Source organism: Micropterus salmoides, unplaced genomic scaffold (assembly GCF_014851395.1).
Source record: "Micropterus salmoides isolate LMB-PRFRI ecotype aquatic unplaced genomic scaffold, ASM1485139v1 Ms_hic_scaffold_18, whole genome shotgun sequence".
Lineage (NCBI taxonomy): Eukaryota > Metazoa > Chordata > Actinopteri > Centrarchiformes > Centrarchidae > Micropterus > Micropterus salmoides.
The window spans coordinates 29644621-29776285 of record NW_024040928.1 but is presented as its reverse complement, the minus strand read 5'-3'; the positions used below and the strand labels follow the sequence as shown (position 1 = coordinate 29776285).

Below are 131665 nucleotides of genomic sequence, written 5' to 3'. Positions count from 1 at the left end.
AATAAACTATTGCTCTGTAGAAAGTCACACAGCTGTTTAGCAACTGCTTTCTCCAGAACCTTAGAGAGAAATGGAAGGTTAGATATAGGTCTATAGTTGGCTAAAACATCCGGATCAAGTTTGGGCTTTTTCAGAAGAGGTTTAATTACAGCTACTTTAAAGTACTGTGGTACATAGCCTGTTGATAAAGATAGATTGATCATATCTAGTATAGAGGTGCTGACTAAGGGTAAAACATCTTTAAGCAGCCTAGTCGGGATGGAGTCTAAGAGGCAGGTTGATGGTTTAGATGAAGAAATTATTGAAGTTAGTTGGTAAAGATTGAGGGAAGCAAAACAGTCTAAACATGTATCTGGTTCTACAGCTGTTTCTAAGGTTCCTGAGTTAAGAGATAAGTCGGTGCCAATTGAGGGCAGGTCTTGGTGAATTTTGTCTCTAATAGCTAGAATTTTATCATTAAAGAAGCTCATGAAGTCGTAACTACTGAGAGCTATGGGAATACTTGGCTCAATAGAGCTGTGACTCTCTGTCAGCCTGGCTACAGTGCTGAAAAGAAACCTGGGGTTGTTCCTATTTTCCTCTATTAATGACGAGTAGTACGCTGCTCTGGCATTACGGAGGGCCTTCCTATAAGTTTTAAGACTATCTTGCCAAATTAAACGAGAATTTTCCACTTTGGTGGAACGCCAATTCCTCTCAAGTTTCCGTGATATTTGCTTTAATTTGCGAGTTTCAGTATTATACCATGGAGCTAACCGTCTTTGTTTTAGTATTTTCTTTTTTAGAGGGGCTACAGAGTCGAGTGTCATTCTCAGCGAGCCTGCAGCAGTATCAACAAGATGATCGATTTGGGAGGGACTGAAATTAGCATAGGAGTCCTCCGTTACTTTGTGACTAGATAATGTATTTAGAGCTGATGGAATCGCATCCTTAAATTCAGACAGACATCTTGTATAGAAATTTTTGCCCAATGGCGAGTAGTTCAGCAATACAAACTCAAAAGTTATCAAACAGTGGTCGGATAAAGAGGGATTCTGTGGGAACACCACTAAATGTTCAATTTCAATACCGTACACCAAAACAAGGTCGAGGGTGTGGTTAAAACAGTGAGTCGGTTCATGAACACTCTGAGAGAAGCCGATGGAATCTAACAAAGAGATAAACGCAGTACTGAAGCTGTCATTCTCAACGTCCACATGAATATTAAAATCCCCTACAATAACAACTTTGTCCGTTTTAAGGACTAAAGTTGACAAAAACTCTGCAAATTCAGATAAGAATTCAGAGTACGGGCCAGGTGCTCGGTACACTATAACAAAAAGAATTGGTTGCAGTGATTTCCAACTTGGGTGCGAAAGACTAAGAACAAGACTTTCAAATGAGTTATAGTTTAGTTTAGGTTTAGAGCTGATTAGTAGGCTAGAGTCGAAGATAGCTGCAACTCCACCTCCTCGGCCTGTGCCTCGAGGAATGTGAGTATTAATATGACTGGGATGGAAAGGTTCTATTCACTTGGGGCACTTTACGTGAAGCACACTGGCCCCTGGTATTACAGTTACATAGTTATCATGAGTATGGACCACTGTTATCTGAGAACATTGAGGAGCATACCCGTACATCTCTGTCTCAACATTCAGACTGACTCAATTTTAAGTTGACGCCGTCTTCTCCAAAGTTGATGATGTGTTTCAGTGCGCTCAGGAGAAGCGAGTCAACCTCACTGTCGGGGTCGATCTCTTCATGGTAGTTCTTCACAGGGAAGATGCAGTTCATGGGAATACCCACTTCTGCACTGAATTGCTCCATCTAGGTGGAAAAAAATCACAGCATCTCAGTTCACAGATTACTTTGTGCTCACTGCACCAATCCGATCGTTTGGAATACTACATCATCCTTAAAGTACATGATGCACTGGCCAAACATGATCAATCTGAAGGCAGTGGCGGGCCTGTACTGTACAGCCGCCTCTGCAGCTTCTCTCCCAGCACTGTTTTTCTTGGCTCGTGTGGAGGTGAGTGGCGATGAACAAAGACTAAACTACAGTGCACTACATAAATAATTATGAGTGCCGTTTTTTTCACTTGAGCCCCTGCCCAACAAAATGTTTGTGCACATCCCTGGTACCCCGAGGTTGGGTTATAAAGTCAGTATAGGGAGAAAAAAAGTCAGACAGTGCTCAAATATTGAAACCAAATTCATAATATTACCTATTCAACATACCTTTTTCTTCAGGGACTTGCTCTTGTAGACGTTCTTTAAATCTTGTTTGATTTCACGACAGGCCTCATCAATTTTGGTGAGGATGGCCACTTGAGGAATTCCTGCCAGGAGAACACAAAACTACTGAATCATGTAACTGACCACAGCTGCTGTTCTCTGTGATGATGGAAACTACAAACAGCTGCAAGAGGAGAGTGTTTGAGAGTCAGAACATTTGGAGCAGAGTACCAATCAGTGTGATCTATTAAAACCCAATAAAGAGAAGAATAATCAGAGATTTGTGCGCTCACCCAGGTTGGTGGCTTCCATCCTGATGTTCTGAATCTTCTGCACAGTTAAATCTGCATCTCCACTTGTCATCAGAGACACTGACTTGGCATCAAAGACACAAACCAGAATGTGCACTTTGTCGTTGACAGTTGGAGTTGTGTTGTAGAACTGATCACCCTCTGCCAACGGTGATTTAGGTTTGAACTGGAAAACAAATTGAAACCCAGTTAATTGTTGTAATACAGTACAGTTACAGTTGTAATATATAAAAATAATTCAAAATAATCATATGAGCTATTTTGTGGGAAAAGTCTGCAAAGATTGTAGCATCTGTACCCTGTAACCGTCCTTCACATGTCCCTTCAAAGCCAGTTTGATGTCGTCCACTTGGACACCATTGGTTGGTTCCAGACCCATGATGTCACTGAAGACAAAAGGGTAAAAGGACTGTGGACTTTCTTTTTGGATCTTGTAGGTTGCGTACTGTAAAGCACATATGGAGAAAAGGGCAGTTAATATATTATTACCACTATAGAGCAAACATAGACACATCAATACCCAACAGTTCTCTGTACTGTCTGTAGTTGGCGCTCATCCCGCTGGTGGTCGTAGACAAAGCTCTTAAGTGCTGCGATGCTGTGCAGTGAGTAAACCTCACTGTCCGACACCTTAAGAGACGCACTGGCGACCGATATTAGTGCCAATGGGTTTTACTCTCCTCGTCAGCGTGTCCGCCTCCCGTACCCGAGGTCGCCGGTTCCAGTGTGGACTCTGCAGTACGTTCTCGGGAGCAGTCAGTTACACGTGTGCGCATGAGGGATAAACCCACTAGTGATTCAGAAAGCATCGGTAGTTGATGCAAAAATTTGCTAGTGAATAATAGGTGGGTTATACAGTCACTGACTTTACTTCACTGGTTTAGGCAACAGTAGGATGGTTAGGGTAAGGTTAAGGAGCTTCAGGGGCATTGAGCGAACTAGATGAGAACAGGCTGTCATTTCAGTTTCAAAGAAATATGTACATTAAAACCTTCATTGGATAACTATGACCTGGATGACTGAGAATCTTCATAGACATCTTACATTAAAACCCCAAGAACGAATTTTAAACTAAGCTACAAGAAATATAGCATGATGCTACCTGCCACAATGATGATGCTTAAAAAAATTATCTGCCATGACAGCAAACGGTGTATAAAAGGCTCTGACATTTCTGGGTGCCTCCCGCTTTAAGACTCTTCTTCTGTGGTTACGGTAGGGGAGGTGGGTAGCTAGTGTGTTGGCTATAGTGGGAACGGAAACTTTTTCAAGTTCAACGAGCATAGTTTAGCCCACGTACCTGTGACGATTAGCATGTTTATTTCTTCCTGAATGATCCAGCTTCCAATATTCCGTGTGTTGAGTTAATGACGAAAAGTAAGTGACTGTAACTTTGTTGTGTTTGTTTCTGTATTGTAGAGTTAACATGCATTCACATGTGGCCAGCGTGATGAGTGAGATTTCTAATGTTAGCACAATGTTCATGCTGTAAAACAATGCAGGAAAAAATAAGTTAACTGGTGTGAGCCTTCTGATGTCTAAGTTACGCAGTGACACCTATAACATTGAATTAAGGAGTGTTCGTATCGTGTTCATTAGACCATGTGCAGATGCTATTGTGTAGTAGCCTCGGCTAGCCAGAGGGTGTCGCCATTGCTCCTTATGTGAACCCCCTTGCAATGCAATCTATGATGTAAACTGGTCAGTGAGATACGTGAAGCTCCTTATGTCTTTCCAAGGAGTAATATCCACATTTATGTAATTGTAAACTTATGTTTAAAGGGGAATTGCAATTTTTTGATATGTTAATGTTGGATGATTTAATTACATTATGTATGTGGATTTATTATTCACGTTGCATGGTAATTTAAGTACCTAATGGTGATTTATTTGGTTTCATACAGACTATAATGACAAAGATGGATATTGGAATGTTCTGATGAGTACTGCTGGAGCTCAATACAGTTAAAGGAAGAAATTACATCTCCTCGTCTTCATTCCTGTGTCCTGACCGATACACCATCCTGTTCACTAGCTTAAAACCTTGATGAACTAGCCCTACCTAGTTGCCTCAGTAATAAACGGCATGAAAGTAGTCTTATTTACAAGTGACGTCCACCCCAGTAACTCAGGATGGGGAAGTTAGAATCAATGTTTTCCCCACACACTCTTTCCCCTTTGTCTTTATAGGTAATGGGATAGTGCCACAACTTCAAATCGGTCAAAAACTTTTTGGTGTTTCGGTTACACATGAAGCTTAAGGCGTCCTCAATCTGGTGATATTCTTCATTTGACACCAGCGCTGTGTATTGAAACAGTGTGCTTCAGACGAGTGAAAGAAGCTTTGGAGCTTAGGTCTCATTGGCCCATCTCTATCGCATATTCAGACGGCTTTCCTGACCGTTCACCATCAGCAGATGGATTTTATGACTGATGTTTTTTATGTATTCTAAAATCAAATATCTACTCTCACAAAGTCCTGTAATTGCTTTGCCACAGCGTTTTTTCTGACGACAGAAAAAAGAAGGCGCTTTGTATTCTTTGGTTGAAAATATATAATGATTAAAGTAATAATAACAAAAATACAACCTATTATTGTAAAGTTTTTATTAGGGAATACTGAATTTGTGATCATTTCTTTATAAACACAATGAAAAGTTCTTCATACCTTTTTGGTGAAACTGTCGTGAGAGATGCTGTCTGCCAAAGCCAGTGTGCAGGATCTGCCATGCATCGTAGTTTGAACAGAGTTGATGAAACTGGACTTTCCAGCTCCAGCCGGCCCATGAACAAGAATCCTGAGCTCCAGGCCTTTAATCTGGGGTCTGTAGTCCTTCACATACTGCAGAACACTCTGTTTGTCTCTGCGCAGGCAATCAGAATCCGGTTTATTGCCAAGCACATTTTCACATGCAAGAAATTTGCTTTGATATACTGGTGCATAACAATTAACATTGAGGAAATAAGAAACAGGTTGAAACGAGTTGTGCAAAAATCAAGAAACATAAATATAAGAGGAGGAGGAAGATTTACATCACTATTTGGACCAAAACTAAAATAACATGCATAAACAGGTTAGTTAATTAAAATAATAATTAAGGTTGCAAGCAGCATTGGACAGGCCCTCGCACCGTGACGCGTTGCCGGAGATCATCGACGCAGCTGTGAATTATCATGCACTTTGGTAAGTTGGTAAGTAAATTACTCAAGTAACAGCTAACTTCTACTTATTAGCTCAGTTAGCTGTCATATTTACTTCATAAGGTACTGGAACTGGGAGCTCGGAGCACTCGGGGAGTGTTAGTGTTTCCACCTCTAATGTTACTGAAGACCTGGAGGTTTTCAGGTCAGGGAAACTGAGACAGTTTTGAAGTGGGTGTGGCCACCCTGCTAGGAGTAGTTCATCACAGCAAGAAATTCATTTCCTGTTTCTACTGCCAAAGTTGGCATATATATGTGTTCAGGGCATTTTCTGAGCTTGCTACTCTTACACAATGAAAACATGACTTGAATATTCCGTGATCATCTTCAGCCTCGGGGAAAACAACTTGCGCTGAGTGGGACTGAGTGGACGAGTACAACAGAACGACGACAGCATTCAGAGACTCACTACTACTGCTAATGGGCTGCTATAGATTAAAAAGTATAGTAAGTATAAGTATTTACCATTTTGTATCTGAGGTAGAATATCTTAGCTAATACAGCTCGTGCAATGGCTGATTGTTTGCTGGTTTTCGGTTTTGTTGGTAAAATTATTTATTACATGAAACTGTCAAATGTGCATATCTAACGTTAGCTACAAATCTGCAAAACAGGCTGGTTTTAATTAGCTAACTAGCTGATGCTATCATAGCTAGGGCTGCTTTTAATACAGAAAAATAAGGGACACCTGCCGGAGCGCGGGGCCACACCCCTTGGGGTCCCAGCAACAACAGGCCCGATGGTGTGCCAGTGGTGGTATATGATAACTTAAAAACATGTTTTCAGGAAAGTATTAAGATTGATACCAATGGACGTTATAATAAGCTATCTGCTATTGAAATCAGAGTGACCAGATGCAAATGTACTTTTTTTTTGTACTTGTCACATACACGTTGCGATATTCATCCTCTGCATTTAACCCATTCCTCAAGGGAGCAGTGGGCAGCCGCTGTGCAGCGCTTATGTAAGTGTCTGGTCAATACACTGACTGAAGAAACCTGACATGTGAACTCCACACAGAAAGGCCGGGGCGACCGGGATTTGAACCCATGACCTTCTTGCTGTGAGGCCACATATTTAGCAATGTCTTATTTTTTCTTTTGTGAAATTTCAAAAGTACGCTTAAATTCACATGACAATTGGAGGGGAACATGGCTAGTATTACATGTCCGTGCAAAACAGTGCGCAATATCGTTACAAGGATTAAACGAAGCCTCCATGCTCAATGCTTTTTATCGTTTCAATGCCTTCCTGTTTCATGGTGAATCATCAATTTTTTAAGCCACACCACAGACACGCCCTTTGACAAAAACTCATATTCTTTTATTAATTCTCTAGGAGGAGTTTGTTAAAGGAGAGTGTGTAAATCATCATATTACCACTATATTGAAAATGACTTCCTGTTGGGAACACTATGGGGCGCTAGAGAGTCATTTGGCCACGCCCATGTGGGAGATGCTAAAATACATCATTTTCGCATGTTTTGTGCTCAGGACCTTAAAATTCCCATGAAAAGTGCTATTTGCTTCCTGATATTTATGTGTTTCCTGTTAAAACACAAAGCTAGGGAGGGACTTGTTGCAAATATTGATTGATGTTTGTAGTAGCCAATAGCACTGAATGTGCGTTACGCCCTCACCCCATTTTGCAGACTCTGTGCGGACTAGTTCCAGCTCCCGCCAAGTGAACACGGCAGGCAGGACCAAACCACAGGACCAAACACATCATCTGAGACCGACTGAGGCCAGTTTGACGAGAGCGAATACAGTACCAAGGTTTTCTTGCCAGGTGTGGGTGTTGGAATCCCGGGACAAGAGTCAGCTATTAGGTCCACTAGCAGCCCAGCTAATGTTAACCAAGCTAACTAGCTACAGATGCAGACAGATCATTAGCAGCATTTAACGGTTTAGCAAAAACTAAAGCTATCTGTCCATCCTGAAGCTCTATAAATCACCTCGGTACTGGATTCTCTGTCGGTCGTTGAGGTTTTGTTTGGTCCTGTTCAGGGACGTCCGTTCCGGAGCCGCTACCCGCCATCGCTCCCTGCTGGGTCCCCTGACCCTGGTCATAAACTTTACAAACACCCCAGGCTGAAAACCCTATATGGCTTGAGTAACATTAGAAGTGTAATGGTAAACACTAACACTCCCCCAGTGCTCCAAGCTCCCAGTCAAAGGCAGAGCCGGCTAATATGAGCGCTAACTGAGCTAACTAATTGCAGCCAATAGCAGTTAGCTGTTACTTTAGCAACAAGTTATGCTATCTGTTCATCAGCGATCACAGATAGTTGAAGCAGGACAGCCGGGGGACATCAGGGGGAGAACCAGAAAATATTGTTCGCAATCAAATTTGATCCAGTTTCAACTAAATCAGTTAATAAAGATTTTGTTTTTGAACAGTAATCAGTGAGGTCCGGTGGTCGGCCCCCAATTAACGCTACACTCCGGTGGCGTTATAAAAATGAGAAAGCTTCTCATTGGACGCTGAATTAGCACATGCCCCCGAGTGCAGGATGAGTCATCAACATTTTAAAATTGACTCAAACTCTAAAATACCATCAAGAATACCTACAAAACAACGTTTTTTTTATCATTGTTGGTCCAGATGCTGGTGGATTGGAGACAATAAAAATAAACAAACATCGATTTGATTTCATGAAAATGAGACACACTCACCCCCAGTTTATTTGCCTCCATGGCTTATCAAGGACTGACAAGTACAAGACAAAATATTTGATTACTGACATCATGATACATCATGTGACTAAATAATTTAAATTTGTAAGTCAGCTTACGTGGAGCTGGAGGTGGATCTGCAGAGCCGAATATTTCCTTCAGAAAATTCAACATTGCTGGAAAGTAAAACATTTACTCTGAGTTCACATTTAAAGATCATTTTGTGTTTGCCTTAAAACCAAGTGACTTTGCTGAATGTCATAATCTTAATGTTATTTATTACATTGTAAGTTTACAATAAATAACTTTTGCAAATTATTTTATTGAATGTGCTGCAGCAGAAAACAAAACATCTGAAGCTGAACATTATAACAGAAGAACTAAATGCTTCTAGAAACACTTCTGTTTACAACAATCATATCTACTCTGATTAACAGTTTTACAAGCATAAACAAAATCACTGGACATCATAGACACGTCTTACCTTTTGTGTGCAGGGACAGAGTCAAACAATGTGATGCGGCTGATGCTAGAATCACCTCTGCTTACAGTCCCCAGTAAAAACCGAGTGTGATCGATAAACCACTCCCTGTTTTTTTTTTCACTTTCACTATGTATGAAAGACGTGACTTACCAGAAGCCCCATTAGCTTCAGTTTACTTTCAGTTTCTGTTTTTCTGATGTTATCTCCCGGAAGATCCTGATATTCTCACAGCTCTGCAGACAGATTTGATAATGTGACATATTCATGAGTTTATTCTGTTCCTTTGTGTTTTTAATTTTATTTTATGAGGCAGCACCATTCACTTTATGTTTTTAACACCACTGAACAATGTGTCACACTGACTGTGAGCCACTGCTTATACTATCTACTATTCTTATTCTTCTTTAATGGTCTTTAAAATTGGATTGAGATACATTTGAATATTTCAGATTTAATCAAATTCATTTCTACAGATTGAAAGGGAACAGAATTGATGGTTAGAGGCAGGGATGGACTGGCACAAAAGCACGTGTCTCTGGGTCTTTAGAGACCTTTTATTCCTGCATTCTTGAGAATTTAATGAGAAATGAGCAGAGTGACACTGATTATTGATTAGTTCAAGTTTAAGTTTGTTTATTGGCATTGATCAACATACCAAGTAGCTTATAGTCCAAAAATTAACAAAATGCCGTTTCTCACAGTCCGATGTGCTAAAAATATGGTCACAGTGGCCTAATTCAACTTACAAGACTCTGTATTAAAACAGAGCTGCTGGCCAGCCAACATGAAGAATGGCCTTTGTTTAATGCTGCCGTCATACAGTCATTAAATTAAATCAAGTTACTGTGAATCTTTTGTGATTTTTATCAAAGCTGTAAAGGAAACCTGGAAAACTCTCCAGATGGAAGCACCTCTCCAGGCCACAAAAACAAGACGGTAATATAGAGTAACTGACACTAGAGACAGAGCTGAACTTTTACTGTCAGGAGTGAGCATGGTGGGACTGGAGCGTTATGAAGTGTGTATACTTACAGTATCAAAAGTAACAGGTCTCAACTGCTGAAATTATTTGATTTAAAAAATAAAAACTAGGAGCTCCGTGAAAGTTTCAGTTCAGACACGTTTTTATTTGTTGACGGATAAAAAGAGATCATTCTTCATCTGAAACATGAATCCAGACTCTCCTCAGCTGATCTGGATCAGTTCCATTCTCACTTTCAAAATTAATGTTAAAAAACTCGTGTTGAGTTCAAAGAGTTTTTTTCCAAGAGGATAAATCAGCAACTGAAGATGTGATCCTCACCCCTTTAACACTTTTACTAGTTATTAGCAAAGTAATGATATTAGTATGAAGTTAGAACTGAGGTCAGCAATGTTGGAGAAACTAGCGAGTCCAAAAGCAGCAACACTGAGTAACTATTCTGAGAATTATTCTGTTGATATTTTAAAACTTGTTTTCAAGCTGCTCGAGCCTGAATGTGTCCGGTTTTCTAAGAGAACAGTCTCAGCCCTGTGTTCCCAGGGAACTCCTGTAAGAGATGAGCTGACTTTGCTGTTCAAACAACAAGAGAACAGTTTGAATGGTTAAATCTGTTCAGCCACTGTGAAGATATCAATGTCTAAAGTCAAGAGAACTGTCTTGTCCGCAAATTTAAGAGCGCAGGTTTCAAGGAGTCAAACACCAGTAGGATGTACTGTAAGTTGTAGGTGAGTGATTTCAACATTCGGACCCAGAGAAACACACACTGAACATTTGACCCATGTAAAAAACATTGCTACAAACTGTGACAGTTTGGCTACAGGTTACTTTGGGGTGCCAGTCAGCTTTCTCTCTTGACACAGTAGATATTTTTGATTGTATCTCAGAATAATGTATATTAACCCACCAAAAGGACACACAAGGATACATACACAACATTATGGACCCTCCCGTTGAATGCAAGAAAATGAACAATAATGAAAAACCACAACTTGATAATGATATGCAATCAAAGGCAAACGTGGATTTGAAAAACAAACAATAAACACAACTTAAATTTCCACTTGGGGTTCAGTTCTATTCAGAAGCAGTTCAGTTCATTGCAATTCAAACACAGTTCAGTTCAATTCTTCAGAAGCAAGAAAGAAAAACTGCCCATCAAATAATGAAAGGTTGCTTCTAAAGGTTTTTTCTGCACTTACGACCTGCCTGGCTCTAATGGATTCTGGACCGGTTTGCTGACGGCGGTTTTAGTATGGTGGGTGGCTGGTTGTTGGGAGGTTATTGCTGAGTTGAAGATGAAGAAGGTTTTGATGTATGGAAACATTGTAGCAGATGAACGTGGAAAGGATTAACGCCTTACTATAACTGATTGTATCTAAACATCTTTTCTTTCCTCAGCTCTCCTCTTTCGTCCAACTGCCCTCGCTCCCAGGCACACACCAAACATTTTAGCACTTCCTGCTTCCAGAACTGGGCGGACTCTGGCGTTGAACAAATAGGAAACCTCCTACAAAGAGTAATGCATGGCTGCATGAATGGGCGGCGCTCCTAGGCAAGGCAAGGCAAGTTTATTTGTATAGCACATTTCAACAACAAGGTCATTCAAAGTGCTTTACATAAAACATAAAAGCAACAGGGAATTAAAGCTGCAAGCAGCGTTGGGTAGGCCCTCGCACGAGGTTGCGCGTCCGGGTATGAGCTGTGAATTTGCTACGCAGTTCAGACGCTGCATGAAGGTGTTTTATGTCACTTCCTCTGTCCCCTTTGTGGAGCTACATAGCACTTGCCGCTATGAATATAAATCGGTATTGGCGTGTAGATGTCTTTGGGGTGGGAGAGTTATCAAGCACGTAAAGTTTTGTTCAGATGTGAGCATGTACTCTGAAGTTACAACAACTTCCTGTGTCATGGCGAAGAGTTGATCTTTGACGCCACGCCACATTCATCGACGAAAACTCACAGATAGCACAACTTTTCATCGTCAATGCCTTTAGAGGGCACAGCAGAAATTTGAAATCGATCGGACTAAATCCCTAGGAGGAGTTCGTTAAAGTACCGAGTGTGTAAATTGCCAAAAATTACCATTAAATCCAAAATGGCCGACTTTCTATTGGGATTAGGGCATCGCTCCAAGAGTCACTTCCTGTTGCCAGCAGGTGGCGCTATGACTGTGGGTGAATGTCAGCATGTACATGTGTTCAGGGCGGGACTCTCATCCTAGATGTACAGTTTGGTGCAGATGTGAGCATGTACACTGAAGTTACAACTTTATATATTATATTGCATTTGTGTCAATAGATCCTCCTAAATAGAGGAGGAGTTTGTTGCTCTCAAGAGGAGATCTAAGATGGAGCACATGTTGGCACAATGGCATCCTGGCTCAGGCTAAATCTACATCTGTCCTCTGCAGAGGCTCTATCCGTAAACTGGAGGAGGAACTAGTATACATGTGTTACGGGATTGCGTGGTGTGGGGACAGAGAGGACCCAAATGCAATGTTCGGAGGGAAGGAGGTTTATTGAGGGAGAAAGGGGTAGAGGGACTGGAGGAAGAGGTGGATGTCGGGAAAGCACAGGCACGGGGAACCAAGGAGACAGGGGGCCAGGGAGCCGGGGAACACTGGGGCCGAGGAAGCGAGGAGAGGCGGAGGAACAGGGAGGACGCCGTGAGGGAAGTCCGAGGAGGAGAGGGCCGGTGGACGAGGGTGAGTGTACCTGGGAGGGAAACAGACAGAGAGACAGGGTTAGGGATGACAGTGACAAGGCACAGGGAAAATGCGAAAAAACAAGAAACATGAAAGCCTGAACATGGGGAGGGGCACCGGGTATGGAGCAACGACGATCAAGCGAGGATGGTGTGGAGAACCGGGGTTGAAATACAGGCAGGCATGAGGTGATTACTGGCAGGTGTGGCAGGCTGACGAGGTGGCTGATGAGATGCAGGTGCAGGTAGTTGGCTGGGCTCAGGAGCAGAGGGAGAGAGAGAGCACACAGGGGAGAAAACACAGGGAGGCAGGCAGAGAACAGAAAACCAAGGAAAAAGCAGAAAAACTGATAAAAAGGAGAAAAAACCAGGACACTCACCGTCAGCCAGGCTGCCACCACAACATACATGAGTGTATTAGTTGAATATTATAACGTTAAATAAAGAGTATAATGTTCATTTATTAATATAAGTCTTCCTCTTATGTAACTTACAAACATTAACATGTGTCTCGTCTTGCAGCTTGTTGAACCAAACAAACGTTCACACCTCTGCAACATGTTCACCATCATGGATGTGTCACTTCGGTCTGGTTAGATGCTGGTGTGGTTCTGACTCTTCAGGACCACCAACATTACTCTGTCTGCCCATGACCTGCAGCTACAGGCTGTTGTTTAGTTCAGTCTAGTGTAACATCATCTAACAGTAGGGGGGCACTATAAATTTCTCAAGAGCAATTTTTGAAGGGGACACAAATAATATAGCCAAAATTGTACTTGTATAGGATAAGTGTACACAGAGGGAAGTCTTACTATTATTTCTCTGGCCAACAACACAAAGAAATAGTTGTTTACATATTACTTAGGTTTATGGGTTCACCATGCAGTAGTTTTATCCTAATTAACTTGCGTCCTCTACATCGTAATTTAGGTTTCTTCTGGGACAGAGGACCTCTCTTACTTAGATATTTAACTGCAGCAGGCCAACTGATCTGCCACATAACATCATAATGTGCAAAACCCAACACAACAGTAGATCTACGGTATTTGCCTAATATCAGTTCACACACAGGCTTATCGCTGTACTAGCTGTAGAGATGCACAGATTACGTTTTTCCTGGCTGATTCTAATTACTGACTTCTTAAAGGTCTGACCAATTTTGTAACTTTTTATTGGAAAAATGTGTTTTCATTAGGCTCCCCATCAGCACCAGTATAGATGTTGGCTATTCTCACTGGGGTCCATTCAATTGTATGGTCATAATGATTATGATTGATTATTAAATAACTAATAATAATTAGTAATTAAATAATTTGCATTTTCTTTGGAAGGAGCTGTTATAGCCTATAATGCAACAGAAAATAAATAACAGTTGCCTATGAACTTGGCCATGTTAAAATATATTTTTACTTAAAAACATTTGAATGAATACATTATCCTATTTCCAATCTCACCATTTTTGTTCTACTTAATTCTCCATCTTTTGTGTTTTATCACAAACAGTAATCTGTTCATCTTGCTTTTCCCTTCAGACACACACGCACACACCTACACCTGTCTGTCTCTCTCTTTCTCTCTCTGACTGTCAGCAGTTTTATAAAAGACAACTCACGTTTGTCTCTTTTTTTGTTGTTAATTACCGATAGAGCCACCGTGGTATGAATGACATCGTAACCAACGGCTGTGTTCACTGTTGCTTTACCTGGTCCATGCTTTACAATATCCATCGTTGTTTTCTAACGTGATACAAGAATGAGTCTCTTTCTGTGTTTCTCTGCAGATGTAGTGAGCGTTGCGCCTTCTTCACTCTCGTGAATAACTTCCACACACCTAAGACATGTTTTAGCCTGTGTGTGTGTGAGGCTGTGACATGAGCTTACTGTCTGTGCACACATGTGAAACACGGCGCAGCCTGTTTGTAACGTTCAGTGTGACCGGCAGAAAATTGGATATTTGACACTGCTCAGCTCCGGTCACTGGTCAGAGCCGAGTAAGCTGAAAAACGGCCTCTTTAAGTCCCCAGCTGATCTCTAACTGTAGAAGGTGATTTACAATCCAATAAGCTGTTAAACAAGCTAGGTAATGTTATAATAACAAATTATAATGATAACTTTTTGTCCAGATTAATTTATTAATGACTATCTGTATTAAAGACAAAATAATCAGATCATCCAGTGTTTAAAGTCAATAAAACAGGCCTGCAGCCTGCTTAACATTACTAACTACTGACACTACTGAAGGATTGGAACTTGGGCTGAGTTCAGCGCCGACAAAACGTAGCAAAACATTTTTTTCAACGGAAACGGTGGTTCCCTGAAGACGCTGCTGTGTACGCAAGCGCACTGCATTTTCCTGCCTTTTTAACACTGTTGTGTTTACAAACTTGTCGCCGCTGATTTGGGGTCTTTCTCATTTCCCAAATTTCCACCTCCAGGAGAGAGTCGTCGAGGAGACAGAAATTTGGGAAATGAGAAAGTGACCTTGGTAACACCTGTGATACGCCCACTAAGCAGAAGAAAACATACCCCGAAGCTTGTTGAGGAGCGTTGCGCAACGTTGCAAAGAAACATGTCGTTCAAACCCGAAAACGTTTTGAGATTGAACTCGCCCCTGGTTTTCTCCCACCAGACTCCTGTAAGCAAGCAGTGGACCAAACCACTGTGAGGCAAGAGAGGGGGGACTCCAAATGTTTCTAACCTTAAAATGCACTTTAATTGCCTGTTTGCGTTTGTATTATTCTAAGTATATATCATTATATTATTTAATGGTTTTTAAGATGGGGACAACCCGCAGAAAGGGCGGGGGGGGGCTTTCTGCGGGTTTCTTCATTAGGACTCTTTCAGTCAATTATGAGATTTGAACAGCGACCTTCAGAGCTGGTCGGAGAACATGTGCACCACATTTAGCTAAGCCAAAGAAGAAAATAGCTTTAAGACAGCTTTAAGAAATAATTCCAGTAAAACTCACAATAAAGTACGGCTTTTACCCAGGTGAAAAACTTGCATGAAATTTAAATATCAAAACTTCCTCATTCGAAAGAGCCCAGAAAAATGGAAATCTGAAGTCCCAGCACAGCAACTAAATGGAGACAAAGGATGTCCAAAAGCCTTTCATGCATGAATTATCACAGTCTGTCAGAATTTTTTTCCTATGTGTTTTTATGGCTCTTTAGACATGCAAAATAAAATTTGAGTTTCTTACATGTCCACTAAGGTGGACAACGTGCGCATAAGGTTTTAACTCAAGAAATATTTAACAAACCAATAAATAAAATGATATATTATGTGAAATCGATCTTTTTTAATGCTGTTAAACTAATGTGGTCACATTTCAACATATTCTAATGCAATGCAAATGCGTTGAACCTCACTTCTTACTTCTCAGCACCCTCAGCAACTATCACTGCTTCTAGCCTTTTGGGATCCTTCTATTTCAGGCAGCCATTCATCATCACTGCCACTAGTATTATCCTTACTTTATTCTAATCCAAAAAAGTTAGTGCACATTAAGTATTCAAGAAAAACAAAGTCTCGATGCATAATGTCCATTTTAGACAGATGATTAATCCTAATTAACAATACTTTTAAAGGTTAACAATTGTTGTTACCAAATTTTATTTACCTGCAGGGGTCTCCTATAATTGGAGAAATTAATGAAAAGAGAAAACAAAGAAAAGAATTACCTGAGCTGCACAGTGTTCCCAAACATCCGTCGGCCATCTTGGTTTTGACAAATTTAAGTTGCACTTACAACGGCTTACCAGAGGGTGGCAGTGTATGACATGACACACTAGTGTCCACTGTAGTGGCTGATGTGCAACTAGAGTATCAGAACCTCTGCCCATACAAGTAAACACCTTTCGAATAGCTGTCCACTGTAGTGAGCACTACGCGTGAAAGGGTTAAAAACTTTAAGGTTGTCTTTGTAACAGCGTTTGACTCGAGTCATTTGCTGCAGCAGTGCAACACAAGCAGTGGTGAAAAAACGAACCCCAACCATTTAACTATGACTTGAGGAATTAATAAAATTGTCATTTATCAGGCTGCTGTCTGTAAACTGTAATAATGTCTTCCAGCCTGTGAGAGGCGCTGTGACCATGTGAGCAGAAAAAACATTTCTAAAGGTAAAGGAGCTTCTTTGAGCTTCAGAAATCAAAATAATGTTAATTAAGCTTTTAATGAATCATCTCTCATTTGTGAATAAAATCTGCCACTGGTGCAGGTTCTCAACTTTTAAAAGTATTTTCAGTCTGTAAAGATGTGTTTTTATTCTAGATACATATTCTATAAAAACCTTGATATAAACTCAGGCTATATTATGATTCATGATATAGAACGACTCAACATGAAGTTAAAGTTACGAGAGCAGCTCACCGCGGAGCATCAATAGCTATGTTTCCATCTAATTGTCATGAAAATTTTCAGTGGACTATAAACAGAAAACGGGGGTCTTAAAATTAAGATTAAAGGGTTTTCAAGTGCTACCATTTTTTTTAGAAAGATAACGGTAGAATTCACGACACAAACAAACAATAAAATCATCTTGGTGAAATTGTCAAAAATTTATTTTCTTTATGCTGCAGTAAAACAAAATGTATGAAACTTTACATTGTGAAGCTTTTCTGTTGAAGCTGTTGGGCGGTTTACGAATACATGTCACCATCAGATTAACTCAGGTTTTGAGTGTTAAACGCTTCCGAAATAATAACCAAAGACGTTTCTTAACTTAAACTGCTGCTTATATAGTGGGAGAATATTTCATGTTGGTGTGAAATACTAAAAAGTTTAAACTAACTTAAACTAAAACATACAATTATTAAAAGAAATCATGAATTCATGTACAAGATTGTTAGAAATCCTGATGGATTATCATGAAATACAGCGTTTTTATGCTGCATTCAAACACTGATTGGCTGATTTTATAGATTATCAGACACAAAAAGAAAATGTGAAACACTTGTTTACTACAGCTTGACTCTCCTCGATCAGGGAAAATAAAATGTGACGTGAAAATACAGCAGACTGCTGACTGGTCAGAGAGAATCGTCACTATTCATTGCATCATCATTGCACGCCACACAGTCCAGCAGCAGAAAGTTTTGTATTTTTTACAAATTTCACACGTTATTTTATCACTAAATCCACTTCTGAGAAGTTTTGAGATGAGAAATCAGATGTGTACATTTTGAATATTGACAGTTATACGCAAATTAATGGCAGGGGAAGCTAACAAGCTGCCAACGGGGGAAGCTAACGAGCCAGTCAGCTCACAGCTCACTGCAGCCAACACAGCAGAGACTGCAGCAACAACGGCACAGCTGCAAGATTTTCATACAGCTATTCTGTCTTTATATTCTGAGTAATGTTGAAACTCTTTAACTTATATCAAGAGACAGCTGGTGTGTGGGCCCGTTGAACATTATGTCGCAGCAGTTGGCCTGGCTGTGACAACCAGCTACATTGAGGGGAAAATGGAGGACGGCGGGCCAAAAGCGAGTCGAGGTGATTTGAGCTGGTACCAGCAAAGGAAAAGGTTCTATTCACTTGGGGCACTTTACGTGAAGCACACTGGCCCCTGGTATTACAGTTACATAGTTATCATGAGTATGGACCACTGTTATCTGAGAACATTGAGGAGCATACCCGTACATCTCTGTCTCAACATTCAGACTGACTCAATTTTAAGTTGACGCCGTCTTCTCCAAAGTTGATGATGTGTTTCAGTGCGCTCAGGAGAAGCGAGTCAACCTCACTGTCGGGGTCGATCTCTTCATGGTAGTTCCTCACTTTCTTATTATTGACAGGTATTTGCTTTGCATTAATAAATTAGTGACCAATGTAGACTGTTTTTCTTGCACTTGGATTTTATAAATGGAAACATTCCACAAAAATGTAACTACTATAACAGATGGCAAAGGTCACTTTGGAAATGTAAGGTTACTGATTAGGACAAGTTACCCTATTTAAAATGTTATAGTAGCCTAGTTTAACTATTTCAATTACTCTATCAAAGTAATTTAACTTATCACATTTCATTACTTTTCAAAATTTCTAATGCATGTACGCATAAGTATGTAAGCATGCATAAACAGCTGTGGCTGGAACTGGCTTCCCATTCACTTTTTGAAAGCATTTGTTAAAAACTTTCTGAAAAATAGCTTGAACCAAATGTTAACTAACAAATGAAAATGCTTTGAGAAAAGGTTGATTTGCACAATAAGAAATTATGCAATGCTATAGTTTCCCTCCTATAAAAAAAAGAAATGTCTCCAGAATGCAAGAAATTATGAGTTTAATGCTCAGAATCTTCTGGGGGAGGACTCCCCACATACATATATTTCTGCATCATATATTTCGTCTTAATAGTGCTAAAATCTTCTTGTCCTGTTGTCATGCATCATCACGTCTCATGACCCAAATGTATCATCATTTGCCTAAATCTGAGCCCTTTTGTCCCCACCACTTTTAAACACAAAGTGACACCCTTGACTGACCCGTTTTGCCCCAGCTCCTCTCTAGTAGGCCTACTTATCATCTCCACCGATTATCGAACACTTTTTAAAGGCATTGTTGGCATGCTACATTCTCATTAGGGGCTGAGCACCTCTAAGGGTCTGATCCTAGAATCGCCCCTGACCAGTACCTGCTGAACTCGCCTCACTTCGACTCGACAACTTTCAAGTAGGGTTTTCCCCGACTAAGGATTTACATAGTTGAATCAGAATTGTCACGTCCTGCCGATAGTCGACTGATAGTCGAATCATATGTGTTTTTATACACGGCGATTGCATGGGGGGGTGGGAAACGGTAGCGCCGCTTTGAGAAGCAGTGTAACTTACACTGTTAATTTCCAGCTAAACTGAGACTTATTGAAGACCCTTTTCTGTCTGTCTGTCTGTCTGTCTCTCTCTCTCGCCTGCCATTCACCTGTCTTCTGCAGACCTTTGTGCATGCTGTGCTAAAACTTGCTGTTGCTGGCCTCTGTCTGGTGTAGATGATGCAGTGAATGGTGACAATTCTATTTGACCAATCAGCAGTCTGCTGTTTTCACGCCACATTTTAGTATCCCTTCAGCTCGCTCAGAACCTCGACTGAGGTGATACAAAAAAAAAGTATCTGGAAGCAGGTACAACTTTTACACAATGAACAACCAAAGAAAGACGAGTTGAGGCGAGTCAAGTTGAGGCAAGCTGGTACTGTGCAGGGGAAAAGGGGCTAGTAGATATCAGAGATGGGGACTTGAGTTAGAGACTCGGACTTGAGTGCGACTTAAGTCGCACAACTAGTGACTTCAGACTCAACTCGGACTCGAGGTGCGGGACTCTTGAATCATGTTTATTTTTTAGGAAACGTCTGATGAGCTTGAAGTTATTCTCTCCCTCTGTTAACCTGCCCATGTAACACGTAGCATTTGCTGCGCACGGCCGCACGTGAGAGAGGACAATAAACAATGCAGCTGCTCCGCCATTCATCATAAACTTTGGCTTATCATACAACAAGCCTGGATTGAACGCAGCAGGTGATACAACATTCATTATAACCACGATTGACTTGAGACTAGACTTGGACTCTAGCGCAGTGACTTGAGACTAGACTTGGACTCTAGCGCAGTGACTTGAGACTAGACTTGGACTCTAGCTCAAAGACTTGTGAGCATCTGTGGTAGATATAAGTACTAACACACTGTCAAGATAAATACTACAAATAAATAAAATGCATGCAATCTACAAAACTAAAATTCTAGTTATTGGTCCCCAACACCTCGCAAAAAAAATACTTCCATCTATTGGTCACCTTTTGCAACACATCAATCCTGTTGCTAGAAATCTGTGTTTTATTTGACAGTAACATATGTTTTGAGCAACACGTCACTAAACTTGACCAGTCTTGTTTTTACCAGCTCAGAAACATCGCTAAAATCAGGTCAGAGATGCGGAAATTGTTGTCAGTCTTTTTTCTTGTAATTACATTTTATTTGTATAGCACCTTTCACAGATAAAAGTTACAAAGTGCATAAGAAAATTTAAATACAGATGGAAAACAGAAACAAAAACCATAAAAACCCCACGTCTAACTAAAAGCAAGGCAGGAAGAGGTACAGTACAAAGGGGTTTTAATAAATGAACCAAAAGGCGAGCACACTTACAAACTGAGTGGCTGATGACAGAGTCCCAAAACAAAGGCTGTCCAACAGAAATCCAAAAGGGTGAAAACCAGAATCCAAAACTGGGCAGGGTTACAGGGAGACACGGTGAGTAAGGCTGGAGACACAAGACACAGGGTGACAACATACAATGACCCGACAAAGACAAGACAGAAACACCAGGTATATATACACACAGGGACTAACGAGCAGGGCGGGAGCAACACAGGTGAAAGACATGAGATTAACGAGGCAGGCAGAGAGAGACAGTGAGAAGAGGGAAATAGAGAGACTGACATGCAGGCAGAGTGACAACCGGGGAAACAGACAGAACACAGGTTACTGAACACAAAACAGACCAGAGTGAACACTTAACATGAACTAAGGTACAGGACTGGGAACAAGGACAAAGAACTAAAACGCAGGAACAAGAGTTAAGGCAGTGACTAAGAAACCATATAACAAGTAGACTCCCAAACCAAAGCAATATCAAAACAACACAGGACTACGAGCTAGAACACCAGACAAGACAAACACTAAGGACAAGGAAACAAGAAGAACAGGTAAACAGAAGGACACCAGAAACAAATGGCAAAAACTACCGAGGCATCCAGAGGGGAACAAAAGTTCAGGGGGTCGTCCTGGAGGGTGACCCATGAGGTCGGGCAAATCAGGGGGAGAATAGAGTTCAGGAGGCCTTCCCGGAGGACTACCCAACAGGCCGGGCAGAACAGGGAGGCAACAACATTCAGGAGGTCGCCTGGGAGGACGACCCAACTGGGCGGGAGGACCAGAGGGTCCACAGAGTTCAGGTGGCCGTCCCGGAGTACGGCCCTGGAGGCCGGACTGTTCAGGGGGACGGCAGGAAGGCCAACAAAGAGGCTGGAAACCCACTGGAGGCCAAGCGGGAGGCCGTCGGCAAGACCTCTCCGGAGGTCGGCACCCAAAGCTCTGGTGCTCTGGAGCTGCAGCTGGGCTGAGGTCCACGGACTGAGCAGCTGGGCTGAGGACCACCAGTGAGACAGCTGGGCTGAGGACCATGGACCGGACACGAGGTGCTGGAGTCGGTCTGACCACCGACTGGACAGCTGGGCTGGGGACCACCAGCGAGACAGCTGGGCTGAGGACCACAGGTGAGACAGCTGGGCTGAGGACCATGGACCGGACACGAGGAGCTGGAGTCGGTCTGAACACCGACGAGGAAACAGGAGTCGGGTGAGCCACCGGCGAAGCAGGTGCCGGTCGGACCACCGACGAGGGAACAGGAGTAGGCCAGGGGTCGGGTAGGCGGCTAGCAGCACTTGCAGGCCAGAAAACAGGCTGGGGGCTAGCAGCGCTAGCGGGCCAGGAAACTGGGGGGCTGGAGTTCACAAAACTCTTGGCCCACCTTGGCAGTCGACGTCGCAGCCATGGCCTTGCGGCTACCTCCCAGTGAGCCTTAACGAGGGCAGCTTGCCGGGATTTGCGGCTTGACGCGAACTGCCAGATTGTCCATAGTTCGGCCAAAACGTCCAAGAACCTCTCCCTCTCCATTTTTGCGTCTGCTGGGTCCATATTTGGTCGTGTCATTCTGTCACGATCGTGGTGTGGGTGAGGCAGGTTGGAGGACCCAAACGCAGGACGCAAGGCAGGAAGAGGTACAGTACAAAGCGGTTTTAATGAATGAATCAAAAGGCGAGTGTAGCTGTGTTACATGTGATATCATCAATATGCAGGTTAAAATCCCCAATGATTAGGGCCTTCTCCAGTTTGATGATAGACAATAAAAAGTAAGTAAAATCAGTCAGAAAGACGCCAGCCGGGCCTGGAGGATGGTAAATTAACACACATTAACACATTAAAATGCGTTAAAAGTACCTACTCTGAGTAAGCCCACCACCACAGCGTGCCATGCGGGGCGTCCCAGTAACAGAGCAGCCAACAGGACAGAGCTCATTTAAATGAAAAAACTCATTTTCCCTTTGCCACATTTCAGTTAAGAACATAAAATCCATATTCTCACTGGTAAAAAGCTCGTTAAGAATAAAAGATTTGTTAGTAATGGAACGAGCATTGAGCAAGGCAAACCGGAACGATGCCGGCAGGCCAGCATCCACAACAGCTGACGGAACTAACCGTAAACAGGTGGCACGGTCACATGATCTCCAGCTGGAGTGAGCGGTCAATCGCTCGTCAGACAGCACAGTAACCATCGGTAGTGGCAGGTTCGCGTTCCCATTAACATGTCGCTGAGACAGAAGAGGTTCTCCTCCAACGGGTAGAGACATCCAGGGGCGCTGCAGCTAGGGAGCATTTCTACCCGCATCCTGGAGGGAAACTGGCCGTAACCACCGGGTTCGTTCTCCGCACTGAGGCCAGAGCATCCCCATCCAGGAAGGTCGCCGCATCTTGACCTGAGCGCCAGCTCTTGGGATTACCAGGGCCCCTGGTCATAAACAGAAGCCGGTAATCAGGTGAGGAGGGAGGACACACGAGCCGGGGCGGAAAAGTTTGTTTGTAACTTTCCCAGCTATCAGAGAGTCCTTCCATAGACTCTGATGTCCAACAACGAGCGTCAGTAAGAGCAGCAGAGACACAATCATTAGACGTTAGATATGATATGTGAACAAAACACACCAGTACAAACACTGAAAGTTGAGACATATGCGACGCAGCAGCGGCCAAGACAAACACAGGCGCCATCTTGCTTTGATGGACCTCTGCGAAATTTGAGTTCTTCCGGCCGGCCGTCTGTCTCTTCCTGTGACTAGGCTTAGAACTAAAGGGGACAGAGCCTTTTCTGTCAGAGCCCTGAGGCTCTGGAACTACCCGTCCAAGGAAATAAGGCTGTCAGAGTCAGTGTCCTCTTTTAAAAACACACTTTTATCGGAAGACATATCCTGATTTTGTCCTGTTTGCCTGTCATACGAAGATGCTATTTATTCCAAGAGGGTCCAACTGCAGACCTCCACTGTTAGGCTGGTCAGGACAGGAAATACACGCCAAAACTACAAAATAAAAGCGTGCAATTTGACAGGAAACACATAAAAAATTATAAAGTTTAATCACGTGGACATAGGGGGAGGGTTTTTGTCATTGATTTATATTTAATTATTTATTCAACATTGTAAAGGGAAACTAGCAGGCTAATTCCTTAAATATAGCACACTGATTTGAGCCTATTCTACTTAACACTTAACATGCCAGTGTAGCAACAAAGCCAACTGTATATCGCTTCAATCGTTCAACTATTTTTTTTACAGGCACTATTTATTTATTCTGTCAAAATAGGACGTTAACTCCGCCACATCCATTCACAGAAAAACATCGTCCTTAAGAGTGTAACTTAGCCTCTCTTCCAATCTTCTTTAAAAGACACACACACACACACGCACACTTCTCAGTCATATTTTCCCTTTGAAGAGTAATATACTATGGCATTTTACTGCTATCAGCTGAATTTAATAGGAAAAAACGGACAACTGTGGGAACTGGACTACTGGTGGAGATTAATAAATAAATAAGTAATAGCCTAAGCCTGGACAGAAAGAGAGACAGAGACTTCATTGATCATTACGTGGCCAACACTTTCTCTTTTCTTCAGTGTGTTTATCTTATTAATATAATGTACATTTGTCATTAAAAATACCCTCCTTATGGACCGTAACTAGAACCCTGCTGGACTATTTGGACTACAGCTTGTGGACTATCAAACTGTAGAATCTGTAAAAATGAACACACATGCAATACAGCATGTATACTTGTATCGATAATGTAAATATCTACTTTTTAAAAATGAATGGAGACACAATAGCCTACTGTAATAATACTTTTACTTTATTCACTGTATACACACAGGGATTACAAAGGAGGTGGCGACATTGACTGATTTGCATTATGCAAAACATTTAAAGTCTGAATGCATGGGTCTTGGCATGTTCCATCAAATTATCTACCACTATCAATATTTGTACATCTAAATCATGCAAATTAGGATATCCCAACAGTGGCTGTGGTGAGAAGTAGAGGAGTAGTATCTTTATGTGGATAACTGTTTATATAGCCGTGTGTCTCACTGCTCCAAAACAGCTGATTCAAAACTATCAACTCGTTATGAATCCTGAAGCTGCTTCAATCAGCTGTGTTGAAGCAGAGAGAGATTTAATCATTAATTAATCAATAAATTTCTCCAGGAAAGGGTTGGGAAACACTGTCGTAGATTATCACACAGAGCTTATTTTCTGTTGCCAGTAGGTGGCACTGTGACATTGCATGAATATTGGCATGTAGATGTGTTCAGGACAGAAATGTTATCAAACATGGAAAGTGTGGTGCAGCTGTGAGCATGTGCACTGCAGTGACAACAACGTCCTGTGTCTTGGTGAATCATCAATTTTTGACGCCATGGACACGCCCTTTGATGAAACCTCACAGACCTCACACAACTTTTTACTGTCAATACCTTTAGATCGCACAGTGAAACTTTGAAATATGATCAAACTGATTTAGTAGTTGGAGCTTGTTAAAGTATGTAAATATAAAGTATGAAAAATGGGCTGAAATTGCACTTTCAAATCAAAATGGCTGACTTACTGTTACTTACTTTCCAAGAGGCCTTTTTTGTGCGTCTTGGGATAATACAGTACATATGCCTCAAAAGTTTTGTGCATGTAGGTCAAACATGATGCAAGGGCCTCTTCTTTGAAAGGTCACTTCCTGTTGCCAGTAGTAGTAGTAGTAGTAATATTTCTCTTATCAAATTTGATAGAGAAATGTGGTAGAGATATGAGCATGTACACTTAAAGGTTCAGTGTGTAATATTTCTGAGGCTCTATTGACAGAAATGCAATATAACATCCATAAATATGTTTTCAGGGGTGTATAAATAATAATGAACCATTATGTTTTTATTACCTTAGAATGAGACATTTATATCTACATAACCGCGGGCACCCCCTTCTATGGAGGTTGCTGTATTTTGTCGTCATGTTTCTATAATAGCCGACAACGAACAAACAGCACTACAGAGCGCGTTTCATCATCACGGCGTTCTTCTTCTGCTTGTACAATTCCGGTAGCGTAGACACCCGTCACTACATTGAATATGTACGAGCAATGAGCGAGCACACGTGTTATTTAGCACGAGAGCCGACAGCCTGTGGATCTTTATACCATGAAGCCAGACGAGTCGGGACAGATACAAGCTGACGGAAATCACGGATGTCGTGGATTTTCCCAGATGGAAGGCTATAATGTGGGACAGATTACTGTACTGTGATGGACCAGGATGCCGAGCTAAAGCCTAAGTTGCTGCTGTGATAATGTGCTGCTTTCGGGCTGTGTGGACACTGTGTTAACCAACCTTAGCAGCATCAGTATTAGTTGTTGGGATGAGAACTATTAATGTTTTCATGCTCACAACTAAGAATATCAACAGAATTAAACTTTTCTGCGTACCTTTTTGGTGCAACAGTCAGTGCTGTTATCCACCCTAGCCTGTCTGCACATTCTGCCTTCTAACACGCTGCGGACAGAATTGATGAAACTGGACTTTCCAGCTCCAACCAGACCATCAAGAAGAATCCTCAGCTTGGGTTTGTAGTTGTTGACATACCGCAGAGCGCTTTGTTTGTCTCTGCTCAGGGAAAGAAACTTTAAATCACACTCAAGACAAAAACTAAAATGAAGTGCAGCAACTGGGTATTTAATTGGGGAAAATAATCAAATCAATAACACTGAGCTTTATAGGTTCCTTCTCGTGCCCAGAAGGATGGTTCCCTCTTCATCCTCTCATCAAAGGGAGGTGGTGATGGCGCAGTGGATAAAACCTCTCAAAGCCCACCGTGTTGCCCGCTTGAGCAAAGCTGCTTAGATCGTGCGGACCAATATAAATGTTTAAATTGTTGTCATTATGGACACACATGGTTTGATTCTCCACAAATCAACTGCTCAGTTACGGAAACAATGAGCACCAAAATATTCATCATTCTGACTGGCATTGTAAAGGAATTAAAGGCCTGTCCCAACAATAGGCAGGGTGAGTTAAAAACCCAGGCTATTAAATTAAATTAAATTTTTAGGTATTTTAAAGTAACTTTAACACAGAGATTAAATAAAACCTTACTTTACTAAAACCAGGTAGTTACAACAACAAAATGTACTTAGAGTATCAAAAGTGATGGGCCTCAACTGCTGAAACCACAACAATAATATGTTTGATTTCAAAAATAAAACTAGGGGCCCTGTGAAGGTTTCAGTTCAGACATGTTTTTATTTGTTGACAGATAAAACCACAGTGATCATTATCTTAACCATGAATCCAGACTATTCCCAGCTGATCTGGATCAGTTACATTCTCATTTTAAATTAATGTGAAAAATGCATGTTGACGTCCAAGAGCTTTGTTCCAAGAGGATAAATCAGCAACTGAAGATGTGATCCTCACCACTTTTAAAATCTTTTTTATTATTTATCAATTTATTTGTATGTATGGAGTTAATTTTGTCCGATGACAGAAAAAAATATGACAAAGGGCTCAAAGTGAACTGCAAAGAAATTAGTTTCAGCCAACACATCATCTTTTGTCTTTGTAACGTCAAATTACTTATTGCTAGGGTTCGCTAGCTAATTGGCCCACATTAAAATCACTCATACTCCCAAAATTAACTTCATGTATTTGTTTTTACTAAATCACTACACGGAGAATGACTTTGTTCACTTTTGTAGTCATAGTTGTTTTTCTGTCTTTACAGGACCTGAAGTCCTGCTAAAAGCACAAAAACATTTCACTTTTAACAGCCAAAAAAACACAATGTTTTTTATTTTCATTTTTGGCCAAATGCAGTCCCACATTTGTGTATTTTAGTTCAGATGGGAGTTGTTCCTTTCCACTGTGTCCAAGTGCTTGCTCAAGGGCGAGAATTGTTTGGCTCATTAAATAATATTACAAAGAGTACGGTCTAGACCTGCACTATATGAAAAGTGCAATGAGATATCTTCTGCGCTATAAATAAAATTGAAGTACACAACATGTTTCGGTGGAGAGAAAACTAATACAAACCTAAATGTTTGACCACAAAATACATTTTTATAGTTAGATTCAAACTAAATTGTGCTGTTGTACCTTTAAAAAAACATTCAAGTGCTCTGGCTTTGGGTTGAGAAAACGGTGTGACCATCAAAACTGTCCAGCTGACCTCCAGCGAGGTCTGAGCAGCAAAGCAAAAACAGACATACAGAATTCATCTGTAGATATTTTTTTTTGTCCTTGTGCCTTGTATTGATATTTTAAAGCTTGTTTTCTAGCTGCTGGAGCATGGATGTGTCCTGCTTCCTACATGTCAGGTTTGACAGTGAGGCGTCGCTGCAGCACTGACGAATCGACTCGTGTCTCTTGTAAATCGTTTTTTTTTTTTTTTTTCAGGTTTGAAGCGTTTCCTGAGAGGCGGTGTGGGCGTTCAGCTCAGCAGTTTCTTTCCTTTTTATAGGTGTTGGCAGGTTTGATTGACAGCTCACCTCAGGTTAGAGGACAACCACCCACCAACTGCACACAATACTGTGGAGAGTCCAGGCTGCAAGTTACATCCTGCAAATGTCCTTTTCATACAGCTGGAGGAGGCTGGTGGAGTGGGGGTGGAGGGTTGTGTGTGCGGTGTGCATCCAACCGTGGCGAGAGGATAATGGGAAAGCAAAGAGCATCATTACCTCTCCATGCTGCTCTGCACCTCTCGCCTCCCCTGAATGCTGGGAAAAGACGGAGCGGACGCCGTCGTTTGGAAGCTTTGGATCTGGACTTGTTTTTGATAACAGTGAATTTCAAAAGATGTCTTTATTGCTTCAGGCTCGAGTCTCTACGACAGCACTAACTTTAAGCTACAGGCAGCGTCTAAAGCACGGGCAGCATGCACCGAGGCTCAGGAAGCTCATGAAACAAGCTGAACTTCTGTTGGGTTTCTTTTTGTCAGAAGTTAATTTTGTCCTGCTGCTAAACAGCAACTGTGACAAAAATCTTACAGAACATTTTCAGAAAGAAAAGAGAATTAACTTTTGTTTAAATAATTTAGTTTTCTTTTAGATGTAACCTACATTCAGCCTAGAATGACAACTATTCTAGAGTATTTAGCTTGAGTCCTGCACACATTGTGTTGTGTTCTTTTGTACAATTTCTTTTTACTTTTGTAAATAAAACTTCTGAAATGTCGGCGGCTCTGTCTTTACATTTAGGGTTTGAACAGAGCAAAACCAAAACCAGGGAGTGTTAAGTTATGATATCTTCTCTCTCTCATATATATATATATATATATATATATATATATATATATATATATATATATATATATATATATATTTTATTTGTCTATTTTCCATAAAAGTGACGTCCACGGGGCAGTTTGAACTACACCAACACAAACACAGCTGAGACAGAAGTGTCTTCAGCCACCAGAACAGGTTCAGTGTGTGAACTCTTGTTTCTCTGCTGTAATAATTTAAGACACACTCTGTGATTCACATTACAACAAGTCTTACAGAAGATTCTTTAAATTTACTTCTTTTTTTTGTTTGTTTTTTTATAGATTTTGACCTTCATATCTTCTGTTTTAGGTAGTTTTTTGTACTTAATACATATCTTTAATATTGTGAATATTATTTGGATTATTTGGGTAGAAGTAATGAGGTCTGGATTTTTTGGTATTGATATATAAAACTTGAGTCATTTATCTCTAACAAGTCTAATTCTGTGTGTAAATACATCACTAAGTTTATGTGCAAAACTTCATCCTACATTTATAGTAACTGTAGTAGTAGTAACTACTGATTTTCTGAATCAGTGTGGGAAAAATTTAATTATGATAAGCAAAGTATAATCATTTAGTCTGACATTATTAGCATAATATTTTGTAATTTGAGGTATGTTTTGTGCAATTTAAATCCTCAGTTTACACCAGTATTTAACAGCATTTCGATTCAGTGTGTTTCATATTACATCTTTATGTCAATAGTATACCAGTTAATATCTAGAATATTCTTTTTGTGTTCTCATGTTCAAGTTTAACCTTCTACACCACCAAAGTTTGGGTTTCTAGAGCGCTATATCAAAATCAGAAAGTGTATCTCAAAGTTACAGTATATCCTGTGTTTTTGTCCTCTTTATTTATTTTTTCATAAAATACATCTCTAACATTCAGCTTTTGTTTAAATATTCTCATGTTTTTTTTTATTTGGTTCGGGTGGTGAAATCCTGCTCACAGCCCCAGAAAGCTTTGGGCCGGCCCTGCCTGAGCACTACTTTACCTCAGGAGGCCGATCTGCAGCTGGATGGCTTTTCTGTTTCAGGCAGAGCTCAGATTTGTTTTTTAAGATCAGCAGCTTCAGCTCTTTCATGTTTTTGCCTTCAGACCTTTGGTGTGGGAAAGCTGCGTCAGATCTGCAGGCAGTTTTTAAAGGATTTACAGCTTCTTTTAAGCACCTCTTTTCCTCACAGAGCTCCTCTGTTTTTCGTCTCCTTCCCCGAGACGGTCGCCTGAATCCACAATCTGTCATTTCCAACATTTGGTAATTATTCCCCCTCAAACACACCTCCCCCACCTTACCTCCCCCTTTACTATGAGCCAGAAAGCTCAGCTGAAAACTCCACATTTCCCCGCTCAGCTGTGAGGATTAAACGTACTCCTGGAGGCTGTAGCTGTCTTTGATGTCTTTCGGAGGGAGTTTGGAGGGAGACAAGTAGACCTTCTTCTGCTCCTGACCCTGTTCAGGAGGTTTCTTCTGCTTCACTTTGTCCATCTGCAGCTGAACCGTCTTGTTTTGCCTGTTTTTCGGCTGCACGTCCTCCGTCTGCAGCTCCCGCCTCCGCTGCTCATGTGGGCACGTTAGACGTCTGTCGGGGTCAGCGGAGGAAGCGAAGTCCGGTCGTCCAGATCTCTTTCCAGGACATGACAAACAAAAAATGACCCCTCCAGCCAGGAGGAAGCCGGCGGATATAAACGTCACGCACAGAGCTCCTCCCGGCTGATATTTGCTGCTCTCCGGCAGGTCCGTGGTCAGGAAGACGGTGATGACTTCGTTGGTGAACCAGGATGCGGGGACCAGGCAGAGAAAGCTGGCCAGGATGAAGCAGCCCCCCGCAGCGATGGCTGTGTGCCCCTTTGCTCGGTGGCTGCCCCCCCAGCGGGTACATTTAAGCCCCAGGGAGGCGAGGCAGAGTCCGAACAACGCCACCAGGCAGGACAGAACCATGGCGGCCCGCGTGGCCTGCAGATACCCCGGCAGCGACAGAACCGAGTTCTTCATGGTGCAGCTGAAGACCCCGGAGCTGTACCAGACGCAGTCCATCCACAGACCCTGCATCTGCGAGATGGGGGTCATGATGCTGGACCAGGCGTTGATGCTCACCTTCCAGTTGGGCAGCAGAGTGGCCACGGTGGTGCCGAGGACGCCCAGGAGCGCCAGGGCGAACGCCAGGATCTGAATGGCGGCGGACAGCATCGCTCAGTACCCCCCCAGCCCCAGTACAGCTCCGGTCCGTGTTGGCGCGGCGGCGTCCCGGGCAGGTCCTGACAGCAGATAATTCCTCAGCGCAGGCTCCAGCGGGCTGCAACCAGAGGAGAAATGAGAATTGAAGTGAGCGTGGGAGCGTGACGGACGCACAGCTGAGGCTGCTGGTGGGAGTGCGTTTTCCTCCCTCAGTTTTGTGATTTCTTTTTTAAAGAGGGGTGGGGGCGGCGAGCATGTGTGAGCTCGCTGATTGCCTGCATTAGTTACTCCGCAGCTGATGTGGTGATCATTGACACTCAATTATGTCCATTTAAAGCTGCAGAGTCCCCTGGGTTTACTCCCTGTGAGCTGCAGGAAACATCCCCACAGAGGAAAAACTCACAGCTCCCTCAGAGTGAAGTTATTTCTGCAACAAGAGGAGGAATCAGCCGTCTCTTCAGGTTCAGTTGTTGAAAGCTGGAATATTACCTGAGTGTCTGGCAGCCTCTCCTGAAGTGATTCCTGAGGACGAAGCAGAGAAGCAGAGTGAATGAAAACACAGGGTTTGTGGGTTAACAGCCTCTAACTATCCTCTCTGCCTGCCGTCTCCCTGGCAACTGTACATACAGTTTCATCCCATTCTGCGTCCTGGAAAAGATGCACCAGGCGTCCTTTCTTTCTTTTTCCCCCCCCTGCGAGCTCGCTCTGAATAACAGAAACCTTCGTACGAACACAGTCGGCCGAAGTCTGGTTCAGGAAACAGGGTTTTGTTCCTAACCTGAAGGTCACCGGCTCTCTGCCGAAGCAGCCGCAGAGCAGCGTTCTTATCTGATGAGTTGATGGCGGGGTACGGCAGCGCCACGCAACGCCGCAGAAATGGTTCTCCGCCTTTGACCACACAGCCGCTCACCTGGAAATGACTGTTTGATTGTTTGGACAGTTAGATTTTGTCCTTTCGCTCTGTGTGGTCACTGTCACAGAGAGAGTTTGAAAATGATAAAGAGCACGAAGGTAAAATTAGTGATTATCACTGATAATATCTGCGTGTTTGAGTGCTTCGCTTTCGAAACCTGACAGAATCACTGGTGCTTCTAAAACAATCAGCACGCACCATCGGGGTCGTCATTTTCGTTTGGTGATAAAACCGCTGAGCTGTTCTTTGTCCAGCTGCAGTGTGAATCAAGGTGTCGCCCGTCATGTGACTGAAGAATCGCCCACTGCAACGCAGTGATAAGCGTCCGCAGCCCGCCCACCCGTAATGGGACCCGGCAGTCAGTCAGTGGCAGCCTGTTATTACCATAATCCTCCAGTCTGGGTCTTATCAGCCTCAGACCTGCACAGACAGGAGCAGCTCCCACCAAACTGCAAACAATAAACACACGTTTTCACCAACCAGCCTCCCTGTGGGAAAGTATCACGTTAAAGTCCCCGTGAGCTTCATTTCAACCATCAACACTGCTTAATGAATGTTGTCATGTTGAGAGAGTAACTCATGACAAACAGACCACAGCAAAGACGACTCCGTTTCCCACCAGAGAGACGCAGCGATGAGGTCATCGTGTACGCCAAACCAGGAGTTACTGCAGCTTTAATGCGGGAAGATTTCTAATGGAGGTTCTGTACTGTGGTGAGATAAAACAGTGGCTCCCAACGTTTTCAGCTTGTGGCCCCTTGTACTTTTATCACAGCCTGTGGTCTTTGTGTGGACAAATAGGAGCTATTTTACACAGATTTAGGATTTTAGGAGGTCGGGGCCCCTAGGATGGGCACCAGATATTTAGATGGGGGTTTTATTGTGGTGGCACACAGAGGAGGTCAGTGTGACTGAGCAGTTCTGATCTACTGGTTAAAATGCTGCTGGTGCAACTAAACCAAGACCAACAGGATAAAACACAATAAAATGATACCAAACCCAAATGAAAATATATTTACTTGTTACAAAATGTACATAAAACATGAAGGTATTTAGTGCCCTAAACTGAAAGGTGAGGTTTTACTAAGACAATAAATGATGTGGTGTTTTTATATAGTCTGGGTTATATCAGTAAACCTACTCATACAGGGTAACTTGTTTATGTTACATAAGTTAACAGTCTGCTTCTTTTCACATATGGCACCTATCAAATATGTTTGTTTTTTAAATCCAGCGCTTGTTGTTGCGGAGGTGGGTGGCTGTAGGTTACTTTGGACAAAAGCACCAAATAAACAATAACATAAAAACATGTATTTTTCTAATGAGATCTGGTTTAGTAGCATTTTCTCTTTTGTATTAAGTCAAAGGACTCTCTGACGTCGTCAGTAAAATTGAATCCAGAAGACAATCCATAAGTAAAATTTGTTACTGCAACTTCGGTTGTTTGATGTATTTAAAAGATTTTAGAAGTCTTAAACCTCAGATGTCAGAGCGTCCTTGAATGCATCGACAGGGAGAGTTTTCCCAGCAGCCCTCGCTCTCAACTGCATCATGACAATAATAATAATAATAATAATGTCAGTTTGAAAATACAGTATTTGAGTGAACCAGGTCAGTGATGGAGTCTCTCTCTGCAGGCTGATTTCAGAAATGAAAATAAATCAAAATAATGATCAGCTGTTATGCTGATTACATTTGGACAAACTTATTAATTGCTTAGTTTAGAAACTGTCAGAAAATAGAGAAAAAAACTGTCTAAAAACCAAAGATAATGATGATTTTTTTAAACAGAAAATATACTTTAAAAGCTGTTTTATTTGTATTTCTAAGAAGGATGAGTTCTAAATTTCTAACAGAGATGAATCACCTACTGGATGGGGGGATGATGTGTGGCGTGTTGAGGCGTTCAGACCTGCTGTGATCTCAGACTTTGTCCCACATGCTGAACGCTGTGTATTAATATCCAGCTGCTCCGGTCTGCTCGTGTGAAACGAGGTGAAGTCTATTAAAACAGACTCTGGAGGTTTGACTCGACGCCTGAGGGCCTCCTGCTGCAAGGACAAACGTTTACACCAGCGTTTGTTCTGTTTGTGTTCCACCAGCAAGGTTCTGCTCTCAATTAAGTGATACCTGGGGGGGAAGTCAGTGTTTGTTTTGTTATTATTATTATTTTAAATTTAACATTTTGTTAGGTTTTTTTTGTTTAATTGTTTTGGGTCGTTTTTGTTTGATTTACATTTTTTTGTTAAATCAATCAATTTTCTTTTGTTTTACAATTGTGTTATTTTGTTTATTATTATTATTTTAAATTTAACATTTTGTTAGTTTTTTTTGTTTAATTGTTTTCGGTCGTTTTTGTTTGATTTACATTTTTTTGTTAAATCAATCAATTTTCTTGGTTTAATCTTTTGTTTTACAATTGTGTTATTTTGTTTATTATTATTATTTTAAATTTAACATTTTGTTAGTTTTTTTTGTTTAATTGTTTTCGGTCGTTTTTGTTTGATTTACATTTTTTTGTTAAATCAATCAATTTTCTTGGTTTAATCTTTTGTTTTACAATTGTGTTATTTTGTTTATTATTATTAGTTTGGTTTAAAATATGTTCTGGACTTGTTACCTCTATTTAGTTTAATTTATTCATACTTTTACTTTGGGTGTTTTGTTTTACAATGTATACACTATACACTGAAACAATGTATTTTTTATTTGCTTTAAAATGTTTTGTTTAATCTTAAAATCTCTTTTTTGTTTTAATATCGCATCGTTTGTTTTAAGATTTTGTGCGTTCTTTTGTTTAAAGTAAAAATGATTTCTTCTGTGTAGTTTAAAATTTTTAAAGAGTATTTATATGATTTGTTTTGGAGAGTTGTGTTTTGTTATTGTTGTGCATTTTATTGTTGAGTTTTTAGTGCTTTTTTGGTCATTTTGGTTGTTTTTCATTTGCTGTTTGTATGAAACCACAGTTACCTGTTCAGCCCAGCGTCGTTGCTTCAACATCGAGACTTTCAGATTAAAGGGAGATTCTGCAGGGAAGTTTTTGTCCAACATTTTTTAAAAAGTCAAAACATCACTCTGAACTTATATCATTGTTTATAGATATAATAAGCAGATCTGAGGGTTTTGACTAATCCAGTGAATTAAATACCTGAAAATGATGCAAACATGTACGAAATCGATATTATCAGAGATCAGTCCTCACTCAAGCAAAGTTATGCTTTAAATTCAAAATGAAAGATGATGGTTTCAGGTAAATTGTGTATTTTTCTACATGTTGAAGCTGCTTTTGTCTGACATTATTTTGAAAATATTTTATGAGGTAATGATTTATGTCTGTTTCAGTAATTAAACAAAGATCCGTTCTATGTTTTCTGTTTTAAGTGAATAAACACAATAAAGTTAAGTAAAATATGCTGGATCAGCTGACTGTATGTGGGCGGACGTTTCTTCTTCATGTGTGTATTAATCCTGACGTACAGCGACGCACAAAAGAGGCGGCGGCAACGCGTTAAATGCTGCAGAAGAATCAAACACGGTGCTCGTAAAGGCCTGTGATTCTCCAGCCTTTCATCCAATATGGCAGAAATTAGCTTTGCATTAAAGCTGACAGTTTGACCTTTGACCCCCACAGTCACAGTGATAATAGGAACCCCCCGCCGGCTCCATTAGGCATCAATCAGCAGACAGACGGGAATATAAATGAACTGCTTTATCTCAGCTGAACACACACACAGATTTCATCTTCAGACGTTTGTAAAATATGATATTTATTTAAATTGAGAGCACGCTTTGTTAAACAGGGGTAGTATGTATTTGGATAAACGCTGTCATCATATAAATATAACATTAAATGTAAAAAATGTATTAAAATATTTTAGATAATAAAAAGTAAACCTGTGCTCTTGATTTAAAATAGCTCTTTAATTAGTATCTAATAATATAATCATTAATAAGGCTCTTTCTTTCCTTTATACAGCATGTAACAGGAAACAAAATATATATATTAACAAAACATTTTAATAAACAAACAGCGTATTCGAGGTTAATCAAAGATGAAATGTTGTACAGCAGGTCTAAAGTACGTATTACCACTATACAATACATAATACTATATTATATTATAGCTCAGCCTTCCTGATGGACCAGAGCAAAAACAAAAAGCTTCCAACAGCAGAAAAGGTTCCTTCAGCTGAAATGATTTCCTCCACTACGGAAGGCCAAACGTGTTCAGTGTTAAATTAATAATTATATCTAGTCGTGATAATATAAGCAATTATCACGAGTAGATATAATTATTTAATTTATTTATTTTTACTGACCTTCACTGTAAGTTCTTATTGTTGTCAACTGGACTTGTTAACTCTTTATTTTATTATTTATTTTTTTAGTTTAATTTATTCAAAAAGTGTTTATTTTATATACTGCTGCTTGTTCAATTGGGCAAGAGTTCAGTTATGTTTATGTGTTAATTGAATTAAAAAATTCAATAAAATAAGTTAACACATTTATGACAATGACCGCATTCCTAATTTATTTATGCATTTATTTTTACTGACCTTCATTATAAGTTGTTGTTCTTGTCATCTGGACCTTTGAAATTATTTCTTTTTTTCAATTTTAGTTTTATTTATTCAGTGTCATTTGTACGATGTTCATTTAAGTAGTTGTTCAGGTAGGGGAAGCATAAGTTTTATATATATATATTTATTAGGTCTGGGCAACGCATTAATTAATTAATGGTGACAATTATTTTATCTCACGTTAACGCAGTTTTTATTACTTTTATTTTGAAAGTCCGCTGCTCGCTGGCTCTGAATACATATCCAGTCAAACGGGTCACAGGAGGGGCGGGATGTTGATCAGCCTGCAAATCAGCCACCCGAAAAAGCAGCAGAGGGAGGCTTCGGCAGACTACGCTGGACGCAGCGTGTGGAAGGAGATAAACAAAAGCAAGACAAGCGATCAAACGCCACAGCGCAGTGGACAGCTGCACCCTGCATGCTGGTTAGTGTTGGGGAAGAAGTCGGCCAGAGGAACGTTCTTAAAAACACAACGTAGTCTCTGCTCAGGTGACCAGGAGAGTAAACGGCAGGTGCTCTGTGGATTGTAACCACGGCAACGGCTTCTGTAGCCTGTTTAACTTAAGTTAAAATGAAAGGCTACGTAACTTTACCCGACAGGCGTTCATCTGACGCTCTGCCGTGTGAATTCCCTCCTGCTGATGTCCTCTTTAGTTAAACAGTGATAGATTCTGGAGACTCCCAAACAGCGAGGATCAGTCTCTCTTCCAATGAGTCGCGCTGCGCGTCGCGTACAAGCTACTTTAGAATTTATGTTTCAATAACATTTTCACTTAGGGGTGTCCTCACTTTTGTCTCCAGCAGTTTAGACATTAACGGCTGTGTGATGTGTTATTTAGAGGGGACAGCAAATTTACACTGTTACACAAGCTGCACACTCACTACTTTACACTGTAGAGTCATTTCTTCAGTGTTGTCACATGAAAAGATAGAATCAAATATTTATAAAAAAGTGAGGAGTGTACTCACTTGTGTGAGATGCTGTAAATATTTTAAACAAAAGAGTATGATAAGAACATAAATCTGAGAAATAATACAATATGTTTGAGAAGATTATGTCTCATGCCAGTTTCTAGAATTTCTAATTGTTTTTTTCCACTCAAAAAAGACCGTTTTCTTTTTCAGTGGAGGCGAACAGGTGAGAGTCACAGCGAGTACGGCCAATCAGCATCAGCGCTCACCTGCACATGTTGTTTCAAGGCAGACAGAAAAAAAGGAAAACTTTGAAAACATTTAAAAAAATCTAAAAACTCACCTGCCGACAGAGACGTGACGAGGTCGTCATCCTACAGCCACTGTGAGGACACACACACACACACACACACACACACACAGCGGTGCAGGTGTGTGTGTTTGAATGCAGGTCTACTTCAGCACATTCCTGCTGTTCAAACACAACAAACTGACTGTGTGTTGGACAAACAGCGGCCCGAGGCTCAAATCTGGCCCTCTGACCAAAGCATCTGGCCTCCTGATGAGAGTTTTCCTTCATGTGCTTTACATCAAAACCTTTACTTCCGTTTTTATAAATCAGCTGTAGGAGTGTAGTGTAAGTGTAATTTAATTTATGGGTTTTTGAAGTCAAATATTTTATTTTGCTTTCTGGTTCCAACGTGTTTCCGTACGTGACTGCAGCTTCCTCTCTAACGGCCAGCAGGGGGCGAAAACAAGTGTGATTGCATAGAAGTCTACGGTAAAATGAGTCTTCTTCTGAGGTGGTTTATTCCCTCAGTAAACACTTTCCTGATGAGTTTATGGTCTCAGTCGCTAGTTTCAAGTCTTCTTCAACACAGCATGATGTTCATTTAGTAAATTATGGTCCCATTTAGAGGAACAGAGACCAGGAAGCAGGGGGGGCTTTGTGAGCAGGGGCCACCTTGTGATTGACTGATTGACAACATGGCGGCGGCAAAACTGCCATACTCGAGGCTTAAAACGTTAGTCCACTAAACAACAGGTGACGTCACGGTGGCTGCGTCCTCTTCCTTTACACCTCTCATGTTTAATCCAGCCATAAATGCTTGCTGCTTCTCTGGGCCCAGCTCGCACCAACTGATCATTTATGTTAATGTGAATCAATAAATACATGAACTAAAAAACATAACTGCAGCCCTTATTGTCTCGACTGTTTTTCTCTGGCTGATAAGATGGTGAAACTGTATTAAATATCTTTCTGTATGAGCTTAAATTTAACTTTAAAAGTCTGCAGTCTGAAGAGAAACAGCCGAGACAGCAGTTTCTGAAACCATTAAAAACAGGCTGCTGGTGGTAAGATGATGGATTTGATCATGTACTTTATTAATGTCTTTCCTGTTTTCCATTAATAAATAAAGAGGAAGCAGCATCGAGCTGTTTCATCCTCCGTACAGCAGTTACTGTGGCAACAAGAGCTGAAGTGACTCACCATCACGCACACTTGTTTATGTTTATTCATTGTTTAATGTCAAAAACAGAAGATTTCGAGCACGATGGGACGCTGAAATTAAAATCTGTGAACAGAAGCACAAACCTCTTCATTCTCTTCAGCTCTTGTTGCCACAGTGAGAAAAACAAAGAGCTGCTGAACACACTGATCACAAAGAAGAGACTGAGCGAGAGGGCAGAAATACCACACATGCTCACAGGTTCAGGTTCATCTGCATGAAATGTGTTCGTCTGAGGCCAAAACTCACGACTTCAGCTCGACGCTGGACCTGCTGGTTCAGACTGAAACATCTCAGCAGCTGTTGGACGGACTGTGATGAAACGTGGTTTAGACCTTAATGTTCCCCTCAGGAAGAACTGTAATAACGTTTCATCTAGTGCCACCATCAGGTCAACATGTTCACGTGTCCAACACTTTGGCTTAAGACCAAATCCCCAGACAGCCCGTCCTCGCTCCCCGACACTTATGGACGCATGGTCAAGACCCATCAGCGGCGGTTTGTAACGCACTGGGGATCCCTATAGCGTCGTAGTTCAATGTAGCGTCAGTTTTTGATGGTAAAGGCAGGTATGTGATATTTAACAGAACAGACTGAGTAAGGAGGTCCCCGACTTTGAACCAGGAGACCGGGGTTCGTGTCCTGTGTGAAACAAAAAGTCATCATTAGATATTTTTATTTAAGTTACACCAAGTTACGTTAGTTAACGCAAGTGTTAACTGACGTACGTAGTTATTTAATCCAAAACCTTGATTTTTTGCAAACCTTAACCAAGTAGTTTTGTTGCCTAAACCTGACCAAATTGCAATGTTTCACAACTTTAACAACACGCCGTTTCAAAATGCTAGCATTTTATTTTGAAAGTCTAAACAGATGTTGCATATTTGTTGTTGCTAAGCGTTGCTAACTTGACTGCAGAGCCCTAAACATCTAAAAATGATGCTAAAGGTGTACCCAGGGTGTTAAAGCGACGTCAAAGGGCCTAAGTGACGAGTCGGGAGTGAGAATTAGTTGATCCAGCCCGTTCTCGCTCCCAGGGCGTCGAATAGAAACGATCCGTCACGTGCTTCAGCGTCTGGTACCAACTATAGACTGTGTAAAAGGTACCAACTCACTTGGCTGCCAAGTGAGTAGCTACAAGTAGGCCTATGACAGAAAACAGAAAATTCAGAGTAAGCTGATGATACACGGGGCAACTCGTTGAGCAGTGTTGCTGGGCAATGTTGCTGGTGGCAAGTCCGACTATGTTTTGAACGGATAGCGTGATGGATGGCGGAGTGGTGGGGGGAGGGGATTACAGTAGTAATCTTTACTCGTTACCATTGACGGGAACATTGCCCAGCACCATAGATCTAAAAGTTGCTCCGTGTATCATCTGCTTAAGTAGGTGGTTGGGGTGGACAGGTGAGTCAGAAACTGGATTTTCACCCAGGAGACCGCGGTTTGTTTCCCGTGTGAAACAAAAAGTCAACAGCAGTGGTTTTTGTTGAAGTCACGTAAGTAACACAGTTATTTAAACCCAAACCAGGATCTTTTCCTAAACCTAACCAAACTGCGACATTTCACAACATTAACCACTAGTTTTATTTTGAAAGTCTAACTAGATATTTATTTTCGCTAACTTGACCAGAGAGCCCTAAACATGCAAACGTTATGCTAAAGTTTTACCCAGGGCGTTAAAAAGCAACGCCAAGAGGTCATATGTGACAAGTCGTGATGAGACTCAGGTTGGAGGGAAGTTTGAACATAAAAACTGTTGCTAGCTAGCTAACAGCTAACATCTGTAACAGCTAGTACACTGGCTGTGCCAGGCTAGCTGTTAGCTTAGCTTATGCTAGTTGCTAAGCTAAGCTCACAGGCTCTAAGATAAACATGGTTTCTCCACATGAACAAATATCTATGATCTGGGAAACATACAGAATATTATTGTAATCTCGTGCATGTTGATATTTTTACTGAGCTGCAAGAAAAAAAAAAAGAGTTTAAAAAATAAATCTTCTTAATTAAATACTTTTTATTTATTTAACAGCATCAAGTCGTTAAAAAGACGTACACAAATATTTAAGAAAATAAATTACCAAATACTTTAACAGTTAATAAAAATAACTTGAAAAGTTCATTTTAAATGAAAAAACTGCAATACACAAATACAAAACATGATACAAAATATATAAATACAATAACTCAACCTGGCAGATACACAAAGGCTTCGATCTGATCCAGCAGCTTCGCTCCGAGCTGCTTTTGTCGAGAAAACATCAGAAAACTACAAACTGAAAAATAAACTGTGCAAGAATCATTATTTACAAGATGATGCTAAAAAGCAAGAGTCAACATTCGTCGGAAGTGATGAGAGGTGTGACTTAAAAAGCTTTGAGCTTCCTGAAGACTCTGGTCGTCGTAAAAACTGTTAAATCCACGGCGTGATTTCAAAAATACAAAAAGAAAAATCCACATTTTTATTTGTGATTCCTGACAAACTACATCTGTGGTTTTCTTCTGACCGGAAACAAGATTCCTTAATCGTTAAATGTCATGAACGAGTTTTAAAAAGTGTTCTGGAGGTTTGTTGGTGCAGCTTTGAGCCTGAAACATGAAGGAAGCTTCTGGACTTTGGTGAGTTTATGGCCACTGCGAGGAATGAAGTCAAAATATGTTGAAGAACAAGTCATAATGTTACGAGAGTAAAGTCGCACAGGCAAAATATTTTACATGAAACAAATTTCTCAAATCTCAATATCATGAGAAATTATTTAAATGTATTTTGTGAAATGTAAATTTCAAGAATAAAGTCATAATTTAATCAGATTAAGTCATGAACTTTTAGGATTTATGATTTTAATGTTGTGGAAATAAAGTCCTACTTAGCGCAGATAAAATGTTTTTAAAAGTTCTCTGAGAAAAATGCCATGATTTTGAGAATTAAAGTCACATTTTTGCAAGATATTTCAGATATAAAGTAAATATTTTGAGAGGAAAGTCAAGATTTTTTGAGAATAACTGTAATTTTAATATTCAAGAATAAAGTTAGAACTTTGTGAGGAAAAAAGCCACAACATTAGGAGTGAAGTGACAGACTGAGCTCAGCTGTTACTGTGATGAGAATTAAAATAACACGTCAACATTTCTCTAAAAGATTTTTAACTTTTTCTTGTAAAATTTATAATTTTGTTCACATATTATGTTTTTCCTCCCAGCGGCTGTAAAACTCTGTTGAAGTTGTTTTTAACTCGAGTGTCAAAGCTGATCGGATTTCCTCTTAAAAGTTATCGTTGTTGTTGAACTCACAGCCAATCAGACGGCTGCTAAAGGTCGCGCCATCTCAAATTTTCCCAGACGTCCGTGATCAGCCGGCAGCGTGTTCGTGATGAATCCTCCAGTTTGATGTGGTGTCAAATGACGATTGAGGTCTGAGGACGTCCTGCTGATGGAGGACACATGTCAGAACCTGCTCAGGCCTGACAGGAAGTTTAGTTTCTCTCTCCTGCAGATTTCAGCTCCTCTTCTCCGCGTTAGCATGTTAGCTTTAGCCGTGTAGCGAGGGGACGGCGGGCTTCTGGATCCCCATCATGGTGTCGTAGAAACAGTCTTCGTTGATGATGGAGGTCATGCTCTGAACGCTGAAGTCTCTCTCCAGCAGGCTGCTGAAGTCCACCTCTCCCCCAGGACTTCTCCTCGCTGCCGCTCCTCGCTCCGCCTCCTCCTCGGTGACGTTCAGCCTCTGCAGCTGAGCCTCCAGATCGCTGGTCAGGGAGCAGAGTCTGGTCCTCTTCCCCGCAGGGTCCAGGGCGGCCCTGCTGGGCAGCAGAGGCTCCGAGCAGGTTTCTCCCAGGAGGAAGCCGCCGTCGGGTCTGCAGCTCTCCTCCGGCTGGCGGTGGTTCGTCCTCTGCTGCCTCCTCCTCCAGGAGCTGCTCCTCTCCGCCGTCGACAGCCTGGTCCTCCTCAGGGAGCCGGCGGGCGCTCGCTCTCGGAGGAGGGAACGCAGAGCTCGCAGGACGCTGGCCTTCGTCTCCAGACCGCTGAAACACAAACAGCTCAGGTCAGAACAGACACGTTATCCGTTCATCTGTCGATAATTTCCTCCATTAATTTGTGTTTTATTAAAACATCAGAAGTTTTGATTTTACATTTACAATCATACAAAACAGAAAGGCAGGAAGTTCTCACACCGAAGCTGCAACAGGATCACGTTTTCTCTTTAAAAAAATTAAATTAACTGATTATCAAGAAGTAGATAATTAACTGTTTAAGGACCTTTAACCTGAATTCTAACTGTAACCCTAAAACCTCAAACAGCCCTTTGTAGATGAGAGGACAGAACAGAACAACCTGCTCTCACCCCCGACTCGTCACATATACACATGTTCAAGACCCGTCAGTTGATGAAGATGCGTCAGTTTGTAACGCGAAACCCTGCAGTGTAGTTTTAAAAAAGTGCGAGTAGGATATAAAAAAGAGCAAAGTCTGAGTGAGGAGTTGTTAGAAACCAATGTTTCGACATCAACCACTAGTTTTATTTTCAAAGTCTAATCAGACATCGCATATTTATTCTTGACCCGCAGACTACGACACTAAAGGCGTTAAAAAGCGACACCAAGAGGTCTCGACAAGCGTCCATATGTGATGAGGTGGGAGTGAGAACGTGTTGGACAAACTGATCCTCGTAAAGATGGTACAAAAACACGCACACACGTTTCTAAAATAACAGAGCAGTAATCTCTTCAAAAACTCTGTTCAGTCCTTCAACACCTAAAATAATTCTTCTGGCTGAGGTCAGGCTGAGCGGACACGAGCTGACGGGACAGTTTGTACCTGCTGCAGAGCTGAAACACCGTCTCCGGCCGTCCCTCCACCTCCGACCGGCTGTGGACCAGCTCCCAAACACACGGGTTCTCCGAGCCTGAAGACACAAGTTACGTCAGTACCAATACCGCAGTCTGTTACAAGTAAAAGTTCTGCATTCAAAAGTGCAAGCATAAAATATACATGAAGGAAAAGTTAAAGTACTAGTAGTATATTAGATCATTATTATTATTGATGCATTCATTCAGTCACTTTAATGTTGCCGCTGTAAAGATGGAGCTCATTTGAAAGACTATTTATTCTGCTGGGCAGCTTGTGAATTTCAATAAGGGATCAATAAAGTTTTATTTGATTTTATCTTATAATAATACATCATATTTTTTGATTACATTTTGTAATTCGTTTTTAAAGTTCTTAATTGATTGAAGGGCAGTAAAAAGTACAATATTTCCCTCTGACACTGTAAATGTACTGCAGCTGCAGCAGAGCGCCACCTGCTGACATATAGATGTGAAATGTTTGTGATTGGTCACTGACCTGCAATGTTGGCCGGTCGGACCTGAACCGCTGACACTGGGATTAACCAGCGGAACCTGAAGGGGTCCAGATCTGCTGAGCGAGAGCCGGCCTGTAGAACAGAGAGCACACATTATAAATGAGAACATGACAGAAAGAGCTCAGGACTGCAGGAAACGCACGCCACGTTCAGGTCCAGGTGGCCGTCTGTGTCACTGCCTGGACCCGCTGCACATAAAGTTACAGTGGGGAGCAGTGACGCATTCAAGAACGCGCCGTTCAGGAGCTGAATCTGAAATCTCTGACAGAGTGTCCTTGAACGCATCAGTGGGAGTTTTTAAAACTGTCCCTGCATCAGGTTTATGCTGCTCATTTCCTGCGGGGACCCTTGGTTTCGCCTCTCAGACCACATACAGGTCGCCCTATCTTTGTGTCGCAGACCAGCAGGAACCTCCAGGTCTGAAAAGTGAAACCTTAAACCTGCGTTCTCTCCAGCAGCCAGCATGTTTCTACTTCTCAGCTGATTTATTCCCTCAGTAAACACTAGCTCCACCCTCTCGCCCAAATGTGGTCACGTCTGGTTCCAAAAACCCAAGATTGAAGACTCACCATCCTCTTCTTGAGCTTGTTCTCACGGTAAACCAGGATGACGGCCCGTTTGAACACTGAGGACACAAACAGGATGAAACACACCGTTAGTCACACTCACACCTGTCTGCACGCGCCTGCCGCCAGGTAACAGCGTCTGTACCCACCGAACAGCGTGAGCTCCGGCTCTTTCCTCAGTCGCCTCAGAGAGGGCAGCGGGTTCAACCAGATCACCGACGAGTGGACCAGGAACTCCCCCATCGAGATCTCTGCCACCTGGAAGGTAAGAACTGCTTCAGCCCTCAGATACAGACGACCGGGACGAGTAACGCGCTCTAAATAAAGTTGAATGGCGTGCGGCAGAGTGCACGACGCCCTCTGTACCTGTTTGTCAGGTGCGCTCTGCTCTGCAGCCAGCTGGTCGAACACGGAGCCGTAGTCCTCGTAGATCTTCTGCATCTCGTTGATGTGACTCGCCACCTTCTCCATCGCTCTCAGCGCCTCTGTGTGGACAGCAGAGGAATTACAGGTGCGTTACATTACCTGACAGTACAGCAGGTGGGAAAAAGATCAATAACTGGTTTAACTGGTTTAAGTGCTGCCACTGCCCTCTACAGGCCGCAGGGCGCATTACAGCTGCAATATGATGAGTTACCCATACAGCTGTCAGGTGTGTGTGTGCATCGTACCTGTCAGGTGTTAGTGTGTGTGTGTGCGTCGTACCTGTCAGGTGTTAGTGTGTGTGTGTGCGTCGTACCTGTCAGGTGTTAGTGTGTGTGTGTGCGTCGTACCTGTCAGGTGTGTGTGTGCGTCGTACCTGTCAGGTGTGTGTGCGCGTCGTACCTGTCAGGTGTGTGTGCGCGTCGTACCTGTCAGGTGTGTGTGCGCGTCGTACCTGTCAGGTGTTAGTGTGTGTGCGCGTCGTACCTGTCAGTTGTGTGTGTGTGTGCGCGTCGTACCTGTCAGTGTGTGTGTGTGTGCGCGTCGTACCTGTCAGTTGTGTGTGTGTGTGCGCGTCGTACCTGTCAGTTGTGTGTGTGTGTGCGCGTCGTACCTGTCAGGTGTTAGTGTGTGTGTGTGCGTCGTACCTGTCAGGTGTTAGTGTGTGTGTGCGCGTCGTACCTGTCAGTTGTGTGTGTGTGTGCGTCGTACCTGTCAGTTGTGTGTGTGTGTGCGTCGTACCTGTCAGGTGTTAGTGTGTGCGCGTCGTACCTGTCAGGTGTGTGTGTGCGTCGTACCTGTCAGGTGTTAGTGTGTGTCGTACCTGTCAGGTGTTAGTGTGTGTGCGCGTCGTACCTGTCAGGTGTTAGTGTGTGTGCGCGTCGTACCTGTCAGGTGTTAGTGTGTGTGCGCGTCGTACCTGTCAGGTGTGTGTGTGTGCGCGACGTACCTGTCAGGTGTGTGTGTGTGCGTCGTACCTGTCAGGTGTTAGTGTGTGTGCGTGGTACCTGTCAGGTGTTAGTGTGTGTGCGTGGTACCTGTCAGGTGTTAGTGTGTGTGCGTGGTACCTGTCAGGTGTGTGTGTGTGCGCGACGTACCTGTTAGGTGTGTGTGTGTGCGCGTCGTACCTGTCAGGTGTTAGTGTGTGTGCGTCGTACCTGTCAGGTGTTAGTGTGTGTGTGTGCGTCGTACCTGTCAGGTGTGTGTGTGTGCGTCGTACCTGTCAGGTGTTAGTGTGTGTGTGTGCGTCGTACCTGTCAGGTGTTAGTGTGTGTGCGTCGTACCTGTCAGGTGTTAGTGTGTGCGCGTCGTACCTGTCAGGTGTTAGTGTGTGTGTGCGCGTCGTACCTGTCAGGTGTTAGTGTGTGTGAGTCGTACCTGTCAGGTGTTAGTGTGTGGGCGTCGTACCTGTCAGGTGTGTGTGTGTGAGTCGTACCTGTCAGGTGTTAGTGTGTGCGCGTCGTACCTGTCAGGTGTGTGTGTTCAGGGCTCTCGGGGTCGGTCAGGGACACCAGCTCTCTGAGCAGCAGTGGATACTTCAGGACTCTCTGAACAGGTTTGATCAAGTACGACTCCAGAGAGGATGAGTGCTGATTGGTCGGATTCCTCGCCTCCAGGAAGTGCTTGAAGGCTGCGTCTGTCTTTGCTGTACCAGTAACAGAATTGTTTAATTATTAACGAATCACAGCGGAGCAACAAATTTCATCTCCTCCTGAACCAGAACCTTTCTACACTCTCCTTTTTAAAATGAAACAGTTTCAGAGCTGAGACTGATTTTTGATTGAATAAAGAATAATAATAATAATAATAATAATGAATGTAACAACTGAATGAAGAATGTAAAGAATAAATTAAATCTGAAGAACAAATGAATAAATAAAGAATGTAAAGATTAAATAATAAATTAAGGATGTAAAGAGTAAATAAAGAATAAAAGACCAAATTAAGGATGTAAAGAGTAAATAAAGAATAAAAGAATAAATTAAAGGTGTAAAGATTAAATAAAGAATAAAAGACCAAATTAAGGATATATAAAGGGATAAATAAAAGAATAAATAAAGAATGTAAATGGAGGTTTTGTGTGACGGGTCGGCCTCACCTCTCTCCAGGACCTTCTGGACCTTGATGTGGTTTGCACAGAAGCCGCTGTAGTGCTTGAAGTGGTCGGCGTAGTAAAGGAAAGATCCTCCCAACGAGAAGAGGAGTTTCTGAGAGCAGAGAGAGAAAACTTTAAAAACATAAAAACAATCAATCTACAGAAGTGAAACAAGGAGCAGAGCGTGTCTGTCAGGGCAGACGGAGCTTCACCTTGAACTGTCCAGGTGTTTCCAGGTGGCTGAAGTTCGGACAGGAAGCGATTCTCTCCTCCAGCGTCTGGAGGAAAACTCTCTGGAAGTCCAACATCTCGGGCAGACTGCCAAACAGCGCCTCCATCTGGAGGGAGAGACGCTGCGATCAGAGACACTGAAAACAGGTCGACGTCTCATCTGGTTAAAGGTGTTTCCTGAACTTTACCTCGTCTTTACTGAGGAAGGTCTCCCTCTGCAGCGGCGTCAGGTAGACGTCGAACAGACAGACCAGATCCTGACGGACACACGGACACGTTTATCTTTACAAACACGATTCAGAGCGTTTAACAGGCACAGAAAAACATTTATTAACAGATGTCATCAAATAAAACAAGCAGATGATGCTGGCACAGCTGACAGGATGAAAAACTGGGTTTCAGCTAAATAATATTAACATTTTTTTGTCTGGTTCTGCTTGATCAAACTTAAATCTAACTCATCAAGTCATAATTTAAAAGTATGGAAGTTAAATATGAAACACATAAAGTGGAATCATCTACCATTTACTGTGTATTAACAATTAATAAATGATTTGTGTTCAATAGTTTAAATCTACCTGAATGCTTTGTTTATTCTGTGTGTAATACTAATGAATGTCTTTTTAAATATTTTTTAAAAAGTAAACATATAAATATAAACATAAAGAACCTTTAATGCCAAATCAGGACGTAATTAAGGATTTTAAACCAAACTACAGTGGATTTGTATATAAGTACTTCCACACTATTAAGTGCGATTTATACTTCCATACAATTTATACTTCGACGGCGTAGGTGACGGGGCTACGCAGAGGATACGCCGTGGCCTGACATGCACTTCCTCAAAAAGGTAACTACACGTCGAGTCGACGCAGACCGTAAGCTCTGTGATTGGTCGGCTGGGTAGCCTCGCAATACCTCCGAGCCGACCGGAAGTAAATGGGCCTGTAATAAACTGTAATAAGCAATCATGAAGATATGTTTTATTTAGTTTTTCATATTTACAAACAATTCAGATCGCTAATGATGCATCAACGTTATAACGTGTTCAACTGTGTTGTAAATCATTAAAAGCAGTACTGTGAGTTGCAGTAGTATTTCTAGAGTACGAGCATTAAAAGCAGTACTGTGAGTTGCAGTAGTATTTCTAGAGTACGAGCATTAAAAGCAGTACTGTGAGTTGCAGTAGTATTTCTAGAGTACGAGCATTAAAAGCAGTACTGTAGTTGCAGTAGTATTTCTAGAGTACGAGCATTAAAAGCAGTACTGTGAGTTGCAGTAGTATTTCTAGAGTACGAGCATTAAAAGCAGTACTGTAGTTGCAGTAGTATTTCTAGAGTACGAGCATTAAAAGCAGTACTGTGAGTTGCAGTACTGTGAGTTGCAGTACTGTAGTTGCAGTAGTATTTCTAGAGTACGAGCATTAAAAGCAGTACTGTTGTTGCAGTAGTATTTCTAGAATGCGAGCATTAAAAGCAGTACTGTGAGTTGCAGTAGTATTTCTAGAATGCGAGCATTAAAAGCAGTACTGTAGTTGCAGTAGTATTTCTAGAATGCGAGCATTAAAAGCAGTACTGTGAGTTGCAGTAGTATTTCTAGAGTACGAGCATTAAAAGCAGTACTGTGAGTTGCAGTAGTATTTCTAGAATGCGAGCATTAAAAGCAGTACTGTAGTTGCAGTACTGTAGTTGCAGTAGTAGTACTGCAGTACTACTGACCTTGACGTAGGACTTCTCGGTGTCGACCAGCTCCTGGATGACTTTACGCAGACGCTGACACACGCTCAGGTGGGCGGGGCTCGCGGGCTGCAGACCGGCCTCTCTGCTGTACGGGTTCCTGGGAACGTCAGCCTCTGCCGCTCGGCCTTCTGGGAAGGTCTGGTACAGCGAGTAGACCCGGTCCACGTTCTGAGGACAGAACCGCAGTCCATTAAAGAGTTTTCCAACAAACAGCAGATGTGACGCTTCCTCTGCTCCATAATGAACTACGTCAGACAGCAGCCACAGAGCGGCGCTCAGTCTGACCCTCAAGGAGGACGAGCCCAGAACCAACCAGCCGCCTCGTTCATCATCGTAATCTGTGCTGCCAGACTAATAAACTGCAGACAGTCTGATGCATTCAGAGCGTCAGTGAGGCTGCAGGCGAGGACGCTTCCTCTGAGGAGACTCCTCACGCCCTCACACTCAGAGACGGTTTAGATTTAATGCTGCAGTTACCGTAAAACATCCGACCAGGTCAGCACGGAGCCAAGAATCACGTTCGACAGCAGCAGCCACAGGTATTACTGGGAACAGAGGTCATTACACGCAGCAGCGGCGGGACACACAAATGTTTCCCCGTCAAGTGCAGCAGGAAATAAAACTCGTGTTTTCTATTACATTGCACGCATCAAAACACAAACAAAGAAGAGCAGCGAATTCATCCAGAACAGATGGACAAAAGTTTGTGGACAGCTGCGACACTGATGTTCTGCTCAAACAGATCCAGTCACTTCTCCTTATGCACAACTTAAAATAACCTAAACAAACAAAGAACACCTAAATATTGCAGAACAGACGGCCAAAAGTGTGCCGAACATCCACTCTGCTGCTTTCAGGCAGACCTGAGGTCCATTAAAGTCTGTGGACAGACGTGTCCTAATTAAAACTGCAACTAACATTTATTTTCATTATCCGCTTACAATCTGCTATATCTACAATATTCAAATTAAAGAAGCTGAAATTTGAAAATTTTGACATTGGTTTTCTCAGAAAAATGACTCAGAACGATTAATCGATTATCAACATAACTTGGGTTTAATTTAATATTTGATAACTAATTGATTAATCCACTAATCGCTGCAGCTCTAGTCCTCATATCTAGAGGTGAAGACAGGGGTGTCCACATACATTTGGCCATATAGAGTAAGTTGAGATGCTGAATAAGTATATTTTTGAATAAATGACTTGTTGTTGTTTATCTCTCAGGAGACTTAAAATAAAAGGTTACATATATAAATAGCGCTCAAACGCCACGTCACGAACCTTCCTGACCTCTCACACGGGTCAACATGTCGATTTATTTATTTACCAAAGCACCATAACAACAAACCTCGCCGCCCACAGGGAACACAACCAGAGCCAGTGCCCTCGTGTTGCTCGTGTCACCAAACCAACACCCAGGAAAGGTTGTCCTGTTGCTCACATGTCCTGACAGACAGAGGGACTGACGGGGTTAATCAGTAAACTCTCATCAGGACGCAGCAGGAAGAAGAAAGCGCAACAGGTTTCACGTCTTTACAGGGACACTGTCTGCTGTCGTCAGAAGCCTCAGTCTGAACCCTGACCCCCCGACCCCCTGCGTCTCTTTACCAGCAGGGCGAGGCCGTCCGGGGGCCGCTGGCAGCTCCGGCAGCAGGACGCCTCGTCCAGCAGCCCCGCCAGCCGCTCCACCAGGCCCACACCGGGGAACCCCTCCCCTCCCTCCTCCTGCTCCTCCAGCGTCTCCTCGTCCTCCTCCGGCGGCAGCACCCAGCACAGAGCGCCCATGGTCAGAGAGCGGGGTGACGGGGGGGGCCTCGGCCGGGGTCGCAGGTTGTCTTCGTGAAGCGTTACGGCCGCCAGAGGAGGAGCTGGTCAGGAACAACATGAGCTCTCTCAGGTTCTACGAGCAGACGCCATTAATCCTCTGCTCAGACTTTAAACGCTCCTCAGGACCTAAGACCGGATTAACGGCCTCATCACAGGTCAGGTGACACAGGAGGCTTCAGGAGGAGGATTGTGGGAAAGGATTTCTGCAGAGTAACAAGTGCAAACACTGAAACCCCTCTGTGGCGGCTGCAGGTGGACTCACGGAGACGTCAGCTCCGTCTTCAGGCTGCAGACACCTGTGCTGCATCCTGGACATTTAAAGTGAGTCTCAGTGTTCATCCACACTCTGAAACAGCGAGCAGGATTTCTGCAAAAGCTCACACTAAAGCTGCAAATTCCCTCTTTCAAGCGGATTCAGACTCTAGTCACAAATCTCACACATCTGAACGCAGCGTCTTGGTTTCCCTTGGTTACATGTAGACCAGGGTCAGTTACGCCACAGTCCAGAGGGAGGTGGTGACACATCTAAAGCAAAAACACCTGAAGAAGAACCATCCAAAAATACAAACACGTGGACCCACAGCGATCATTCAGTGGCTGATCACAGATCAGATCAACGCTAAAAACAGCTCCTGAATGTGTCTTTTCCTCTTTGTTTACAGCAGGATGAACATAAACAACGAGAGGGGAGATAAATAAATAGAAGAAGGTCTGAAACACTGACCGACAGACTGAGAGTCTCACCTGTCTCTGCTGCTCGGCGTCCTCATGGGGTTTTGATGAAACGGCGTCAAAAACAGGAAGCATGACGTCGTCTGGAGATGAAGAATCTGTGACATCGAGATCAGGTTACAGATTGTTTCCATGTTTAAAATATAAAGACATTAAAGAAAGAATTGATCCTAAATTCTGCTGTTTTTATCAGTGGACTCTGGCGGCTTTGACTGTTTCTGGCTTAACAAAAAGGATCTCACTCTTTACAAAAAGCTCTGTCTCTGTAGGAATCCTTTGCATAATGTTATCAGACACTTTTATTAACAATCTGAGCCTGCCACCGGCACAAAACGAGCATTTTAGTGTACGTACTCTGACGAAAAGATTAAGTTACAGCTCAGCTCCACTGCTGCCGACTGCAGTGCGCTCGATCAATACTGGGCCACTTTCAAGAACTCTGTCTCAGTTAGTCACACAGACACAAAAACGTGGGAAAGGTTGAAAAATACCAAAGTGACCCTTTAAAACACAACATCAGCCAAACTATTTTTGATCAGTGTTGATCGTTATTGGCGAAACATTTAAACAAAAACCTCCGACAGAGAAATTCTACCACTACAGCTCTGCAGGCAGTTTTCCCAGAATTCCCTGCTTTGCTGTTCTAACTGTGTCTGACTGAGCCATCGACCGGCCTTCAGAATAAAAGCTCCTCTGGGAGCTGCAGTTGGCTTCGTGCCTGCAGGGAGACTGAAGCTCCTGTGTTAAATTCTGGTTTCAGGGTTGTTGACAGATAAGGGCACACAGTTCAGTACCAGCCTCTCGACCTCCTGCACTTCCTGTCTACGTTACTGTCACATTTAATAAACGGCAAATTCTAAAATTTAAAGAGCAGTCTACTGTAGTCCGGTTTTGATTTTGGGATGTCTAAATAAAGTTTACATTAAATGCTGGAGAGTGAGTTTAACGTGAGGAATGCAAAACATCAAACTCGTGTTTATTAACCTGAATTGGTGCTTGTGGTACCGGCGGTCCAGGTCTGGAGGTCCAGAGGGGCCGGGGGCTGGCAGGGGTCTCCGGGCTCCACGGGGTCGGGTGACTCGTCTCTCCTGAGCTGCAGCTGGAGCTTCTGGTGGCTGAAGAGACTCTGCATCAGGTCCAGGTCCAGTCCGGACACGGCGGCCCCATTCACAGCCAGGACCTCGTCTCCCGCCCTGAGGCCTGATGGGAAACGCAAACAAACAGGACTTTAAGAAACAAATGAAACAGGAAGTCCCCATCTGGTCCGCTCGCCCTTCACATTAAGGGTCTGTCACTTCTGATTCTGTGACAAAACTGAAACCTGCTTTTTTGCTGCCGTCTGGTGAAAATAAGAAGAATTTAAGTACAAATCAACATAACTTCAGCAGTATTTGCATATTAAAACTCTATAATCATATCTTCACCAGTCTGGTTTTATGAAATGTAACTGTGACAGTTAACATTGTTCATCCTGACTGTCACCAAACTCTGTTAGTTATCTGAGTATTAAACAGAAACCGAAGATGGACCTTCTCTGGCCGACAGTCCCAGCGGGTCGACCTCGCTGACGTAGACGTGACTTCTTCCCGCTCCGTCCACGTGACCAGTCACCGCAAAACCTGCACAAGAAAATATTATAAATATATCTTCATTATTCTTATTTTAACTAATAAAACTAGTGAGACATCGGCACACAATCAAATCATATGTCATTAGTTGATTTCACAAAGTCACCGAGTCCTGCGGGTGGTTTTTATGCCACAATTTTTAAAACCCAACAAGGACTGCTGAAATGTAACATCACATTTTTAGGGCCACTTTAAGGGGAAAAAAATTGAGGAGAAGATTTTTATTTTATTTTGTATTTCGAGAATAAAGTCAACTCCTTTAGTCAATCAAATCACGTTAGAGCGGCTGTCATGTAGTCTACACTTTATTCTCAAAATGCAACATAAATAAAAAATATTCTCCCTTACTTTATTATTCCTTAATGTGGCCCTAATACTGATAAGTGGAATTAAAATCCATGTTTCCTGATAAATTCCTCTTTCCCAAATTCATGAAGGTGGAACTCTTTCTAATTCCTTAAAACCTCTGGTGTGAAGTGAAGCGACGTGTTTGTGGGATTAATTTCTCACCAAAGTCTTTGGCAGCGTCGTGTCGACAGACGGTCAGGGTGAAAACACCGAGGAGCTGCAGCTCGTCACTCACCTGAACAACAACAACAGGACCCACTTTAATCATTCTGAAGCCGTTGATTTAATTCACTGATCTGAACCACGACAATAATTATTATTATTCAGGCAGACAGTTTGTCAGTGTTTCAGTCTGTAAACATGGTGAAAGTTCTGTAGCTTGCAGTGACGGTTCAGTGTGAATGTAGAACAACATGCAGGCAGTGAACGCACCTGCAGCGCTGCAGGACGTCCTGCAGAGGGCGCCGCCTCCCTCAGTTTGGACACACAGTCGAGTCTCTGGAGAGGAAACAGTTTAGACTCATTACACTTCATCCAGCTGAAAGTTAAATTCAACATTCTTTAATAATAAAAAAAACATTTGACAAACTATCTAATCAAGTATCTGAACACACCGACAAAGATGAGCTCAACGGAAGGGAAGAGTGGAGGAGAAAAAAGAAAGGAGGAGAAAGGTGAAGAGAGATAGTAGAGAATGAGAAAGGAGAGGAAATATGATGAGAGGAGTCAAAGAGAGATGAGAATAAAAGTATGGAGAGAGGATGTAAATGAAAACCAATTAGAGATGAGGCAGCAGTGGAGGTGGACGAGGAGGCGTCATGTTGAGAGGAAGACGAGGAAGGAAGGAAGGAGGTTAAAAGAGGAGCAGAGGATTGGAAGACAGGAGGTGGAGGTCATGTGGAGAGGAGAGGAGGTGGGGGAGTCATTTGCTGCCTCTAGAGAGGGATTAACACCGAGGGACAAAGGAATTCTGAGAGAATAAAAGGCTGTCAGACCTTTTAATCCTCCTCCTTCTCCTGCTCCTCCTCTGTGTGTCTACAGATCAGCAGGTTGCTATGGAACAGCTGTCTGACCAACCAAATACTTCTGAATAAAGAAAACGCTCGTGTCTTTGTCCTCCTCTCTGGCAGCAAACTGGACAAACAAAAGACACGATACGGCCAAAAGTGTGAGGACACCACGTCCACATGTTCTTCGCTCTGTTTGTCTCCGTTTCAACACAAGTTTTTTCTTGTAATGTTTTTAGTACTTCATTTTAAACCTTTCTTTCTCAAAATATGGCAACTTTTTTTCTTGTCTTCTTTTCTTATTATGATATGTTAATTTTCATAATATCATGTTTCTCTGGATTTTATGATTTGCCAATATGCAGTTTTCAAGTATTTAAATATTTTAAGGAAATGTATTACAAATATGAGAAAGCCATGTAAATCTTTCAGAAAGTGTAAACTCAGACCTGCAGACAGCAGCATGGTGAACGACTACAGTCAGTCATGACTCAGGACGAAGCTAAAAATACACCCTCACAGTCTATATTTATACTTAATTAAAAACCATCTGTCGAGGAAAAAGAAATGAAACACTTTGATACTAAATTCTCTTCCGGATCAAAACCAAAATTATCTACAGGGAATCATGAGAAAAAATTAGGGTTTGAGCTGTGCTGAAATTACAGGTTTGTGCAGTCGGAGCGGTTATCAGAGCGGAGGAGCTGCAGCCAGTCTGGAGTCTGAGGACGACTGATAGTGAACACATCATCATCCACTTCACTACAACATACAGGACTCGGTACAGGACTCGGTACAGGGATCAGTCCAGAAGTGAGCAGGGGAGTCAGTATGGGAGGCAGATGTTAGACTGAATTTGTGTTTTATTTTTCATACTATGTGTGAAATTTACATTTTTCAAACATATAAGTGAAGTCATCACGTTAAAAGCTCCACACAGGTTTTACATGTGAATTTATCCTCAGCTATTATGTCAAGTTTCTTCCACCTGCCTCTACATTTGTTTTAATTTGTTTGTGCTATGAGCAATCATTATGTTACTAATCCACCTACTCAATATACCTTCATTTAGTATTTTTTATACCATCAACATTACTTCATCTCATTACACATCCCTGTGTTGTTTGACAAATAGATCTTTCTTGTATGTTTATTGTGTTCAGGTGAATCTCTACAACACTTATCACAATTTAATACCATTAATGATCCAGGAGGATGTGGAATCTGGTTCAAACTGGCTGTAAACAGATGAATTGTCCTGTTGGACTCGCAGTGAAATACCTAAACTGTAAATGCACACTAACATTTATCCAGGAAGGATTCTGAAGTACAAAAACTCTTTTATTGACAGTCACCACATTGTCAGAGTTTACTGGAAGGAATCAACCTTTTTACAGTAACAACAGTTGCCCCCCCCCCCCCCACCCGGATGAGGTGGGGGAGGTGGTTCTGAGTCCAGTAACTGTGTGGGCTGATGTTTGATGTTTGCTGGACAAAGGCAGCTGTTTGTCTCCTGCAGAGACGATGCAGCAATTAACTCCACATGTCCTTCAGACAGCAGACGCTCTCTGCGGGTTAGGTCTAAACCTGAACGAGATCCAGCCTACAGGATTCAATCTGTTTGGACTCAGAGCTGCAATTTATGCAGGATTTACTCTCAAGGTAGGAAATAGAAATACTGATGCTGTAAATCTGTTTGATTTGCTAATATCACTGAACTGTATCCTGTTGCATTAAGATTTCTCGGAGTGGAACTAAGAGACCAAGAAGAAATGCACTTCAGGATGTGAACAAGGAGGTCCACATGGGGGACTCTCAATGGGCCGACGGAGACAGTGGTTTGTCTATTGTACAGTCAGCAGGTAATTAGCTCATCACTGAACTTGAAAAGTCATTTAAACTCTGTTTAATGATGCAAGATCAAGATTTGAAAAACACATTTAAGGATCCTTCAAAGTAAGTCACCTTAAACTCCATCGTCACACCCTCAGTCAGTCACCTAGCCAGTAATAAACATGCTAGCATATTAGCTTGCTAGGAGTAGTACTAGCTAGGCAAACCCCATCGTTCATGTGACCCTGATGAGCCTTGCAGGCTAGAGAATCTTGTGTCCATGTACTTTTGGCCAGACAGTGTCTTTTTGTAAAAAGCGAATGGAACGGGAGTCAAAATGGAAATCAGTACGGGTATCACTACGGGAGTCAGTATGGGAATCACTACGGGAGTCAGTACGGGAATCAGTACGGGAATCACTACGGGAGTCAGTACGGGAATCACTACGGGAGTCAGTATGAAAATCAGTACGGGAGTCAGTATGAAAATCAGTACGGGAGTCAGTAAGGGAGTCAGTATGAAAATCAGTACGGGAGTCAGTAAGGGAGTTAGTATGAAAATCAGTACGGGAGTCAGTAAGGGAGTCAGTATGAAAATCAGTACGGGAGTCAGTAAGGGAGTTAGTATGAAAATCAGTACGGGAGTCAGTACGAAAATCAGTACGGGAGTCAGTACGAAAATCAGTACGGGAGTCAGTACGAAAATCAGTACGGGAGTCAGTACGGGAGTCAGTACGGGAATCAGTACGGGAGTCAGTACGAAAATCAGTACGGGAATCAGTAAGGGAGTCAGTACGGGAGTCAGTACGGGAGTCAGTACGGGAATCACTACGAGAGTCAGTACGGGAATCACTACGAGAGTCAGTACGGGAGTCAGTACAGGAATCATTACGGGAGTCAGTATGAAAAATTAGTACGGGAGTCAGTATGAAAAATCAGTACGGGAGTCAGTATGAAAATCAGTATGGGAGTCAGTATGAAAATTAGTACGGGAGTCAGTATGAAAATCAGTACGGGAATCAGTATGAAAATCAATATGGGAGTCAGTATGAAAATCACTACGGGTGTCCTTCCAGAAGTTATTTACAGCTGAGAAAAGTTTTGTGTATAAAAAGAGGTTTTTTATTTCACCTTTTACTTTGTCAGATATGTTCAAAAATCTGTAAAACCAGAAGATTTTTAGACAGGGAGCTGCCAATATTCTAAAATACTTGCGAAAAAAACTGCAATAACTTGACTTTCTCTAACCTCAGAGCACACTGAGCTCTCTGATTGGTCGGTGTTCTGTAAAATGAAGTGAACTAGCAGGGGATGTTCAAATCAGAACAGGGATATCACTAATAAACCGAACCAAACCAGGGTGAACAACGAGAGAAGAAAGACAAGTATATTGACATTCACCGAGACATGGCTTGCTCAGCAGGACGGTTACATGCTGAGGTCCTCCCAACCCTGCAGTCATGTTTCCACTGTCTTCACCCGTCAGGTCTATTAAAGCTTACGCTGTGAGAGTGTCAACACAGAACACGCGCCGTAGTGTTAATACTGAGGTGTATACAGCATCTGTCTGCCAAAACACAGAGCCAAAATCAACCTTCAGCTGCAGAGAGATTTATCTCCTCTGGACTCTGAAACTCTCAGACTCTCTGGGTCCAGAAATAGCTCGCTGTTTATCAAGAAGGGGCCCTTAAGGAGCCGAGGATGATGGGAACTTCAGCTGACTGATGATCCATAGCTGCAGCACTGAGATTCAGCAGGACCAGCAGTAAAGAGGGACCAAAAATCTGGCTCATGGCGACAGACTATAACATGAGATCGGGTTTTTTGGCATTTAGCCTTTTTTGGAGAGCTGATGGTGATCTGGCCGACAGACAACAAGAGGAGAGAGAGAGTTTAAAATGCAACAAAGGTCCACAGCTGCAGTCAAACCGTGTTTAACTGCAAGATTTCAATCGGAAAAACATCCACTGACAATCAGCAGCTGTAATTCTGATCAATCAGTGAACTACAGGGAGCGTTTAGATGATGAGATCCCTCTGAACCTTAAAATACGTGCTTGTAAAACGAAGCACGGCCTGTTTGTCTCCTCAGACTTGTTCAGGAGTTGGTTTTTGGCAGGTAGTTTCATGTTTCCAGAACTGTTGTCATGTGTTTCCAGTTTGACAGATGAGACCAATTAGATTCCAGCAGCAGTTCATCCAGTCATTGACAGGGAGGGGTTAAGTTGAGATGTGAGTTAATAGATGGCTGTCAATCATTGTGTCAAGTTATAACATTTTCTCACTTTTTATTAGAGATGTTTCAGTTGTTAAACAGATGACAGCTCCAGAAAAGGCGAGTAAGTTAAGGTCGGGTTAAGATCTGATGTTTCCATATGAGAAGTCTTAAAATTGGAGACACTGTGGAGATAAACATGCGGTCCTGTCACCTGACTTAGGAGAAACACACAAGTGTATATGTTTGAACATCTATGCAGATAACAGAGACAGTTAAACAGGAAACAGAAGCTGACCTTTACACGCATGATGTGTCATGATCGCGTCTAAATGTAAGCCGACTGCGGTCTGAAGTTTGCTGGTGGATGAAGTTACAGCATTCAAGTCTAACCTCTGATCGTATCTCCATAAAAATGATTCCATCAGCGCCCAGCCGGTGGACAAAGGGAGGGTTGTAACAGACACGGAGGCGTATGAAACTGAATATCTCTGAGAAAACACCAAACTTAAAGCTTCAGTTTAACAACAAACTAGAGACGTCTTGGATTCCAACCTGAAGCAACAATGATCAACACAAAGAGAAAATAAAACACGACCCCAGGCTGTCGGTACGGTGTATTACCTGGGACGTGGAGTGTCTGCTGTCCCTCCTGCGTCTGCTCAGTCCATCCAGAGCCTTCAGAGAGGACGGCAGGCCCCTCCGCCTGGTGGTCCCTCCTGACAGGGACCGGCACCGACGCCTCAGCACCACCTCATCCCGACTGCACACCTGAGGAGGGAGGAGAGGTCCGACATGAGAGGATGAGATGAAGAGAAGATGGTCAGGTCTGTTAGCAAGATGGCTAAAAAAAAAGTTCTTACCAGGGCGTGGAAGGAGGACACAGAGAAGACTCCCAGACGTCCCAGCATGCTCTTGGAGGGCCGGCTGGCCACGGCGAGGAGGCTCTTGGGGTTTGGGAGCTCGCTGCCCTGCAGGCTGGACAGATAACACCGCAGCCGGAACAGATCCAGGTTCAGCTTCTCCAGGTTCTGCTCCCACTGCTGGATCTGGTCACAGCAGCACAGAGCGGGGTCACACACGCCGTCTTACTGGTTACACTGCTCGTTAGCGTGCTAACAGATAGCTATTTCCTAAACTCAAGCCTACAAGCTTTCAAAGAGATTCAAGCTGATTAACCGAAAGCTGCCTCCATCAGAAGACCTCGTTATTTGGCCACAATTAAACCTGATTTACAGGAAGTGAACGAGGCCTGTTAGTTTTAATTTGGCTGGCCGCCGCTGGCCATTTGTTGTCGTGTCAGATAATACATGACGTGTTCAGACATAGTTATCACGTGAGGTCATCCAATCAGATCTGGAGTTTGTTCATGTTAATATCTGGTTCATTGCTGCTGTTCCTGCTCTTCTATGTTGTGAGGAAGATAGTTTATCTAATTGAACGTCACCACAGAGGACCAATCAAATGAAGCCCCCCCCCCCTTCTTCTCTCCACTCTCCATCCTGTCCTCCCTTTCACCCCCCCCCTTCCCTTCCTTCTGACTCTTTCCCACGCCACTTTGAGCAAACACACGAACCTAAAGAGAACTGGACGTCCTTATTAAAAATAAAATAAAACACCCGTTTCACATTTTGCATGACAGTAAACTGTTAAACCCCCCCAGTATGTAATTGAATGTCGAGCAGTGAGATTAGCCTTTAATCTGCAGTCAGAGGACGGTTGAGTTCAAACAGCAGCGCTGGGATCAGTTTCACAGAGAGAGATTAAGCTCCTGCTAAATGATCCAGCCTGGAGTTCGTCTCTTCTCACCGTTACTGTAATTCACTTCTACATTTCAGCGCTGCCGGTTTAATTTAAGCACTAAGACTCAGCCGCTCACTGCTTATCAGGAAATGTGAGTTTAAAAATAAATTAGACCTCTAACCGCCGCTCTCCCATCACTACTAATACTACAAATATACTCTACTAGAGAGCCGAAGAGAAACCAGCTTCCAGCTTCTGTTATAGAGGAAAGAAAACCTCATTCAAAATCCCACTGACATTTCTAACAATTCTAATAATTTCTCCCTTGGACCAAAAATGTTTGCTAAAATAAAATGATTTCCCTTTAGCCCCACACGATCGAGGGTTAAACGTCACGGCTCAACAGGAGAGGAGCGAGTTGAATGTCTCTGGTTGGCTTAGATTTAACACATATAATAACAATCAAGAATGCAAATCTTTAAGGTGCTGTGGGAGGAACAATAAAAATAACTCATATAAGCTCAGTCTTCATGTATCTGGTGCATCGCTTTCAAATATAATGAAAATATCCATCTGAGATGAGGTTTTACTGCGAGTTTCCGCATCAGAATGGGACATAAATCCAACATGGCCACCACGGGCTTCAGGTCCTCGTGGGAAAACGCCGGGATGTGATTTTAAAACAGTGAGCTGATCGAGCGTCACTTGGCTGATGTGTTTCTTCTCACTCAGGCTGGATGTTGAGCCCGGCGGGTTTTTACGCTGCTGTCACCGCCTCAACATTTGGCTCATGATGTCACTCTCATCAGCCTCTATCATCTGGCCCTATCGTTAGCGGGAAAGCCTTTGTTGATTCAGGCTGCCGGTAACAGCCCCAAACATCTGGAACAGATATTAAACTCGACTCCACGTGAGACTGAGCTCTGCAGCAGCCAGAACATCCTCAGGGCTGTTTGTTAGGGTTTCCTGTGACGCTGCCAGGAGGACGCCAACAGCCCCATAAGGGCCCTCAGCTCTGCTGGGTTCACCTGAGCTCGGGGCCTCCACGCTCCTTTCTAACTGGACTGTGTCTCTGCTTAGCAGGTAATGCTTTAAATGTAGGTGTTAGCCAGACCTCATCCCCCCTGTTAAGAAGACTATTGTTTGTTTTTAAAGCCCTTCAGGGGCCAGCTGGGGCCTTTATCACTGATCTATTGAAGCCGTATGCTCCTTCAAGGTCATTAAGGTCCGCTGACCAGTTACTTCTTGTTGTCCCGGCTGAAGCACAGGGGGGACCGAGCTTTCTCAGTCGCGGCCCCGGGACTGTGGACTGAATTGCCTCTTCGTGTCAGACTGGCCCCCAGCATTCCAGTTTTTAAATCACGACTAAAACTCCCCTGTACTTCTTGGCTTTGAACCCAGACTCAGAGTTATTTGTTGCTGTTTTATGGTTGAAATGTTTTTTTTATTGATTGGTTGACTGATTCATGCTGATGTACTGCCCTTTGTTTTTAACCTGGTTGTTTTTAAATGTGCTTTATTAATAAAGTTGGATTGGAAACCTTTTCAATCACAGGATCATGTTTTTTTTTTAGTTTATTATAACAAGCTGAATTTTTTAATAATCACAGATTCCAAACCTGAGTTACCTTCATTTATCCTTTATATTTAATTCAACAATGTTTCAATCCCAGTTGATCTGCATGAGATCATTTCAGACCCGAGATGAACCTGAAATGTGCCGCCGAGACTCTTTTCACAGAGTCATGATTTCCACCAGTCTTCCACCTTCAGGCTCTTTCTAGTGTTTCACCATACTGACGCACCAAACGTCTCTTCTGCCAGACTTCTCTCCCGTTCTGAGGAAACAATTTGACCTCGACGACTGAATTTGAGACTAAATGACTCTTTTTGTTCACCAGATTTCATGACTTTACTGAGATTTAGCCATTTTACCAAAAGACACATGTAGAAGTGTCATTCAGGGTGTGATACACTTGTGCCTTACAGGGTTATCACTGTGTCAGGACTGCAGCTAATGCTTATTTTTCTTCACCTGATTTTATATTTCAGCTAAAAAATGTCAGATAACAGTAAAAAAAAAAAGAGGAATCAAAAGTCTAAAACCCAAAGAAATCCAGTTTATAATGATATAAAATGACTTCAGCTCTGTATATCTTTAAGGATGGGTGACCCAGAAGGGAATTGAACCTGTGGCCCAGGCAGAAGATGTTGACTGACGACCTTAACGGCCTCGCTGCCCTGATCGCACTCACCTGGCTCTCCACGGCCTTCCTGTTCTTCTGCTCCTTGATGACGGACAGCTGCAGCTCGGCCATCTTCTTCATCTTCCCGTCCATGTCGATCTTGTGCAGCAGCGAGCGGCTCTGGCAGCGGAGGAGGCGCAGCGTGTCCTCCTTGCCCTGACGCTTGGCCAGCAGCGAGGCGCTCGCCGAGTGGATCGCCGTCACCCAGTTCTCCAGGTCGGTCTGGTTGGTGGCCTGGGCGGGAGGAGTGATTTATGTTTATTCACCGTTTCAGAGACAGAACTGGTCAAATGGAGACACAGCAGCTTCATTTCATGACACTAACAGGTGTTTGTGTTCATGGGGATCAAGCGGCTCGCTGTCGGGGTCATTGTCGTAAAGAGGAACATTTGCTGCAGTAATTAGCCGGGTGTCATGACTCCCATTAGAGGGCTTTCACCTCCTCCACCCTCCATCTTCAGCTCCTTTCAGATCCTCGACACCTCAGTGGCGCTCACCCTCCCCCCATGGGGAACCATGGAGGCGAGCTTTAGGTGGACCGCCGTGTGATTTGTGTGTCTGTAAACACACTCTACAGCTGAGGGGAGTGAGAGTTAGTCTGGGAATAAAAAAGTGCTTCTGAGCTCGTAAAAAAACACGAGGAAGAAGATAAACGTTCCCTTGTTGGACTTCGGTCAACAACGCTACACAGGAAGTGCGTTGCGTCTATTTTTGGTGCTACTTGTGCTCTCTGACTCTCTCAAGTCCTGCTTTTTGTTTGCTGTAATGTAAATACACACGTCTGTTCCCATTTAACATGAAATGCCAGGAATTAGACACACTTAGGACATGTTTAGCCTAGCTTAGCAGTAAGACTGGATCTCCCCAGTGATTTCATTACATCAGGTAAAGACAGAAAGTACAAATGTAAGACAATAAAGTCAGAGCTTCAGCTGCGCGTCCTGGGTAGCTTCCCTTCATAGGACTGGAACTACAATCCGCATTCACCGTGGATCTCTCCTTCAGTGTCGGCGGTGTGAAGCTGGCAGCAGCACAGTCTTCACCAGGGAAAACCCTAAAATGAGCTCAGGCTCTGTGCATGTTTGTGGGGACGCTGCAGAGAAACCGCAGCCCTCCACAACACTACGTCCCATTCATTCACACTTTCCCTGGGTCTGAAATGACAGAGTGTAAACCAGCAGCCGGCAATCAGCCGTCAGACAATCAGGAGAAAAGTGAGAGGATGCAAATATAGAACTTCCCGGAAAAACCGCAGTTTAGCAGCGATGTTAAAAATATCACAGCAGCAGTGTGTTTACAGAAACACCAGGATCGAGTTTGATTCTGGTTGTTTGTGAATCTGTTTGTGGTTTCGGATCTCAGGCGCGGGTTTGAAAACTCTTCCTGCTGATTCACGGTTTCACGAAGATGTTCACTTGTTTTTCTAGACAGATAGATATTTATTAGTCCTTAGAAATTCATAGTGTGTCATACAGCAAACATCAAACCAACAACCAGACGGCTGCTTTACCAACACAAACATCTCCTGAGTGCTCTGCAGATTATACTGAGGTGCAGCTCACCGACACACAGACACTCTTATGCAGTTTATTTTTTATTATTCCATGGAACAAAACATGCTTTCCACAAAGGAGCGATAGAAGAGCACCAATATATGTCTGTCCACGTTAAAAAGTCTCAGTTTACCCCTAAAATATAGACGCTGCAGCCCTTTCTTATAAACAACATCTGTATTGTGACAGTTTAGCATCGTTCGATACTCTCTCCATCCAGACTAAGTGGCTGGTGGGTGTTAACAAAATGATTTCTTTCGTTTTCTTGGTGTTCAACAGAAGAAAACTTGCCCTACACCAACCCACAAACTGCTCAACCCACCCCCGGTAGCTGACTTCCTCTTCTTTGATCAAACAAACGATTGCTGTGTCGTCAGCTGTGAAATAAAAATAGAGCTCCCACAGACAGCAACAAGGTTTCGGAAGGTCTGATCACTGAACTCAGTCCTCAGATGTACCAAGTAAACTTTGATTCCTGATGCTAGATGAAATAAAAAGTTGCGTCTCGCTCACCTGGAACAGGTAGACGTCTCCGTGCGAGTTGCTCAGACAGAAGACGTGCTCCTTCTTGGGATGTTCGGGGACGGCCTGGACGATGCTGTCGTCGGCCAGCAGAGCGTAGCGAGGAGACAGCTCCTGCTCGGCGCTGATGTTTTTCCCATATGTCTCATAAAACAGTAGAGTGCAACCTGGAGGGGCAGAGTAATCTTTTATTCTAATCATTACGCCGTCATCCACTGGTCTCCCACACATTCTCCTTCCTGCGCTTTATTTGACTGTTTCTACATGCAGAACACCAGAAACACAAGCTGCGGTGGAGTTCTGCTCTAAGAGAAGTCCTTGTGTGCGGCTGATTGTTTAATTTTAATTTAATATTTCTACTTCCAGGCAGGACGTACCTTTCAGCGTGACCCAGTAGTGTCTCCACTTGCGGCGAGCCACCAGCTCCAGCTTCCTGTCCTTGCTGACGGTAATGAGAGCTTTGAAGGAGAGCCATCCGGCCCGGCGCACCACGCCCTGCTCCTTCTCAAACAGGACGTCCAGCTGCTCCCCTCCTCCCGCCTCCCCATCCATCACCTCCTCCCCCTCTTCCTCTTCCCGCTCCTCCTCCTCCTCTCCATCCCCCTCCGAGGGCTCGGTCCGGTCCGCTGTGCTGCTGCGGCCCGTCTCCAGCTCCTGCATGAAGTTCTCGTAGACGTTCTGCCGCTGAGCGTCGCCGCTCTGGTTCTGGTTCAGGCTTCTGGAGGAGCCACAGTGGACTGTTGGGTGCTGGTTCTGGTTGTGGAGAGAGTTGGAGGACCACGGTGTGCTGCAGCCAGCCAGCCCAGAGTGCAGCCCAGAATCCAGCCCGTTGATGAAAACATCACCGGTGTCGACGCCGTACGGCTCCTGGGAGGAATCAGAGATCAGATCTGGTTCTAAGCTCTTGTCTTTATTTTAAATCAAGATGGCCGACAGACAGACAGACAACTGTTGTTTTACTTCTTCAGTAGGAACCAACGTACCAAACGTTTTAGAACGTTTTGTAGTAATATAAGGAAATTAGTAAAAGTCTAAGTAGTATAAGTCCAGTGAAAAACCTTAAATGGTACAAAAGTAAGCAGCAAGCTGCCAAAGTTTACGTCACCACAACAGACATTTTCAGATCTAAAATTAAATTAAATGAAGGAGTTTTGTTTATTATTTCACTGTATAACAAATAATAATAATAAATATCTACAAATAATAATAACATAAATAAAAACTAATAATTTAACAGGCTTTTCTACTGTGGAAAATGTGGTTTTGCATCAACTTTTAAGGCTTCATTTACTTCCACTGCAGCTCAATAATCAAAGAAGGTAAAGACAAAGTTTAGGTCAGTAAAACTGAGAAATAATGTTAATTTATTCTGACTTCACTTTCTGTTGTTTCTCTGCTGGAGTTGTTTGCTTTTAAAGAGTCAGAAGTGTTTATGAGTTCGTTTTAACAAGCACAATGTTCCCCTTCATTACAGATAACAGGGTGTTAATGTGCATCCAGCACTTTGTAAGTTTAGCACACTTAACTAATATATAATTAATGTGCAAACTGCATTTCTCATTCAAATTCAAATTGAAAATTACAAAAAACATTATTATACTAAAATGTATTATATTGCAATACTGTATTCTAGTAATTTCATTAAAAAGAAAAAGGAAATTAGATATTAAAATGCCAAATACGGACAAAGAGAAATGGAAAAGGAAAATGTGTTCAATACAGCAACGAATACTGCAGTTCATACAACTACTGCTGCTGCTACAAGTAGTACTTTTACTGCTCTAGCTACACGGATACGGAAGATTTTAAATGCCCAAATAAAACTAATCAACAGAGAAATTAAGTGAAATACAAGACGTACTGATTTTGTATTTACTGCATCATAATTAATTGAAAACATGTTAAATTACAAATATTGAGCTTCTATATATACGATTGTTTTTATTTAGGCATTTTTAATCTTCCGTACATGATCAGCTAATGCTGACTTCGGATGTTTTTTAAAACGCCATTGTTGTTTCTCACCTGGATCCTCCTCTTCTTCCTGCTCAGACTTCCTGTCCAGTCGCTGAGTCGTCTGATTCGGCTCTTCAGGAAGTCTTTGCGGTTGTTTCCGGAGGTGGAGGTGGCGTTGGCGGGCTCGACCCTGCGACACGGCAGCGTTAGGGAGGTGTAACGCTGCTCCGCGCCACCTCCCGACCCCTCCTCCTCCTGGATGACATCATCCAGCAGCGCCGAGGAGGAGATGGCGGCCCTCTGCTGCAGCAGGGAGGCGTCTGGCGCGGTGGGGAAGGCGGGCAGCGTGTTGTGGCTGGAGTAAACGTTGTCCAGTGAGGCGGAGGAAGGCGACACCAGGCTGAAGTCGCTCAGGTCGGGCTGCAGGATCACAGAGTCCCCGATGCCGCTGTCCTCCGTCCGCCCGGAGGAGCAGGTGTTGTAACCCGTGGCGGAGGTGAACTCGCTGGTCTCTGCGGGGGGGAAGAGGAGGCTGGAGGTAAATCCAGGTGAGATGTCCACCTGCGCTGAGAAGAAGGTGTTGTACCCGCTGCTAGTGGTGGCGGTCTCCTCTGTGCGGGTGGAGGAGTAGGTGGCGTAGCCACTGCTGTTAGCCACACTCTGCCCGCAGACGAACACGTTGTCAGCCAGCTCGCCGCCGGCCCCCCATGGCGAGTCGTACCAGGAGCCGTCAGAGCTGAGCGAGCTGCCCTTGCTGGTGCGGAGCGAGGGATCGCTGACGGGGGCGGCGGCGGCAGTGTTAGTGGTGGCGGGGAGGCTGGTGAGCCCCTGCGTCTCCATGGGGACGACCCTGGTGTTGGTGAACTCCACCCTCATGCTGCCATCTTTGCTGAGCAGCACCTTCGGGCTGCCGCCACTCTCCAGAGACGTCCGCTCACCACACATCCTGTTTCTCCCGTCGCCATTCTCCAAGAAGCCAAACTGGCTCCTGCAGCCGCCCTGCGGCGGCGCCTCCCCTCTGATGAACCCCTGAGGAGATCCAGCTCCCAGTTTGGGCGCACGTTCATAATGCCAGGAGGTGTACGGCAGGCCGCTGGCGTGCTGGTTCTGCTGGCTCCTCCCTCGGCTCCTGCAGCCTCCCTGGCTGCTCCTCCACCAGCTGCGAGCTGATGGCACCTCCTCCCTCCTGGAGGAGAACCTGAGCGAGCAGGAGGACTTGGCAGGAGGGACGAAGCTGCTGTGACTGTCTGTGTTTCCCATCGCAACCTGGAGGAGGATCAAGGAGGACGACATCATCAACATGAGACAGACGGAGGACATAAATTACAGCAAAGGAACCAACGCTGCTGCAGATCTGCCGGTGAACTCAGATTTACTCAGCGTGAGACAGATTTATATTCGTGCTGAACACAGCAGTACTAACGCTTCCACCAATGCTGCTACTAGGGCCGTATTTAACTGCTAGGGGGCCTGGGGGCAAAGATGGGGCCCCCATCGACCCCTCACTACTCCTTGTCTCTTACTCTCCTACTCTGCATCGTGTCTGTATTCAGCACTGCACTCCTGTAACTTTGTCAGATGGACAGTTTCGTTTAAAGCAGCACATTCTTCTTTCTCGTCAAATCCTGGCGCCTTCATTACCCACAATGCAACCCGACAGCTGACAGTTGAGTCTGAGATTTCAGTGTGTTATGCTAGTAGTAGCAGCTGCAGAGGTCTGGTGAGCTCACTTCTTTCTAACTCCACACCAACAGATTTGTTTCAGTCTTGTAGTCTTCAAATGACGCTGACTCAAGTGACATCACTCGAGGACATCTATCAGACATCACACAGCTCACTCTGGAGACACTGAAGGCGTGAAACTCCCCAGAACACCTGGAGACACACGCTGAGGTGGAAAATCACCTTTAGGTCACCCATCAGGTTCAGATGTGTAAATCTGCAGTTTGACAAAGCTCAAGCTGTGAATGTTTGTCTAAAAGTTAACTTCATACGCTTAAAATATCTTTTCAAATGTAAAACTTTTAAAGGGAAAGCCAATGCGGACCAACAATATCCCTTTAGATAGCGAGCTTACGTCCACAGATCCATCCATAACAAATAAGCAAACTCCATCTGCTGATGAGGGCCACGGGGTTTGGTACAAGGTCCCAGAAACATCTTTGAGTTGAGGTTTTTATGTCATACTTCTATTCCCAAGGTCAGGAATGAACCTTTAATGGTTAAATGTGCTCGGTTTCAGTGTCCTGCACTGGACGAATAAAGTTACTGAGCAGCAGTGTTTGAGTTGCCCCCTCTGGTTCAGGTTCAACAGTGATGTCACAGTGTACCGGGAGTGCCTGTGACATCACCACAGCAAAGGTGACAAGTCAGCGAACACCAAAACTCAAGATGCTAATTCACTGAACTGAAACAGAATAAATGACGTTGGCTCAGTTGGTAATCCAGCCTCAAGCACTTCCCCACATTTTAATGTCCTTACCGCTTTTCTAAAGGCCAGTTTATACTTCTGCGAACCAGCGCTAGCTGGTTTCTAAGTTTCACTGTGTTGACTTCTGCCGGTCGAGCCGGCTAACTTCCTGTTAGCCTTCTGCTAACTTGAATGTGGTTAAAATAATAATTGTGCGGCTCTTCTAGACTTTCCAAAGGTTATCAAACCGAATGAATTCAATTCTGACACTGAATCATGTTGCAGGGTTTGTGGCTCACAAAAAACAAAAATCAAAATCAAAAAAGCTGGCTTCAAAGCACGGAGCACTTCCTGGGAGCCTGGAGGTTCCTGCGATGCTACCAAGCCGATCCAATCACAATTCTTGAGGTCTTACTGCTGCTAACACTGCTGCTGTCACTACAATTACTACTGTACCGCTCCAATCATTACTACACAAGTGACCAGATTTTTCTCCAAACGTACTTTATTTAAGATCTTGATTTCCCTTTTGTTTCTTTGGCATGTACTGTCTATATTCTTTCATTTGTAACTGTGAAGCATTTTGTGATTCAGGTTTTGAAAAGTGCAACCACTAGGACTACTTCTGCGGCTGCTGCTGCTGCTGCTGCTGCTATCACTACTCCTACTACATCAACCTCTCCATCGGTTTCTGCTGCTGCTCCTAAAAATACAAATTGTTCATGCACGCTTCAGTCTAATCTGATCAAAACATCTTCTGTTCAGTTTTGGACAACCAGCCTCAGTTCTCTGATGCACATCGTAGGTTATCAGTGAAAGTGCATCACATGCAGGAGCTCTAAACTATATTATCAACATTATCAAGCTTTTATTCATTTCCAAACGCACCTTTTCAAGCCCAAAATAAAGTGTTAAAAACAAATGTGAAATTAAGAAATTCACAGAAATGAACAAATAAAATAATTAGAAGGTGAATTTCTGTAAATGAGCAACAGTGAATAAAGTCTGAGGAGTTTTACCGGCTTGTAGTTTTCTTCTTCAGTAACAGAAACTCAGCAGCTCCTTCATGCTCCGTCCTGCTGCCTCCTCTCTCTCTTTCTACTGAAGCTCTCTGTCGCCTCCAGCTGCTCCCTCTCTCTCTCTCTCCCTGTGTTTGTCTATGTCGCTCGCCCCCTCCCTTCACACCGGCTCATCTGTAGGGGGAGAACAGAGGGAGGGAGGGGCTTCGTGAGCTTCAGCACACAGACTCTGCTTTTGTGCAACCCCCCCCTCTCTGTAAACCTCTTCCATGACGTCTCTGCTTCTTAAACCAGACTTCACTCTGTCCTCTGTTTATTTTGGCTTTCTGGAGTTTGGAGCAATTTTCTGTTTCTTTTATGTCTTTTTTTTTCTTTTTTTTTTAAACCGAGCGTCAGTCTGAGAGCAGCAGGCTGAGGTCATCAGGCAGCAGCTATTTTAGGAAACTCCAGGTTTCTGGCTTCATGCAGAGACCGAAGCTCTGCGGACTAAAATATTATTTTCATTAGCGATTAATGAAAAAAAACGTTTAAATGTCAGAGTATTATGAAAAATGCAGAAATATTTAAACAGACAAAAGAAGCATCCGCTGGCTAAAACCTGATGCTTGCTCAATGAATCGTGTTAAAACGATCGATTAATTCACCTGGTGACAGTCGTTTACCTCAAAATCAGTTTCAGCACTACTTAACGCAACACAAGGGGATTTTCAAAACCTAACTGATTTTAAAAACGTGGGATAACCGCAGAATTAGCTGATTTAATATTTTAATCTTTAAGAACGCAAACACCAGACGATAAGTGACCGTTGGAACGACACATAACATCAGTCCAGGACTTTCCAAACCTTCCTAAAGTCTTTCTTCCTGTCTGCTTTACTTTCACTCCAGCTGCAGTATGAACTCTAAAATACATCTAACCTCATCACAAACAATTACAACGTCAGACGTCTTCTAAAGAACGATAAAGAGCTCTGAGGTTTCCCGAACGCTCGTTTCCTGAGCGAGTCAGGCAGAAGTCAAAGGTCACGGCGGACCTGTGGTTCAGAGTGTTCTAATGGCGAGCTCAGGCATGGCAACGCCCATCCTCTCCCACAGGTCAGTGGAGGAAAGTGGGGGGGGGGGAGCCGACGGCAACACAATGCACTGCTGACCTCAAACGCATCAGTGACCTTTGACCTTCGTCATTGAAACAAGGATGTGAAGTGCTGAGGAGAAACCTCAACAGCTGGAAAGCCCCGACAGAGAGACGAGGGAGTGAATCAGAGACATAAAAACTACTTCTGTACACTTTATATATATATATATATATATATATAAAAAAAATAAATCAATATTATACTAGTTAGTCGTCATGACTGAAATATTATAATAGTTTTAACTTCTCAGTTCACGCCCCTCCATACTCACACTTACTATTCTGAGGCCACTGTGTTCACACTGACAAGTATGGCAAAACGCAGGTGGTGCACTCATAGTGATTAAAAAGTTACGTGTGGAGCGCCGGACACTTCTCACCCTCAACGGTCGCCATCTTGGCTGCGCAGCAAAAGGGGAGGGACCACCAACATATTTTTAAACCTTTTGAAAATGGTGGCCGAGGAAGCGATCGTAAAAGTAGAAGTACCTTCTTTTTATTTAAAATTTAATTGGAGTGAATAAACAAGCCAGCAGATATTTTGTCGGGAGACAATCGTGGCCAAAAGATGCAAATAATGATCCGCACGGTTACAATTTCTGAAGAAGAAAGGAGAAGATGTTTGACTTCATGCTGCGCTGCGCTGACTTAACGTGATGCATGCTGGTTAGAAACTGTGTCTGACTTTCGCCGCCACTGCAAAACGTCAACATGTCACATGACATTAAAACCTCATGGGAGCAAGATGCTTTTCTCCAGCTGCACAAAGTTGGAACCACACTATTTTTCTTTCCAAATGCTGCGAGATCAGTCATTGATCTGAGCCCACGCAGGTAGAACGTGTCCGAGCATATGAAAATAAAAAGACGGTTTCCTGCATCAAGAAGAAAACGGACTGTTCCACAGAAAGTAGAGCTTCAGGACACACGGCATGTGTTAGAAGCAAAGAACAGAAGGTTACAAAGACACAGCGATAGAGAGAGCTAATAAAGCTGGGTCAAAGGTCACGACTGGACTTCAACCTGAACATCACTGAAACACCATGTGACCAGATGAAACCTTGTATCTGCAGGATGTTCGCTGCTCCAGAAGACAAAACCCAACAGCCTTTCATCTGTTTATCACTTTCCATCATTACATTAAATTACACTGACAGCCGACCCGTTCTGACATTCCTTCCCGCTGTCCTTCTGTATTTGATATGTTTGCTACATGAAACCCAACCCTAACAGACGGGACTCAGGACCTGAACTCTGGGGTCAAAGTCCTGAACTTTCTAAGAAGGAGAAATTTATTTTACAAGCTCCAAATAAAGTAATGTACATCTCGCCCTACGAGTTCCTCGGCTATTATCCCGATCACGGGTGTCATTTGTGGCTCAAAATGTGGCATCATTACATTTTTGGGAGACTTCCACCCTTTTCTTTTGAAAACTATTTTAACTAATTGGCTTTCCAATAAAAAGTCGTTGCTGCGTTCAGCCATGAAGCTCCTGCTCAAGTTTATTTGTTGTTGGAGGGACGAACACTTATGTGGTTAAACGTCTTCGGCCTGTTTTTTTAGGACCTGATATTATGATAACAGATTTCACAGCATCAGTGAAGGTTGAACTGGTGAACCTCCCCCCCCCCGGTCCTCCCCCGGTCCTCCCCCGGTCCTCCCCCGGTCCTCCTTCAGCCCGGAGCTGTTTTGTGCCTTGAAGCTCAGACGATCGGCTCTGAATGGAGAAAGTCCACCGTCCACTTTTGTCTGCTTGTCCTATCAGCCATCTGCCGGCTCGCGGGACGCCCCGCCAAGGGTGACCCCTCCCATTCATCACGAACAAAGACCCTCCTCACCCCCTCCCCCCCAGGCAGGCGTGAGGCCGGCATATTGAAGGAATTCATCAGATTTGAACTGAAAAGAATCTGATTAATGTGCAGATTGAGTTTCTCTGCGTTTGTATGGAGGAATGCCACCTGTTCATCTGATGGTCCTGAGGAGACTTTAGATCCATCAGACATCTGAAATCACAAAACATGTGCTGGATCATACTCCAGAATCAGAATGAAGACTATAATCCATGTTTCAGGCTTTGGGACAAAGTTAAAGTTCATTTTAAAATATTCGTTGACAAACATTTTATCAGGATGAAAACGAAACACAAGGAATTAAAAACTAATCTTTGATAAAGAGAAGTATGATAAAATGTCAATAAATAAAAACTGTAACGTCAAAGACAGACAAAACGGATGAAACCGTGAGCGTGATCACAAAACAACCTGCAAAACTTGATCATTCTGTCAAATGTCTTCACATTTTTTTGCTTTCCAATATATAACTTTAACCAGCTTGTTGTGTGACGGATAAATCCCTGTAATAAAATCATCTGTGTGGCTGCTTTTCTGTCTCAGTAATGAAGCTTTTGTCTTGAGTCTGAGTGGACACAGGAAACAGGAAGTCCAGATCAGCAGTAAATAGCAGGAAACAGAAACACCTCCTGCAGCAGCAGATACACAAACACAAACCCTCAGACTGCTGCCTTCACAAGCTGCATTCAGGTATACTTTCGTTTCTTACCATTTTATACTAAGTATATTTTTACACTGGATCCCACCTGCACTCAGTAAAACCAGATTCTTTCTGGTTTGAAATCAGCGGTCCGACTGCAGAGACCAGAGCTGAACACTTTCAACACTGATTAATCAGCTGATTATCTTCCTAATGAATCAATTCACTGTTTGGTTAATAAAATGTCATAAACACAGTTTCCCAGTGTCCAAGGTGACGTCCTCAGATGTCTTGTTCTGTCCGACCAACAGTCCAAAACCCGAAGAGAATCAGTTTACTGTCAGTAACGATGTTTTCAGCCTCTGCTGGGACGGACCTGTTAGAAGTTTATCAGTAACAGATGAATCCAACTAAACTATCCTAAAGGAACGCACCTGCCGACTGCTGTATTCAGCTACAGTTTGTTATCTCGAGATCACGGGAATATGGAGTAAAAAAATTTTGAATGGATGGCCGCTTAGGGCCAACAAAGTACTATTTTCCAGGACACTGATGAAGCTAAAAGACTTTCAGTTTACGATCATATGAGGCAAATCACCACAACGGAGAAGCTGGAAACAATATTATTTTATCCAACGAAGGTTAAAATCAAGGGCAACTGGACTTGGTTGAAGATACTGGTTCCAGTATCTTCAACCAAGTCCTTTTAACTATGACCTGGATGACTGAGAATCTTACAATTCTATTATTTTTATTATATATGAATATTTCAACTTAAACGGCCGATCAATTCTCAGAGCCGTTGGCAGTTGGTATTTCTCTGTTGATTGACTGATGAATTTAAGCAGAGGCTCTCAAACTTCAAGGACCCCTAAACTGACCACCGACCCCCATCTGATAGGATTTTTGTTTTTAGTTTTCATATAGAAAGTGTATGAAACCCACAATCAAATCAGAAATACATTCTGTCCTTGTGTTACTTAAGGATAGTGAAAACAAAGTATTCCCCTCAGGGACCCCCGGGGGTCCCCGGACTCTACTTTGAGAACCACCGGACTGAACAACAAACAGCTTCGGCTCTGACAGAGCGAGTCCTGCTGCGAGGCTCCACACATGGTCCTGCTCAGTGCAGGAGGATGTGTTTCTGTGGTTTGCCTCCTCCTCCTCCTCCTCCTCTTCACTGACGGGCCCAGACTACGTCCAGAGACAGAAATGTTGTTAATTGCGGTGTGATATAATATACGTAGCACCGCCCTGACGGTTTCCACAGAGCTGGAGTGGAGCTGCCGACACACCCTCAGGTCAGAGAGTGCAGACACACAGACTCTGATGATGATGCGTTCAGTCACACGATGCATCGGTTTAATGGTGCTGGTAATGGCCCTGAAAACCACGTCAGACCAAATATCTCTAAAAGGGAGACAAGAGAATAAACAGCACGCTGAGGATTCATCTGTCGGACTAGTGAGACCAACATCATCATCCTCAGGCTGCTGGCAGGGAAAAGTCAACCTCCCAAAACACAATGTCTGGACGACAGGTGAGCTCAGCCTTTGGTTTAACTGTAGATAAAGTAGATTCAGTTCCATCAGTGCTGTCCTTGAAATATCTTAACTATCAGCTGGGAAACAGAAGAACCAACAGCAGCGTGCTGAGTGACGCAAAAACAAAAAGCACTGAAGTTGTTTCAGATTAAAGACGAACTTCTGCCAAAACAGATGGTCTACTTCCAGCTTAAAGAAGCAAAGTGCAAAAGAGGCGGACAACAGAGCAGGATCAAAGACGCCAACGCCAACGCCAACGCCAAGACATGTAACAGACAACAACTGGGGAACCAGGAAACTCTGGTGGAACAACACCTGAGAAGGAACAGCAACATTCGAAGAGATGCACAGAGATATAAGAAAAGAAACGACAACGGGAAGAGATGCAGCAACAAGTCCGATCTGCCATCTGGAACTACCTGAGATCCTACCTAATCCACCTGAGAGCCCATAAATAGATCGACGGATCTTAGACCATCACCCTCGACCTCGAGGGATGGCCACAACGAAGTGAACTGACAATTACTGACAAATAAAAAGAAGGAAAACAATTGTAAACAGAAAAAGACGATACAAAGTGCACATGTGAACACTGTTCTGCTCAAGTTGTGACGCAGCTTAAGATAAAAATGTTGCACCTGCACAGAATGCACTGTACCAATTTACAGGCGACCTTACCTAACTTTGCCTTTTGCTGCGTTTGCACCTCCAATCCAGACTAAAACAGTGAAAACGAAGACCTAAAACAGAAGTTTGAAAACGTTTCGTTTTAGTGCAGACGGGCAAAAACGGAGGACTTTAGAAACGATGACGCTCACGCTCGGCTCTCTGATTGGCTCTCATAAATCATGCAAAGCAGAAACACAACAGAGTTTTTGATTTGGTATTTTTAGTAAAATATTTTGTACCGTGCAGATAAGACTTACAGCCCACGATTGTACTGTGCTTTACATTCAGTAACAGTCCCAGCTCCTTATTGGTCCATGCAAAATAAAATCTAGTCTGATTGTTCGTCTGTAGTACTTTATTCTTTCGCCAAATCTTTTGTAACTGCAGAACAGACCATCTGCTTCATGTTTACACTGCGGCTACTAGATGTGCGTTTTCGGTCGTTTTAATGTAGACGGAGATCAACTCTGATGAGCAGCTGAAACGCTGCTGTGGACGGAGATCGGATTCATTTTAAAACTCCAGTTTTAAAGTAAAACTGAGTAGTGTGGGCGGGGCCTGAGAGAAAGCTTTAGCACACTGGGTGGAGGGCCTTTAGACATATTGTCTTGTGTTGTTTGTACATTTTAGAACTGCACTTCTCATATCAATGACACTGTATAAGGTTTAACCAAGTTTGTGACTTGCTTTTCTGAATTGTTTTCTTTTGTATTTAGTTGTTGCTGTGCACACGTGCAGATTGCAAAGTTAACTCTTATTTTTATTCTCAATTCATCTGTCGATATTTGTCTTTATCCTGTAGACTCCAGCTTCTCCAGTTGTCTCTTTTTGTTTGTTCAAAACCCAGAGAGATTCGGTTTACTGTGATGGAAGCCAGAGACAATGAAGAATGATTTGGCCTGTTCTTGCTTAGTAAATAAAACTTGAAAGATTAATAATTAATCAGAACTGCTGGAGAGAAGACGCTGGATTACAGCGGCAGCTCCACGGTTGCAGCTGCTGAGATCCTCCATGAACAAAATGTGATTGAGAGCAAAAATCTTTCCTTTCAAACATGCATCTTGATTTGCAGACTCAGCACTCTCCACTGGTTTCCCCTTGTTGTCCTTATTTTCCAGAGAGACGCCAAGGAGCGAAGTGAGCGCTCCACCTCCCCACGGGAACACACCGAGCGGCAGCTTCGATAAGGAGGAGGGGGCTGGAGCCAGCAGCCGCTTTCTCCCCATCAGAGGAAGTCTGCCTGGGCAGGGGCTGGGTGGGGGTCCGTTTCCTGTCCCGGCTGACTGGGGTCCTTGTCCTGGCCCCGCGGGCTGACGGGCGGGGCCCCCTCACTCAGGTGGGGCTGAGTGTTGGGTTTGGTGTGGCCACTGCAGCTGCTTCCTCCTCTGGAGAGCCTCAAACATCCTCAAGGAGAAGAACACTGCAGCTCACCGACAGACACTTTCTCCGTAACACAGATGCAGCATGCTCCGCCGTCTGGCAACGAGTCGGCTCACCTGAATTGACCAATTTAGAGCTGAAAGCTGATTAATTGATTGTCAATCATCAGAAAACTACTTGGCGGCTGTTGTGATAATCGTTTGTCATTTTTCAAGCAAAAATACCAAATATTTCCCGCTTGATTTTGTCCTTTGAGAGACTGAGCAGCTTTGGGCTTTTGGATGTTTTCTGACATTTTAAAGGCCAAATGAATAACTGAGAAATGAATCTGTAGTTGCAGCCATAAACTGCTTTGACTTATTGTCCAGTTAGTGACCGAGCTCATTGTAAAGTCAATATCTAAGCTCTTAATCGATTATCGCCACATTCAGCATTAAGGGTGGAAGGTGAATAGGGTAAAACATTAACTAATAGATATCTCCATGAATCTTTCCTACTTGATTACTTAAATTAGGACAATATTTTTTTCTATTACAGGTTTTCTGAAATATTATGTTTAAATATGCAAATGATGGCAATATCTGATGAATTACGCACAAATTTGCATCTATTTCAAGAACTGAAATCTGAACTCTGGATAAACTCCGGTTCAGAATTATTGTTTTATTTTGCTGACACATTAGACTCGAATGTTTTTACAGAGAGGATAACTTTTTGTTACACAATAAATCAGAAAGTACTGTCAACGGGCATTAAAAAAAAAAAATTTCAGCCATGTTTTGGGGAATAAAATGTTCTATAATTCAGGCTATGAATGTTATATGAACAAAACACCTTCAGAATATAGTCAGGAAGACAACTGGAAAGTTTGGTGTGTAAGAAATCGACACTAGCCAATCGGATTTCATGCTTAGCCTTAAATCAGTCTCTGTTCTTTTATGATTGGTTGCTGGCACAAAGGAAATGACCATATTTGTATCTGACAGCGTTGTGCAGGAGAGAGTGAGCTTCCCAGCGGAACCGGTGATGATACGGTGCAGACAGCTCCAGCGGGAGGAGATGTTGCGTTAGAAAGCTAACTTTTAGGAGAAATCTATAGACGCTGTAGAGACAAACTGCAGAAAAATAAACTACTAAATGTATATTTTGTATGTTGTTTTCTTTCCACTAGTCTGAAATGAGACATGCTAAAGAAGCAAAGTAGCCCAAAACCTTAAAATTGACCAGTTGACATGACAAAATGTTTTTGCCTGCTGTGTCTCGCCTTAAGCAAAATAACACGTTAGTTGCAACCTTCCACACCAAGAACAAAAACCTTTTGGTTTGTCTGAACGTTACTGTAGCGCACACCATCCCTCGTCGTGTCCACCCCCCATCGTCCTCATGTCTCCCAGCAGGCCCCTCAGCTGCCCTGATGGATCGAGTCTCTGCTCTAATCGACGGCTAATTGAATGAAGTGTTTGTTGGTGTCTTGGAGGATGACAGACTCAGGCGCTGCTGCAGAGCTAAACGCAGCCTAATCACATTTGATGGCAGGTCAAATGTGGTTTGGTTTAACCAGCAGGAGGTTATCTGCAGGTCCAGAGAAATCCCTCAATAAATCAGAGTTAGTCCAGCGCCTGCCGGCCTCTCCTAACCCACTCTCTCCGTCTTCGTTTCATGTTTCTGAAGGTCCATGAAAAGAACAGTATTTAGATTTACACAGTGTTTAGCCTAGCTTAGCACAAAGAGTGGAAGCAGAGGGAAACTGTTAGCCTAGCTCCATCAAAAGAGAACAAAATGCACCTTCCAAAAACTCCAGGTCTGTCTGACGCTGTATCTTGTCTGTGGAGTTGTGTTTGTGTCCCCTGATGAAGGAGAGTCCAGTTTTCTCTCTCTGTTGGCTGTTTTCAGGGAAATATCTGGCTCTTCAGCTGCTAGATGCTGCTCTGTGTTCACCAGCTGCTCTCTAACCGTCTGCTGAGACTGAACCAGAACAGGAAGCTGCCGCCGGACAGAAAAACAACGAGCTGAAAGTCTGCGTAAAGATCTGTGAAGAAGCAGCTGCAGATTCAGCTCAAACGCTGGTCTCACAGGAAACATTCATTATCACCACTTTACCTAAAAGGTGTTTCATCACAAAGATTTTCACACAGGACCAAGCAGGTCGTCAAAAATCTTTGTGTTTCTGCCGATTCTTTCACACAGAAAGAAGGCAAAAACTGTTTGATTAAATCTGCATTCGTTTAACTGAACAAAAACTGTCAGATAAACGAGGATGACAGCGAGATGTAGTGTCCCTCTAAGCAAATAAAACCATTATGATCTGACCTTAAACCTACAACCAGTCGCTGAAACTCATCATCACCTCCTCGTCTTGCCAACACATGCTGAACACTAAACTGTTTTTTTTCTTAAGAGGCAGGAAAAGAAAAACCATCGTCCCTGTGAGAGCCTGGAGACTTTATGTTTGACAACAAAGTCAAACACAAAGACGTCTGCATTTCATCCGCAGGAACTTCCCAACGACTTTAAGAAGCTGCGTTCAAGCTCGTTTCCAACTCCAAGCTTTCAAGCCATATTGTGGGGACTTCCTGGGGCCCCTCAGAGACCCTTGTAGGCCCTGGGCCCTCAGTTTAGGGGACCACTGGACTAAATGATCTGCATCATAACATTTGTCACTGGACTCTGAAAGCCAAATCCGGCCAGACAACTGAGAGCGTCTCAGAGACTGCGTGGTGTGAGAGGTGACAAAGCAGTGACAAGTGCCTGGCGTTGGTCCTTTCATTCAGACCCCAGATGCTGCCAAGGGGCCCTCTGGCCCTCTGGCCCTCGAACATCCATTAAAACATAAGATTCCCCGTCAGAGAACAGAGCAACATGCTAACGTTAGCTGCGGATTTCTTCAACCCGAATGAATCCGATTAGAGATTCGAACTCAACAGTTTTACCTGGACGCTAAATAAAGTGATCCGATGCAGCATGTCATCAGAATATAACTGACACGTGGCTCCGCCCACTGTGAAGAGTCTAATGCCGAGTGCAGACTACACGACCTGCTGTCTTGTAAAGGGAGTCTTGAAGTCACACGACGTCTCCATCTGGTCTCCAAATCACGTTTTGTCAAGAAAACACAAGTGAAAAGTGACGCGAAACAGGAGTTGTTTGTAATTAAAAAGATAAAAGACAAAGACTCTGAGTGAAAGAATGGATCAGCAGTCTGCGCTGCAAAGACAGCTGGAGGCGAGAAAAATACCTTTTGTAGTGGAAAAGTACTTTTCTGCTCTTATTGGCTGGATGTGGATGCAGCAAACCAGCTGGATCAGCCACCAGTTTTGTTGAACGGCTTATCAAAGGTTTACTTCACCCGAGGGAACATCCTTCCTCCCGACCCGAGGGCCAGTCTCTTCTGACTGAGGTGGCACTTTCGTTCTGATTATTAGTGGAACATCAGTGTTCATGTAAACACAGCTAGTGATGCTCTCAGGTGTAGAAGAGAACAACTTGGCTCTTACTTTTGGCATTTGTGTGCCTTTTTTTGGCCCATCAGACTTCTTCTTTTTCATGTCCCCAGGTGCTACAGTGTAGTTTTAGTAAAAGTCAGGCTCAAACAACAATGCCTCACATCGTCCCGCTGCCTTTAGTCTTTAAAACGTGCTGCAGCATCATGAAACATGACGTTGGTCTGTGGTGTTTGTGTTGCTGTGCAGCTGAATGAGTGAAGACCTGCAGGAGCAGCCAGGACTTTCTGTAAAACAACAGCATCAGACACACCGACGGTCCAGTACGGGCCATTTGGGCCAAACGTTTCCAGTAAAACAACACGAGCCGTTTTCCTCCGAGATAAAACTCTGATTAACTGCGAGTGAAAGGAGGCGAAGCGACAAACAGTGAGTAATGATGGTCACAAAAACCTCGCCGGCTGAAAGGAGCCATATGTGCGCAGCAGAGCTCTGAGAGGCCGACGGATCCCCTGAGAGCAGCACGAAGACGTCCTGGAAGAAACCAGCTGATGCTCCTGTTTACCTGCTGCCTTAATGAGCACAAGGTGAGGCGTTCATTTTCCATTCGATGGTCTGACTCAGACTCAGAGAGCGGTTTGTCTTTTTCAGGTTCACGTTGGGTTGCAGACCAGTTCATGCTGTTTGAGTCCACACACACGCACACGCACACACGCACACAGGAATTAGCAGGATTTAGTGGTTAGCCCACTACACTGAGTCCAACCACAGAGCAAACAGCGGCCGAAGGAGCTCAAACAAACTGAAAACAGGCTGCATTTGTTGTTTTAGTTCTACTCTGCGCTTTTAGAGAGCAGCTGTTCATTAGCAAATAGTGGAAATGGTCAAAATGGAAAGATTTTAAGCCATTTTTCTCTGTTGTAAAGGCGCCCAGGTAGGGACGGGCACCGAAACCTGGTATTAAATACTGATTGTTTAGCTGTGCTTCGTCACCCATTAAAGGATTGTGCAACTTTTTTGTTAAAGTGTTGCTCCACACCACTGTATTTTCTTGTGCAGTAAATTGTTTATTTTATTTATTTAACCATTCAGAAAATAAAGCAAAGTTAATTATGTTCTTTCTGTTGGTTTTTCTCTAAAAAAAAAACCAAACTAAAAGGGGGTGCGGTTAGCCCGGCTGGTACAAAGGCTGAGTCCTTGCTGCAGCCGCCGGAGTTTGAATCCAGCCTGAGGCCCTTTGCTGCGTGTCGCCTACGATCTCCCCTCCTTCTTCCTCTCAATATCCACTGTCCTGTCGAAATAAAGGCAAAAACCACCCAATAAATATCTATAAAAAATTAAATCGAACAAAAACCTCTCCAAACTCACATTGGATTTATGTATTTAAACACGTTTCACCGTTTGTGTTCTTTTGGTTTGTTATTGGTCATGTTTTTAAAAAATGTATTCTGGTTAAATCTCCTGAGACGTAATGTGCAAAGGCAGCTGTGTATGTAGAAGTGTTCTGTTGTATGTGGCTGCAGAGTTTACAGAAAAGAAGGTTTGGACAAAAGGCCCACTAGTGCGGTTCACACCCGAGCTCAGCCTGGCATTGTTTCTCTGGTGCCGTCACGTCACACGATATCATATCTGATAGGAACCGTTGCCAAAACTATAAGAATAAGATCTTAAAAAAACTCTGACCTTTACTGAGAGTGCAGACGGTGTCTTGAGAAGGTCTGAAACATTTTTTTAACAAGGTTGTGTATGAGATTCTCAACATTAAGAAGTAAAATGCAAACAATTATTTGCCCCTCGCTGCAAATTAGCATTAGCTACGATATATGCATTTGCAATTAATAATGTAAAGATACAATGATCTGTGAGGTACAATTATAGGTGTTTTTCATAAATGGAGTCTGGTGGCTATCGACAATGATTTAATGGCCGTTTCTGGTTAAACAAAAAGGACCTTACTGTTCAACAGAAAGCTCCATCTCTGTAGGGGTAATGTTGGCAGACACACTGAACAACAATCTCCCCAGCAGGCACCGCAGCTCATTTCATAGAAACTATCCTCACCAGAAAAACGACCACACAGGTAGTTTTTGTTCAAGCAAGTTATTACGACCCATGAGTGGCGGTACAGCAGCAAAGGAGGAAGTCGCATTAGCGAGAAAGTGCAAGTAGGACGGCAGCTGGATGGGGTCAAACCCGGGACTTATACTCAAGAGAACGGTGGTTAAATACGCGCTACAGACTCCCGTCACCTGAGTTACGTCACATACTTACTTTCCTTACTTAAACCCAAACGATGATGTTTTCCTAAACTAAACTGTGACCGCTTCACAATGTTAACCACGTGTTTAATGCCACGGGATTTACCTGACATACGTTTTGGGAGGCATGGACTAACGGCCTCTTTTGTTATTTATGTCGGAGGACAGGCTGGTTTCAGACTGCCGGAGGTGTAGAGCCAGAATATTTCTTCACTGGTCCAGTGAAGACCAGTGGAAAGACTGACTAACATGGTTTTGGTGAGTTTTATTTTGTTTCAGTCCAGTTTGAATGAAGTGTGTTTTTAACAATGATCTGTGAGGTAAAATGTTTTTCTCAATGGGGTCTGGTGGGTAGGTTTGTTTTGGTCTGTTCTGTACCGTTTGAAGCATTTAGTGGTTTCATGAGAACAATGCTTCCTTGTTGTTGTGAAAACGTGATTAAAGAGTTTCAGATTGGCTGTAAACGGACTCAGAGTCCCCAAAGTTAATCTCTGAGGGAAACAAGAGAAAGGAGTATTTGTTTGAGGGCAGGTAACTCTCCCGGCGGTTTGTACCGGCTCGGTTTGGTCTTTCAGGGTCGCAGCCCGCCGCCGCTGAGCCTCAGAGGAATGTGAAAGCTTTTACAGTAAACTCGCTGAGGTGAACAAACTTGTTGTTTGTGAGCTGAGCAGAGTCGTGGAAGTGATCCTGATCAGACAGAGCAGCCGGACCGAGACTGAGAAAACACCTCTGACGCTGGTGAAGACCAAAGAGAGGCCGACAGGAATTCTGCTGAGCTGGCTGTTTGTCCCGGAGCTGAGCGGCCCGACCAGACAGGATCAATGCAGATGTTGGCAGATGGTTGTGGCTCATTACTGCACACAGTCTGAATGATGGTGTTTGACCAAAGATACCTCAAACAGACCCCTCAAACACCAGGCCGCCCACCGACAAGATCAAATGACCGACTGTTAGACCACGAGACTTTTGAAGATGACTGCACAACAAGAAAAAGGTTCACTGCTCATAAAAGTTCAGAAAATTGTTGTATGAATTAAAATAATATCACTGAAGCCCAGGAGAACAGCAGCTCTTTAAAATGTTCTTTATTTTTTAAAAGCTGCTAATTGGATGTTTAGTTCAGATCAGGACTGTCGGCCTCCAGCCAAACCGTCCTGGAGACAAACTGCTGCAACATCTGGCTGAGGTGAGCAGGAATTTCCCACCCTGGCTGTAAACAACATGACGTCAACAACAGACACACAGACTTCCTCTGAGCTATGTTAGATGCAAACACCTCTGCAGGGTCAAACATCCCGTCACACGCTTCCTGTCCTGCTGTCGCTGCGCAGATCGCCACCAGAGCTTTTCATTCCCCAGCAGGAAACCCTGATGTGATGCACGCAGCTGGAACAAAGTCACGCCTGGATCAGATTTAAAATTGATTTCCTTCCTTTCCAGCTTCAAACCTGGTTTCAGGTCGTTAGTATGAAAATGAACATCCAGGTTGATTCATTTGTTTTAAATTTCAGCATGCGTTTGTTCTGCTGGAACTTTTTCATCTCGAGCAGCTGTCACATGAAAACATACCATCCGTCTTAAAGCCTGCGCCGCCCTGTCCTCTTACATAAGAGCTGCTCCGAACACCAACAGGGCGAGTCACCAGAAACCACAGGAAGCTCAGAACAAACTCGCTCTCATTATTACACAACACTTGGAGAAGGCGAGGCTGGAAAACAGTGACGAGACGAGGACGAAGAGGAGAGAGGCTGCTGTGAAGAACAGTGAGCAACGTTACAGAAACATCGGACCGGTCAGAAACCAAATGAAAAGCTCCAACAGCGTGTTCTCAACAAACTTCTCAATTGAAAGGGAGTTTGCTCCCATATTTACGCCTGCAGGTTATAAAAGGTTTGTCAAAGAATCAGGAACAAATATGACGGCGTCCTGCAAAGTCTTTCCTTTGTGTTAAAATAAATAAGCACGCTGTCGCCATCGTGTTCTGTTCCAATACTGATTGGGAGTGATTGATTGGTCTACAAATCTGACACCACAACACAGGGAAGAAAACCCAGCCATGTTGAGTCATAGTGAGTCACGAGTTGCATGCATGAGTTTTATATTATACATTTTAAAGCTCTTAGTCACCGCTGCTCTTTGTATGCTTGGGTTGGATGGCCTGCTTTATCCCCCGTACACTTCACCAATGGCATATGTTTACTTATAAGGCTGTTCTTGGTCAGCTTCCAGCTTACCTACAGATCTACATCCTTGGGAAAAGTATGGGAAGATAGTGTCTGCGCTCCCAGGACTTATTCTTACATGATTAGGGGCGTTTAAGTACGCTGCTCTCTCTGCTTGGGATCAGTTGCAAAATTACCTGAATCTTCGGGAGCCAGTCTCCCTGGAAGCATTTAAAGTAATTTTGAATGACTTGGAGGCAGGCACATCTGGCTGTAGATGTTCTGGCTGATTCACACTGCCCCTGTTTGAAGCCTGATGTTGACAAATACTGATGAATCTTTGTATATTTTTAGTAGTAGTAGTAGTAGTAGTAGTAGTAGTAGTAGTATCTAACGTCCACATTTTACCAGCCAACCTCTGATGCATCACATGCAAACCTGACAAATAAGACAGCTGTTCAGACTGGACAGCAAAACTTAACTTAAAAACAAGGGATGCACCAACCTGTTGAATCAGTGTGGAGCAGACTGGGTATCAGAGTTGTGTCTGAGCCACAGTTTCTCTGACAAATTCATGAGATTCAGTCTTTCCACGATCAGTTTCAATTACTGAGTCACGGTGAAATGCCAACTCAGCCGTCCATGACCTCCCGGCACAGAAGACCACCCGTTCCTATCCTTAAGATTTCTGCTTTTCTGATATTTATTGTGGAAACTCATACCACAGGACCAAAAATAAATACACTGCAGCTCTGGCGTCTGCATCTCAGTATCGGCATCTTTTGGTTTTTCCACTTCAGAGCTGATTGGTGAACCAGAGCCAGATTCATCTGGGAGCTTCACCAGCCAGCTTCAAGTGTACCGTTAACCAAAAAGCCAGTGAGCAACAACGGAAAAACTCCCCGAACAGAGCCAGCAGGGCGACAACAGAGCTGCACTAATGCAATGGAAATAAAAGCCGCAACATATCAGGAGTGATTTTCCCTGAGGAATCAAAGCTGGAGGGATGGATGGAAGTACAGTATGGAAAGATGTGCCCAGGAGATGGGAAGCAGGATAACTGGATCCGTTTTCCGATGAGAACAGATCCAGTTTAGGAGGGGAAGGGTTTGAAGAGGGGCTCGCAGGCTCCACATGAGCCTTTTTATGAAAAATGACAAAGGAATTTACGGCAGAAAAAGAGCCGGAGGTCACAATGAAATGAAAAAGGACCTTCTCACCCTCACAGAGGGGGTCTTATAATTCCCTAAATACAGACAGAGCAATGAAGAAAAATGTCGATTACATGGTGGAGGTTCAGTCCAGCTGGCCTGTATTCAACAGAAATATCTTCAGGCTCATGCGTTTCAGCAATGCCATTAGTGAATATGTAGTTTTAGTCCTGAAGTGAACACTGAATTTATGTTCCCAACAAAGCCGAATGTGTCTTTTCATTTTCACTCACACACACACACACACACACGTTAACAACTACATGCCACACGCATTCACTTACATGGCTCTGGACGGGGAGGGCGAGCGAGGGGGTTTATTATGATGTGGGAAAAGAGAGAGAGCCCATTATGTGAGTAATTGGAAGCAGCTGCTGGGGGAAACGCTGATCCTGGTTGGTTGTTGGTTGAGAACAGCAGCAGGGTGACGTAACGAGCTGAGCTCACCAACACACACCAGTCCAGGTCCAGTTAAGTTCTCAGCATCTGTGTCTTTAAAGGACCATTGTGCTGAATTTGCATGTGAGCCCTGAAAAGTACAACTCCTGCAGATGTGAAGTTGCTGAGACTCGATCAGCCGTCAGTTATGGTGCATTCACATGCTCCTCGCATGGTCCCATTTCCTGAGTTGTGAAATTGTTCTTCCCACTTTGGTGTGTTCATGTGCTTTTAAATCTGAACGTAGAAAACGAGATGGACGGTACAACAAAGATGTGCTGGATTAGCATTATCAGAGCGTATTAACAACAAGTCGACATCTAGGCCGCTCTACATGGACAGCAAACTAACCACTATGACAAATGTTAGCAATACATGATTTTGCACTATTAATCAAAAGTTTCTAATCATTAACTCTGTTGTCCACCATGTTTCAACTCGGCAACTCGTGTACCATCATTTCCTTTGACTTTCCATGTTGTTCAGTCGCCGGGGGGCACGTGATTGTCATGAAATGTTGTTTGGACCTTCATGTTCCCGCAAAGATGAGTCTCACTGAATCTGGTGATCCTCTGACTTTTCCTCAAATGTCATCAGAAGCTCAAAAGGTTTAACTTCCAGTGAAATATCTCAACATCTACTTTTTGTACATGCGCGGTTCCCAGATGATGAATCGTGCTGACTGTCATGCTCCTCTGACGTTCACCTCGTGTGTCACCGTGAGGTTGGCGTTTGTGGTTTTGAGTAAAAACAACAACTCTTAGAAGAGAGTGCTATGATTTCTTAAAGAACCCTTCATGTTCCCCTCAGGATAAACTATAATAACTCTGGCTTCTCATCTGGTGCCATCATCAGGTCAACACATTCCCATGAGCCTCAGCTGTAAGCTGTGCTTACAGTTAATTAGCTAATGATAGCATGCTAATGCACTATACAAAGATGGTAAGCATGGCAAACATTATCCTCCTAAACATCAACATGTTAGCTTTCAAAAGGCTGTCTTTCAACAACTCAGCACCCTTTTAGTCTTAAACAGCTGTCTTGATGTCTTTCAGTCAGGATTCCAACCACAAAACTGCACTGAGATGCTCGTTAAAGACTTCCACTAAAGACAGTTTCAGGCTTGGTATCATTAAATCTCAGTGCTGCATTCAACACAGTCGACAAAAAAATATTACTAGACCGACTGGAAAACTAAATGGGACTTTCTGGCCCAGTACTAAACCAGTTTAAGTCTGACTTAAAGGTCAGGGACTTCTGTGTCTAACAAAATGACCTGTGGAGTTCCACAAGGCTCCATTCTGGGACCTCTTCAGTTCACCTTCTACATGCTCCCTGCTATCGTAACATATCATGAATTAAACGACTTGTCTCAGTAAATAGAGTGAACTCATTAAGCAGCGCAGTTGGAGGACATTATTCTCCCACAATGCAATGCACAGTGGAGCTACTCACAGCTACAACAGCTCCGGAAAGATCTTGTAAAACAAAATAAGTAATCAAGCTAAAGAAAGAGATTACGCTTTCTATTTGTGAAGTTTAATAAGCAGTGAAATCCCCAAGTCATATTGTGTCATTTCCTGTTATTATGAAATGGTGAAGTGTGTCGATAATTTAGTAAACCAACAGCTGAAGCCGTATAGTAGGATGTGAGGCATGCAGTATACTGTATAGTATTAGTCACGCCTTCAGGCCTCTCACAGTTGGTGACACGTGATATTCCAGCAGAGAAACTGAAGGAAGAGACGCAGCGAACAGAACTCATGTTTCTCTGAAGGCAACACTTCAGGTCGGAGATGCAGTCCAGAATCGCAGGAATTACATCCATATTTCTGCAGTCAAATGCACCACAAGGCAGCTGAGGCTCCAGAACATTTCATGGTCATGTTGAGCTTTTTCCACCAGCGCCTGCAAATTGCCCCCTCGCCCTCCCTCGCCCTCCCTCACCCCTCCACCATGCTAACCGAAGCCTATCAGTGCCGTGGACAGATGACTCCTGAAATTACAGCTGCAGGCACTAAATAAACCTCGTTATCATGAGCTGCACACAGTTTCCTTCATCCTCCGAGTAATCACAGCAGGAGGAATGAGTGTGTGTGTGTTTTTATGTTTTCACTGGGAGATTGCTCCATTATTTAGACGCTTACGCCGCTTGTTTGGAGAAAATTGCTGAATTACAGAATCCAGACTCTTGTCATTATCTTTCTCCTGCGACAAACCCGCTTCATTAAAAGACTAATTTAAAAACATTTTTCACTTGAAACTGGCTGAAATCTGTGGCGTGAGTGCTGCCTGAAGCTCAGCTGAGTCCACAAGAACCCAGTCCAAACCACAAAGTGGCAAAAAAAAAAAAAATCACAAAAAACAACAGCCGTGGCTTTTGCCAGAAACAGTGTTGGCCTTGTTGAGTTTGGGTTAAGGTATGCTGGTCGACTGCTCCGTCCACTTCCTGTGTTGATGTTGAGGACCGCGGAGCTCAAAGAGGCTTTAATTCACCTGAACGGAGGCTGGCGGTCCAACACATTCTCACTCCCAGCTCGTCACGCATGGACGCTTGGTCCTGCAGACCCCTTGGCTTCGCTTTTTAAGGCCATGGTTACCCTTTGGCATCGTTTTTACACATGTAGGGCTCTGTGATCAAGTTAGTCACAATAATAAATAAAACTAGTGGTTAATGTGAAACGTTGCAGTTTGGTTAGGTTTAGGAAAACATCATGGTTTGGGTTAAAATTAGTCACGTGTATCCATATGTGACGGCTCATGAGTGAGAACGGGTGGGGCGGTCTGAGAGCATCTTATGTACTCCAAAATCCAAAGTATCTTAACAAACAGTAACAGGCGGATTTTTAAAACGCTACGGCAGCGATGGTGACACCAGGTGCTTCTACCAGTCGGTGATGGCGGCGAGATTACAGAGTGTGATGACAACATGAAATAAGCTGACAAAAGAAACAACAAACCCTTGAGCCCCACTGCCAATCACAGGCGTAAAAAGTGATGCAGTGATGACATCAACCTACGACCCAGGTATCTACAGCAGGACTCCAGTTAACCCCTGGTGTCGGGTAGAAATCCGGCTTTATTCAGTCTTGTTTCAAGATACTGACACAGAACTAAAAATCTAAACATGTCTTTAAACAAGAGGAATGACAAGGGGGGGGTCCAAGATACGGTTTGAGATACTTCTGAGCCAAATCTCTGCTGTAGCCTGACGCGCACCTCCCCAAAAATGTAACTACATGTTGTGGCAATGCAGACCACAAGAACTGTGATTGGTCAGCTTGGTAGCGGTTAGCATTTCTGCCTCAACAGGTTTGTCTCCTCCGACGGCATCTCTCGTTTCTGCGTTTTACTGCTGTTCAACATGATCCGCTCACTTTCAGTCGCCATTGTTTGTATTATCGCCTACACCAACGAAGATTTGGATTTATATTGAGATCATGATTATTCATGATTTTAGGGACAACAAATCTTGGTTTCCCTTTCAAATAAAAAAAAAAAAAAACTGTTTTCACATCCATGATGTGCTGCATTTCTGCTAATGTACACATTTTTGCATTAAAATAAGGCTGGTCCTCAAAGTGCATCATCTCCTAGAAGCAAAATATAAATAACATTTTACCTGGAAAGTCCTCTGAGTGTGACTGCTGCGGTGACAGCAAGCTTCTCGGACATATTTCAGGAACTGAGCACATTGTTGGCTTGTTATTTTGTCCTACCTATGGCTTCTACTCTGCCTACGCATCTCCCACAGGGAGCTTTCAGAATCAGAGCGTTCTGCCTGATTTAGCTGACTTGTGTAGATCTTGTTGATTTGGTAATCGGTTCCTGATCTTTGTGCTTCTTCTATGATTTGGCAACGTAGATAAATGATTTTGTTTTGTGTCCGTTTTAACCGTGTTTATTGCTGTTTTGAAAATTGACCAGATTCTCTATGCTGTTCTGTGTCTGACTTCCTGTCTGTCTATTCACATCCCCGCTAGTGTACACCGACTGCTTCTTCCAAAAGAAACCCTTTTCAACAGCACTGATATGAATCATATAAGATCCATATTGGAAGAAGATTTTCAGTTTGTCTGTTTTGTCCAACACGTTTTATTATTAAAGATAATATCATATTGTGATGCTAGCAGCACTTTAGACTTTTAGTGTTGCTTGATTTAAGGTGAAATATTGTTTAAATTAGGGCTCAACAATCCAGACAAAAATCAAATATCAGGCTAAAACTTTATTTTTTCTTCATGCTCATCATGGCTCTGTTGTTCTGACCTTTGACCTTCTTATATACTGTTGATCTGATTTCAGTCTTGTGGATTTGAGTGGATAAATCCTTGTAAAGGGCCGCTTTAACCTCCTGCCCGAGCAGGGGGATAATAAAACTCCATTGTGGTGAAAACGAGATCTAATTGGGTTAATTAGCCAGAAGCTGCTTGACGTTGTGCCGCAGTTGAGTTCAGCTCAGTCAGATCCCATCAGCTGGGTCTCGTGCCTCAAACACAAACAGAGCCTCCTCTTCATTGTTGGATCAGACGGCTTAAAGTCAGAACAGGGCGGCCGAGCCAATCGCCTTTTTCCATCGTGCAGAAAGAAAGCGGCGGTCTCGCACGACAGCACGGCGGTTAATTAGGTAGAAAATCCACCGCACATTCCAGCTGAACATAGAGCCCTTCTTCTGCTGCTGCTGCGGCGGCGGCCACGCTGGGCTGCCTGCCCACCGTGACCAGAGGAAAAGCGAACTGTTGGCTTCACCTCCACAGTGTGTGTTTTAAGGAATCTGGACTGCAGAGGTTCTGTCAGGTGTTTCACTGCAGCTTCTGACAGTTTGACTTTACAGCACAGCAGAGGAAACAAACATAAGATCCCCCTGAAGGTCAGAAACTTTTAACAAACTCGTCCTGCTCAGACGAGATGTTGTTGGTCCAAACAGAAGTCAGTCCTCCTCGGCCTCGAAGCCTTTCCTGGTGGTCCTGAGTTGAGTTTCCATTAAAGCAGAACAGAAATCCACACCTGTGTAGCTTGTCCAGGCACATTATGAAGTACATTTTACACACTCTCCTGTCGGGCAGTTTGAGTGATCAGAAACTCCTGAAGGTTAAAGAAAACCAGTCCGGACTAACTCTACAAGAGACTTTAAAGAGACATTAAGAGTCTCGCCATCTCGTAATGTCACAAGCTCACCCTAAAGGAGCCAGTGGTCCTTTAAATATATGGCGACCCTCCTTTATCCAATGTAATATCCTCTCTTATATCGGCTGATCCAGTGCTAAACATGTCTTCAAGTAGAACTCGTTTTTTTAAATGTTAGTAAACCGTCTCAGCACTGCACCTACAACTCCCCACGTTCGTGTTCCTCTAAGGAGGACCTCGTGAGGTCTTGTGAAAAGTGTAAAACTAAGGACGCCATCAACCCGTGACAACAGGCGGCACCGCAAATGGTCACAAGGAAGAGGAGTTTGCAGCTGGTTGTTCTAAGTCGACTTACAGAAATAACAACCTTTAAATCACATTTAATTAGAATAACATGAAAAAGTTAACTATTGATTGTTTAGCGTGAAATAACGCTCCTCCTAAACAGAAACCAGCAAACATCAGGGGCTCTGCAGGTCTTTAAAAAAAGTCTTGAAAAAGTACCTCAAAACAAGAAAGTATTAAAAAGGCTCAAGTCTCCCGCCTGCTGCAGGCAGGAAAGTTGGTTACAGCATGTTTCTGGATGTGACTGCAGCTGTCAGGAGACGTTCTACAGCTGCAAACTAACAGTGGGGTTGTTGTGATGGTGGATTGTGCTGCTCTCAGCCAGCACCATCAGACCTGCAAGCAGCACCGTCACTACAGCAGCTACAGCAGCAGGAAGCTCACCATCTTTTCAACATGAACATAAAGAGGTTATATTCTGCTTCTTGGCCTTTTCCCCCTCTCCTTTATTGAGTTTATATATATATATATATACACACACACACACACACACACACACACACACACATTTTTCGTGCATGTAATAGGTTTGCGAAAGTGAAAAAGCCCAAAGGGAGTTCCCATCTGCCACAGAAAACTCTGCTCTGCTCTGAACACGGCTGGATTGTAGTCCAGCCTTTATTTAACCTCTCTGCGTCTCCATGTAATCCTCATCATGATGCTCGCCTAGCGGTTAGTGTGGTGCATCCTCAAAAACACTGGTGGAGAAACACACTTTTGAAAATTCAACCTCGAAAACTATTCTTGAACAACCGCTAAATAAAACAATGAACGTGAAAATGAGCAGAATATGAGCACTTTAAATAAAAATGGTTAAGCCTCATTAAGAAAAACTTTGACTGGAGGGGGGGGGTAACCTCACTGACAATCACTCCCACTGTTCCTGGTCCTCGGTCGCAGAGCTGATGTGTAAACTGACTCATTAGCACGCAGCGGAGACACAAATGAGCTCATTAACATGCTGTTTCACTGCCGGGCGACATCTGGAGAGCCAGCGCTCGGCGAGAACCGCTTCCTATTGTTGATCCGGGAGAACAAAGAGACCGGGAGGATCTCTGGTCTCCCACATGTCGCGCTGATCACTGAGGTGTTTCTGCTACTGATCACTGAAGCCTCCTTTATGTTAAACTAAAATCCTCCGTCCGCTGGGAGATTAAATTCCTGCTTTCTGCTCATTTACATGAGAGATAATCAGTCACAGGGACTGTTTATTCTTCTTTTTCACTCTCAAACTTACATCATCTGTGTCCTCGTGGCAACTTAAATAAAGCAGGCGACCCGTTTTAACCAGTATATTAACTATTAAAGTTGAAAGAAACATATTTTCTAGTAGTATATAACCACACTGACTCCAGCAAGACGTCATCACAACTAACTGCGTTAAATTTTGTCCAATAAATGGGACACTGGTCTGTTTCAAAAGATTGGTAGTTCAGCTCTACACAGATGCAGAAGTTAAAATGGTTCTTCTTTATTTAACAAGCGGAGAACCGTGGAAACAAAAGCCGAGCCGTGACAGTGGATAGAATCAGAAACCAGGACCTGAGTTTGACTCCCGCTGCGACTCATCCTCGTGTCCCTGAGCGAGACACTGAACCTCTAGTTGCTCCAGAGAATAGAATCAAAACCCGGGGTTTGATTTCATGCAAATCTTCACGTTTATAACTTTAGCGCACCGATGAGGAACTTCTTTTTAAAGGTTTTCTCTGGAAAGTTCTGCAGTAGGTTTCCAGTGAAGCAGGAAACAGATGCGGAAAAACAGGTGCAGCGGTTAAAACGGTTCTTAATTATTTAACAGATTTAGTTCCAGGACCTCGTCCCCAAAGCTGGCGGAGAACCGTGGAAACAAAAGACGGGTTCCTGCAGTGGAAAACGGCTGCAATTTAATCGCCAACAACAAAAACCGCGACACAGAATCTGAATCCATCAATACTGAGAAAATGTCGGCCATAAACAGAATCAAAATTTGGGTTATCATAAATATCAATGTCAGGTTTGTAACTTCAATTCACCGGAAAACCTTCTTAAGAAGTTTGGATTCTGCAGTTTCACGCGACGCAGGAACGGATCCCTTTAAATGAAAACAAACAAAACTCGCAGACATGATCACATCTAAAAAGCGGGAACCAGAAGATAAAAAAAACTTACTAACTTAATCAACTACGAAAATGGCCGCCGATTAAAGAATCTGTCTGTCAACTAACTGTTTGAGCTCGACCGTAAATCCAGCATCTGTTAATGTGATGAAACTCGTCAGAATCAAACTCTACAAAACGGACCAACGTGGCAGAAAATCCTCCGCTTCAGGTTTCCTCTCACTGTTTACTTCTTCTGGAGTAAAATCCCACTGTGGGCGCTCTGCACCGCAGCTTCCAGCTCAAAGCAAACACAACCCCGTGTGGGTTTCTGGACACAGGCAGCCACAGTGTTGGACCTGCCGGGGCGTTTCCCCGCCGCCACCTGAGCAGCTCACCTTACAACACAAACACCCAGGTCAAACCACGGCGGCCAGCAGAGAGAGAGAGCAGAAGCCCGGGCAGAAACACACACAGCCTCAGTTTCACCTGCTTCACATTCAAATGCACCGCAGAGAGTCCTGCTTTCTGATTGGCCGGCAGCTCAGCTACCTTTCTGAAGGTGTATAAATTTGGAAATTGTATTTGATTCTTGTTAAGCATTTTGTCATGTAAAGTGCTCTATAGACAAAGATTATTATTATTATTAAACTGCAGGTAACCACAGCAACAGGACTGATGTATGTGGACACCCCTGCTCCAGATCCATTAGTGCCCTGTGGACCCTTTTTTCTTTCTCTGGCTCCCTCTCAATGCTACAGCATGATATTTCAGATAAATGGATGTTAACGTGTCTGCATACTTTTGACACCACAAACAATAACATAATGTGTGTGTGTGTTGGGGCTTCAGGTCTTGAACCGTCCTCCCTGGAGGGTTTTTGGGGCTCTGCAGGACTCCACTTAGCTTTTAATGTGTGCACTCTTTACTCACCACCCCCCACAACAACAACGCCTCCACAGGGGCCTGCTGGGGGACATTAAACAGGGCTTCCCCCTAAAAGAGACCCAGCTGCTGGATTTCATGCTCACTTTCTGGCTGTGACATTCAGGGAAACACCAAGTGAAGCAACGCTGTGGAATTTACACAGGAGCCGTCAGTAAGTGCTGCGAGAATCCCACAGGAGGCATAAAGGATGATTGACCTGTTACCTGCGGTGGAGCTAAGGGTGGCGCTGGAGGAAAGATTATGGAGTCGCTCAGATGTAAAGGATTCATCCTCTGGAGAGCAGGATCCACCTGATCAGCCTCCCGCAGCAGGAAAACAACAGCAGGTCAGAAAAGGGTGATTCTGAACAGAAAAATTCATTTTGGACAAGCAGAAGAGACAAAGTCCTGGACCCTGTTCATCCTCTACGGGCTCTCGACTGACGGATCGGCCGGGCTGATTTTAGCTGAAGATGCTCGGTAGAGACATTTACTGTTGGTACAGGAAGGACAGAGACAGGCAGAGAGCGCTGGTATCTGGGTCAGGACTCCTTATTCACACATGGGAGGGATCAAATCAAGACAAAAGATCATTATCAGACTTTAAGATCCAGACTGGGTCGGGCTGTAACACTCAGAAATGAAAGGCACCTGCAGACAGTTAGGCTTTCATGAGTTAATAAGCTGCGAGTGTCTTCAGGCTGTTCACATGTAGTGACAGAAACGCTTCAGTGCTGATGCGTCCTCACATGTCCACAAAGAAAAGTTTTTCATTCAGAGAACGCCTCCCTGTTCATGTTACATAATCAGCTTCAGTCTGACAACAACAAAGCAGCCAGGATCTGAGTAAAGAGATGTTACAATCCCTCTGTGCTCACACCACAGCGGCCCCACTCCTCTTCTGAGGAGAGTCAGAGCACTTTACAGAGAGACGGCAGCAGGTAAACCTACACTGCTGCACAAACTCTGTCCGTGTGTGAGATTTAACGGGACAGTGAAGGCAACACGCTGTGACAGAGAGAGGAGACTCACCTGCAGCTGCTTCCTGCCTTTAAAAAGCTGCTCGTCGATCCAGGAGTGGTTTCCCTCTGCTGCGCTCACTTCTCGAGGTTCCCGTCCTGACTGAAGGAGGGCGGGGTCCTTCAGCTGGACCAGGATCAGCAGGAGGAGGAGGAGGAGGAGGATTTGCATTTACTCAAACACTATAAAGCATAACACTGAGGTACTTTAACTTGAGTACTTCATTTGAATGCGACATTATACTTAAACTCCGCTGAGGGAAACTACTAAAGAGTATTTTACCTGTTTTTTTAAAAACGTGATCAACAAATTTAAAGGTTTTGAGAATTAAAGAAATAAAGAAAAATCCTCCAAATCCTCCGAGTTCAGCTTCTCAGACGTGAGGAGCTGCTGGTCCAACAAAACTAGACATCAGAGTGTAACTTCCAGGACATTTTGTAAATAAGCTGATTTAATTTAAAAAAGGTCTTTACTGCAGGGACAGATGTTTCATTTCTTTTAAGAACATTTGGTTTTTAGGACTCAAGGAATGCATTTAGCTATATTTCTGAATAACTACATTTACTTTCAATACACTTTTTTTTTCTTTAGGTAAGATTTAAATGCAGGACTTGTATTGAAGTCCACCTGGACCCAATCAATAATAATAATAATGACCCTGATTATTACTCATCCTGACTGTCTGCTGCCCCCTGCTGGCTGCACCTGCTATTACTAAAACCACTTTATGTGAACATGAAGGAGACACAGAATTAAACCAACATGGTGTCATTAAAACAAACAAACAAGCAGACCGAACGCCAGCACGCACTTCTGACCCGTTTAAAGCGGGAAATAAAGAATGAATAAATAACACCGTTAAAAACCATGAAATAGACACACTTAGCACCAGTATCAGAAAAAAACGTATTTGCAAAATAGAAATGCGAATATTAATCTCTGGCCCCAGAGAAATCTCTTAACTTTCATAAAAATAATTTTATATTTTCCTGAAGAACTGCTTCATTTGAACCCAGTAAATAATAATTCTTCTTTCACTTATTAAAAATCATATAAGAAAATAAGTTTCTCTGTAAACAGAGTCCACATTTTTGTAATAATAATTATCTCAATACAAATAATTTGTAATTTAATGGTAAATTATTGGAAAATGAAAAAAAGAATCTTTACAAACCAAACGATCAATCGATTCATGGAGAAAATGATCAGCAGACTGATGCAGGATGCTTTACATTAATGATCAGGAATAATAACCTGATGAGCCTGATTATACTCACTTCCTCAGCCACCGCTGGGGACCCCGCTCTCTTCCCATTGGCTCACCTGGGGTCCCCTGCAGCCAGGTGGACCCTTCTCACCCCAGGAGCTGGCTGGCAGCCGCTCTGCGTCTCGCTCAAGGAGACGTGTTCATCAACTGGACATTTCACTCACTCCCGACAGCTTAGTACACGTTACTGTTTTATTGGTTACAGCATCTTGTGTCAAACCAGGCTGACAACATTTTAAAATGCAAAACACAAAGACGAGACGAAAACACAAACGCAGAGTACAAAAACAAAACATCTCACAGCAAACGTCAGTCAGGACGTTATCAAACCGTCAGAGGCGCCGCTGTGTGGCGCATCGCTTCATCTCAAAAAGTAAGTCCCGGTCCAGCTGGACTCAGTCGGATCAGGAGTTCATTTAAAACTTTGTTTTATTGGTGCAAATGAAATGTAGTGGTTTTACGGTTTATTGCCTCTCTTGTTTCGCCCTTTTATTGCTTCGGACTGGTGGACGGTGGACAGAAACCTGTTCCAGGCGCGTGCGCAGGACCCGTTGGAACCTGCAGACGAGCCAATCGGGCTTCTCGTCACGTCTCCAGGTGTGTGACTGAACCCTGAGCACAGCTGGCGCCTCCTGGTGGTCCGCCGGCGGCTACGCACTCTGCACGGCGCTCTGTGGACCTGAAGACTCTGCAACAACAACACAATCGAGATGAAACTAGAGACTGCAGCTCGTCACTGATGCACCCGCCATAGCAAATGTCTTTACAGCGTTTTAACTGGCTCGCCAAATACGTCACAGGTATGTAGGTGAAGATGCACTAATTGTATTCATGAGCTGTTTTTTTGCCCTAAAACCATGATGGCTGATTTGACCTTTGACCCCATAAATGTAGTTCGTGGCCCCTACTCCTTTGCATCGCCATAAATGGTTCGAACAGCAAAGTGCAGTTTCAGCTTTTATCTTGTTTCAGTGAATAAAAACATAACTCATGAACAAAGACTTGATTTCATACTTTACCTGCTCAATTACCGAGATAAGAATCTCCCTATAAATGAAACTTCACACCATCTTTACCGTTTAAATTAAGTGATTAAATACAAGGCTCGGCTGAGCAGAGGGGGAAAAGAAAGATACAACACAGCGCAATGGGACCAGAAGACAGAGATTAAAATGTAGGTTAATTATACATCTGACCCGTTTTAAACAGTCGTGTCCTTTTTACGACAACAAACGAAACTAGAGGAAAACGTGGGATAACGGCGTCCGCCGAACCGACACAGGCAGTTTTGTCTGACGTCAACTCACACTGAAGTGTTTCGGCGATGAACGCTCAGCCTGCACGTTGTTGACGTGATTTTAATTTGTCATTTTGTGTGCTTCAGCTACGGATAACAGCTCTATGTGAGCTCGTTCTGTTCCGCTCTCTGCAGGCTACATATCCGCATGAAGCATTTCAGAATAAGAGCGCTTGCCTGTCTGATTTTGCTGATTTGTGTTTCTACTATTGTTAAGTAGCTAAGTAGTTAAATTGTTCCTTTGTCTGTTTTAACTGTTATTTGTTGATGTATGACGGGGAGTCTGCAAAAGGCGTTTTATTTTGAAAATCGACCGGATTCCCTATGCCGTTCTGTGTCTGACTTCCTGCCTGGTTCATCTGCTCTGTGCTGCTTGACTTCACTCAAAAGTGAATATTGAACATTAGAGAAACTTCAATAAAATGTTGTTTTTTTTAATTTCAAATTGAATCATAATATAATATCTGGCAGAAAAATCATAATTAGATTTTTTCCCCCTAATCGTTCCGCCCTACTGGTAGGCGGTGTGTCCACACGGGGCCGTGCAACCATTCATTAAACGTGCCAATGTTTTTGATGAACATGAACTGAATATAAACTACTAAAATAACAGAGAGTACGTGATGAAGAAAAGAGGAGACTTGGATCTTTATGTGGACACAGAAATGTAACCTGGTTAAATCATATCTACATGCAATCTGGATTTGGGACTCATTGTAGCGTCAGGTGTGTGTGCAGCGATGAGGAGGCTGTAACCTTCCTCACATTAACACATGAAGCTAAGAGAAATGTCTGATGTCATCACGTCTCCACGTTTGACCTTCAGCTGCTGCTCTTTAATGACAGCGGCGATGCGGATCCGTCATCGTGCTCAGTGTAAAGCAGCTGACCTGCGAGTCCTTCCAGCCTCTACAGGTGCTCAGGTTACCTGTGCGCAGCGCGCTCGTCCTGATCCGGCTCTCCTCCAGCGTTAAAAAGAAGCCGCTTCTCTCTCCGGGGTCAGAGGTCACGGCGTCTCCTGATCCCACCTCGCAGGCCATCACCACGATGGGACCCTTCCCCGCTTTCAGGTGGACCTGGATGCTGTCCTGCATCAACACACACACGCACTTTCGTTCAGCCGCCATGTTTACTATCAGCTACGAGAGAAAAGCTACAGGAAGTTGGATATTTTCAAGTCTTAACCAACGATAGACTCCACAGAACATTTTCTGCATTAGCTGATTAATCGTTCTCTGTAAAAAGTCTCAGAATAATAAAAATCTTTTAATATCTAGTTTTGTCCGACCAGAAACAAACAGATTTTTCTTTAAATAATTCTCAAAACAGCTGCCGTTTAATTTTCTCTCGACTGACCAACTAATCTTTGCCCCTCTGAACCTAAAAAGGATGTTGCACCTGATCATGAGATGCTGTAGTGAAAGGATCAGGTGGAGAATGATTTGATTAGTTTTCTACATGTGCAATAAGACATTTTAGGCATTAGACCAACACTTCACACGTAGTGCTGAGGAGCCTCTGCCTGGTCTCTGTTCCTTTACCTCTTTGGGTGCAGGAATCTCCAGTTTAGTTTCCTCTGGAGCTTTGACGACGACCACCGTCTGCTCCTGGAAGGCTCTGAGCCGGCAGACGTCCTCGTGGGTCACGTAGGCCGACGTACAGAAAAAGGTTAAAGAAAACCTGCTTCTTGTTTAAATAAGAACGTACAGCGATGGCTTTTCACTTCCTTTCAGGCACCCCGGCTCCACCTGTCCCTGCTGCCCAGTTTTACTTAAACTGCCGTTTTCCACAGCCACTGGTTTCTGTTTATTTCTGTCGGACATAAAAACTGCTGAAACTTGCTCGTTCATCTTTGTCTGGGAACACCTCGGGACCCCCAGGAGGAGCTGGAGGACTCTGGTCTGCTATCTAAAAGGAAAGGACTCCGTCAGGTACCAGGGCCTGCTGGTGACCTCGGGCCCGCTGTGAAAGGATATGCGGCGTTCTCCGCGTCGTCGGTCATGTCGAACAGCTGCTGGGCGCAGTTTTTGATGAGGCCGTCCAGCGCGTCCTCCACCAGCTTCAGGTTCTGCAGCTCTCTCTGGAACTTCTGCTGGTTCTTCCGCAGAAAGCTGGAGATCCGACACTTTCCCCTGCACGGAGAAAAATCTGAGAGTCACTGAGCAGCTTTACAACAACAGAGCAACAGTCGACCCGTCAGGTCTTATTAAAAAAGGAATAGACACGAGAAAGAAATCAAACAATCTGCCTGCAAGGAAGCAAAGTAAAAACAGATGAATGGTTTGTTTATTTGGATAAATAACATTAATAAAGTCAGTCAGGCCGCTTGGATCCGTTTACTCAGATCCAGCACATGAACCATTTTAAACTGGCCACGCTGACTCGTCCCCCGTGTTCTCACATGAGGCCGCCTGTCTCAAACTTCACAACAAAAACATAAAAGCCAACAGTGAACAAGGCGTCCTCTCGTCCGTGACTCACGTCCACTTCACCCTGTTGGCCGACTCCTTCCGGATGAGGTCGATGCCCTCCAGGATGTTGGTGATGTCGTAGACTCGCCGTCTGCGGGTCCGCAGGCTCGTGGTCACCTCTCTCAGGTCCAGAGAGCCGCCCGGCGCCGCCAGCAGAAGGTCCAGGAAACGCTGAGTCAGCATCGCCAGAGACACGTCTGAAAAAGACACTCAGAGTCAGAGCTGCCTGAGAAACAAACCTCCACGTCCTGCAGCTGGGACGCGTCGAGAAACTAATCTGTCAAATATTTAAGCAAAGCGTTCTGCTCAACGCTCCTCAGGTGTGAACATTTGCCGTTTTCTTCATCTGTGACGGTAACTGAATATCACAGTCTGACCTAAACGAAAGCAGCGCTCACCATGTCTGTTGAGTTTCTTGGACTGGACCGATGGATTCCTCTGTTGCAGCGCAGCACTGGGAAGAAAAATAAAAAAAATTAAAGACACCAAAACATTCGATTCAACCTAAACGAACACAAAACAACAACCTGGGAAATATGACCCGTTTTCATCCATAAACTACACAACAATCTAAAGAATATAAAAATTCAGACACATTGTTAGACTTTAAGTATTTACCTGGTCTTCTCAGGCTCTGGAGGGTTTTCCAAACCTCCACCTGGATCCTGGAAAACAGAAAGCAGAGCAGGTAAGCAAGCTGCCGCGCTTTACGTTTGTTTCTTACGTTGTTACCAACACTCACAATTCATTTTCACCTTTAAAACAAAACAAGATATCAAATGTTACTTAAAAAGCACCAGTTCACGTTTCTCACTGCACTTTCCCTACAGAGCAGGCCGTCCTCTTTATAATACGATCTTTAGAATCATATTCACGTCTGCAGTTTTGGAAACATTTTGACATCAACTTCATATTGTTGCCAAAATAATATTTTAATCAAAATGACCACAAAGAAACTGAAGGTCTGCGGTCCACCTGTTGGTAATCAGCTATGTTAAACTAAAAGTAAACTACCAGGATGTGCTGCTCCCAAGCTGCTGCGCTGCAGATAAAATCAACATAGATCTAAAAGAGAAAGAACTTCTACTTAAAGCTGCTATAACGGATCATTTTACAACATTTAACATGTATGAAGTGAAAGTGTGTTGAGTCTCTGATAGTGAGTTAGCAGACATTTCTCAGAGGGACACATTTTGTTTCTAGAAGCCAAACTTTTGAAATGTTGACAGATTCTGGGGTTTCCAATGACAGAAGGAGATTTTAATAATTAACAGGAAAGTTAGCTTTAAAAAAAACAAACCCTATCAGACACAAACTTCAAAGAAGAAGATCTGTTAAATGTCTGGAGAGAATCTTTAAACGTGCAATCACTAATATTACAAGTTTAAACACTGACATTGGTTTAATGTTGATGTGGTGACTAGTTAGCGTTTCCATTTATTCATTTAGCTGACGCTTTTATCCAAAGCGACTTACGATTGCTGTATATATCAGAGGTCTCTTGGGGTTAAGCGTCTTGCTCAGGGACACAATGGTGGACGTGTCACAGTGGGGGATTGAACCCGATCCACTGCGCCATCAACACTCCAAACGTTTTTTTTTTTGTTTTTAAACAAAACAAAGCTTTTCCTCCAAAAACTGTTTCCTGTTGTAGCAGAATATTAAGCTCTGCGAGTGAACCAGAACAGTGAAGCTGCAGCTGAACAGATAAACAACAAGCTGAGAGTCAACTTTAAGCTCCGGAGAAGCTGCAGATTCACCACCAGAGAAGGGCTGGCTATCGAGAACCTGTTCCAAGGTGGAACATTTACTAAGACCCGTGTGTTTGGATCCTGCGTCTCGGCTCCTGACTGAACTGCAGTGAGCATTTTACAGCCCATCAAAGCCGCTACGCTGACCTAACGTCCCCTCGTGTGTTACGTCAACAAAGCCTGAACAAGAGAGTCCTTCTGGTTCCGGTCCTGGACGGCGGCGGACCGCAGCAAACGCTCCAGAGTCTGGCTTAGCTTTGCTAAAAAAAGAGAACGACACAGCAAAATGCAACAGCTGCAGTAAGGAGGTTTGGTGCGAGGGAGGAAGCAGCTCCGACACGACGAAGCGTTTCCTTCAGATTCACGCCGTGTTCAACGTGTATGACACCCCAGATCCACGCTACGCTAACAGTAGCAACAAAACACAGGTGAGCCGACGTTCAGCTTTTATACTGAAGGGAAACCAACGACGGCTACAAAGGAGACGAGTCCCCAGAGACGACTTTAGAGACGTGAAGGGGAAGATGAGCGAGGAGGAAGAGGATGAAGGTCACCGAGCGCTGACCAGATCTGTGGTGAAGGGAAAGTAGAATTGGATAAAAATATACGTTACAGCTGCTGTAGGTAAAGTGTCCACTGTGCTGCTGTATAACGATCTGGATGAAGACAGAAAACTTAATTTCCTTCTTTGTGAAGAACACATAACAAACCTGTTGTGCAGGTGTGTCTGCTGCAGGAGGAGCATCATCATCTCCTCCTTCATTTTCCACTGCCGCCTCCGCCTCCTCCTCCTCCTCGCAGCCTCCGGCGGCCCACTGCTCCTCTTCCTCCGAGGACTCGGCTCCCCAGGGGCTGATCAGGCCCAGGGGCCCGTCCAGGTAAGGGGGCATGATGGGGATGGCGTCGCTGCTGACCCCGCTGGTGGACACGTCCTCCGGCAGGAAGTGGTCCTCACAGATTAAATGCTGCTCTGTCGCGTCCTGCTTGTCTGTCTCCCTCAGCGCCGCCAGCCACACCTGAACAAAGACACCAGTGTCCCAATCAATAATAAAGATCAGCAGCAGCTGCAGCTCTTATTTTAAGTCTTCTGGGTTTCACATCAAAGCAATATGCGGCGCTAAAATCCTGACGAGGGACTTAACTAACAGTTATGTTCATTATTTTTGCTATTAATCGAGTTTTAAACGTTTGACAGGTATCTTGATGGCATATTGTAACTCCACTGCACATATTGTAAGACATCTGTAAAACACTTTCTCTGCACGTCTGCATGACGGCAATACGGTTGAATCTAATCTAATGAGAAGTGTGCTGAGACTTTTACTCAGCGCTGGGTCTACCTGGCTTATTTAGACGTCTAAAGCAGGCGTTTTCAATAATCATAATCACATACACAGACAGAATTAAACCGAGACGGCCTTATATTGCGATTTGGCAGCAGACTACACCAAATAAAGGTCTGTTATAAATCTTTTGGACTGTGGGTAAAATTCCCTAAAACTACAGTGTCTCAGATCTCTTTAACCAACTCCCACATATTCAGGTTTTTTATAGCCTGTACCTGTTGATAATTAGTGTAATAATAACCAATGCTGTGCTGCACACTCTCATGCACTCTGCACGAGCGGAGTTCAGTCAGGTTCTTCCCCAGTATGTGGAATATGTCCTTTTCAGGCCATGTTGCCTGTAGATCTTCTGCTGTTGATGCTTCTATGTTGTTTCTCAAATGTAAGTAACTGCCAAATGAATAAATGAAAATAGACTGTTTATTTTGTGTTTGTCTGTTTTTATAGTACATTTTTTGGACTCAGGTGTTTGTCCTTAATAAAGTGTTTTCACTGAGGCTCCCATGAACCTGTTTGGAGCCCCAGAGAACCTCTCAAGTGTTCAGCTCTCTAAAAAAGGACCACGGAGGAATCTAACGTGAAAGCAGGCCCCATCTTTTTAAATCTTTAGAAAAGTGAAGTTTTGATTTCAGTCCGACCTCCAACAGCTGATCTCCGGGGGCCCCACATGAAACAGCTGTCTCTTGTACCGGTACGTTAACACGTTAGCATCGTTAGCCGGCGGAAGGAAAGAGGGGGGAACAAAACTAAAGACCGACTCCTGCTACTCAAACGCCCCAGGAACCAGCACCTGAGCTGCGGGTCCAGTCCTCACCTTGACCCGAGCCGGGTCCTTCGGGAACTTAAAGAACCTCTTCGGTTGACGGTTGAAGATCCCCCGGTTTACGTTCACCATGCGATTCGGACACCCAGAGACGACACACTTCACCATGCTGCCCGTCTCTCCTCCGGGCTACCGGCGCACCGGAGCCCCCTTTATATCCGGTAATACCCGGCGCACAGCGCACGGGAGCGGGTTGTTTACGACGAGCTTCACGGCGGGTTTCCAGATCGGAAATCCTTTTTTTTTGTCACCCGGATGTACAACTATGAAGGTGAATAGAGGATCAGTAGCCTGCTGGAAGGTTCGTTTACAAAATGCAAGACACCGCCGTCTGCTGGTGAAGACAATGTAATGCAACAAAAAAGCTGACAACCATGAAATGCCAGTCAGCTAATATGTTAATGCCAAAAGCAGAAGAAAATGTGTTGCACTCATTGGTTGCTCTTTTACAGCAGGAGAAATGCGATTTCAACCTTAATTTTTGTGTTGCAGCGACCACCTGTCTCTCATATTTTGGCCCTAATATTCACCAGTGAAGCAAAGCAATTAGTGGCAGGAATTGTAATTGAGACTTGATGGCGATACTTTGCTCGGTCTCATTACTGGCTATTTTTTGTCTTCATAAAAAAGTGATGCTCTACAGGAGTTGAACCCTGAAGCTTTCATACAAAGGACAGAAACACTGCCTCTTCGCTACCTACCCACACATGTGTATGGTGGTGGTGATGGCGCATAGATAAGATGCTTGCCTTTGGTGTGGGAGACCTGTGGGAGACCCCTAGTTGCTCCAGAGGTGTGCGACCTCTGACATGTATAGCAATTGTAAGTCGCTTTGGATAAAAGCGTCAGATAAATGTATGTAATGTATGGGGTGAGCGAATGCAGCCAACCTTTCCTTCACTTCAGAAAGGTAGGAGTTTTATGGTTACCATTAAAGTTGTCAAAATACTACTCAAGTGAAAGTATAAAAGTGAATCCATAGTGAATGTACTTAAGTATCAACATTCTGTATGACACAGAATACTATAGCCAACAGTTTCTCCATGGTTTGGCTTCAGTTTTCTAAGTACTTTTTTTTATCAGCACAATGTACAAATCTCTGCAGGCAGAAAATCAGTACTGGTAAATAATGCATCCACCAAGAATGTTATACATCTAACACTCATAAATCCTGAGAAAACAGGTGGATTTATATCTCTGCAAGTAGAAAATCATTGTGGAACAATGCATCCACCTATTATGTGTGTTTTCAGACACTCAAAGGCCAAACTCTGAAGATGTTGAAATTTTACACATTTAACAATCAGATATGCTGATAATACAGGTGGATGCAAACCTGGGCAGGTAAATCAGTAAATTTTCTGTTTTGTATTTAACTATTCAGCTATCAAGTACAGTTTCAGTTGGTTGCCTTTTTTTTAAATGCAATTCTACATGTGTACATGTAATCTGGATCTCAGACTGTACAGAACCCAGCTACCAGCCTCAGACCACAGCCAGCCTGTTTTAGCCCAACTCCCAGTATGTCTTTGAATTTATTTTAAGATCTTATTGATTACTTTAATGGCTGGCCTTGTACCTTCCTATATTTCTTACCTCTTACTCCCATATGAGCCAATCTGTAACTTGAGATCCTCTTGCAACTGTTTTTATTCTCTGCTTCAGAGGCCCGACTGAAAACTCAAAGAGAGTGTTTACAGTCAGTCAGACCTGTGTGAGGAAACCAGGCTGGTTCCGTCACTAACTTCTTACCAGACACCTTGTCCTGATTTTACGTGAGTTTTTGGATTTTACTTTAACAGTGTTTTTATTTATTTTATCTTACAGTGCCAAAATTGGTCTCTCCCGTTGCCAGCTGGTATTGGCTCTAGCCCCCCCCACGACCCTGTACGCAGGATAAGTGTTTGACGATGAATGTATGGATTGCTAGAATTGGTCTGTTTTACTAAAACGACTCTCTAATTCGTCGATCCGCTGCTTTATGTAAATTTGCTCTATAAATTTGTATTATTAATATTATGATAAAAAAGTTCTCATTTGTTTTGACTTCAGGAACTTCAAGCACAACTTGAATGAGCTGAGCTAATGTGTCTGCTCTGGACAACCAGCAATCGAGTGAGAAGCGAATTGTGGGTTGGACTCATGCAGAGAAAGTTAAGCAGAGAAACGTCTGCAAATGGAAAGAACAAACACTCTGATATGAGCCCTCACTGACTTTTTACCCTCACTGCTTTCTCTTCAGGCCACATAAGCGTTCACATATGAAACAAAGATATTTCAGCTGATTGTTGCACTTAGAACGAAAAACTGAAAAAGATTACAAGGTCTGTTAGGATGAAGGGTCAAATGATTTCTCAGAACAATCTTATATCTTGCTACAAAAATACTTAAATGGTTTTGCAAAGAGTTTACAAAAGTATTATATTGTGTGCATTAAAATTCTAAGAATTATATACACCGATCAGCCATAACTTTATGACCACTGACAGGTGAAGTGAATAACACTGATTATCTCATTACCGTGGATTGCACCTGTACCCTCATTGATGCACGTGGAGAGTGAAGACTAGCCCGTGTGGTCCGATCCAACAGATGAGCTACTGTAGGTCAAATTGTTGAAAAGGCTGATGTTGGTTATGATAGAAAGGTGTCAAGAACACACAGTGCCTACACAGTAGAGTCTATGCCTCGACGGGTCAGGGCTGTTTTGGCGGCAAAAGGGAGGCCTACATTATGACCAGCAGGTGAAATTTGCTCTTACATTGAACAATATTTGAAAATTTAGATTAAGTGTGATGCAACATCCAGGCATTAGTGGTGTAGAATGATGAAATGTTCACTAACACTACTATAATACAACCCAAGATTAACAGTGTCATTTAGTTTTGTGAATCATGCAGGTAGTGAAAGAAAACAAGACTTGGGCCAGGTACACACTACCTGCTAACAGTATGTTAGTGTGGTGGAACAAACAAAAACATAGTTGCTAAAAGTGTTGTCTTTGTGATATTTATTAAAGTTAGAAGTAGGCCTACTACAGCTGGGGCAAAGAGCTTGTTACACCGGAGGGTGATTAGAGTGTCTGACTCAGAGGAAATTATATCTAAAACAATGAATGCAAGGAGATAATTGGGAAGCCTTTCTTAAACTTGATGCTCAAGTTCTCACAGGAAAGAGTATGCATAAAACAAAACAATTTCAGGCCTGTTCATTTTGGAAAATGCACTGGTACACATACAGTAGTGGACAGTGTATGATAAGTTAATGAGAGACCCGGGATGTCCAGGTTGTTGCTATGAGTTGTTAACATGGTCAAGATGTTTCTAAAAATGGTATAGAAATGTCAAGTTTCCAGAGTCCTTCTTTGGATTATTTAGATGTCAGGAAGACATTACACCTTCTACAGAAAACAGAGTGACGCTGAGGAACCAGGCTTGGACACAAACCTAAACCCAGGATAAAGAGGTTCAGTGAACATAGTGTTGAAGGTGTGGAGGTGGATCAGTGTGTCAGAAAAGATGTTGTAGAAGGACAGAGTGCCAGCAGGACAGTCCACATACACTCCAACTCTGTTAGAGACAGAGGAGGAGGAAGGAGGGAGATCTGTTTTTATGTTTTTGTGCCAGACAGAAAAACCATCACCAGAGCAGCTCAGAGTCCAGGACTGATTATTCCCTCCAAACCTGCAGTCATATCCCTTTCCTTTCCTTCTGATTCCTCTGTAAGTCACTGCTATATGAACCACCCCTTCCCAATTGACCTCCCAGTAACAGCAACCAGTGAGACCATTTCTGCACAGCAGCTGTTTCCAGTGGTCAAATCTCTCTGGATGATCAGGATATGTCCGTTCCCGTCTCAACAGAGTCACCGTTCTGTTGTTGTCAGACAGTTTAAGCTCTCTGTTTGCTGTGTTTGTGTCCAGTGTGAGTTCACAGAAATCTGATGGAGAGAACAAGACACAACACAGCAGCAGTTTATCATCCAACACAACTGTATGATTAATTGTTTTAACTATCATAATAGATATATACTAACAATTCTGCATCCACACTTACACTTCTTCATGGCAGGTTTCAGTCTCTGCTCTCCACCATGGTCTAAACTGGAGTAAGAAACACAGACATTGTCTTTTATTATACTGTAGGAACAGAAACATTTAATAACCTTTCTTATAGTAAAGTGAGTCAAGCGTCTCAGACAAAGCTTATGAAATGCCCCCCCCCCAAATCATTTAACCAGTACTGGAGACATGAATTCATCACAAGTTATCTCATTTAACTTTTCATATAGAGTAGGTCTAGACCGTACTCTTTGTAAGATTATTTAGACTCAAGAATTCCCACCATGAGCAGCATTTGACCACAGTGACAAAGAAAACAGGTAGAGTTAACAGGTAGAAACCTTGAGCAGAGCCTACATTCAGGCCAGGTGGCCATCTGCCTCCACTGGCTGGTTTAGGGGTTGGGGATGGAACACACAGTAGCCCAAAACATAGATATATAAAATAATAGTAATAGTAGCGGTATTTATACAAATATCAATGGAAATTAATAGTAATAATAATAATAATGATAATAATAATGAATGAAAAGTGAATATAAATTTGGACAGCCAAAGTACCCTCACATAGAGAGTTTTGAGTATGACAAACTCTGAACTGCAATAGTGTTAACTGTTGTCTGTCCATACCTGAGAGCATCCAGTCTCAAGTGTGGATCCTCCTGACAAGCATATAGCAGCTTTCCTCCTGAGTCTCCTGGATGATTGTAGCTCAGGTCCAGCTCTCTCAGATGGCTGGGGTTGGACTTCAGAGCTGAGGCCAGAGCTGCACAGCCTTCCTCAGTGACCTGACAGCCTGACAGCCTGATGATACAAGAATAGTTCTAGTCAAGTACAAGTCAATAACACAGAGAGACCATCTGCTTAGTATTTTAATTGTTAGTTTAAAAAAATCACCAACAACTGGTTGCAGAATCTTTGGTATTCAAGGTCTCAATGGAAAGATGAGAGGAAAATGAAGAAATACTGAAAATGAAAGTCATTCATTGGAGTTGGAGTTTTATTCCAAATAGCTGGTAACACAACTTATATGAAAATAGTAGTAGGTCAAAGAAAACCACATACAGTATGATGACAGCTGCTATATTTTTTTAATAACGAAACATCCTTCCTACAACTTACTTATTCATTTGGTATTACACCAAACAGGCAGCAGCACAGAGCTTCATGCACAGCTTAGTAATGAATCAGCAAGACACTAACTTCTGTTGTTCTCTCCACTAATTCGCAGGTACTGCAAAAAATAAATTCCTACAATGCAGTTTTCTTTAACACTGAGTATCATCGTGGCCTCTAATCGTTGTCAGGGTAACACTTTACTTCCGGTCACATTTACTTTAGCAATTGTAAGCAGTGTTACAAACATCTACTGTCTGTCTACTAAACAATAATGTAGTGGTGTAATTTTGTGTATTTCTGGTTTCATCATTGTGTGTTAAATGTTTATATTATTTTAACTAAAAGTGATGTTTATATTATTATAACTAAAAGTGAAGCAAGAAGATGTGACTGAGACATTTTAGGAAATTACATATTGTAATATTTCAGTAATAAACAAGCAGTGGTTTCAGCAAGACAGTCTCTCCTGTTGGTCTATCCATTGATCCACAATGCTTTCTAGCCTGGGCATAGATTCAGATGTACCGTAGGTCTGAAGCTGGTGGCAAAATCACGTAAACAGGAAAAGCTTACACATTACTTTCAATGTTAAAAGCTGTTATATTCTGTTAAGCAAAATGTCTGAATCCTGACCTGAGTGTTTCCAGTCCACAGTGTAGACTCTCCAGTCCAGCAGAGAGCAGCTTCACTCCTGAATCTTGGAGGTCATTGTTACTCAGGTCCAGCTCTATCAGACTAGAGGGCGGGGAGCAGAGAACTGAGGACAGAGCTACACAGCTTCTCTCTGAGAGGTTACAGCCACTTAGTCTAAAGACAAATAAGTGATTAACACAAACAAAATGGTTTTCTTCTCAACTATACTGTAAAAAGAAGTTGAATTAATTAATACATCCAGTGATACATCCACCTACAGAGCTTTGTTGGAGGCTTTGACCACTGGCAGCAGCCTCAGAAGAGCCTCCTCTGAGTATTTCTTAAGGTCAAACACATCCAGATCTTTTTCTGATGACAGTAAAATGAAGACCAGAGCTGACCACTGAGCAGGAGAGAGTTTATCTGTGGAGAGACTTCCTGATCTCAGGTACTGTTGGACGTCCTCCACTAGAGAACGATCATTCAGTTCATTCAGACAATGAAACAGATTTATGTTTCTCTTTGGAGAAAAATTCTCAGTGATCTTCTTTTTGATGTACTCAACTGTTTCCAGATGGGTCTGTGAGCTACTTCCTGTCTGTGTCAGCAAACCTCGTAGGAGACTCTGATTGGTCTTCAGTGAAAGACCCAGAAGGAAGCGGAGGAACAAGTCCAGGTGTCCATTTGGACTCAGTAAGGCCTTTTCCACAGCACTCTGATAGAGATGATATGGTTCAGGTTTCCCTCCAAATACTTTCGACCACCAGGAGGTTGTTTGTTCTTCTGCCAGCAGATTGACACCAGAGCTGATGAAGGTCAGATGGACATGAAGAGCAGCCAGAAACTCCTGAACGCTCAGATGGACGAAACAGAACACCTTGTCCTGGTACAGCCCTCTCTCCTCTTTAAAGATCTGTGTGAACACTCCTGAGTACACTGAGGCTGCTCTGATATCAATGCCACACTCTGTCAGGTCTGATTCATAGAAGATCAGGTTGCCGTTCAGCAGCTGCTCAAAAGCCAGTTTTCCCAGAGACTCGATCATCTTCCTGCTCTCTGGAGTCCAGTGTGGATCTGTCTCAGCTCCTCCATCATACTTTGTGTTCTTCACTTTGGACTGAACAACCAGGAAGTGGATGTACATCTCAGTCAGGGTCTTGGGCAGCTCTCCTCCCTCTCTGGTCTTCAACACCTCCAGAACTGTAGCAGTGATCCAGCAGAAGACTGGGATGTGGCACATGATGTGGAGGCTTCGTGATGTCTTGATGTGGGAGATGATTCTGTCAGCCTGCTTCTTATCTCTGAATCTCTTCATAAAGTACTCCTCCTTCTGTGGGTCAGTGAACCCTCTGACCTCTGTCACCATGTCAACACACTCAGGAGGGATCTGATTGGCTGCTGCAGGTCGTGTGGTTATCCAGAGGCGAGCAGAGGGAAGCAGGTTCCCCCTGATGAGGTTTGTCAGCAGCACATCTACTGAGGTGGACTCTGTAACATCAGTCAGGACCTCATTGTTGTGGAAGTCCAGAGGAAGTCGACACTCATCCAGACCGTCAAAGATGAACACAACCTGGAACTCTTCAAAGCTGCAGATTCCTGCTTCTTTGGTTTCAGTAAAGAAGTGATGAACAAGTTCCACCAAGCTGTACTTTTTCTCTTTCAGCACATTCAGCTCTCTGAAAGTGAATGGAAATGTGAACTGTATGTCCTGGTTGGCTTTGTCTTCAGCCCAGTCCAGAGTGAACTTCTGTGTTAAGACTGTTTTCCCAATGCCAGCCACTCCCTTTGTCATCACTGTTCTGATTGGTTCATCTCTTCCAGGTGAGGCTTTAAAGATGTCTTCTTGTCTGATGGTTGTTTCTGGTCTGTCTGGTTTCCTGGATGCTGTTTCAATCTGTCTGACCTCATGTTCATCATTGACCTCTGCAGTCCCTCCCTCTGTGATGTAGAGCTCTGTGTAGATCTGGTTCAGAAGGGTTGGGTGTCCTGCTTTAGCAATCCCCTCAAACACACACTGGAACTTCTTCTTCAGTTTAGACTTGAGTTTAAGTTGGCCCAGTGGAGCAATAGTCTCTGAATAAAAAAAAAAATAGTACTACTGTAAATATGAGTAAGTTAACTGCATAGTACAATTTTTCCTTTTATTATGATACTTTTTGCATTTTGCTGCATGTTTATCTAAGGCTGGCCAGAATATTGTCTAACCTTAATCTTAGCTTTGCTATTTCTTACAAGTTTCATTCTTGACAAACAAGCAAAAGAAGATTTTCTGCCTAGCCATGTCCTACATCTTTTTCTGTGGGATCCAGGCGTTCCCAGAGGCCTGTACTACAAAGTAGGTAGTAGAGGTAACTTCAGGTTTATCCTTGGGTTTTCAGTCCTATGATGGTGATTCACTTTTTATCGAGACACATCACCATGGTAATTTTTGCTGAACAGCTAACCTGTTCCGGAGCAGGTTATGTTCCAGATAAGAGATCAACTCTAAAAGCTCTGCCTCCTGACCAATCAGTTATCCCGCAGACTGTTTTATAGGCTGCTGTAGTTGATCCGGAGATGCTTTTGTACACTGATATCAACCTACAACAGACTGATTGAAGAAGCTCCCTCTCTCTCTCTCTCTCCCTCTCTCTTTCCCTCTCTCGTGAACACAGCTGCACTAACCTGTCCAACATTAGAATACTGTGCATAGGCACAAACAAATAATGCTCAGTCACTGAAACTGTTGTTGACAAACTCTCCGGCAATGGAGGTTATTTCTGAGGGAACTTTCTTGATATTAGAAAGGCGAATTCATTGTCTATACTTTGTATCATTATCGTTTTCATGAAAATGATCTTATTACAGTCTAAAAGCATTAGGTGATGCATGAGTGTGTAATCTGCAGGCATAACCCTTTTTTTAAGTGACTTACCCGTAGATCCTGTTATGGGGTTTGATAAATTCTTCACTAGATCATTCTGATTCATCAAAACCAAAACTATTCTGGCCACCTTAATAGTGTTTATACTGTAGATCTGCACCATCTGATCCACTGTGTCCATCCTGTCGGCCTTCTCCAGTTGACTCTTTGGGAGAGTGGGGAAGCCTTCTAGGAGTTCCTTCTGCGGCAGGTACCATTTAAATTTTTTGAAGTCCTCTGCATTCAAATTCTCCAAAGTTTGTAAGAGGGCCTTCTTATGTGTTTCCATCTGTCCGCTCTGTCAAGATCTAGAAGATACCAAAAGAAAGTCTTTACTGTTCTATAAGATGGCACCCTGTGAACAGCAGCCTGTTACGCAGCCCTGATCTGTTTCTGTTTAAGTGTATTTCTCGTCTGTTTTTTTCTGCTGGGATTGTGTGATGTAGATGTAGATCTAAGTGCTGGGAGAGGAAAAGATGAAACAAACCATGCCTTCTGTCTGTTATTATGGGGAATGTGAGATCTCTCCCTTAAGAAGTAACGTAAGATGGATAAGCTAACGGCGCTAACCTGGCTGCAGAGGGAGTATCGTGAGTGTAGCATCATGTGCTCCACAGAGATGTAGCTGAATGTCCTAACTACGTAATTGGCTAGCGACTCTGGATGGTTTTCAACTCGTAAGAGCGGACAGGCGAGATAAAGAGAGCGGGAAGAGGAAGGGTGAGGTGAATAGTGATGTTTGTGACAGATGGTGTAACCCTGGGCAAATTAGTGTTATAGAGCAACTCTGTACAAAGGAAATTTGCTCATGTCATTGCAATAACTGTATACACCACTCCCTCTCAGTGACTTCTAAGCTCAAAGCTCTGCTGAAGAAGAGATTTTTCAGATCTGGAGACAAAGAATAGCTCACTTTTCGTGAACCGACAAATCACAGCCTGCAAACGTTAGACTGCTGAACTCGTTCTGTATGCACGATTAGTATTATTGACAAGTTAGTACTGTGCATAAATAAATCAGAGGTAACCACCATGTAGAGCTTTTTTCTTGCACAATAATTTGAAAAAAACCCACAAAAATGAAACTGTTTTGTCCAACGAATTAATATTACAGCCTACTAGTGGTAATCTATAGTATACTGTACTATGATCTGAAATTATAATGAACGGAGTCGGCGGTATGGGTGGCATTCAGCGGCAATGCCCCCCCAAAAGTCTTTCATGCACATAGTTTGCTATGATGTCCAGCAAACTATGTGGGCTTTGTCGATCATTAGCAGACTTTCTGGGGAAGACTTGGTCTGATTAGGAGCGACGGCATTCAGCCCACTTTGGATGGAGCAGCTCTTATATCTAGCAATCTAGCCAGAGTAGCGTACTACTCATCATTAATAGAGGAAAATAGGAACAACCCAAGGTTTCTTTTGGAGAGTCACAGCTCTATTGAGCCAAGTATTCCCGTAGCTCTCAGTAGTAACAACTTCATGAGCTTCTTTAATGATAAAATTCTAACTATTAGAAACAATATTCACCAAGACCTGCCCTCAACTGGCACTGACTAATCTTTATGCTCTGGAACCTTATCTACTGTAGAACCTGGTGTATATCTGGACTGCTATGCTTCCTTTGATCTTTACCAACTAACTTCATTAATTTCTTCAACTGCCTTTTAGACCCCATCCCGACTGGCTGCTTAAAGAAGTTTTACCCTTAGTCAGTACTTCTTTACTAGATATGATCAATCTATCTTTATCAACAGGCTATATACCGCAGTACTTTAAAGTAGCTGTAATTAAACCTCTTCTTAAAAAGCCCAACCTTGATCCAGATATTTTAGGTAACTATAGACCTACATCCATTTCTCTCTAAGGTCCTTGAGAATATAATTGTGTGACTTTCTACAGAGCAATAGTTTATTTAAGGATTTTCAGTCAGGATTTAGAGTTCATCATAGCACAGAGACAGCACTGGTGAAATTACTAATGACCTCCTAATTTCTTCAGACAATGGACTTGTCTCTGTACTGGTTTTATCAGATCTTAGTGCTGTATTTGATACCATTGACCATCAGATCCTATTACAGAGACTGGAACATTTAATTGGCATTAAAGGAACCGCTCTAAGCTGGTTTAAGTCCTATTTATCAGATTGATCTCAGTTTGTACATGTTAACGATGAGTCCTCAATGCCCGCCAAAGTTAGTCATGGAGTTCCACAAGGATCTGTGCTCGGACCAATCCTCTTCACTTTATATATGCTTCCTTTAGGCAATATTATCAGGAAACACTCTATAAACTTTCATTGTTATGCAGATGATACTTAGTTATATCTATTAATCAAGCCAGATGAAACTCATCAGTTAGCTAAACTTCAAATGTGCCTTCAGGATGTTAAAACCTGGATGACCTGTAATTTTCTAATGTTAAACTTAGATAAAACTGAAGTTGTTGTTCTGGGGCCTCCGTGACGCATTATCTAAAGATATAGTTTCCATTGATGGCATCGCCCTGGCCTCCAGCACCACTGTGAGGAATCTTGGAGTTATCTTTGATCAGGACATGTCGTTTAAGTCTCACATTAAGCAAATTTCAAGGACCGCCTTTTTTTACCTTCGTAATATCGCATAAATCAGGAACATCCTGTCTAAAAATGATGCAGAAAAACTAGTCCATGCATTTGCTACTTCTAGGCTGGATTACTGCAATTCTTTATTATCAGGCTGCTTGAATAATTCCATTAAGGCTCTTTTGCTGATCCAGAATCCTGCAGCACGTGTTCTGACAGGAAACCGGAAAAGAAATAATTTTTTTCCTGTTTTAGCTTCTCTGCATTGGCTTCCTGTAAAATCCAGAATAGAATTTAAAATCCTTCTTCTTACCTACAAAGCTCTTAATGGTCAGGCACCATCTTATCTTAAAGAGCTCATAGTACCTTACTACCCCACCAGAGCACTGTGCTCCCAGAATGCAGGGTTACTTGTGGTTCCTAGAGTCTCCAAAAGTAGACTAGGAGCCAGAGCGTTCAGCTATCAAGCTCCTCTCCTGTGGAACCAGGTTCCAGTTTGGGTTCAGGAGGCAGACACCATCTCCACATTTAAGAGTAGGCTTAAGACTTTCCTCTTTGATAAAGCTTATAGTTAGGGCTGGCTCAGGTGAGTCCTGAACCATCCCTTAGTTATGCTGCGACGTAACGTCATCACATTAATGCATGTTACTAACTCAACTTCTTCCCTTTCTGGTAGTCTTGTGCTTTCTCGTCCCTCTCCTCTCTCCTCTTATCACTTTCTGCAGGTGTTTCTGGCTCTGGAGCTGTGGAGTCTGGATCTGTGGCTGCGGGTCACCTGCTGCTACCTTGCTCCTGCTCAACACCCTTTTCTACAATGTGTTGGCTCCCCCCCCCCACCCAGTCCTCTCTTGATTGCTCTTGCGCCATCGCCTTGACCAGTTGGGGGTGAGGGAGAGAGAGCAAATGCACTAAACAGGACACTCTTTAGATTGAGTTATAGCTGAAATTGGAGACAGAAATTGATATTGCTATTTGTTACCAATTCAGTTTAAAACCATGGTGGTGAGGATGTTTCCTTATTGTGAGGAAACTTTTTGTCCGGTCCTCATTACTTTCAAGACTTGGCTTTAAGGTTAAGGTTCAAAATAGGTTCAGGTTAGGGGGATGGTATAGGTTGGTTGAAATCACTTTATCTTTGCTCTGTGTGTGTGTTTCTGTGTGTGATGCTTTGCAGCTGCAGTATGACTTTGGAGGAGCTTAATACATACAGCTTAATATTTAAAAAAATCGATGATTTGCCATGAAACAGGAAGTTGTTGTAACTTCACTGTACATACTTAAACCTGTACCAAACTTTACGTGCATTCTCCAAACACATACTATACATGCCAATTTTCAGTTATAGTCGTAGTGCCACCCACTGGCAACAGGAAGTAAGCTCTGTGTGACACTCATCGTGTGATTTAAATAAAATATTTTACGATGTGTTCCACACTTGATGTACTGGGACATAACGTATCATTACCGGGTGGTCTCTAGTGCCACAACTTCGTAGAGTTTGCAGCTTTAATTGTTCTTTTTGTTTTGTAAATTTTGCGGGTATTCTGATCCTTCTGTGTTTTTAGGTAAATGTCAGGTCACTTTTCTCTGGTTGATGTAAAAAGAGTTTTATGTAACCTTAACCAAGCTCTGTAACCTGACAGTATGGGTGCTGAGGGGGCTGCACCTAAAATCAGGCATTAAATAAATCAGTTAATACAACATTCTTAACTTATAGCCTATTTCTCCCTTTCTTGCTGTGTCACAATGATTTGTGGTGGGAAAGAAGATTTACTTTGTTGCACCTCATTTTACAACCCTGTACCATTTAACGGCCCTAAGCACACAGTAATCAACTTTCACATTCCCCATTTATAAAGTTCATTTTAGAATAAAACATTACTTTCTGACATGCTTTATTAAAAACACATTGATAAAGTCCAAAATGTTTGCTTTTTAAAATATTGTGAGATGAATCAGGGAAACATGTGAAACTTCAGACCAATGTAGCCTATTAATGTGGCTTATTAAGGAAATGATAAAAGTGTAACTGTGGCGCGAGCGGGGGTAGCCCACCCCCATGTGTTAAACGTTACAGCACTATGAACTGTAGGCAATTTCCTCTGGTCTGCAAGAATGCGGAATTGCGAAAAGGGCGCAAAAAGGGCTCAAAATGTCCGCGAAAGAGCCCTCGCGCTTTGAAGTCTGTGAGTGTATGAGTGTGGACATATATCTTACGTCATTAAACAAAATCATCACGCTGTCAGGTGGCTGTCGCTATACCTGTGCGCGCGCCCAGGGGCATGCGCTACTCGGACTAAGGTATCTCTGCTCACCTGAGGAAGGGGGGTCCGCCGGGTCCGCACGGTATTGGCGCTCCTTCAGGTTACACACACCCCATGGAGGAAGTCTGTTTTGTAGAGATGGGTGGATGAAACTCCGCAGCTGGCTTCACTTCTGCAAAGTCGCTGTTTCAACACATCGTGTCGGAGCCTGTGTCAAACACAGAAAACCACGTGACTGATGACGCCCATTGTAAAAGGCAATGAGATGAGACTCGCACATTCGTGGAGGAAGAGAGGAGAATAATAGAGTCGCATGGCGACAAGAGGGTCCAACGTGTAGGAACATTTTCACCTGATGCCAAGTTTATTTGTAGTAGAACACGTCAACAACAAGGTAAGTGCCAAAACATAATCAACAAAATGCAATATAAACATACAGTACATTTAAACAATACATAAAAAAATAATAAGAGTTGTTACTGTCAGCGCTATATTTGTAATATTAAATAAATATTTAATCTGGTTTCCACCATAATGAACCAAGCTGTTTCCCCTTTCTACCAGCAGGTGTAAGGATTTAAATGAAGGTCTGTACAGTGTCTTTATTAAATGTTTTGATCCAGATTACTGATACAGATGGATTTATTGTTGTTCATTTCATTTGGTTTGTGATATTTATGTTTTATTTGCAGCCTAGTTATCATCTTCATCATTCACCCACAGCCCAGAGTTAAACCTGCATGCCCTTCTGTTCTAACCTGGTTCTAACACTGCTGTCAGCTTCTCAGCAGCTCTGACTGAAGCTTGATTGTGTGTGCAGAGTTGTTTCTGTCAGCGAAAAACATTCACGGTAAGTGTGCGTTCTGATAATTAGTTTTTTCGTTTGAACAAATAAACGAACAAACGAGAAAACCATCTTTTTTTCGTTTGCCGGTTTCAAACCAAAAACAAAGAAACGGAAAAAAAAATAGCCGTTCTCCCGCTTTTGATTTCTGAATCCAAAAACGAAAAACAACTTAACCAAATTCAAATAATGGTCCGATTTAGGTTTTTTGAAATTCCTATTTTCATTTTCCGTTTGAAGATAGACGTTAAGAAAAGAAAGACCGGTTCAAATATGCTGTGTATTTTATAAAAAGAAATGAGCAGACTATGACGGCGAACTGAATGGCGAGAAAGTTGCAAACTAATAATGTTTATGAGTTCTGGAAGGAGGTGAAAGTGGTTAATAACAGCAAAATGCCATTGCCTTATAGTAATGATGGGATTACGGAACCTGAAAACATTGCAGAGCTATGGAGGAGACACTATGAGAACATTTTTAACTGTGTGAAGAGCAATGTGTTTAATATAGGAGAGATATCTCAGTGATGGTGTAGTCATCAGGCCAGAGGAAGTATGTTATGCTATTGACAAACTTAAAATGAACAAAGCCTGTGGGCGGGATAGAATAACAGTAGAACATCTGAAATACACAAGTCAAAGTATTTCAGTTTTACTTGCTCTATGCTTTTCAGGGTTTATGAAGCATGGCAGGCCTTCTGGATCCATGTTATCTATCCTACTGGTACCTGTAGTTAAAAATAAGTCTGGTAGGATAAATAGTATGGATAACTATAGACCGATTGCAAGTACTTGCAAGTACACTATCTAAGGTACTGGAAGGGATCCTTATGGATAGGCTTGCTGTACACATAGCGTCAACAGATCATCAGTTTGGTTTTAAGAACAAGCATGGAACTGATCTGTGTATTTATGCACTTAAAGAAATTGTCCATAGGTAAAGATCATGCAGTAGCACAGTCTTTATGTGTTTGATCGTATCAATCATGGGAAACTGTTTGGCAAACTACGTGAGCGTGGTGTCCCCTCTTTCCTAATCAGGATACTGCAGCTTTGGTACTCTCACCAAACTATGCAAGTCAGGTGGGGGTGAGTTTGTCAACACCTTTCTATGTCTCCAATGGAGTGCGGCAGGGTGGAATTCTGTCTCCGTTGCTATTCAGTCTGTATATGGATAATTTATCTGGGGAGTTAAAGGGCTGTATAACTGGCTGCTTGGTGGGGGATAGTCTCATTAATCATATGCTGTGTGCTGATGATTTGGTGGTACTGTCTCCCTCTAGTGCTGGCCTGCAGTAACTTCTTAGAATATGTTCCCAATATGGATTGAAGTTTGATATAAAATTTAACTCAATGAAGAGTGTGGTACTGATCGCCAGAACCAACGAGGATATGAAGTGTGTCTATCCTTCTTTCTTATTGGCAGGTGAACCACTAGAGGTTGTAAAGAAAGTTAAATATCTGGGACATGTGATAAGAGATGACCTCTGTGATGATGATGATGTGCAGCGTCAGTGTGGTAAACTTTATGGGCAGGCAAACATGCTGGCATGCAAATTCCACATGTGCACTCCTGATGTTAAAATCTCACTTTTCAAATCCTATTGCACTCCAATGTATACTGCCCACCTATGGTGTAATTTTGGTGAGTTTAAAATGAAAAAACTTCGAGTGGCTTATAATGATATGCTGAGAATTGTGCATAAAATTCCTAGGTGGAGTAGTGCCAGTGAAATGTTTGTGTCTAACATTGTGCCCACTCTTAATGCTGTTTTAAGAAATTTTATGTATAGATTCATATGCAGACTGATAGGGTCTAAGAATATGATCATTGTGTCCATAGTTGATGTTTCTAAGAGTGACACAAGGTATACATCTTGCTTTTGGAAACATTGAACCCGAAGTCTGTATATGTTCTATAAATAATGCTTCATCCGCATCATTCTTAATTGTTTTGTATTGTTTTTATATTTATATATATTTGTATGTAGTGTGTTGTCTTTATGGACCTTTGTGTCTTGAATAAAATCATATCAGACACAGACATAGTTTCTCCTCCATGTTTGTAAAGGGAGGGGTATAAACATACGCATATATATTTTTTAAACATGTAATGTGTAATCTGGTTATAGCGGTTAGTCCATGTAGAGTGGACTACTTGTGTTGTTTTTATGCTCTGATAATGTTAATCCAACACATCTTTGTAGTAGCGTCCATGTTGATTCCACATTCCAACTTAAGAGCACATGAACACACTGAAATCAGATGAAAGACTTCACAACTCTGGAAATGACCATCCGAGGAGCACTTGAATGCACCGCGAGCCGTTGGTTGCAATTTGTAACCCTCACCACTAGATGCCACTAAAACCTTTTTTTCAGTTAAACTTTACTTAAAGTCCCCCTGTGTAACAAAGAGTCCAGCCCAAGGATAGCTGTACACACACTGATCTCACTTCTTGTTTCAGGCCCCTGGTTCTGAAGATTGACCATAAAGTGCTTTATTGGGTGTCTGGTCCAATTTCACAGAATTTAAATGATACATTCAGACACATGTTCTGATTTGGAATATTTATTTTGAGATGAAGCCAGCATAGGTAAATCAGACCCCCACACCTGAACCAACACAAATTTAACAAGTGTAACCCTCATGAACGGAACACCACAAGGCAAGGCAGCTTAACGCAGGCAAAGAAAAGCATTCAAACAACATTCAAAACACAAAGTTTTAAAGGGTTAGGGTTGGATTTACATTAATAGTCCTAATGTAACTTGGTCAGTGCTTTTCATTATTTCCACACTTTGGTTTCACATTAGTCTATTTTTAACCAGAAGCTTTTATATATTCCAAACATCCTCGTTGGATATCATGACACAGCTCTTGAGGTTGCTATTTTATAACATCAGGACTTATTATTCACACCCATTCTTTCTTTAGAGGGTCTTAATATCAACACTGTAATGATGTACAGCACCTGCCTTCAGTCAGTGTTTCTTTACACAAGATGAGACTCTCCCTCCTAAAGAGAACACAGAGACACTAAGGAACCAGGCATGGAACCAAACCCAAAGCCAGCATAAAGAGGTTCAGTGAATTTGGTTTTGATGGTCTGGAGGTGGAACAGTGTGTCAGCAGGACAGTCTACATACACTGCTACTCTGTTAGAGGAGGAGGAGAAACGGAGGACTGTTTCTCTGGTGTTTTTGTGCCAGACAGAGTAATCATCTTTAGAGCACCTCAGACACCAGGACCGACTATTCCCTCCAAACCTGTTGCCATATCCCTTTCCTTTCCTTCCGATTTCTCAGTAAGTCACTGCTATTTGGACCACTCCTTCCCACTCGACTTCCAAGTAACAGCGACCAGTCAGACCATTTCTGCAGAGCAGCTGATACCAGTGGTCAAATCTCTCTGGATGATCAGGATATGGCTGCTCCTCTGTCACCAGTGTCACCATTCTGTTGTTGTTGGACACTTTGAGGTTTCTGTTTACTGTGTTTGTGTCCAGTGTCAGTTCACAGATATCTGATGGAGAGAACGAGACACAACACAGCAGCAGTTTTGTCAACCGACACAACTGAAGGGTTACCTTTTTATTTAGTGCTGGGCAACAAATACAATTTTTAATCACGATTAATCGCATGATTTATGTGCAAAATTGAATAATTCTAAAGTAGTGTTTTGCGCACTTTTAATTTAAATGTAATGCTATATACAAAAACGTGCAATAACGTGGTTTGCAAAAACAAACAAATAAGGTGCTTTTTACCAGCAGTATTCCCTTTACACTGTAGCAATAAAATATTTCTTGTAAATCTCAACTTAAACATTAATGTAATCAATTCAACTGTAAAACCAAAGCTTTTTGCCACTACCATGGCATTACCTTTTATCTAGCTTGTTAAAACAAGTAACCCTCAGAGTCTGAACAGGTATCAGCAAAAAAGTTTTTCTTTTTTCAGTGAGCTGCAGCAAGTGTCCCTGTTACAGTGAGGTGAAGTGCTCACCTCACACACATGCCTGCTGCCAAAGTTGAATTGTCTTGAACTTTTTGTACGTGGCGTGCAGCGCAAATCATTGGAAGAGAGACTGATTTGCATCCCCACAAAACTAGATAAAGGCTCATCAGGTAAAGTTATGTACTCCATAATTTTAACTTCAGTTAAACAGGCTACAGCTGTGTAGCGCACAGAAGCTGTTGCCGTGGTTACTCTCCATGGCCTGCCATTTACTCACGGAGCGCTGTCACCCTGTCTGACCACCGAAGAGCAGAGCAGCTCTGCGGGGCCAAGAGACTAGGTTGGGATTTTAAGAACGTTCCTAAGGCCGACATCTTCCCCAGTATTAATCAGCACGCAGTGTGTAGCTATCCACTTTGTTGTGGCATTTGATCGCTTGTCTTGCTTTTGTTTATCTGCTTCTCCCACACACTACATCCAGCGTAGTCTGCTGAAGCTTCCCTCCACTGCTTGTTTGGGTGGGTGATTTGCAGGCTGATTAACATCCCACCCCTCCGGTGACCCATGGTTTGACTATATGTGTATTCAGAGCCAGTGAGCAACGGACTTTCAAAATAATAATAATAATAATAATAATAATAAAAACTGCGTCAATGTGAGATAAAATAATTGTCAGCATTAATTAATTAATGTGTTAACAAGATAATAACAATGTGTTAACGTGCCCAGCCCTACTTGTTTTCTATGTTGATGTATACTCTTTTATTCAATTCAAATTAGCTTTAATTCAAATGAGCTTTTAATAATTTTTGAATATATACAAATAACTGACTTTCTCTTAAAACAACAAAAACATCAAACTGCATCCAAACTTACACTTTCTAATGCCAGGTTTCAGTCTCTGCTGTCCACCATGTCCAATACTTGAAGAAGAAACAGAGACATCAGCTTTTATATATAGGAACAGAAACATTTAATGATCTTCCTCGCCAGTTAGTTTCAGGTAATGCTTTTGTGTTGGCAACCAAGGCGTTAAGGTTATGTTGTTGTCTGTTAAGTTAGTAGCTGGTTTTGCCATGAGCCTCAGTGGTAATTAATCTTCTAGATCAAACAACAAAATTAGAAGGCAACATACCCTCACATCCAGAGTTTTGTGTACGACAGACTCTAAACTCTGTAAAACGCTTGTCTGTCCATACCTGAGAGCGTCCAGTCTCCATTTTGACTTTTCCAGAAAAGCAGATAGCAGGTTCCTTCCTGAGTCTCCTGGATGATTGTAAATCAGGTCAAGCGTTCTCAATTGAGAGGTGTTGGACTTCAGAGCTGAGGCCAGAGCAAAACAACCTTCCTCTGTGACCTAACAGTCTGAAAGTCTGATGATATATGAAAATAGCTTTAGTCAAATACAAGTCAACACAGACAGAGTACCTGTTAGTAGTGTAATTTTGTTAGTTAATAAAAATCTGGCTGCAGAATCTGAACCATATTTGGTTCAATGGAGTCCTTGTATACCAAACAACTTACACATTTATGTGGTATTACACTATACATTCAGTAGCCCAGTGCAGCTCAGTCATAAACAAGCACTAACTTATGTTACTACCTCAATTTAACTAGGTACTGCAAAAGTTATATTTCTACACTGCAGTTTTCTTCACCACTGATTATCATCAGAGCCCCTATAAGTAGTTTTAAGGGTAACCTCTCTTATAAAGGCATTTTATATAATAACATCTGTGTTTTACTATATTGTAACCAAAGAAAGAGTGCCTTCAAGCAGCTACAGTCAAGGCATGTGACTAATATTTGCTCTGCAGTAAGTTATATTTTGCGGTATGGTATGGCTGTGTTCTGAGAGCACACCTCCCTGCCCATCCATGTGCATACATGGAAAGTCTGAGGCAGAGAGAGGAGCGACAAGCCCCCCCTGGGTACACCTGGGGTGGTGGCGGGTACAAGCTGCTTGCAAAGGAAGCAGCAACGGTATGCAGGCTATAGCAGCTTAAATAAGTATCCTTGTATGGACTTTACCAATGAATGCTAAGAGGGGAATCAGATGAGTTGTCAGCAGATGTGGCTGGCTTTGTGGTTGCTATGAGCTGATTTGCTGTATTTGTGAGTGGAGCTTGATGTCATAACCTGTCTGAACTAACTCTATGCTTAATTTCAGTCAGGACAACTTTCATCAACAAAAACTGATATTTTCTCTGCAGTAAGTTATATTTGTTTCCCGCCCTTCCATGTCCATACATTGAAAGCCTGAGGCTGAGAGAGCAGCAGCAAATAACCCCAAAAACTATCAACTCCGGGGCAAACCTCCCTGGCCCTCCATGAGCTTACACAGAAGTGCCAGCAGGAGGAATTAGCGGAGTACTCAGTAGAGAGCTAAGTGGCATGCAGTGAGCCACTTGAATTTATACCGCACCGTCAAGCTGCACTTGACTTTGTCGCCTGCCTGAACCAAAGCTGTGCTTGATTAGTATCTCCTAGTATTTTTATTCACTGTGGAAATTCAAAACGTTATACTTAATGATTTGCTGATACCAACAAATAAACATGCCCAGATGTGAATAAGGGGAGTACTGTCACTTAGTTTTTTTACACTTAAAAGTATTCTTAGATCAAGACGGCTCTCTAGAAGAAAGCAGTACGGTAATCTGCAGGATGCTGTTACTGTACTGAGGACAACTGCATGGATACAGAAAAAAAGAAATTTTGAGTTTATCACAAGAGTCAATATGCCAGATGAAATTGGGTCTCTTTGAGAAGTAATTCTGCCTCTGGAGAAGTCTCTTTTTCCTCAGGGAAACCCCTAGTGTAGGCCCATTAATTTCCTTTAGAAACTCTGTTGTGACTTTCCCTCTCCACGCCTTTTGTGTGTTTTTTCCACACCTCACAGATTTCTTGGACCTGCCTGGCCATGGATCGAACCCATTCCCCTTCACCCCTGTGAAATTTGTGCTCAATAAACATCACCTTTTGAAACTGTGGACGGTGTTCTGCCCCTGTCGTGCTTTTGGGTCCAGTTAACGTACACATAACTATATTTATATTCATATGTACACACAGTTATACACCCAGGAAATAATTCTGCAGTGCATTTTGTTAATTTGCCTCTGGGATAATATAATAGCAGCAACAAGATAGTAATGATAATATGGTTTTCATTTTCACATAAAAAGGTCTTTGGGAAACAACGTCCATCCACTAACTGCATTTGAGCACCAAGCTGCATCGATGAGAGTGACAGAGTCCGTCTCCTCATATCCTTCTGGAGTCTTGCACTCTGACAGCTTGGAACACAGTCTGCCCAACACACGCTAGATCCTCTTGGATGATCACAGCAGTGGGGCTTGGTCCAGTATGATTAATTACATGCCTATTGAGCAGTAGTACTATTTCAGCAGTTAATGCCCAGTTCAAAGTAAAATTTTATGAGGTGATCTACACTGGGGCATTGCGCTGCGAGCAGGTTTTAGGAGTAAGGTTGCACTGATCGACCGACTGGGGACCGGTATTGGTCGGGTTTTAAATTTGACCTACCATGATGACCGTTGACCAATACTGAGCTACGGAAGCCCTAAGCGGCCATCGATTCAGATGTTTTTTTTACTCCATTTTCCCATGATAACAGGGTAATTTTTTCGTGATCTCAAGATAACAACCCATAGCTGAATACATCGGTCAGCAGGTGTGTTTTTTTCAGGATAATTTCCAAGAAATTCACAATTGATAGAGCACAGGACTTGTAATCTAAGGATTGTAGGTTCGACTCCCACTCTCAGCAACTTATTTTTTATTATTTTGTGTTTTTTATTATCCTCTCCAACAAAGTTGTTATGAAGAGATTCAGGGGAATCCAATCACACATTTACTCTACCAAATGAGCTAACCAGTGACTCTGAATATTACACTGAAATTATCATTAAGAAACGTTCCAGCCGACCCCTGTGTTAAACTACTATTTTGTTATCTCAAGAAAATGATCTGGTTATCACAGGAAAACGATATTCTTTATCTCGAGATCACGAGAGAATAATCCCATTAGGAAAACGGAGCAAAAAAATATTTGAATCGATGACAACTTAGGGCTTCTGTACTGAGCAGTGTCAAATGTCTGATTTTCTGCCGGTCACATTCAACTTTACACATATGCGGTGTTTCACGTCATGCGCACAGACAGGAACTGACTATTGTCACAGTCACACACACACACAAGACAAAACATGCGGTAGGTGAGGAAGGAAGACAACGCTCTTAAATTACACCTGCAGAGAAACACACAGAAGGAGACGCTTGTCTTGTATTACGTTATGTGGACATGTAAATGCTCCGTACTTGTATAACGCCTTTCTAGTCTTATCCAGCTGTACTTTGTGATCATCAGATCAAGATGGCGCCACTGTGTTTGGCTCGCCGCTTATCTTTGCTGGGATTATTGTTGACTTGCCTGTTTGTCACACGAAATGTGTCGCCGCTACTGGTGTATGACCGCCTGACTTTGTTAAGTATACGTAATTCTGTGGAGAAAGTGCCGATCTACGACCCTGTCGGTCAGTCCACAGGTACGCCACCGCCTTTCCTTACGTCCATACCTGCCTATCTATGGCGTCAACCTTGCCTGCCACTCCGGAGAAATAGCCGCAGGAGACATGGTAGGAGAGGCGGAATACGTGTCAGGCTCAGAGTGTGTTTATAGTAGGTCAATGATGTATGTAATTATAGTTCTTAGAAAGAAAATCGGAATCGGCAGGTCAGATATTTAAAAACACTGATATCGGTCAGGGAAAATGCAATCAGTGCATCTCTAACTAGGAGGTAATGCAAAGGTTATTGCGAAGCCCTCTAAAGTTCACATAGAGAACCTTAGAGGGCTTCATAGTACTTTGAGTAAAACTGTATATTTATATTTTTAAAAAGCTAAATATACACTTTGTGGTGACTGTTCCGGTTTCATCATTCTGTGCTTAAGTTTGTATTATTTTGAGTGGCAAAACTAAAACTGAAGAATTTTAGGAAATTTCATATTTTATTATTTCAGTAATACACAAGCACTGGCTTGATCCACAGTCCTTTTTTAGTCTGAGCATTGATTCAAATGTACCCTAAGTGTGGAGCTGGTAACAACATTTTGTGTTCAGTAATCTTACGCATTACTTTCAATGTTAAACAGTGTTATAATCTGTTTAGCAAAAGGTCTGAATCCTGACCTGATAGATTCCAGTCTGCAGTGTAGACTCCCCAGCCCAGCAGAGAGCAGCTTCACTCCTGCATCCTGCAGGTCGCTGTTACTCAGGTCCAGTTCTCTCAGACTAGAGGACTGGGAGCTGAGAATTGAGGATAGAGCTTTGCAGCTTCTCTCTGAGAGGTTACAGTCACCCAGCCTAAAGAGAAAGTAGTTATAAAGACAAACAAAATAGCTTTCTTCCCATCTATAGCGTACAAACCACATTTGAATTAATTAATACATCCAGTCATACATGAACCTACAGAGCTTTGTTGGAGGCTTTGACCACTGGCAGCAGTCTCAGAAGAACCTCCTCTGAAGCAGAGTATTTCTTCAGGTCAAACACGTACAGATCTTTTTCTGATGACAGTAAGATGAAGACCAGAGCTGACCACTGAACCGGAGAGAGTTTATCTGTCGAGAGACTTCCTGAACTCAGGTACTGTTGGATCTCCTCCACTAGAGAACGATCATTCAGTTCATTCAGACAGTGGAACAGATTGATGTTTCTCTCTGGAGACAGATTCTCACTGATCTTCTTCTTGATGTACTCGACTGTTTCCTGATTGGTCTGTGAGCTACTTCCTGTCTGTGTCAGCAGACCTCGTAGGAGAGTCTGATTAGTCTCCAGTGAAAGACCCAAGAGGAAGCGAAGGAACAAGTCCAGGTGTCCATTTGGACTCAGTAAGGCCTTGTCCACAGCACACTGGTAGAAATGTGTTAGTTTATCTCTAAATAATTTCGACCGCAGGAAGGTCAAAAGTCAAACAAGGAAAAGGTGCCCGCCAGCAGATTGACACCAGAGTTGATGAATGTCAGATGGACATGAAGAGCAGCCAGAAACTCCTGAACTTTCAGATGGACGAAGCAGAACACCTTGTCCTGGTACAGGCCTCTCTCCTCTTTAAAGATCTGTGTGAACACTCCTGAGTACACTGAGGCTGCTCTGATATCTATGCCACACTCTGTCAGGTCAGATTCATAGAAGATCAGGTTGCCATTCAGCAGCTGCTCAAAAGCCAGTTTTCCCAGAGACTCAATCATCTTCCTGCTCTCTGGAGTCCAGTGTGGATCTGTCTCAGCTCCTCCATCATACTTGACGTTCTTCAGTTTGGACTGAACCGCTATATAAATAAAATTGAACTAAATAGATAGTATGTTGATTAGTGGCTGTAATTAATACTTGCTACTTTGCTGAGTGACATATTAATCCACAGCTCACTTTTAAGGTCTGACATAACGTTACAAATTATGGTAACGTTATTATGATAGTTTCAATTAGGAGCAGTGATACTTTTAGATACTTACTTATTAAGTCGGTCCTCTATTGTCTGCCACGCCTTTTTCTTGCTGTTTTAATACTGCAGCCGTGTTTCTTTATTATTTTTTTAAATATTATGTGCATTTTTTCATCGTAAACCTTCTTTACACACAGTGAGTAACAGCGAATAAAGTATGCTGCACACATCTTTTCCATTTTATCATCAATGAATCTGTGATCGATAGCGTGTTCTCCTGAAGAAAGCTGTTGACGCCCATTTATCTGAATTACTTACACCTGGCTTGACATAGTCGCACCTTCTGAGCCTCATTTGGCCTTGATGCCATGTGTGAAACACTTCTAGCAGTGCTTTCAAAAATGTACATCTTAATAGATTACATTTATCAATTACCAAATATAACCTGAGTGAGCAGACAGACTGTATGATGTTGAAGGAGCCATACTGTCACTTTCAGGACTCCATGTTCCTGCTAAGCTGAAGATAGTTCTTACTGACTTTTGCAGTATTATGGGGGTCGTTGTAACACAGTAGAATAAATTTGGGGCCAATCAGATGCATCACTGATGGTACTGCATGATGAATAAGTATCTGCCTGGACTTTGAGGCAATCATTAATTCTGATAAAATCCCAAACTCACTCATGCATGCAAAATATGCATGAAAATGAGTTATGTCCTTGCTCTCTCCAGATAATATACAGGTTTCCACTGGACAAGTGTTATGATTAATTGCCTTTCTCAAGGAAATGCGAGAGAAGACATTTACCTTTCCTTCATCTGAGAAAAGTAAAATCAAAGCTTTACAATCAAATGATTGGAGTGCTGTCAGTCTACTTCCTGTTAATAGTAGGGTACTCTCGATTCAGTAAAAAAAAAAGGCTTCTGACTCTTGTATTCAGAGCAGTCTGCTCCTGCACGGACTCCATGATAGAAAGCCTGCAGAAACATGCATACCTTGATCATCATTTATAGGTATGCTGTTCAGTTGGCTTCCTTAAATGTTTTACATTCTTGTGAGGCTATCAGATTCAAGCCAAACAAGCACTTTTATTTTTATGTGTTTCAGGCAGATGTAACATCATCCTCTGATGCTCATGCTTTC

At 42.9% G+C, this 131665-nt stretch overlaps 5 protein-coding genes across 7 annotated transcripts in view; all 5 read right to left on the bottom strand.

The window, feature by feature from the left end:
* LOC119909418 (interferon-induced protein 44-like) overlaps positions 1 to 9046 on the bottom strand; it is a 51546-nt gene extending 42500 nt beyond the window's left edge. The window contains exons 1-8 of one of the 2 annotated variants that reach the window (XM_038727644.1): positions 8889 to 9044; positions 8524 to 8580; positions 8405 to 8438; positions 5197 to 5392; positions 2827 to 2973; positions 2511 to 2694; positions 2221 to 2321; positions 1377 to 1806 (exon numbers count right to left, since the gene is read on the bottom strand). In XM_038727644.1, the coding sequence (XP_038583572.1) occupies positions 1627 to 1806; positions 2221 to 2321; positions 2511 to 2694; positions 2827 to 2973; positions 5197 to 5392; positions 8405 to 8438; positions 8524 to 8578 (897 nt within the window). In that variant the 5' untranslated portion in view covers positions 8579 to 8580; positions 8889 to 9044 and the 3' untranslated portion in view covers positions 1377 to 1626. Of the gene's footprint in view, positions 1 to 1376; positions 1807 to 2220; positions 2322 to 2510; positions 2695 to 2826; positions 2974 to 5196; positions 5393 to 8404; positions 8439 to 8523; positions 8581 to 8888 lie in introns of those variants that run through there. The other variant, XM_038727645.1, reaches the window with a different exon arrangement.
* A 20210-nt stretch (positions 9047 to 29256) lies between these two features.
* LOC119909421 (claudin-20-like) lies at positions 29257 to 31613 on the bottom strand. The gene has a single exon (XM_038727649.1). The coding sequence runs from the start codon at positions 31177 to 31179 to the stop codon at positions 30352 to 30354; it is 828 nt and encodes a 275-aa protein (XP_038583577.1). The 5' UTR covers positions 31180 to 31613; the 3' UTR covers positions 29257 to 30351.
* A 9464-nt stretch (positions 31614 to 41077) lies between these two features.
* LOC119909367 (T-lymphoma invasion and metastasis-inducing protein 2) lies at positions 41078 to 96851 on the bottom strand. 2 transcript variants are annotated; one of them, XM_038727560.1, is made up of 24 exons: positions 96769 to 96851; positions 70537 to 70710; positions 67177 to 68373; positions 65529 to 66018; positions 65143 to 65318; positions 63086 to 63310; positions 59951 to 60136; positions 59712 to 59858; positions 54467 to 54532; positions 54197 to 54269; positions 53588 to 53677; positions 53043 to 53258; positions 52071 to 52156; positions 49476 to 49664; positions 47946 to 48014; positions 47739 to 47864; positions 47530 to 47638; positions 46897 to 47076; positions 45375 to 45493; positions 45158 to 45266; positions 45012 to 45067; positions 44424 to 44514; positions 43896 to 43983; positions 41078 to 43102 (listed from the first exon to the last, which is right to left on the bottom strand). In XM_038727560.1, exons 3-24 carry the CDS (start codon positions 68365 to 68367, stop codon positions 42610 to 42612), a joined length of 4575 nt encoding a protein of 1524 aa, XP_038583488.1. In that variant the 5' UTR covers positions 68368 to 68373; positions 70537 to 70710; positions 96769 to 96851; the 3' UTR covers positions 41078 to 42609. The 2 variants fall into 2 exon arrangements, with proteins under 2 accessions (XP_038583488.1, XP_038583489.1); XM_038727561.1 differs by lacking the exon at positions 70537 to 70710 and having other exon boundaries at positions 96769 to 96846.
* Positions 96852 to 98200: 1349 nt separating this feature from the next.
* Positions 98201 to 105954, bottom strand: LOC119909411 (transcription factor E2F3-like). The gene is made up of 9 exons (XM_038727634.1): positions 105703 to 105954; positions 104253 to 104558; positions 102410 to 102456; positions 102190 to 102245; positions 101802 to 101988; positions 101297 to 101452; positions 100862 to 100976; positions 100249 to 100408; positions 98201 to 98711 (listed from the first exon to the last, which is right to left on the bottom strand). The coding sequence occupies exons 1-9, from the start codon at positions 105817 to 105819 to the stop codon at positions 98674 to 98676; spliced, it is 1182 nt and encodes a 393-aa protein (XP_038583562.1). The 5' UTR covers positions 105820 to 105954; the 3' UTR covers positions 98201 to 98673.
* A 2750-nt stretch (positions 105955 to 108704) lies between these two features.
* Positions 108705 to 119427, bottom strand: LOC119909390 (NACHT, LRR and PYD domains-containing protein 3-like). The gene is made up of 7 exons (XM_038727593.1): positions 119304 to 119427; positions 114437 to 114732; positions 111801 to 113595; positions 111523 to 111696; positions 110401 to 110574; positions 109767 to 109813; positions 108705 to 109650 (listed from the first exon to the last, which is right to left on the bottom strand). The coding sequence occupies exons 2-7, from the start codon at positions 114711 to 114713 to the stop codon at positions 109112 to 109114; spliced, it is 3006 nt and encodes a 1001-aa protein (XP_038583521.1). The 5' UTR covers positions 114714 to 114732; positions 119304 to 119427; the 3' UTR covers positions 108705 to 109111.
* Positions 119428 to 131665: the final 12238 nt, after the last annotated feature.

Bases quoted from the DNA above. Each gene is read 5' to 3' on its own strand.
- LOC119909421 (XM_038727649.1), bottom strand. From the start codon at position 31,179: ATGCTGTCCGCCGCCATTCAGATCCTGGCGTTCGCCCTGGCGCTCCTG.
- LOC119909390 (XM_038727593.1), bottom strand. From the start codon at position 114,713: ATGGAAACACATAAGAAGGCCCTCTTACAAACTTTGGAGAATTTGAAT. The intron at 111,697-111,800 runs GTAGGTGGATGT...ATTTGTCTTTAG, and splicing joins AAAGCCTCCAACAAAGCTCT to ACTAAGTGGCTGTAACCTCT. The intron at 110,575-111,522 runs GTCAGGATTCAG...TTGTATCATCAG, and splicing joins TGTGGACTGGAAACACTCAG to GCTGTCAGGCTGTCAGGTCA.
- LOC119909411 (XM_038727634.1), bottom strand. From the start codon at position 105,819: ATGGTGAAGTGTGTCGTCTCTGGGTGTCCGAATCGCATGGTGAACGTA. The intron at 102,457-104,252 runs GTTTGTTATGTG...TCTGTTTTCCAG, and splicing joins CAGACACACCTGCACAACAG to GATCCAGGTGGAGGTTTGGA. The intron at 100,977-101,296 runs ATATCCTTTCAC...CTTTTTCTGTAC, and splicing joins GACGACGCGGAGAACGCCGC to GTCGGCCTACGTGACCCACG.
- LOC119909367 (XM_038727560.1), bottom strand. From the start codon at position 68,367: ATGGGAAACACAGACAGTCACAGCAGCTTCGTCCCTCCTGCCAAGTCC. The intron at 65,319-65,528 runs GTACGTCCTGCC...CTGCCCCTCCAG, and splicing joins CTACTGGGTCACGCTGAAAG to GTTGCACTCTACTGTTTTAT. The intron at 59,859-59,950 runs GTAAGAACTTTT...CTCCCTCCTCAG, and splicing joins TGTCCTCCTTCCACGCCCTG to GTGTGCAGTCGGGATGAGGT.